Below are 144,179 nucleotides of genomic sequence, written 5' to 3'. Positions count from 1 at the left end.
CTTGCATACATAGCACTAGACTTGCACCTAGTGGCAAAAATTGGAACTATTTTTTTCCAGTGTAAATTGGTTTCACATTAACGCATTAGAATATCGATCAAGTTTCACAGACATAAGATGATTACAGCCTACACTGGACCCTGTGAGTAACTGCACTTTAATTATAATCACCTGGTATAATTCCCAATCAAACCAAAACAGGTAATGGTTCACATAATACAATCTATTCATTCTGTGAATATTTAAATTGGGAGGCAGTCTTGTATACATAACTGAAATGAGATATTCAGGTTTTAGTATGTCTGGCAAACTTGGGCGCATGAACCAAGTCACTGTAACACTTTAAGAATAGAATAATTGTAAGATAAATATTTCCTTTTTAAACCTGTGTGTTAATTGTAGCTTTACAGGGGTAATTTTAGAAAAAAAAAATCACGACTTTGTTCGTTTTAGAAGAGACAGATCTGTATAAAATCTCGACTTCGTTAAAAAATAACAAAAAATTCTGGTCCAGACACGCTATTACAGAGCTGTTACTCATGGTGGTACAAGGAAGACGTAAAAAATTCTTGGACTGCCAGAGAAAGTCTATGTTTTATAGACAAAAAGTATTTTTCGACTTAGTTTTGTCTTAGATTGTACGCTTTGTCCATTCCAATTCATAAGATTCCGTCCCGCAAGTTCGATTCATGGAGGTAGGGGAACAGCGAGAGGAATGGGACATTATTTAAATTATTCATTCTCATTCATTTCCAATAGACTCTACAGCAAAGATAATGATAGATAATGGTACATCCATCTTTGATGCACGTAAATTCACAAAAATAGACAGCACAATTCATCTTAACAATGATTTATGAAGTATGCTGTAAGTTGGTGCAAATGTCCCACACTTTCCATACCTGAGGGAGGAATGGGACAGAACTAGGGAGGTATGGGACTATATTGTACAGTACTAGTTTGCCAAGATTCTGATGAACATATAACTTTTATTGGTCTACAGCACTACTGTACATCATACATTGAAAGATTTACAGAAAATGTATACAAAGATTTCACGCTTTCAGTGCTTCCAGAACAAATGGGGCTGGTAACTTCATTAAAATGTCTTTTTCAATTGGAAAATAGAATTTGGAAATTCCACTTTTTTCTGCATGAATGTAATTTCGACTTCATTGTTTGGATCACACTTAATTACTTTCCCAACGTAATAAATCACAGTTTTTGTTTTGTTTTGTAGAAAACTTTACATGAACAAAGTCTACTTACTTATCTTCACTGGATTGCTTTCCCAGTCTATTTCTTCCATTTCATCTTCCTCAGAACTCAGGGACATGTCAAGATCATCATCAGTGTCTTCATAATTGACATCCTTCTGATGATTCAGAATTGTCATCAAGTGCTTTCTTTGGTGAAAGATTTCTTACAACTTCAGCCACTTTAGGCCTAGGGCTACTTGATTTTTCTGACTGCTTTGTTTTCCGTTCACATACTAATCTTTCTGCCTCTGCCTCTGCCTTTTCCAGAGCACTAGTTAAAATCCGACTTTTGCGACTCTTCCTTCCTCTTTTAGCTTCTTTTCGTGGTTCTGCTTTGGGAAAAGGATGGACCCATTCAGACTTATTGCTTGCATCAGTGAAGAAATGCCAACTGTGCATTCTTTTTTAAAAATTCGGCCTCAGTGAAGGGTTCACTGTTATATGGATATATGCCAGATTTCCTAAATCCAAAAAGAATAGTATTCTGTGTGACAGCCAAAAGATATGCTTGTCGAACCAGCTCGCCTATGCAATAGATGGAAATAGTTTTTCCTGGGTGATTTAGTAACCAGTCTTTACAAATTCTGTTTTAATGGCTTTTAACTGGAGCAAACACTGACACGTCAAGAGGCTGGAGTCAGTGGCTACAATGTGGTGGAAAGGTTAACAAAATAACTCCATTTTCCTTTGCTGTAATGATAACATCTACTCTACATGACTCTCGTGATTATCCAAAATTAGTAGTATAGGTTGGCTCTTGCTGCACTTGGTATGGTCACTTATGTGCTCTAAACACTGCTTGAAAAAAACACTGGACATCCAACCTGTCCTGCTAGTTAGTGCAGAACTTCCTGGAGCAGTACACTTTAGCCGGCCATTGTGGCCAAGCGGTTCTAGGCACTTCAGTCTGGAACCGCGTGACAGCTACGGTCGCAGGTTCGAATCCTGCCTCGGGCATGGATGTGTGTGATGTCCTTAGGTTAGTTAGGTTTAAGTAGTTCTAAGTCTAGGGGACTGATGACCTCAAATGTTAAGACCCATAATGCTCAGAACCATCTGAACCATCAGTCCACTTTAAAAAGAAATCTTTATACCTAATTCTCGGAAAAATAAAAACTGTAAGCAAAGGATTCCCAATGGCACTTCAAGTGAATAATGCCATAATCTGCTCCCCTCTTTCTGCAGATGTTATCTGACTTACTTGTTTTTCACCACACTTTGCAACAAAATTAGGTGGTGTATTGATTGTAGATATTCCTTTTCATCGCAATTGAATATGCGATCTGATGTAACTTCATATTTTTCATAAACAGACTTGAGATTATTTAAAAAGAGATCAACATTTGGTTTGTTACAGCTTGTTGCTCATCCTAAACTTGTTGCTTCTGGGGTCCTCAACGATAGTTCTTGTGTCGTCCCATAAAGCCTTTGAGCCAATCATATCCTGCAATTGTTGTTGCTTTCCAAGATTTAGGGATTTTGCAGTGTAAAGCACAATCATACTGCACCCATAATGCATTCTACTGGCAGTCAAAAGATACTCCACTAGTGCTGACTCCTGATCTTTGGAAAATACCAAGTCACATATCAAATTACATTGAAAGACAATGCTCTCCTTATCGTCTGCTTGGGAATATTTCTGAGGATGACGCTGAAGTACTGACCTGGAGAGCCCAAATTATTTTGCCACTTGTCTTATGCTATGACTCTTGTTGACTTCAATTATAGACTCCAAAATGTGACTCTTAGCTGGAGCCATCCTGTCAGGGAACTTCTTGATCCACTTATGGGGCATTATGTCGTTTGAGTATCACACAGTCAATGTTTAAGAATAATAACTCTCATAATGATTATAGTAGGAGGAATGGGACAATGTCCCACTCCTCCCTAGACAGGAAGTCCCAGTCTTCCTTTAGGAGCACTTTAATACATAAAAGTCAAAAACATAGCCTATGAAGCTACGAAATTTTATTTACTGATTCGGGAACATAACAAATGACCTCACATTTGAATTTACATTTTCAAGTCACTCTAAGTAATGAATATTTAAAAAAACAGTTGAGTTGTTGTCTGTGATGAATTCTTACATTTTAAGAGCGAAAATCGATTATGTTCTCTCCTCACCTAACAACATGAGCTTCGTTGACCATGATGGAAGGGGAACTGCATTAGACCAACACCATCTGGTGAGGAGGTATTGAACTAACAATTCAAACGAAATAGGCGGGAAATTTGAACCGTCCCATTCCTCCCACAGTCCCACTCTTCCTCTATGCAAAAGAAACAGCTACAGGTTCTATAACCTCTTCATTTCTTCAACACACCTACTAACAACAGATGTCTTTGGAAGTGGGAGTGTTGTGGAGGAGGCGTCGACTCCCATTTCAAGGTGGCTCCCATTGCGGAACCACCTTAAAAGATACATTAAAATGTATTTTTCGACAACGTATTGTAGTATTTATATTATGAGAAAGTTTTTCGAATATTTTCCACACAGACTTAAATACTGACAGTTTTTACAACTATGAAAATCAAGAAATATTTTTCAGCCAGATAGTAGTTAAGTCTGTGTCTTGAAATGCTGATTAGCATTTAGCTTGAGGTCGTGGTCTGAATGGCAGTATAGTGAACAAATCTTCACACCGTTGACTAGATAGACAATCTCTTTCTGCAAAAGGCCAGGTCTTCTGCTATTTACAAGCCATTTTTTGTTCCTAAAAGAAAACAACAATCTTCTGTAAATATTTGTAGGGTACAAGAGAATAGTACATAAATTGTACTGTAATGTTCCGTTTCATACAGCCCCAGGGTCCTTAGGAAACTAAAGAAAGACAAATGTAGTGCATCTTCGTAATGCTGCTGTAAATTATAGCGCCACAGATGCTCCCATTTGTAAAAACCATTCTACAAACCAATACATAAAATTACGACTCACTTTAGCTTTCACAAAATCACTCTGAGCTGAACAGTAGACCTACAACTTACTGGCCACTTGACATGCTGTCATTGCAGTGGGTAACACAAATGAGACAGAGTGCCATGACCATTGTGTTAGAGAAGCTGAGTGCAAGCGAGTCATACCAACGTCCACATGATTCTCGCATTCTTCTGCTTATGAAATTTCCTGGCAGATTAAAACAGTGTACTAGACCGAGACTCGAACTTGGGTCCTTTGCCATTCGTGGACAAGTGCCCTGCCGGCTGAGCTACCGAAGCACAACTCACAACCCAATCTCACAGCTTTACCAGTGCCTAATCTCCTACCCTCCAAACCTCACAGAAGCTCTCCTGTGAAACTGCAAGACTAGATTCATGGAAGAAAGGATACTCTAGAGACTTGGCTAAGCCATAGCCTGGGGGATGTTTCCAGAATGAAATTTTCAGTCTGCAGCGGAGTGGCACTGGTATGAAACTTCCTGGCAGATTAAAACTGTGTGCCAGACCAAGAGTCGAACTTAGGACCTTTGTCTTTGTCGGTGACTGCTCTACTGACTGACCTACCCAGACATGAGTCACGGCCTGTTTTCAAAAGTTTACTAACGCCAGTGCCTCGTCTCGGTCCAGTGCACAGTTTTAATCTGCCAGGAAGTTCCCTATCAGCTCACACTCTGCTATAGAGTGAAACTTTGATTCTGGAAAAATCCCCCAGGCTGTGGCTATGTCATGTATCACAATATTCTTTCTTCCAGAAGTGCTAGATTTGTAAGTTTCGCAGGAGAGCTTCTGTGAAGTTTGGAAGGTAGGAGATGAGATACTGGCGGATGTAAAGTTGTGAGGATGGGTCATGGGTCGTGCTTGGGTAGCTCAGCCAGTAGAGCACTTGACTGTAAAAGGTGCCAACTTAGAGTCTCAGTCTGGCACACAGTTTTAATCTACCAGGAAGTTTCATACCAGTGTACACTACGCTGCAGAGCGAAAATTTCATTCTCTTGCCTAATCTGATGGGAAATCAACAGAGTGGCTGGACCTTCACTCTCGAATTCCTGTTTTATAATTCTCTGTTGTGCTTCACAAATAATTAATTGACAATTAATATTAATATTTTGTAGTCTTAGAAACATTTTTATTTTGGGGGATTGCAAATTCGATTGACTGTAGAAAAGGCATACTAAGTTTGTAAATCTCTTGCTAGAGTGCATTGTCATATGGCAGTATAAATGCCACCATCTAGTGAACGCTTCATGTACTATTACATGAAATAAGGGCCTGAAACCTGTGTCATTACTCGCATTCGGGAGGACGACGGTTCAATCCCGTCTCCGGCCATCCTGATTTAGGTTTTCCGTGATTTCCCTAAATCGTTTCAGGCAAATGCCGGGATGGTTCCTTTGAAAGGGCACGGCCGATTTCCTTCCCAATCCTTCCCTAACCCGAGCTTGCGCTCCGTCTCTAATGACCTCGTTGTCGACGGGACGTTAAACGCTAACCACCACCACCACCACCACCTGTGTCATTACTTTTAATTGGTATTAAGTTCTTGCATATTAATGACATTGGTTTGGTTGGTTGGTTGGGTTTGGAGAAGGGGACCAAACAGCGAAGTCATTGGTCTCATGGTATTAGGGAAGGCAGTCAGTCATGCCCTTTCAAAGGAACCATTCCAGCATTTGCCTGAAGCGATTTAGGGAAATTACAGAAAATCTAATTCAGGATGGCCAGACATGGGTTTGAACCGTCGTTCTTCCAAATGCGAGACCAGTGTGCTAACCATTGCACCACCCCACTCTGTGCCTTGACTTGATAAAGTAAACTATTTAAGATAATTCTTGCTACAGTTACTTAAGGTGTATTTTGATTGTTTGCACAACGTGTTTTGAGATATAACTGAAGAGTGTAAAAATCGACAAGACTAAAAAATTTACCAACATTGGTAACAGACTCAAAGTCATTTTCTTATTATGGAAAGCCTTCTTTACTCCAGAGGATGTTATAGACAGTGCAAATGTGCACTGCTTCAGGAAAGAAGTTGATAGATTACTTGGGACTGGGGCTGACTGACTGTCATCGGGAGCTCCAACACTAAGGCCCAAGTACATAATGAAGCATTTTGTCAAACTTTACTATGTTTGCCAAACACCTGACCATGTATGATGTTCTTAGAAGTGTTTGTCAAGCGTAAATCACACTTGGCTTGTTTGCGAGAAATTTGGTTGACGGAAAGTTTGACAAGATGGTGGACATTATTTGTGTCTATGTTTCACCACATTTGTTTTGTGAAAAATAGTTCTATTACAATTTATCTCACTGTATCAAGAGCTTTCACAACTATGGAAACTACAATCAAGGAGGGCAATGACCAAAATGGCAGAGGTGTCACATCTTTCCCAGTCATATGCTACACAGAAAGAAGTTATGGGCAAAACCAATGTATAAGTGGGAATGCAATGAAATAAAAAAAAAATTCGAAGTTCTCTTTCTCTTCCACAGATGATGTGGGCTATGTGTTCCCATGTCGCGGCATTTTAATAAACTGTCATTAGAGGACCAAGTAGAAGAGAATAAATTTTTGCATAGTTGTGTGGCAACTACAATGTCAATAACATTAAGTTTTGGAAATAAGGAAGTTGAGAGGGGTCAATTTCTTGGACAGGCAGACTTTCCCACATAAAGGGACTGAGTTACAGAACTTCCTTGTGGTCTCTGGCTCACGCTGTCTTTGGACTTATTAATGTTGATGTTACTTGCGTCAATGTGCTTGTTCAGGTTTAGGAATAACAATGTAGTTAATGTGTGTTTAAATGGTGTTGATCCTCCTTAGTGCCAACCACCAATGCATTTGTTCTTGTTTTTCGGTGCGAGGGCGAAGTATCTCTAATCAAATTATTAAAAGTTTGACTGTCCACCCATATAAAGTTGATGTAATCATCAGGTTCAGAATGTGACATTTCGATTAAAAGTTTCCCATGTCTACAGTTACCTGGATCAGCGTTTGTTTTCTTCTCCTCCTCCTTGAAACATAGTGCCAGAGACAATGTTAGAAATACTTTATCTGCACTTGTAGCCATTCTTACTACTGTCATAATACTCATGAAAATGAATAGCATCTTCTTCAAAGTGAGGTTAAACTGACTGGGGCACATTTAACATGTAAGTTTGCTCGTTTACAGGGGCCTTTAAGCAGATGTGGAGGTCCTTAGGTAAATAGCAAGCAGATCTGGAAAGAAAGTCACTGTAAACTCCACTTGGCAGTAGATCTTGTCCAAGATGTGGAGGAGGTCGGCCAGCAGCGACTGAGTGCACTGGGTGCACCTGGCTTACAAATCATGGCTCATGGAGAATGAAGCCTGGCTTCAGAGGCCATCTTCAGTTTCTACAGGTAGCTGGCTGCTTTGGTGAAGACAGATAACCACACTCATAGGATGGAAGCAGAGCTACCATTTTGCAGCATTGTTCTCAAAACCATACCAACAGCCTTGCCACAGTGGTAACACCGGTCCCCATCAGATAACTGAAGTTAAATACTGTCGGGCTTGGTTAGCACTTTGACGGGTCACTGTCTAGCTTTGTTGAGTGCTGTTAGCAAGTGGAGTGCACTCAGTCCTTGTGAGGCCAATTAAGGAGATACTTGACTGAGAAGCAGCGACATCAGTCACGAAAATTGACAACAGCTAGGAGAGCGATGTGCTGACCGCGTGCTCCTCCATATCCACATCTGGTGATGCCTAATGGCTGAGGATGAAACAGCGACCTGTTGGCACCATTGGGCCTTCAGTGCCTGTCTGGATCGTGTTTATTTTGTTCGTTCCCAAAACCGAAATCGATCTTCTGGTTTGGAGGCGAGTAGAGAGTTAAACACGAAACTCGAGCGATTCTTTTACAATCCCAGATGCTGAGTTCTAGACTTCTGCTATCGGATGGAGGACAGTGGGACTCTCCTCCTCCAATCCCCAGCCTCTCCCTTGATAAGTCAGGTGTGCACTATGTGCAGGAAGTGGCTATTATGGTATTGGAGTATATGTGGATGTGCGGCGTGCACATGTGGATTTTTTAGGACAAACACCTTCCACAGGCCCAGTAAGATAAATTCTAACTTCAGACATGGAGGAATATTATTCCCATTAATTAAAGAGAGTTGCATTCATTATGGCAGATCGGCGAAAGAAAATGTTGTGTCCATAGAAAGGTCATAGAACTATTCATGCATATAAATGGCAACATCGCCCATGTACTACTAGTGACGGAAATCTGGCTGAAATCAAAAGTTAACAACAATGAAAGTTTAAACTTCAATTAGACTGTATACTGCAAAGACTGGTTGAAAGCCAATGGTGGAGCCCTGTTTTTAAAAGAACATCTAGTGTGGAGGAGAAATAATTTGAGTGTTAAAGATGGGTCAAACTTGGTCATCGGTTGCTTTTATAGACCCCCTTACAGTGCTGAGCATCAATGCAACAAATTCAAGAATATTATACAATACACTTTGGACAAGTATGTGCCGAGGAAGGTTGGGAGGGATTGGAAAGATCCACTTTGGTTTGACAGCCATGTTAGAAAGCTGCTATGAAAGCAAGGAGAGCTTCACTGCAAACTTAAACGTCGCCAAATACTCACACACATATAAAAAAGAAACCAAAATTAACTTAAGGAGAGCCTTTCGATAATCATTCAATGAATATGGAAGTAAAATTCTATTCAATGGATATGGAAGTAAAATTCTATCTGCCGACTTGACAGAGAATCCTATGGAGTTTTGGTCTTACGTTAAAACAGTGAACAGATCGAAACTATCTACAACCACAGCTACATATATAGTCCACAGGCCACTATATGGTATACTGCAGAAGATACCTTGTGCTAGTTCTAGTTTTCCCCTTACATGATCCACATGTAGAGAATCAGGGAGAAAGTACTGTTTACCAGGTGTCCCTCATAAGAGTCATCAGCCACATTTTGTCTGACGTTTCAGCAGGTATTTGCAATTTCGTTTTTTTCAGTGTGTAGCTGGAGTCAGCTCAAACACGCACATTTATGCAACGCCCGTGTCAACGCAAAGCTTTGGTTTGTTTCCCATTACAAACCAAATGATTTTTAAAGTGGAATTTTACGTGCCCCTTCGATAGAGCAGTCCCAAATTAGTTTAGTGTGATATTTGTTTTGTCGATGTGTGTTAACAGGGAGATTAAAACATGGGAAGTAACCAGTACTCTAGTAGTGACTAATCAGTGCTGCTGCATGGCGGCCAAGGCGATGCTGTCAGTGCTGGAATAGAGATAATCTTTATATTTTACTGTCTCTGTTAATATGTACTGGTTGATCGAATATCGACTAGACTAATTTGCGATCGACCTATCGAATGGGCATGTAAAATTTCAGTGTAAAAATAATTTCGTTTGTAACGGGCAACAAACTGACACTTCTCATTGACACTTGGCGTCGCATGAAAGACGTGATAAGCAGCATTAGTTTGGGCTGAGCCAGCTACTCATCGCTATAACGCAATCGCAAATATCAATGAAACACCTATGAAATTATGAGCCCTAATTTCTCTGTCTTGTTTGCTCAGTCCTTGAGCAAAATGTACATTGGCGGCAGTAGAATTGTTCTGCAGTCAACCGAAAATGTCAGTTCTCTAAATTTTCTCAGTAGAGTTCGTCTTCCTTTCAGGGATCCCCATTTGAATCTGTCCAGATACTCTGTAACCACAATGGTATCGAAAAGGAGGATGGCATGGAGAAGGGCGGAATACAAAAGGTCTTTTCCCAAAACCAGGAAAGATTGCACTGTAGTTCCTCCTTAAATCATCAGACAAACGTCAGAATGACAGATATCGAGATAAGCGACCACAGGATTGAAAAGCCACTGACATCGCTCAACAACAGAAGAGCTGCTGGATCTTCTGACCGTCACTACCCTCTTTTAACCCAAAGCTGATTTTGAAGTAAGTTAATAATTTTGGCGGTTGGTCACATTTTCACAGCACTTGGCACGCTGAGATAGTGACACACTGCAGATACAGGTAGCAACGGCAGAATTTGAATAAATAGTTTTCACAATACTCATCTTTTATTCCTCCTCTTTGTTCTAAGTTGTAGGCTCATAGTCCATTCTGAAATGCAACTTTTTATAATGGTCTAGAGGATGCTTGGCTTCATTTTGTTAAGTAATTTCAACAATGGTGGACTTTCTGATATTGAATATATATGGCCGCGGTGGTCTAGCGGTTCTAGGCGCTCAGTCAGGAACCGCGCGACTGCTACGGTCGCAGGTTCGAATCCTGCCTCGGGCATGGATGTGTATGATGTCCTTAGGTTAGTTAGGTTTAAGTAGTTCTAAGTTCTAGGGGACTTATGACCACAGCTGTTGAGTCCCATAGTGCTCGGAGCCACTTTGCAACACAAAATTAACGTCAACCACCAAGCTAACAGAACAAACACATAACTTATACTCCATCCTTGCTCATCAAACACATAAACTACTCAAAGACAGATATTTACCTCTAACAATATGTAGCAAAGAAAATACTATCATATGTCGATCTATTTCTGTAAAAGCATCTCTGAAACAGACATTTGAAAAATAAAGTGCAAATAATTGTTTATCGATGCTTATCTTTTTAAGAAGTCCTTAATCATTATCGTAATTACATTTTGTGTTTATAAACGTTGACATTAATACAGTTTCGTATATATGTTAGTGGATTTCTGGATTTTGAGTCATCAACTTGGGAATAGGTCATTTCATATGATCCAAGATCGGTTAGTGCATATATCTCACCATAAGCAGTTTCGTCGCAATCTGACGGGATACCTTTACGATTCGGCACAGAGTACGCGAAAGAACTTCCCCCTCTTCTAGAAGTAGTGGACTGTAGATCTCTAGAGGAACGAAGCGTTCCTAATGATTGGGAAAAACTGCACTCATCTGATGTCAGTCTGTTGTAGAATTTTGGAACGTGTTTTATGCTCGCGTATTATGACATTTCTGGAGACCGAATATCTCCTCAGTAGGAAACAGCATGGGTTCCGAAAACAACGATCGTTTGAAATCCAGCTAGCTTTGTTCGTCCCCGAGACAAAGAGAGCACTGGATACCAGCGCTCACGTTGATGTCATGTTCCTTATTTCCGAAAGGATTTTAATAGAGTTACACACTGGTGCCTAGTGAACAAAATACGAGCATAAGGAGTATCAGATCTGCTGTGTGATTGCAGTGAAAACTTCCTAGTAAAAAGCACACGGCTTGTCATTCTCAATGGCGAGGAATCTTCAGATGTAAAAATAAATAATAGCGTACCCCAAGGGAGCGTTATAGAACTATTACTTTTCACAATATACAGGGTGTCTCAGCAGAGCGGCTACAAACTTTCAGGAGAGATAGAGTACACCAAGACATTGGAAAATCACATAACAATGCATGGTCAGAAATTCTTTCCTGGTGCGGTAGTGACATAGTGACGATACAGAACATAAGAAAGGAAGGACACAAACATGACGAGAAAACATGTTTATTATGCTTAGTGTAGCAGACATCAAGAAATAAGAACAAAAGCAGAGAACGATTGTCGTCAAAGAAGGTGTTCGCAGTTACGACCCCATACCGTGATCAGATCCTCCATGCAGTGGAGATGTGATGTCTGTGTCACGGTCCGTGGTTGAAATTGCGAACCCCTTCTTTGATGACGATCGTTCTCAGCTTTTGTTCTTATTTCTTGATTTCTGCTATACTAAGCATAACGAACTTGTTTTCTCACCCTGTTAGTGTCCTTCCCTTCTCGCCACATCAGCAAATTTCCCACTTACCGCGAGAGGTCGCCTTACCATTTGGCTATCCGTGCACTGCTCACGACCAGCTGATGGTAATCATTAGTCGCAACTGCGAAATCATCTGATGTGTTTTGTGACGGCTGTGGTCGCCGCATTGCATTGCCATCAGAATACTACGCAGGCACTGGAATGTCGTAAAATCGTATGATGTTGGGGAAGTTATTCTGTATACTCTCGAATCCTACCTGAATAACAGACAACAGACTGTATTAGTGGAAGGAGCAAACTCAGGCGAAAAGGAATTACAAAACCGTATGCCACAGGGATCCATAACAGAGTAGTTAGCGATATAGCCTCTAACAGGCATGCCTTGAGGTTTGCGGATGATAGAACCTTGTTTTCAAAAGGGGAGAACATCGTCCAGGCTGTACAACAAGCAGAAAGGCCTTTCATTGAGGCCAACACCTGGTTTGTCATGAACAAGATGAAAATTAATGAAGACCAGACGCAGGGGATGATATGAAGGGCTTATTTGAATAGTGGTACAAGGCCATTTTTGTTCATTTTGATATACAGAGTCCTAAAGTTAAATGAGCGCTGAAAAATCTGCAGTTGATATACCAGAAATATTCAAGCATATGGATTCTTGCTAGAGATGAACGTTTCTTTGTGTTTGTTTGGATCATTAATTTCAGAAGCATTATAGGCAGAAAAGTGGAGGTAATGGACTTGTACCACTATTGAAATAAGCCCTTCATATGCAGCTTCAGTGATAATGCAGCGCTAGGTGACATAGCAGCAGCTAAACTCAGGGCGAAAAATTGATAATAATTTAACCGGCAACAACACCATGAACATTTATGTTCCAAACTTTCACAGGGCCTGTATCTGTTCAGGGAACTAAAAAAGTATAACAACAGAACAGTGCCTACTAAAAGTGTCCTGTGCAATATTCCAAAGTCGCAAGTGACATCAGCTATGGGCTGCTGCTGTAGGGCCAATCTGCAGCCTACAAAATGTGCTTTTGTTGCAAAGGAAAGCAAAGACGGAAATTACGTAAAAAACTGACCATAGTAAAGCAATTTTTTCAGATTAACAGTTCTAGCTGTTTATGCAATATATATTCAGGTACCTTATTCACACACAGATAAATACAGAACGAGTAATGAAGTTCATCAATACAACATTTGCAATAAAGTCGATATAGACAGCCCAAAGACATCACCGATTAACAAAGACACAAAACAGTTTCCCGATAGTGACCATTAAGTTATTTAATGCACTACTTAAGTATATTCAGTCGTTACCAATGGAGCAATTTAGAATTAAAATTTTTGTGCAAATTAGAAAAAGCAACTTTAGTACAGTTTTATGGAGTTCTTCTCTGGCGACAGAAGTGCCTAACTGAGCTGCAACTCAGTTCCGTGACAATAAAGCTTGGCTCATACTAATGTGGTGCCACAGCTTGTGGCTTTCTGTAGTGGCACGCCACAAATTCTAGGTAGTTGAGCATGGCGAGAGTTGAAATCATATGGGCGAATATGCATGTTATAGGGCATTTTATGGCATTAAAGCTGTGACAAGAGTTAAATACATGGAAGACGAAATACAAATGTTGGATCCAAAAATAGGTGTTGTGGGGACCAAAAACACTTTACAAAAGAAATAATACTTAGAGATGAAAAAATGCTGCTGGAAGGCAAAGCTAACTAATGGCTGACATATAAATATTATCTACAAACACACCACTCTTCCCAGATTTTAGAATCTTATTGTATTCATTGGTGTAGGCATTTCGAATAACTAATTTTTAGTTTAACGGTTGCCATATTACACTCGGGAGCTATTTCCAGCATATCACTACGACAAATCACGCCGTTTGTACGACTCACTTTTTTGGTTATAAATATTAAGTTTATTTAGTTATCCATCCAAAAGAATTGTATAATAGTGGTATACATCATTGGCTTGCAAATATTGCCCACAAACACACTGCTTCAGAAAATCAAACATAGGTTGCTGTTCTCCTAGTTACAGAAGCTGCAAAAGTGTACCTGGCGACCATTGTTTTAACTTTTTTCAGTAATAAAACCGAATGGAGTCCAGCAGCAATTACTTCACGGTAACTGCGACACAATGCGAGTGTTTAGAAATACTGCCACTAGGGTGCAGTGGTGGAAGGAAAGTTGCGCAAAAAAGTACAAAGAAGTTGAACTTTTTGTGGCACGACAAAAGTTGCACCTCTTAAGCTGCGCCACTAAAAACTAGTAATTCCACATGCAACTGCACTGCAACTGCAGTATGCCACTAGCTGCGGTGACACCTCCGTTGTGTGTGTGAACCCACCTTAATAGCAACTCTGTTATTTAACTACACTATGCTATAGTACTGATTTTATAATTGTGTTATTATTGCAAATTATATTCTAATCTAATTGTTAACTTTAATATATTTATAGTATCCATTTTAGTATCATAGTTTAAATTGCAATATTTTATTCATTTTATCTATTTAACGTTACTGTGGTGATATTACTGTAATCTTGATACAGTCTGTCTAGCCATGGCTAGTGAATGATATAGAACAGTTAATAAACTGAAACCACGAGCTGCGTTTGTGTGTGAGTGAGAGAGTACCACATGTAGTGAACAATGTGAGTGCTCCGTTAATTCGTACAATTCTTACGTCAAACCTATCATTTCTCATTGCCAAAGCACCTTTGTGGGAAGCAGCATTGTTTTTTTGTCTCTCTCTTTTTCTTCGAAATTTTCATCTAATTGTCCCAAAAGACTTATACGCTCCAGTTATTGTTTTACCCTCTCAAGAGTAATCAATAAGAACGAACCTTCTTGCATCCCAGAAAAAGAAAAATTGGTCCTGACCCCTCTTGCATCTCAAAAAGAAAGTGGCCACAACCTTTCCAGTATGTTAAATCCATCTTGACTTCTTTAATTGGGGTTTTGCTTCTGCTGTAAGTTGTGGATCCATGTCTCATCTGCAGCAACAACATGTCTCACAGAAACAGTCTTACTGTTTTTAAAACGGTCTGAAGAAACGGTTTCGTTGAATATGGTATCCTGCAAGATTCAGTACTTAGCCCACTCCAGTTCTTGATCTCCCTAAACGATTTACCGAAGACATTTGTGGTTTCTTCATTTATGACGATGTTTACTAATGGTAAAAATGTACCGATAAAGCTCCCAAATACACCCTTATCAGACACAGCCAGGAAAATACTGAAACGGGCTTACAACAACTTCACAGCAACTCTTAACTACATAAAAGTCTTATTATTCAATTCCAGCCAAATAAAAGTGACTTTTAGATGCCTAAAATAGAGATTAATGGTCACACACTAGATGAAATTCCGGTGTGGAACATATAAGCATTTGGACGGGTAATTAACTGAAGTGCCACCTGTGTGTAAATACGTACTTTAACGAAAAAGCTTACTCCTGCCTGCTTTGCACTTACAACTGTCTATATACTGGCAAAGTCAAACATATTTAGTAGGAATCATAACTGATTACAAGTATATTTTACAAAAATAACCTGTAGTTGCTGCTAGTGCAGTTGCATATAATTTGATTTGTGCTACATCCCTGAAGTCTACTGCTCGTGTATGCCCCTATATCTTTAAATACCCATCGTCCAACACCATCTTGTGCTCTATCTTGATATTTTAGTGTGTGAATCAGTTTTGAGACGTTTCTTACGTTGAGCATCTTCTAAAAAATTAGATTCAACTTTAAACTGAACCATCACTTTCTTACCTATTGAAAATAAAAATGCATTGACTTTCATCAATTTCGAATCAGATTTTGTTGTCGACAGAATGTGCAAAATTCAGAATTTTGTGAGTTCATGGTATTCCTGTTTATCTTTTGCTCTAAACACGTAACATGCCTAATTTAAAAAGCTGCATAAGACGAATAAAAATAAGCTACTTCTTGACTTACGTTACTCGCAGCATAAGCCAACATAATAAAAACAAAATTTCTTTCTCATCAACACCATCTGTTTATGTTACCGAGAACTTTTCGTCCTGTCTTCATAGAAACTACTCTGTCGAAGATCTCTGCTCACATAGACTGTTGCAGGCGCACTAGAAGCGTCCATATATGACACCTCTTTCTTCCATATGATCTACCTATGTTTAGTGTGTGCACTGTTGCCGTGAGAGAGGTCTGTGTTTTGGAGGAATGAGATTCAGATCTCTATCTGGCCATCTAGATTACACATTTTCTATGGTTTTCCCAAGTTAAATGGAGGCAAGTGTCAGACTGCCGATTTCCTTCATATTTTATCCACTTTGTGCTTATCTCCAATAGCCGTGACATCAACCCTTATGTTCCTATCTTCATTCATTTAGTGTCACCAAGGCAAACGGTTTTTTTTAAATCATCATGCCCGTCCCATTCCCCTCTCCCACCAATATCAACCCAATATTATAATGAAACAGCCACTAATAGTGTAGTATTTTAGTGGACATTAAAATACACCAGCCAATCACAATGTAGCGCCAGAGCAGCCATCTTGGTCAAGCTCAAAAGTATCCAAATGATCTGAATGTTTTTTGGTTCATGTTCAAAAATATTTATTCAAGAAGTTATGTTAAGGGCTATCTTGCAGTATTTCTACAATCAAAATATGCCACTAACCGACAGGTAAAGCACTTGTGAACGTTCAAAGTTCGATTACAGTTTCACACTTGGTGTGAGGCACAATGGACCATCGAATTATACACTATGTGATCACAAGTATCCGGACACCCCAAAAACATACGTTTTTCATATTAGGTGCAATGTGTTGCCACCTACTGCCAGGTACTCCATATGAGCGACCTCAGTAGTCATTAGACATCGTGAGGGAGCAGTATTGGGCGATCCGCGGAACTCACGGACTTTGAACGTGGTCAGGTAATTGGGTGTCACTTGTGTCATACGTCTGTAAGCGAGATTTCCACACTCTTAAACATCCCTATGTCCACTGCTTCCGATGTTATAGTGAAGTCGAAGCATGAAGGGACACGTACAGCATAAAAGTGTACAGGCCGACGTCGTGTGTTGACTGACAGAGACTGCCGACAGTTGAAGAGGGTCGTACTGAATAATAGGCAGACATCTAACCAGACCATCACACAGGAATTCCAAACTGCATCAGGATATGAAGCAAGTACCATGACAGTTAGGCGGGAGGTGAGAAAACTTGGATTTCATGGTCGAGCGGTTGCTCATAAGCCACACATCACACCGGTAAATACCAAACGACGCTTCGCCTGGTGTAATGAGCGTAGAAAATGGACAATTGAACAGTGGTAAAACGTGTGTGGAGTGACGAATCACGGTACACAATATGGCGATCAAAAAATGGTTCAAATGGCTCTGAGCACTATGGGACTCAACTGCTGAGGTCATTAGTCCCCTAGAACTTAGAACTAGTTAAACCTAACTAACCTAAGGACATCACAAACATCCATGCCCGAGGCAGGATTCGAACCTGCGACCGTAGCGGTCTCGCGGTTCCAGACTGCAGCGCCTTTAACCACACGGCCACTTCGGCCGGCAATATGGCGATCCGATGGCGGAGTGTGGGCATGGTGAATGCCCGGTGAACGTCATCTGCCAGCGAGTGTAGTGTCAACAGTAAAATTCTGAGGCGGTGGTGTTGTGGTGTGGTCGTGATTTTCATGGAGGGAGTTTGCACCCCTAGTTGTTTTGCTTGGCACTATCACAGCATAGGCCTACATTGATGTTTTAAGCACCTTTTTGCTTCCCACTGTTGAAGAGCAATTCGGGGATGGCGATTGCATCTTTCAAGACGATCGAGCACCTGTTCAAAATGCACGGCCTGTGGCGGAGTGGTTACACGACAAAAACATCCCTGTAATGGACTGGCATGCACAGAGTCCTGACCTGAATTCTATAGAACACCTTTGGGATGTTTTGGAACTTCGACTTCGTGCCTGGCCTCACCGACCGACATCGATACCTCTCCTCAGCGCAGCACTCCGTGAAGAATGGGTTTCCCTGTCCCAAGAAACTGTCCAGCACCTGATTGAATGTATGTCTGCGAGAGTGGAAGCTGTTATCAAGACTAAGTGAGGGCCTACAGCGTACTGAATTCCAGCATTACCGATGGAGGGCACCACGAACGAAAGTCAAAAAAATGGTTCAAATGGCTCTGAGCACTATGGGACTTAACATCTGAGGTCATCAGTCCCCTAGAACTTAGAACTACTTAAACCTAACTAACCTAAGGACATCACACACATCAATGCCCGAGGCAGGATTCGAACCTGCGACCGTAGCAGTCGGGCGGATCCGGACTGAAGTGTCCAGACCGCTCGGCTACCGCGGCCGGCTTCTAAGTCATTTACAGCCAGGTGTCCGGATACTTTTGATCATATGGTGTATATTTGCCAAATCTAAATTGTTCCATGATGCTTGTCAAGTGTCACAATTTTCATACCACATCTAAAATGTCTGAAAAAATACGCCAGCAACACTAAAAATGCAATATTCGTGTGAAGCGTCACATTGTTATTTCCATTTCCACACACACACACACACACACACACACACACACACACACACACACATCCGTTAAAACTGCGGTTAAAAGCGTTATTGTGAACTCTCGAATTTTTGAGCCTAAGTAGTTAGAAAACACGGTTAGACTGGAAAACGATCACTTTGGATAACAATTACATTGGAAAATGGCTACACCGAAAAATGATTACAGTGTAACAAAGGGCAAATTGTTACAATTTTGCTATGGTAAGTTGCTGTTATTGACTGTAGAGAAGGGTGCATGGCTTGTTACACGATGCTTATGACGTCATTGATAAGGGTGAAGAACAACAGTTCAAAAATTCTCTGTTCTGGAAATACAGGTCCCCTTGACGCCTAAGTCGATGATGATCATCTCAATTTACTACCAGTTAAATGTGGTTCTTTTCTATGTAAACGCTCTGTACAAAGTGCATACAGTAGATTTCTAATGTATCTACTTCGACAATCTTAAATACGTTGTGAGATCACCTGGCAGAGCTCACATCTCATACCGAGGGTTTCCGACAGTCATTCTTTCCGGACACCATTTGAGAAAGTTGTGTGGGGAGGGGGGTTGGAGGGGGAGCAAGAAGTACCATCCACGAAACTACATAAAGTGACTTGCGTGACTTTCGGCGCATAGACATGGTATGTGGTAATAATAATGTGACTGACAGCGTAAATCAAGAAGTGGAAGGAGGAGAAAAATCCAGATCCTTTCACTTGAACGGGTTGTGCGATTCCTTGGCATACGAACAGTGTATGGTCTTTTAAGTGTTTCATTCTCGATGTTACGCGACTGGCTCAGTGTCAGGTTGCGTTGATGTCAGTATGTAACAAAAGGAAAACCTGGTTCGCTTTGAAAGCGGGGAAGAAGGGGGGGTGGGGGTGGAACTGTGAGTGGTTTTATTCGCAGTTTACCGATGAGCTATCTTGTTTCTGTCTTAGTTTTGGACTGTATATGTATTTATGCCTTCTGATTACAATTGAAAGGTAAGAGAAACGTTGTAATGTTTATACTAACACATATTAATATTTAATTTCCAACTATCAATTAGTACTTATACTTGAGTATCTAGAAATTCTTATATCTTAATTACAGTGCCGAAAAAACATTAGAACATCTGCTAAGATGTAGTTTTAGATCCAGTGACAGCATATGCCGCCTGTAGGTTAGTAGATGTACTGATAATGGTTTGAACGGCCTCCTCCAGCAGATAATGGAGTGGTTTAGTTACCAGAGCGCCAATTATGTATACCCTTTAATGACTGCAAAAAAAAAAAAAAAAATGGTTCAAATGGCTCTGAGCACTATGGGACTCAACTGCTGTGGTCATAAGTCCCCTAGAACTTAGAACTACTTAAACCTAACTAACCTAAGGACAGCACACAACACCCAGCCATCACGAGGCAGAGAAAATCCCTGACCCCGCCGGGAATCGAACCCGGGAACCCGGGCGTGGGAAGCGAGAACGCTACCGCACGACCACGAGATGCGGGCTTAATAACTGCACCCACGTGATAATGACGCCCCCCTACCCACCCACCCCACCCCCCAACCAACCTTCCCCCGCTCCCATTGTTCTTTCGTGCTGTCCAAACACTTGATTGGGGTTCCTCCTTACCATGACTTCCAGTCTACGTCCTTTCCAACCACTCTTCCTCCAGCCATAATTTTCACCCGTTGCTCACTTCCCGTACCTGTACCTCCCGTAAGGTTTGTATGAATACTATCGTCAATTAACTGTATTTTTTAAAAAGAGACAACAGTGTTTTACTTGAAATCTTAAATGTACAACCACCTATTTCAATACTTTTAAAAACAAGTATATGTTTCATCTTCTTAAATTTTTTAGAAACCATATTCATATTTTTTAATGCTCTCGGCTGAAGAGTGACGATGTACCAATGCCCTACCCTCGCCGTAACGGACCTGGGAATGAAATACCAGTAAAGAAAATAAGCCATAAGGTTCAAATGGCTCTGAGCACTATGGGACTTAACTTCTATGGTCATCAGTCAGCTAGAACTTAGAACTACTTAAACCTAACTAACCAAAGGACATCACACAACACCCAGTCATCACGAGGCAGAGAAAATCCCTGACCCCACCGGGAATCGAACCCGGGGACCCGGGCGTGGGAAGCGAGAACGCTACCGCACGACCACGAGCTGCGGACAAGCCATAAGGCTCACTGTGGTACCAATGTGTAGCGCAATGGCACAATGGTACAATGAAAAGGAGAAGTACTCGTGCTTGTTTCAGTCAATTAAACGAGTTGTAGAGGTGTTGAATCGGGCCTTTCGAAGGGTGAGATGGTTATTTTGGAGAATTTTCACACAAGGTGGAATTCCACGTCAGTTATGTAGCGATAGAGAGGACGCTGTCACACCCGTCGGAGACGTTCTGAACGTCCACGTAACGTAGACGTCAACGAAGTTCAAATGGCTCTGAGCACTATGCGACTTAACTTCTAAGGTCATCAGTCGCCTAGAACTTAGAACTAATTAAACCTAACTAACCTAAGGACATGACACACATCCATCAACGAAGTTCGTTTCAGTGAAAGACAGTACTGCTTCCACAAGTGTTAACAAGAACTGTTGCAAATAACCGGTCACTAGCAGTGGGGCTACTGGGAGACACATCTTCCACTCACGCCACGGCATCGACGTACATGGTTCGACTAGCGCTGCTGTCAAAAGATCACCTGGAGGCTGGAGTGGCGTTCCACTGTTTTCAGCAATGAAAGCAAATCTGCCTACACTGAAATTATCGTAATCGTCCATGACATAGACATGATGATTGTTGTCTTGGAGAGTGCATTCATCCAAGACACAGTGGTCTCACCACAGGCTTTATTGCCTGGTTTTTGATAAAGTGCAAGTTTTCGTGTTCGTGGAGGGGACGTTGACCAGAGCAGAAAGTTGCTCGAACAGTTCTTCTGCCTTTTTTTTCAGTAGAAAGGTGGTGTACTTTTCCAGCAGGATGGTACCGTACAATGCCCGTGAAATTCAACATACTCTGCAAGATGCGGCACGATCTCCGCCTTGTCTCCAACCGAGCACGTGTCAGACACATTTGGGACGATGAGTGATTCGTCCACCTACATCTCCTTCACAACTACGAGAATAGGTCGAGCATGTGTGCATTAACGTATCCCTAGACAATGTTTACCTCCTGTTTGATTGTGGATGCTATACTTCGTACTAATATAGGACGCATAGCGACACATACATAGTACTTCAGAACCACTTGAGCTACTGAACTGTAAATGTCATCATTTCATCTACTGCATAAATATTGCTTCTACAGTAAATTTTGAGTAAATGGAAAAACTATCAAAGGGTGTTCTGATAGTTCTTTTAAAAAGATCTCAACCGATTTACTTCCCTACCCATCCACAGCTTTACCTTGTGTTTACTCTTTAATATCACGTCGCCGACGTCACGTAGAATCCTAATTGTTCTTCTTTATTTTTTCAGATCAGCCGTTCTTCGGCACACTACTGTCTTGACATTTATGCGGCCTTGCCTGTTCCCTGGACCCTAAGAATTGATCTGATCTCAAGATTCCACGTTTCTCGTTGTAACTTGCTTACCTGCTCTTTAAACTGACGGAAAGACGGAAATAAAATTGTATGTGGAACAATGACTCACAATAGAGCTCATACCATCAACCTGCTTAATCAATCTATCATTCTACTTACGTACGTCGCATAATGGTCATGTCCTATAACTTATTATTCTTTTGATAGCTTTAAAAATCCTAGTATCAAGAGCTCTTTTAGGCTGAAATAAAGTTACAAGCCCTTCGACAAGTTTTCGAACTGTCATACATTTTCTATCGGAGCTGCAGTAGGCCCTCGTTAATTTCCTTTTATTCTTCTGACTTCAGAGTAAAAAATATCCTTTTCATTCCCATTCTCCTGCAGAACACTACTCCTCGTTTCCTGGTCTCCACTGGGTATGTTACAGAGTAACTGAAAACACAAGGGACAGTTCTCGTTATAGCCTTGAAAAAATTATGAAGTTAATTTTGCGTTTGTTTCTAAGTATATATCTGCTGTGTTGGTACGCAGTGACATCCTCAAATCACAGTACTGTAACACATCCCTAGACGAACCAAAAGAAAATGTCGGAGCACATTGATAGAGTATAGTGCATTAATTCGTTTTCGGCAGCAACACAATGTTACAGCCGTGTCGGCAAAATCCAGAAGACATCTATACTTCTTCGAAGTGATAATTAAAACTTTTGTGACTAGCCCCCGTACATCTGCAGGAATCGTTCCTAAGGCAGCTGTCATTTTAAGCTGCTTCGCCACGCACTTCTGAAAGTTTTTGCCAATTACAAAAAAAATAAACTAGGAGCTTCGGGTACAGGAGATGTGTGCGTTACCAGTATCTTGTTCATTTCAAGGTTATGGCCTGGACTCTCTTGAGGATGGCATTGAAACAATCATTACTTTCCAGACTGAATTTTTCATTCTGCAGTGGAGTGTGTGATGATGTGAAACTTCCTGGCAGATTAAAACTGTTGTTGAGAATGGATTCCGTTAGGAAATTTATACACCCGACCACACAATAAGTGCTGCAAATAATGAAAATTCCAGCATTGGTCGTATAAATTTGAAATTTTTTAAAATTATTGCGTATCGATTTCAATCACAGACTGATCACCTTCAGTTCAAGACTAAGTCCAGTGGACTCATATAATCATGAACGAAATATAACTTCAAACACAGGTGTTCATAGTGATGAACATGCCAGCTAGCAGGTGGGTTTGAATCTTACGTCGCAGTAAAAATCGCATGAAATCAGCGGAAGGAATCACTCGTGTTTTCCAAAGTGCCACCATCAACCTTGCTAGAACAATGATAGTGTGTAGGGAGAATGGTCTAGCAACTCCTCAGAAGCCAACATTTCTATAGTCAGTTCTAGGCGACGCTGAAGAGGTGCTTCTGCATCGCGCGACTACTTTGCAATTCCCATTTAAGTATTTGGCAGAGGATCCATCGATCCACTGTCACACTATTTCTCTACCGTTCCACTCGAATAGCACACGGGAAAAACAAAGACTTAAATCTTTCCGTGCGAGCACTGATGTCTCTTATCTATTACAATGAGCATTTCTCCCTGTGTAAGTGGGCGTCAACAAACATTTTTGCGCATTCGGAGAGAGTTGGTGATCGAAATTTTGCTTTATCTTTGCTTTAATGAATGCCACCTCAACTCGTATATTATGTTCGTGACATTCTTTCCCATATTTATCGGTACTACAAAACGAGCTGTCCTTATTTGAACTATTTCGACATGTCTACTGACAATCCTACCTGGTAGGGAAAGCCGTACCGCCCAACAATATTTCGGAAGAGGACCGCCAAGGGTGGTGTAGACAGTTTCTTTAGCAGGCCTGTTGCATCTTTTAAGTGTTCTGCCAATAAAACGCAGTCTTTAGTTCATCTACTCAACAACAGTATCTATAATTATGATCGTCGAAGTTTAAGTTGGTCGTAATTGTAGTTCCTAGGTATTTACTTGTATTGACAGCCTTCAGATTTGTGCGATTTATCATGTAACAAAACGAATGTGGATGACACCATACTTCTTTGTTTAGAATAAATTGCCACTTTTCCCACCACTCAGATATATACCGACAGGAAAAAGTCGAAACACCAAGATGGAGTCGTGCGACATAAAAACAAGTTGGCAGGCGAATTTCTACATCTGAAAGACGATGTCTGTTCGCATTTCGCGCCAGTCGCTTAAGAGCGGCACTAGAAGTCCCACAATGAGGACGCAAATCAGATTTGCCTCAAATACACACTGTAACGGTCGTGAGAATTACCTTTGAGATTGGAAGTGGTGAGCTGACGTTAGTGAAGAATGCCTTTAAGGCGACAAAGACGCCATTATCAACATCTCATTTAGTTTGAACGAGGTCGTGTAATGGCGCGACGAAAACCTGGATGTTCCATCTGTAATTGTAGGAAGATCTGACAAGAATGTAGCCACTGTGCGCAACTGCTGGCAGTTGGTCACGGGAAAGTACTGTCGTGAGGAGGCTGGGCTCAGGACGGCGCGTGGCAATACCGAGAGGAATACTGTCGTGTTCGGCGTATGGCTCTGGCGCACTGTACTGCATCTGCAACAGCAATCTGAGCATCATTTGGAACCACAGTGACACAACGAACTGTTACAAGTCGGTTACTCGACAGCTCAGAGCCAGACGCCCTGTAGTGTATTCCACTGACCCCAAACCACCGTCAAGCGAGAGCTCTGTTGTGTTTTCTGAAAAAAGCTGGTTCCACTTTAGTGCCAGTGATGGCCGTGTGTTGGTTATAAGGAGGCCAGTTAGGGGCCTGCAACAAACGTGTCTGCATGCTAGAAACATTGGACGTACACCTGGAATTATGATCAGAGGTGCGATTTCGTAAGGCAGCAGGAGCCCTCTCGTGGTTATCCCACCTACCCTGATTGCAGATTTGTACGTCAGTCTGGTGATTCGACCTGTTGCGCTGCCATTCATGTACATCATTCCAGGTGGTGTTTTCCAGCATGATAACGCTCGCTTATATACCGCCGTTGTGCGACCAACACGCTCTGCAGTGTGTCGACACCTTGCCTTGGCGTGATCGATCAACAGATCTCTCTACAATCGAGCTCATGTGGGACAACTCCAGCCCACAACTAGCGTTAAACGACCCTTTATTGACTGACCAAGTGGAGCAGGCATGGAACTCCATTCCACAAACTGACATCCGGCATCTGTACAACACAATGCATGCACTTTTGCATGCTTGCATTCAACATTTTGGCGGTTACACCAGTTATTAAAGTACCAGCATTTCACATTTGCAGTGGCTTACCTCGCGCTCATATTAACTTGTGATCTTGCGATCTCTTAAATATGTCATTTAGACATATGTATCGCGAAATGTCATTAATTTATATTAATTATTTTTTTGGTGTTGCGATTTTTTTTATCAGTGTTTATTTTCTAAATCATTTTGTAATTAATTTTGATCTTCTGATGCCTTCAGTAGACGGTAAACGACAGAGTCATCTGAAAACACCCTAAGAGAGCTGCTCAGACTGACGCCTAAATCGTTTCCATACGAGGAGCATTCAATAAGTAATGCAACACATTCTTTTTTTGCCTTAAAGCAGTTTGGTTTTATTCAGGGTCCCAGAGTACCATATTATTTCCACACTTTTTGCTACAACACCCTATTTTTCAACATAACTACTGTTCAATACGACGGCCTTACGCCACCTTACTATAACGGCCTGTATGTCCGCGTCGTATCACTCTACTGGTCGACGTCGGAGCCAGCGTCTTGTTGCATCAAACACCTCTGCATTGTCCACGTACTGATTCCCGCGGTGTGCGTCTTTCGTTGGGCCAAACAATTGAAAATCGGAAGGTGCGAGATCGGGCTGTAAGGTGGATGTGGAAGAACAGTCCGATGAAGTTCCATGAGCTCCTCTCGGGTCTGCTGTCTTGTATAAGGCCCTGCTTTGTCATGGAGAAAAAGAATTTCGTTTGCATTTTTGTGGCGACGAAGACGCTGGTCGTTTCTACATCTACATCTATACTCCGCGAGCCACTCTTCGTACTTTTGTTCACTGCCAGGTCTCCGTAGACATCGTGCAAGCGCCTAAAAATATCTGCGATGCTTTGGTTTTCCGCCAAAAAGAAACTCAGTGACATCTCTCTGATTGGAACGCATACATGCAGTTTGATAAGAAGCCGCTTATGACGAAAGTTGTCAAAAGCCTTTTGGAATTCTTGAAATATGAAATCAGTTTGAGATCTCCTGTCGATAGCACTCATTTACTTCGTGTGAACGAAATAGTTGTGTTTCACAAGAACGATGTTTTCTGAATCCGTGCTGACTATGTATCAATAGATTATTTTTTTCGAAGTTGTTCATAATGTTCAAACATAGGATATGTTCCAACATCCTAATGCAAATCGACGTCATTGATATGGATCTGTAAGTTAGCGGATTAGTTCTACTTTCTTTCTTGTAAATAAATGTCGTGTGACTAGGACCTCCCGTCGGGTAGACCGTTCGCTGGGTGCAATGGCGTAAATAGTGCAAATTTCCCCTCCTTAGGTTCGGATCTTTCGTTAAGCAAGGGGTTATATGTGATCGCTAAGTATGGAGCTACTACTTTACGTTAGCATACTATGAAAGGAACCTAACTGGTACGTATTCTGGACCGGAAGACTTGCCTTTATTTAGTGATTTAAGTTGCCTCGCAGCACAGAGGGTATCTTTAAGTTACTCATTTTGGCGGTTGCTATTGATTCGAATTCTGAAATATTTATTTCATCTTCTTTGGTGAAGGAATTTTGGCAAACCGTGTTTAATAACTCCACTTTTGTGGCACTGTCATTGGTAACATTACCATCTGCTATCACGCAGTGAAGGTATTGATTGTGTCTTGCCTCTGGTGTACTTTACACATGACCAGAATCTCTTTGGATTTTTGTCAGATTTCGTTGTGCATCTTCCATTGAAGTCTGCACTAAGTTTCGAGCATCCATAAACCGTTGCCAATCTTGGAGATTTTGCGTTCTTTTAAATCTGGCATGCTTTTTTCGTTGCTTCTGCCACAGTGTTCAGATCTTTTTTAGTGTACCATGGGGAATCTGTTTCGACTCTTATTAATTTATATGGTATTAATCACAAATGCCATTAATACTATTTCTTTGAATTTAAGCCACACTTGGTCTACGCTTACATAATTTGGGATGAGTGAGACAGTTGCTCAGGAAGGTAAGAAGTGAATTTTTATCTGCTTTTTAAATAGATATTTTTGTTTTTATTTTTGATGAATTTGGATGTTATGTTACAACGACCTTGTGATCACTAATCCTTGTATCCGCCATGATTCTCCCTCATTGCTCAGGATTAGTTGTTGTTAAGAGATCAAGTACGTTATCATAACCGTTTACACTTCGAGCGGGCTCCTGAGCAAAGTTCTCAAAATAGTTTTCGGGAAATGCATTTAACACAATTGCCGACCATGTTTCATGCCTAACACTGACTGTAAACATTTATTACCACCAAAATATCGTGCGTAGATGAAGTCACCACGAACTATAATTGTATGAATCGGGAACCTTTTTGATGAGACTCAAATTTTCCTTTAATCCCTCAGCAACTATATAATCTGAGTCGGGAAATCAATAAAAGAAATCAATTGCTGATTTTTATTGCGGTTGTCAAGAATAACCTCTACCCATGTCAACTCCAGACAATGTGTACATGAATTTCACTACAAGATAAACTATTTTTAATGGCAACAAACACGCCACCACCAACTGAATTTAATCTATCTTTTCTGAAGACTATCAGATCCTTGGTAAAAACCTCAGATGAACTTATTTCTAGGTCTAGCCAGCCGTCAGTGTCTATAACGATTTCTGCTTCAGTGCTTTCTCTAAGCGGCTGGAGCTATGTTTCTTTCCTAACAAAGCTACAGAAATTGACAACTGTAAGTCACCTGTATTGGAGCTGCACCCTTTGAGACGGAACCCCTGTTTTTGCACTTCCACCCAGTCCACCCCACACAGCACCCACTGCCAGTGTAGCCGCTGCTTTTAAGTATAATGGACCCATTATTGTCAAGCAGAACCCAATACCCCACAATTCTATGGCACAGGCCAAGGACTCTGCAACCTACATGGTCGCACAGTCTTCTGACTGTGATTCAGACTCACTCTCAGCTCTGTACCGAAAGTCCATAGTCAGTGCTGTCAGTGATGCTAGAAATGATGAGTTTTTCCTTCACCTTGCAACCAAGATTGATTGTCTCTGCCATTTCACATAGTCGCCGGAAGCCAGAGAGAATCTCTTTTGGCTCAAAGCGACATGAGCCACCACCTACAGTTCAACACACCCCGTTTTCTTCATGGCATCCAGGAGCACCCGTCGCACATGTTGGATGACTACCCACAGCATTCACATAGATAGAGTGCACACTGGATTTCTTCCCCTCCTTGGCAGCCATATTCTTAAGAGGGCCCATTTACTCGTCTAACATTGGAGCTCCCAACTACCACTAATCCCGTTCTTTGTGAATGCCCCGATCTTGCTGGCTCCTCTGAAACAGGACAAGCGACTACATCTGTCTCAGGATCTTTATCAGCCACACGTAACGCCTGAAATCTGTTTGTCAGACGAACTGGAGAGGCCTTTTGATAGATTCCCCAGAGAGTATTTCGCTTCTTGCCATTCCCTGGTACGACCTCCCTCTTGACCAATGGTGAGGCGGGGGGGGGGGGGGAGTTTAACGTCAATGCAGACAGCAAACAAGCCGGCCGCAGTAGTGGACCAACCGGGACCCATATCCGGTCCCCCACAGTGATACCTATATCAACAGCCTCAAGCTGTGTGACTGAAGCCAACACCTCCCGGAGCAGTGAGCGACGATTTATCAACTTGGCTTGTACCTGAACACAGCATTCGTAGTCTCTGTCCATACTAAACACGGTGGGAAACTACATCATACAAATACCTGATAAATTTACGATTAAGCTACAAAAGCACAAAGACAAATGTAAATGAGTAGGTCGCTACTATTTAGAAGTTCGTAAAATGAACACACAAGCGGTATGTTAGTCTGCTGCTGCTAATTCAGAGATTGGCACCTGACTGAGCTCTTCAAAATGATAATGTGAAGAGCGTGCCACTGGACAATGTGAAGGGGCCTGGGTTGAGACTCCTGGAATGAAGGAGCTTGGAGTACGGCGGAGCAGGCCAGTCGGTGCACTGGTTGCTAATGATACAACATTACTGTAACAGGAATTTATTACATTAAAGTTTACAATCGTGTATTTTTCTTTGTGACGGCGCCCAGGCTGGGCGCTTGGCCTTGGGACATGGTGACACTATTTCAGCAAACTCTGGTGGAAGTCGATCTGTGGCGTCCGGCTCATGTAACCATGGTATCGGGCAGTTGGCAAACTGCGTTGGCGCTCGGCGTAGTTAGTGCGACAGGCCTTGCTGTCCAGGACAGAAACTCAGTTTTTATCAGAGCAGTCTAGTAGACACAGAAGGGGTGTGTTTGGGTAATCTCTCAAAATCTCTGCACGGTGTGGTTATGGGCTGAAGCATAGCCCAGCAAATGAATATGGTAGGCCAAGCAGGTAGCAGTATCGATGGCGGGAGTCAACAGCGCAAACGGTAGCAAATAATCACAGGTTCGGTCTTGTAGCTTGTGTACTGCAACGTAAAGATGCAGATCAAGGCTCGGAAGCCTGAGCATTTATTACTGCTTGTCTGAGACAATGAGGTTATGTCTCGTCAGCGATTAGCGAATGTGGCCTACTTTTATGGGCTGATCGGAGGTCTTCATCACCTCTCATTTCACAAGGACGGCTTTCAGGGCATCAGCTAATTGCCTTTCCGCCATGTTAGGATGCTGATAGGTGTTCTCGTGAAATTTTCATTGTCTCTTACGAAATGAAGCAGTGCTATTAGAATGATGTGATGTCTTCTCCTCGCTGAGGTCATGCTGCTGAGTTTACGATTCAAGCCTCCTGCTCATGCGAGGTGGGTTTATTTTGCTTTCTGCAGTGTTGGTGTTCTGTCCGTTTGTAGAGTTGATTGCGACATAGGGCGTTGGCCTAGTTTTCCTTGGCTTGACGCAGGCTGGAGAGGACTTTGAGAAAATTTTACATTTGCTCGTAATACATTTATGTTGTGTAACAAATGGATGAATGGAAACGAGTAGTTCTGACTGATGAGTCACGCTGTATGCTATGGCAATTCAACGGAAGGTTCAAATGGTTCAAATGGCTCTGAGCACAATGGGGCTTATCTTCTGAGGTCATCAGTCCCCTAGAACTTAGAAGTACTTAAACCTAACTAACCTAAGGACATCACATACATCCATGCCCGAGGCAGGATTCGAACCTGCGACCGTAGCGGTCGCGCGGTTCCAGACTGCAGCTCCTAGAACCCCTCGGCCACCCCCGACGGCTCCAACGGAAGGGTTTGGAATTGACGATCGCTTGGAGATCGTTACTTGCCATCATGTGTAGTGCCAACAATTCAGCATGGAGGAGACAGTGTTACTCCATGTAGGTGTTTTTTGTGGTTGGGTGTGGCTACCTTATTGCGGAAGGAAATAAACACGTTTTAAGTCACTGTGCCCTGAGTACAGTGAAGTTCAGAGACGACAATTGTTTGGATCAGTATGATGATGGACCCTGTCATAAAACAGCCTATGTGAGAGAATGGCCTGTGGACAACAACAGTCCTTTAACTGTCTGGTCTGCGCAGATGCCCGACTAGAACCCAACTGAACATCTTTGGTGTGAGTTAAAACTTTGATCTCGCTCCAGATCCCAGCGTCCACTACCTTCTCTGATTTCGGCTCTTGAGGAAGAATGGGCTATCATTCCTCTACAGACATCCAGACACTTCATTAAAACCGTCCGCAGCAGAGTTCCCACCGTCATAAAGGTGAAGGGTAGACACTCCACATATTAATATCCACTAATAGGTGTCTGGATATTTTTTATCAGAACAGTGCACATGGGTATTATTATCATCGTAATGTTGATTACATAAACAAATAGCAGTACAGTGTAGGAAGCTAAGTTGTGGGCTCAGGCCTTGGTGGTTAGTTTCGATATTAATTCGAAGAAGTGAAAACACAGTGACTTGGGCTTTTCCTTTACTATGTCACTATCCACACAGGCTGAAAATGACTGCTCATTGCTGCCACATTGAAGATAAGTGTGTCGATTAGTATTTTGTTTTTCTGCCTGTTCATTAAGCTGGCAGATTAGGCATTTGAATAAACGCTGAAAAAAGAATGAAGTTCTGTTTTGTACATAATCCTTATTTTCTTTTAATTATTTACCTTCAGGCATATAATTGTAAAGTCATTATAAAATGTGAATAGCAGAATTTAATGAAATTCCTGTTGTTGTTTTAGAGACCACGTGAACACTTCTCATTCTTATCGTCAAATTTTCATGATTTCACAGTTACTGGAGAGAGTACAGCAGAATGCGCTGCAGCAACAGGAAAGAGCTAAACAGAGGTCCGCGGAAATTGCTGAAGAACTAAAGAGAAAAAGCGAGCAGAGTTGAAAACACTGGAGTGTAGCAGCTGTATGAACAAAATGGAATAATAATATTTATGTGCGATGTCATTATGAAACAGAACCCCGTAAAAAATAGAAAAAATCTTCCAAAACTTTATCTTCCTTTATCGACTGCTATTGGAATAATAAATATTATTAAAATGCAAACATAGTTTCGTTTTCTTTTTATAGAGGTGTTCTTCATATATCTGCTAGCCGTACCATAAAAGAAGTCAGATGTCATTTGAATTACTATACAATATTTCTATTTAATTCGCTAATAGCTTGTCAGTTAATAACTAATCAGCGCATGCATTATGATTAATCTGGTTGCTACGTCAGACTTTAAGTGCTCGGTCTAAAGATTCCATTAAATATGTGTGTAGTGATCGATAAATAATAATATTAACTTCGGAAGAATGCTGCGTAATCAGGCGGCTCAGTATTATTTTGTTATCAAAATAACGGTCCTCTGAAAATCTGTGGCATATTGTTCACATGCATGACGAAAATCTTGTCACCAAACGTCTGCATGGCTATAAGGCCGAGAAGGAACTTTCATTTACACAACCGACATCGATATATTCAGTTTAACCATTACTGATGGTGTAAGTTTTGGCCAAAATGACTCAAGTAGTAAATCATCAGAGAGAACGCAACTTATATGATCTGCATATGAAGTTCGTGTATTCTGTTCACAACATTATTACGCTAAAGAGATGCGATTTGACTGCCAGTAATGGTAAAAAAAAAAGGGAGAGATTCCCGTGTCTATGAGAACTGATTTTCTTTTCAGTAGGCTGTACACGATTTCTCGGAGAAAAAGTCAGTTTCTCTTCGCAGTTCTTCAGTCCAGGTCTACCAAATGCTCCCCATCAGGACTAAAAGCCTTAAGAGGAACACTAGTCACAACGAACTGAGGGCATTATAAGTTTAACAAGAATGTATTTTGGAGAGTAAGTAGTTGTTCAGCGACTGTTATGTTTCCGTATCATTTTTTGTGTGTAATGAGTACAACATTTTTCGCCGAACGACTATTCCCTGAGGGTTTGCATATACTGTACTTTATTAGAAGATTCGTAACTTGAACACGAGACAGGATTCGGCACTGATGGCATTATTATAAACAGTCATGTTTGTTAGGATGCTGAAACAACGACTACTGTACACACACCCCGTCTGGATCCGTTTTCTACTGACACGTTGACAGCTATTCTCAGGAACTATTTAATAAGATAACACACTTTGCGTCAAGGACCAGCAGGGAAAGTCCATCTAATCTTTTGAAGGTCGGTGCAGTGTGCAACCAGAGTTGCTGGGTGGTGTTCCATTGCACATGTAGACTATGGTACGGTTTATGCGTGATGGGTCACCAGCCTACTGGCTTCAAAACCTGAGACATTGGGATTTATGAACACCGGTGGATGTTATAAGTCTGTGGATGACTACTTTTCTTACAGAACATCAGAACATTGGACACTTACTTCTGGTGAACGCTACTCCAGTGAACAGAATGGATAATATGCAGACACAGATTTTTACGAATATGTCAGTTATTTAACTAGTTTGTTGTTTATTCGTCTGTTGAAATTGTTGTAATCTTCAGTCCGAAAAATAGTTTTATGCAGCTCCCCAAGCTTTTATTCTATCCAAGCCTCTTCATCTCTGCACAGCTACGGTAACCTACATCCGTTTCAGCCTGCTTATCATTTCAAGTCTTGGTCTTCCACTGCAGTTTTTACCCACCCTTCCTTCGTTCTACTAGTCAGCTGACGATCCCTTGATATCTCAAAATGTGACCTTTTAGTCGAGTTGTTAAAAGTTCTTGTCTCCCCAGTTCGGTTCAGTACCTCCGCTTTAGTTATTCGATCTACCCACATAATCTTCAGTCTTCTTGTATTTCCCTCTTGTCTGGACTGTTTATGGACCATGTTTCACTTCTGCAGAAGGGATTTCTCCAAAGAAATACCTTCAGAAAAACTCTCTGACATTTAAATTTATATTTGATGTTTACAACTTCCTCTTTTTAAGAAATACATTTCTTGGTAGTGTCAGTCTGCATTTTATGAGCGTTGTAGACATTGTTAAAATTTCATTTGCTTCAGGAGTTCTTGGTGTTTTTTCCAGTAACACAGATGTTTCTGTCATCAACAATGAGAATATGCTCACATGCCTAAAAGCGCTTATAGAGCGATATAGCTATGCTGATAAACATATTAATGCTAATATGGCTCCCAGAGAAACTCCTGTACATTCAGGTTTCGTGATGGGTCTAGATGCTTCTATGAGTAAGTTGATCAATACTGTCTTATTGCGAATACAGAATATATGCGATAATGAATACCATAATAGGCAGTTCAGTTGAAGAGGAATGGGCATTTCAAAAAAGGCCATCATGGAAGGTGAACAGACAGCTACAGATACAAGGGAGGTAACTGCGAAGAAGCGTTAGGTAACTGACGAAATATTTCTAGTGATTGATGGAAGAAGGAAGCACAAGAATTTTCAGCACAAGAACAAAGTAATATAAATCACATAGGAATGAAAAAAATGCGAAGTGCAGGAAATCGAACGCGAAATGGCTACAGGTAAAACGTGAACAAGTGGTAAAAGAAATTATCGTTGGTAGGACTGATGTAGCGTATAAAAAAATCAAAGATGTCAGCATTAAGAGTGCAAGAAGAAATCCACTGTTGATCGAAGAGGGGATGGTGACTAGACGAAAAGAGTACGTTGAAGACCTGTACAAATGTGGAGACTGCCTGATGAAGTGATAGAAGAAAAACTGGAAGTCGATTTGGTAGACATGTGGAATCCAATATTAGAATGAAAGTTTAATACAGCTTTGGAAGACTTTCGATCAAACAAGGTAAAACGCATATGCAACAGTCCTTCGGAGTTCCTAAAACCATTGGGGAAAGTGGCAACGAAACTACTATTCAAGTTAGTTTGTAGAATCTATGAGTATGGAGACATATTATCAGTCTATCGGAAAAATGTCATTACACATTCCCACAGAATGCAAGGGCAGTAAGTGCGAGAACTTTCGCACAATCAGCTCAACATCTCACGTTCAAGTTGTCGATAAAAATGGTATACATAAGAACGAAAAATAAAACTGGAGAGCTGTTAGATGTCTATCAGTCTGGCAATCGGAAAGGCAGCAGAGAGGCAGCTCTGACGTTGCGCTTGATAATCGAACCAAGACATTACAAATACAAATGCGAGTGTTAACAAGGCGCTTCCAACATTCTGGGAGCGCGCCGTCCTGAAATCGAATCCATCCGATGGATTAACGACGAGGACCGGTGTGCTGTCCAGCCTGGATGAAGTTTTTAGGCGGTTTCCCGCATCCGACTAAGTGAATAACGGGCTGATACTCAAGTCCCGCTTTAGTTATACGATTCGTAAACATTTCGAAAACGTTCTCACACTTTCACCTGATATAACGCTAGACACAGTCAGATTGGGGTACACAAATTTCTTCCTGGAGGGAGGGAAGAGAGGGGAGGGGGATGACGGATTGTGACAGAAAGGGATTTCGGCCACCTTCCACCTATAAAATTACCAAATCAGAGTAACGTGCCGACCTCGTGAAGATACAGAATAAAGGCCAGGAGTAAGAAGAAGACTTAAGAAAAGATACGTTTATTGGATTTGCTGGCCTACAAAAAGAGTTCGTCAATGTACAATGCCGCAGGACTTTTCAAATTTTCAGGAAAATGGGTGTAGGTTGCTAGGAAAGATGGACAATACATAATAAGTACAAGAAGCAAGAAGGAAAAATAAGGAGGACCAAGAACGAGGTTCTCGGATTAGAACGGACACAAGACAGGCACGTAGTCTTTCGTCCATACTGTTCAGTTTGTGAATCGAAGAAGCAATGACGGAAATAAACAAAAGGTGCAAGAGTGGTACCGTATTAAAATTCGAGGTGAAAGACCATCAATGACAGGATTCACTGATGACATTGCTGTAGACCTAATCGGTGACAGTGAGGAAGAATTACAGGATCTGTTGAATGGAAGGAAGAGCCTAATGAGCAAACACTATGGATTGAGAGTAAATCCACTACCTTGACACCACAATAACACATGACGAACAAAGCAAGGAAGATCAAAACCCTGAGTACCAAAGTAAAGAGGACATTCTTGGCCAAAAGAAGTCTTAATTCGAGGAAGAAATTTCTGAGAACATACGTTTGGAGCACAACACTGTATGGAACTGAAGCGTGGGATATGGGAAGCTCAGGTGAGAAGAGAATCGGGGAAATAAGGAGTTACTCTCCAGACTTATGCGGAAAACAGCGTCAAGGACGAGAACACGATATGAAGGAATAACTTCCATGGTACTTGAGGGAGGTGTAGACGGTGAAAACTGTAGGGCAAGACAGAGGTTTGAATATATCCAATAAATAGTCCGGACATCGGGTCCAAGCAGTATTCAGACTCAGAGGTCGGCACATAAGAGAAATTCGTGGTGTCCACGTCAGACCGGTCAGCAATGTGATGACCCAATAAATTGATTACAGAGAAATGCATTTCACTTTCAAATAGAGAAAATTAAGTAGACTTTCCATCATCTCTTGATCCCAGGGACACTTGCGATGTCTGCCCAATTCTTTATCTCACAGTGCTCGCCACTGTGACTCGGTATAAAGGTATTGCATCAGCCCCTTCGCGTTCAACAGACTTCATTTCGCTGAGTGCCTCGCGTTAGCGACGAGGCGCAGGATGTCCAGCGGGTGTAACGGTGAGACGAATTGCTTGAGGGCTTCACAACAAAGACTGCCGTATAACAGGAATAAAATAAACCACAGGGCTATAGACTGAATGATGGTGAATGAAATGCGTTTGGCTGTCAAGAAGCGATGAGTGAAACCTTTAGTGACTACCGAAGCAGAATATTGTCATATAATCTTTCACGAAACCAAAAGAAATTCTGGCCATATTTAAAGGCTGTGGCACCAAAGTTAGTGTCCACTCACTCACGGATGAGACTGGAATTGAAGTTGAGAGTAGTAAAGTAAAAGCAGAAATGCTGAATTCTGTTTTCGAAAGTTCCTTTATAAAGAAGAACCCAGGAGTACTGACATTGTAGCAGCAGTAACTGATCTAACAACTGCACCAGACACTTGTTGTCTTCTATAGGCATTGCCGACCGCAGCGCCGTATTCTGCCAGTTTACATATCACTGTATTTGAATACGCATGCCTATACCAGTTTCTCTGGCGCTTCAGCACGTTACTGCACGGCTGAGCGAACAATACGTCTCCCCACTCTGGCGCTGTTCTTGTGGCACCATGGAGATCCTTCATGCAGTTGCGTATGGGTTCTCAATAACTCATTCATTTTATATTCCAATGATAGCCATGTGATCTAGATGTCTGGGAGTGGCAATATCACGGAATGATAAACCGAAATTTGGATGGGCCGTGACTTTGGCGCTGTCGGATTCCGAGATGTGCTGGTAGAAATTTGTCGTTCTTAAGCTGGGAATAACGCGATCTTACCACGAGCAACGAGTATTCAGACGCGGTTTCTGAATGATAAAACCACTGCGTCATCATCCGATATGTTCAGAATGTGGATGGTGTTACTCCTACCAACTGTGTACGACTGTGCTAAAATGCTAATCATTTATACACTCCTGGAAATGGAAAAAAGAACACATTGACACCGGTGTGTCAGACCCACCATACTTGCTCCGGACACTGCGAGAGGGCTGTACAAGCAATGATCACACGCACGGCACAGCGGACACACCAGGAACCGCGGTGTTGGCCGTCGAATGGCGCTAGCTGCGCAGCATTTGTGCACCGCCGCCGTCAGTGTCAGCCAGTTTGCCGTGGCATACGGAGCTCCATCGCAGTCTTTAACACTGGTAGCATGCCGCGACAGCGTGGACGTGAACCGTATGTGCAGTTGACGGACTTTGAGCGAGGGCGTATAGAGGGCATGCGGGAGGCCGGGTGGACGCACCGCCGAATTGCTCAACACGTGGGGCGTGAGGTCTCCACAGTACATCGATGTTGTCGCCAGTGGTCGGCGGAAGGTGCACGTGCCCGTCGACCTGGGACCGGACCGCAGCGACGCACGGATGCACGCCAAGACCGTAGGATCCTACGCAGTGCCGTAGGGGACCGCACCGCCACTTCCCAGCAAATTAGGGACACTGTTGCTCCTGGGGTATCGGCGAGGACCATTCGCAACCGTCTCCATGAAGCTGGGCTACGGTCCCGCACACCGTTAGGCCGTCTTCCGCTCACGCCCCAACATCGTGCAGCCCGCCTCCAGTGGTGTCGCGACAGGCGTGAATGGAGGGACGAATGGAGACGTGTCGTCTTCAGCGATGAGAGTCGCTTCTGCCTTGGTGCCAATGATGGTCGTATGCGTGTTTGGCGCCGTGCAGGTGAGCGCCACAATCAGGACTGCCTACGACCGAGGCACACAGGGCCAACACCCGGCATCATGGTGTGGGGAGCGATCTCCTACACTGGCCGTACACCACTGGTGATCGTCGAGGGGACACTGAATAGTGCACGGTACATCCAAACCGTCATCGAACCCATCGTTCTACCATTCCTAGACCGGCAAGGGAACTTGCTGTTCCAACAGGACAATGCACGTCCGCATGTATCCCGTGCCACCCAACGTGCTCTAGAAGGTGTAAGTCAACTACCCTGGCCAGCAAGATCTCCGGATCTGTCGCCCATTGAGCATGTTTGGGACTGGATGAAGTGTCGTCTCACGCGGTCTGCACGTCCAGCACGAACGCTGGTCCAACTGAGGCGCCAGGTGGAAATGGCATGGCAAGCCGTTCCACAGGACTACATCCAGCATCTCTACGATCGTCTCCATGGGAGAATAGCAGCCTGCATTGCAGCGAAAGGTGGATATACACTGTACTAGTGCCGACATTGTGCATGCTCTGTTGCCTGTGTCTATGTGCCTGTGGTTCTGTCAGTGTGATCATGTGATGTATCTGACCCCAGGAATGTGTCAATAAAGTTTCCCCTTCCTGGGACAATGAATTCACGGTGTTCTTATTTCAATTTCCAGGAGTGTATTTTCAAGTGACATTTGCTGCATCCTGCATTCATGATGTTGCAGTTTTAATGGGCAGAAGTGTAAGATAAGAATAATGTCTTGAAATTAAAGCAACAAACGAAAATTTTGCAAGGTTACGTTTATTTCGCCACAAAACAGTATACATAGGTGGTAGAAAAGCAGAAACAGTGCAAAGGATACAGAACGTAAACAACTGCAACATGCACAGCGGTAGACAATCATATTATTCGTTTTTTCCGACTTGTCGCATTTGCACACACTACACGGCAAACATTACCCCGTTTCAGAGATGCCGTGACGCCATCGTAGGCGTGTTTGTCCATTCGACCTGATTGCCGTGTTCCGTGCAGAACAAGATTATACGACTGACAGTTTGTATGATTATATCGTGAGTTACACACAGGACAGGGAAATAGCGGTTTGTTGCTTTAATTTTTAACACCAGTGTACATAAAAAAAGGAAATGCGCATAACGAAGAAATTATCTAAATGGGGCAGAAATCTATAACTGTGATATACATGTACAGGCAAAAACATGATTATAGTTTCACAAAAAATGGATGACTTATTCAAAAGAAAGAGCTTCACAAAATGAGCAACTCGATAACGCATTGATCCATCTCTAGCCGGCCGAGGTGGCCGAGCGGTTCTAGGCGCTACAGCCTGGAACCGCGCGATCGCTACGGTCGCAGGTTCGAATCCTGTCTCGGGCATGGATGTGTGTGATGTCCTTAGGTTAGTTAAGTTTAAGTAGTTCTAAGTTCTAGGGGACTCATGACCTCAGATGTTAAGTCCCATAGTAATCAGAGCCATCTGAACCATTTGATCCACCTCTGGTCATCTTTCAGCGCTGTCTGGAGCGTCTCCAGATTCGTCTTCGCTGGTCATCGTGACTCAACGCAAAGAGGGGCTCATCGCTGAAGACAGTTCTACTCTAGTCACTGACTTTTCAGGCCCATGACGTGTCTGAAGACGCTACAAGCAGCAGTGGGATATCAACCTGTTACCCACCATACGGCTCGACCACCAGGAGTGATGGTCTGCAGCACCATCTCACTTCATAGCAAGGCGCCTTTTGTTATTATCCACGGCATACTTACTGCACAGCGTACGACGAAGATATTCTAACCCCCTGCCCCCCCCCCTCTCCTCGCCCCGTTTTGTTGCCCTTCAAGGCAACTCTTTCTGGGCTTACATTTCATCAAAGTACTTCTGCTTGTCCTCGTGCTTGCCAAAACCTGCGTTGAACAGCGAGTCACCGGATCTCTCCCCAGTAGACAACGTTTTGAGCATTAGGGGCAGCGCCCTCCAACCACCTAAGGATTTTGACAATGTTGTTGTTGTTGTTGTGGTCTTCAATCCTGAGACTGGTTTGATGCAGCTCTCCATGCTACTCTATTCTGTGCAAGCCTCTTCATCTCCCAGTACCTACTGCAACCTACGTCCTTCTGAATGTGCTTAGTGTATTCATCTCTTGGTCTCCCTCTTTGATTTTTACCCACCACGCTGCCCTCCAATACTAAATTGGTGTTCCCTTGATGCCTCAGAACATGTCCTACCAACCGATCACTTCTTCTAGTCAAGTTGTGCCACGAACTTCTCTTCTCCCCAATCCTATTCAATACTTCCTCATTAGTTACGTGATCTACCCATCTAATCTCCAGCATTCTTCTGTAGCAACACATTTCGAAAGCTTCTATCCTCTTCGTGTCTAAACTATTTATCGTCCACGTTTCACTTCCATGCATGGCTACACTCCATACAAATACTTTCAGAAACGACTTCCTGACATTTAAATCTAAACTCGATGTTAAGAAATTTCTCTTCTTCAGAAACGCTTTCCTTGCCATTGCCAGTCTACATTTTTATCCTCTCTACTTCGACCATAATCAGTTATTTTGCTCCCCAAATAGCAAAACTCCTTTACTACTTTAAGTGTCTCATTTCCTATTCTAATTCCGCCAGCATCACCTGATTTAATCCGACTACATTCCATTATCCTCATTTTGCTTTTGTTGATGTTCATCTTATATCCACCTTTAAAGACATTGTCCATTCCGTTCAGCTGCTCTTCCAGGTCCTTTGCTGTCTCTGACAGAATTACAATGTCATCGGCGAACCTCAAAGTTTTTATTTCTTCTCTACAGATTTTAATACCTACTCCGAATTATAACGCGCCAATCGTACAGAATTCGGCACGATACCCCCCAGGAGGACGTCCAACAACTCTGTCAATCATTGCTAAGCCGAGTAACTGCTTACAAAAGCGCCAGAGGTACACCGACGCGTTATAGACTTGTTAATATGTGAAACTTTTTCTCTTGAAATAATCATTCAATTTTTTCTGAAATTGTAATCGTTTGCTTGTTTGTACATTTGCCTATTTACTTCCATTCGGATAATTATTTCGTGGTGTGTGCTTCTTTTGTCTTAGAGGGTATTAGGTTAAATAACTGTATTTACTTCAAGAAGTTTAATGGAGTATTTAGTGGTTGTTAACAGCAATGTGTCTGTTTTATGGTCACGAAAGTAGCAGGGATAGAAATTCAAATCGTACTACGAACACAGTTCTAAAGTTCGCAAGCAAAGCATGTAGAGATCCAGGCCTCCCACAATGGGAGCATCGCGCGTTTCTCGAGATCTCTCATTCCGAACGGCGTCATTTTGGCTTATCTTCTTATTTTCGTATGTATTCTGAAAAGAATGTTGTGGTTCGGCGATAGGAACTTCGTGGACAGAGAAGTTCCGTCATCGAAGAGCCCCTAATTCTTTAGAGTCTGTCAACAATGTCAAGGGTATGGCTCAAAAAAGTCTGTCAAGATATACAAAGTCAATGCAAATTAGGCATTGATGGAAGGCGGTTGTTTTACGGGATTCACGATGTTTGCTCATGGGAAATATAGTTCGAAATGTTCAATAACTTGAAGAATTTTTTGTTTCAAACCAAGGCTGAATTCTAAGTACTTGTGTTTATTTTTTCTGCCATAAAGAATTGTAGGAGACCATGTCCTAGTTTGTGGTCGTTGAGACTTTGTGGGAGACCGCATTTCAACTAAGTGAATAACGACGATCTTGTATACGGAAACTTCAACACTGGAAAGGAAAAGGGAAGAAATTTCTCATACTTGCTGTGTGAGGTAGTGTTTTTTGTAACTTAAATCCCTCAGTTTTCGATGAAATTCGCTTTTAGCTCAATTCACGCATTTCAAGTTCTCCAGTCAGTGGATTCTATTCGTAAGGTACGATTCTGGATCTGCAAAATATCTCCTACCGCTGTTGTAGCCTATACACTGGACGTTCCCAAACCATAAATTTTGTGAAATGTGAAAATAAGCTTGTGTAGAGGGAGCTAAATTTAGTGAAGTGGATTACTGATTCACCAATTCCTACTCCATATCTCTCAGTTTTCCTGTTATTAAAGCCAGGTGTTTTATCATGTTAAAAATGATCTCTTTTTCTTCTTACGCTATTCAGACTCTTCTCACGTACTTCTTCACCTACTTAGACAAGAAAACTTGTGTAACAATCACCATTTATTGTTTTATCTTAGCTGGGTAACGCATAGGAAGAATCTCTTTTGCATACCAGGAAACAATGGTCATAACCTACCTGACAGATGAAACCCACTTCGTCTTTCTAGGTGCAGAGTCACTTACTACTATCCATTCCTGGGACGAACTGGACGATCAACAGTAACAAACAATGCTCAAAAATCGCTTGCACTCCTTTTATAACGGTCCAAATGTTGCAGATTAAATAATTTTCACATTTGCTTTTGGTTGATGTTGGAGAACGGGGCCGTACCGAGGGGTGGCGAGGTAGGCCTGCCACCAAAAGCCCAGGCATAGACAGGCGCAAAGAGTGACCGAAAAAAAGGAAAAAAAATGCACCACCCTTGTTGGGCAAAAGTTTTGAATTGGGACACTTAGTATGTAGTATCATAAAGAAACAATTATTGCCAAACAGACATCTATCGCTAATATTAACTTGGTTCGCACATCGTCTGCCTACGCTATTCGCTCTTCATCTACATCTACATACATACTCCGCAATCCACCATACGGTGCGTGGTGGAGGGTACCACGTACCACAACTAGCATCTTCTCTCCCTGTTACACTCCCAAACAGAACGAGGGAAAAATGACTGCCTATATGCCTCTGTACGAGCTCTAATCTCTCTTATCTTATCTTTGTGGTCTATCCGCGAAATGTAAGTTGGCGGCAGTAAAATTGTACTACAATCAGCCTCAAATGCTGGTTCTCTAAATTTCCTCAGTAGCGATTCACGAAAAGAACGCCTTCTTACTCTTCTTCGACAATGGCGTTCTCGGTGCTACTTAGCTACAGTATTATAGGATCTCAAAGGTCGGCGAGTGGATGCTGAAGCAAATATGCTGTTTCCCCGAAGGCTTCCAATTTTTGCCATTTTCTACCGACTGAGGACTGGTGGGGACGGGACAGTGGAGGAAGCAAGCAAACTACGTGGAGGGGATGAGAAATTTACTTGCTCCTCCACTCAGTACTTTTGCTGTTCAGGAGTTTCATTTGCTACGATCTGTTGTGCAAATAAAAAAAGAATCTGAGAATATACCATTTGAAGTATTTGAGAATAAACGATCTGTGCTGAATAACGTCGTTACTGGATTCGTTGTGCCTATAGAAAGCTGTACTCTCTTCATCTTCATCTAAGAGTGTAAACTATCGTATACTCTGCAAGCGAACTGATCAACGTAACTTCTCCGGAGCACTGTAACATCCAACTCGTAGTTGGTGGAGAGAGTCTACTGATGAAGGAGCGCGAGATATCTCTTGATTAATGACTATCTTATTTCTACTATCAGAGAATTCATCTCGAGATCTGTATTTGCGACGCTAATTGAGCGGCGACGGCGATAAGTGAGAGCAGTGCTGTTTGAGAAGCCATCATGAAGCTGCCGCTGCTTTTACTGCTGTTCGTGGCCTGCGTCGTCGGTACGTACTCGTTTCGGGTAACTATTGGGAGGAAGGTTGGCAGCCGATGTGCAACGCAGTAAGTTAGCTACAGGAGTACAGTGGATCTGTTTTCTTTAAGTCCTCGCTTACTGTCTCTGTTAGTCTTCTTAGTAAGAATTTAACAGAAGCCATTTCGTCAGTAAAACAGCTCTTGTCGTTCTCTACCACCTCTGGGTCTAGTATCTGGGTATACGCCAGCGACAGAGAAGAAAACAAATCTGTCCCAAGCGAGCTATGTCCATATTCCTAGCCTGGTTTAGTGGCCACAGCAAACGATGCCGAAGGGGTTCGATTCGAATCTTTTGTATCAGCAGTATTTGATGGTGGGGCTTCTTTTCCTCCCAGTGCCGTAGTGCCTTGCTTGATGTGCGTGTGAGAAGTATGCATGTTTTTAATAAGTTACTTTTTATGTAAGTTGTGAAAGTGCGGTCTAATAGTCGTACATTGGAAGGGGCTGGGATGTTAAAACCTTTTTCTTCTCATACGCAGCCGCAGTCTCGCGTCTGATCTTAGGTCAATCTGTACTAGTGAGGCAATGCGGATTCTCTAGAGGAGTAGATTTTACTGAGTCATTACTGATGAGACATTCTTCATTAAGTGCCATATTCACGTACTTGTGACTGGATTGATACCATACCAGGTAAGCACATTCAGTGGCAGAGTGGAAAGCGCTGTTGTCTTCACTCTGTATGGTCGAGCTTCTCACTTAGTTTTTTACTACTACTACTAATAATAATAATCTGTGCCTCGAGTTGCCTAAGCTGATGGAATACAGCACCATAGCTTTTCTTCAGTTGAATGTGCATAACGCTCAGCGGCCGATAAAAGCTATCCATTACTATATACTTATTTAATTAATGCAGTATTGCAGTGCTTGTATTGTTAAGAAGAACAACGCAATGTTCCTTCGCATATACATGCAGGTAAGAGACGCTGCGGCAACTACACCCGTCATGAAATACACGAAATGTATTCGCAGTTGCGAAAACGGACAACCGTCAACTGTATAATGAAATGACGGCAATGAAAATTTGTGCCGGACCGTGGCTCGAACCCGGGATTCCCATTTTACACATGTGGTTGCCTGAAACGCTTTGGATTTCCAGACCCAAACATCCAGATGTCGTCGTTTCCTGCATCACAACATGTACTCGTCACAAAGTACACTACTGGCCATTAAAATTGCTACACCATGAAAATGACGTGCTACAGACGCGAAATTTAACCGACAGGAAGAAGATGCTGTGATATGCAAATGAGTAGCTTTTCAGAGCATTCACACAAAGTTGGCGCCGGTGGCGACACCTACAACATGCTGACATGAGGAAAGTTTCCAACCGATTTCTCATACACAAACAGCAGTTGACCGACGTTGCCTGGTGAAACGTTGTTGTGATGCCTCGCGTAAGGAGGAGAAATGCGTACCATCACGTTTCCGACTTTGATAAAGGTCGGATTGTAGCATATCGCGATTGCGCTTTGTCGTATCGCGACACTGCTGCTCGCGTTTTTCGAGATCCAATGACTGTTAGCAGAATATGGAATCAGTGCGTTCAGGAGGATAATACGGAACGCTGTACTGGATCCCAACGGCCTCGTATCACTAGCAGTCGAGATGACAGGCATCTTATCCGCATGGCTGCAACGGATCGTGCGGCCACGTCTCGATCCCTGAGTCAACAGATGGGGACGTTTGCAAGACAACAACCATCTGCACCAACAGTTTGACGACGTTTGCAGCAGCATGGACTATCAGCTCGGAGACCATGGCAGTGGTTACCCTTGACGCTGCATTACAGACAGAAGCGCCTGCGATGGTGTACTCAACGACGAACCTGGGTGAACGAATGACAAAACGTCATTTTTTCGGATGAATCCAGGTTCTGTTTACAGCATCATGATGGTCACATCCGTGTTTGGCGACATCGCGGTGAACGCACATTGGAAGCGAGTATTCGTCATCGCCATACTGGTGTATCACCCGGCGAGATGGTATGGGGTGCCATTGGTTACACGTCTCTGTCACCTCTTGTTCGCATTGACGGCACTTTGAACAGTGGACGTTACATTTCAGATGTGTTACGACCCGTGGCTCTACCCTTCGTTCGATCCCTGCGAAACCCTACATTTCAGCAGGATAATGCACGACCGCATGTTGCAGGTCCTGTACGGACGTTTCTGGATACTGAAAATGTTCGACTGCTGCCCTGGTCAACACATTCTCTAGATCTCTCTCCAATTGAAAACGTCTGGTCAATGGTGGCCAAGCAACTGGCTCGTCACAATACGCAAGTCTCTACTGTGAACTGTGATATCGCGCTGAAGCTGCATGGGCAGCTGTACCTGTACACGCCATCCAAGCTCTGTTTGACTCAATGCCTAGGCATATCAAGGCCGTTATTACGGCCAGAGGTGGTAGTTCTGGGTACTGATTTCTCAGGATCTATGCACCCAAATTGCGTGAAAATGTAATCACATGTCAGTTCTAGTACAATATATTTGTGCAATGAATACCCGTTTATCATCTGCATTTTTTCTTGGTGTAGCAGTTTTAATGGCCAGTGGTGTAATTCCGTACAGGGGGAGGATATATTAATTGAAAGTCGCTGCCTGCTAACATGCATGCTTGTCCAAAGGAACTCTGCATCGTGGTCCTTAACAGCACAGGCATTGCAATGTCGTATTTATCCGTGGATACGAGGTCGAGGAACATAGTCCAATATGATCGTTTTGGTAGTCCAGTTGTTATGGTATGGGGAAGCATAATGTTACATATATGTACTGACCTCCAAATCTTTGAACATGATACACTCATTGGTCAAAGTCACTGTGACTCTGTACCTCTTCCCCATGAGCGACTTTCAGAGGTACATTCAGACAATGTATGGCTGCAACGAACAGCGCAGATGGATGAGCACTTGGAAGGAGAGGATATTCCACGAATGCACTGGCCTGCCCGTTTGACCGACTTAAATTCCACTTAGCACATGTGGGATGCGTTGGTGAGATGCATTGCAGCAAGTCCTCATGCACCAACGACCATCCAGCAGTTGTCAACCACACTGGTGGACGAATGGAATTCCTTACAAGAAGAAATACTTACCAACACTGTGGCCAGCATGGGAGCACGTATTATAGCATACACTATCGTTCGTGATGGTCAAATCGATTCTGTTCGTTCCACTGCGTGTTACTTTCAGTCACCTGCTATATTGTACTGTACTGTACTGTGGCAGTTCTTTCTAAGTATGGTCCAAGTTTCATCGAGCTATGCTACTTAGCAGTGACACATTATGCGAAAGTTACTTTCGTATTTAAGTGTTGCACATCAATGTATTTGGTACTTTTCACCCATCCCAGGTTATAATTCAACACTCGGATTTCGTCAGTAGTTATGGTCCCGAAGACCATCTTAGTAACTAACTGCCCGTGTTCAACCATCCTCTCTTACGACACAACAAGTGCGTGGTGCATTGGTTGGTGTAACTGCTCATGCAATTGCTCGTAGGAGATGTTGATTCTGCAGTGCGCCTACGCCTTCTCCTCTGAAGAGGTTGTCTCATTGTCATCTGCATTATCAGATCTTCACTCCTGTTCAGAAAAAAAAATAATCACCTTGAACGACTAGAGGTAGGACATTAAAAAAAAAAAAGTGGCTCTAAGCACTATGGGACTTAACATCTGAGGTCATCAGTCCCCTAGACTTAGAACTACTTAAACCTAACTATCCAAAGGACATCACAGAAATCCATGCGCGAGGCAGGATTCGAGCCTGCGACCGTAGCAGCAGCACGGTTCCGGACTGAAGCGCCTAGAGACGCTCGACCACAGCGGCCGGCTATAGGACATTTATATTCACATGATATGCGTATAATGCATGAATGGCGTCCTCTGGTACAGCCATCCATGCTGCATCCACCTTGTCCCAAAGTTTATCTTTGGTGGTCGGCATTTGCTCACAGCACTGCAACCGTCGTTTCACCATACCCACACATTTTCGAATGGCGACATATCTGGCGAACCAGGGAAGAAAGCTGACATCCTAAGACACAAAGAAGGCACGTGTTCGTGCAGCAACATGTGGTCGTGAACTGTCTTGCTGGAAAATGGCGTCTGGGGTGTTGTGCAGAAAGGGTATAACTACGAGCCGCAACATGCCATTCACCTGTGTGGTTGTACGCAATAGCACCCCACGCCATAAGGCCTCGAGTTGGCGCTATATGTCTTGTGCGAATGCAGTCACTGTGATGTCGCTCCCCCTGTCTGCGGCGAACCAAAATGTGGCCATCATTTTCAAACGAACAGAACCTGGATTCGTCCGAAAACGCTATCTGATGCCATTCTTGTCCACAGTAACGTCCTTCCATACAGCATTGCCGTCTAACATGTTTCTGCACGTTCGTCACAGGTAGGCGTAGAAGTCGACGACGCGCACGTAACCCGTGTCGTAATAAACGGCGATGGACAGTCAGCCCTGATAGTGTACGATGTGTTCCACTGTTGCATCAGAGCTGAGGAGGACGCAGATCTGTCCTACAGTGCCATTCGGATGAGGCGTTGATCTTCTCGGGTCTGGGTGGTGTGACCTGACCCATCTAGTCATGTTCTACGGCCTTCCGTCAACCATTCTGCACACACCAGTTGCACTACCGAAACACTTGTTCCTAGACGAGCAGCAGTTTCCCGAATGGATGCGTCACAGTCTCTCACGTCAATAATGCGCTCTCTTTGATTCACTGATTTGACGATGTGGTTCGCGCATACGCCTGCGCGGCATCCTGCATGTCTGCTCATGTCACAATGATCCATTCATTACCTTCTGTTTGTAGTGACAACGAGAGCCGCAGTCATACTTTACTGGCAGGTGGTATTGCGCCATGATATCGATGTTGACTCTGAACCCACGGGGCGACAGGGTTCAAGTGCTAATCATTTCTGCAGAGCATACTAATGTTCATGTCCTTTGAATATGAACATCGTGTCTCTTGTCGTTCAAGGTGTTCTGTTTTTTTCTGAACAAGAGTGTATGACATGCATCGTAGTCTTCCTTAGTGCTGATGCAACATGGGGAAAGGAAGCTACAATTACTATCCCTCCCCTTTTCAAAACGATCAGATGGATACACACATCATCAACGACATAAACCCTTCTGATATGACATCACACCATTACTTAATTCGTAAGAAAATAAACTCCACTTGACGCAAACCAGTACAAAATACACCAAAAGAATAAACATAAATCCTTTAATATTAACAAAAAATATCTCAAAGAAAACAAGATACATGAACAAGACAAAACCATTATCAGCGTCCCTTATGAATAACACACTTTCTACATAAGTAATCACACACAATGAAATTCTCAAAATAGAACACGATAACCTACCACCTATTTTCACGCCCTGAACGTATACGGCATCCCAAGTGTGGTTTTTGCGAGTTTTTCCATCTATCTTTTTTCAGGGTAGTAGTATTGGTACTTGTGGCAATGGAATCTGGAGTACCTGTAAAAGAATGAACGCACCCCACATGGACAATGATTGTCTGCATCAGCAATTGTAATTAAACATTCACTGGCGACATCAATCCCACAACTTGTTATGGTCCCCAGGGCACATGATAAACTTCTTTATCTTACCCTTCGGAGTATATGGACTAGTTAAAATCATCCATTGGTCAATATGATACTCTCGTAATTTACTACTGTGCCACCTAATTTTTTACTGAAATTCGAGCGCCCTACTGCGCGCATCTGGAGACGCTTTCACAAATCCTGTAACGTTATACCTTAGTTTCATAAAGGTTTTCCATCTTTTTCGTAGCTTTGGTTTAATAAACTCAAACTGTAATGATATTTTCGTTCCATAAACCACCTGTTACGACGAGGGACAAGTGCTGTCATGCACTTCCGAATTATACACCGCCACAACTCATGGTGAGTGAACATACCATTTATTATTGTGACTATTGACATAATAGGTCAGCCTCTTACCAACTGTTTGATGAATCCATTCCTTCCCTCCAGTAGCGTGTCGATGTACTGGGCTAGCTCTCAGTTTACAGAAATATAACAAGCAGCATAACTGTTTGATTTACCCCGAAATGAAGTTGGTGCATTGATCCACGTTCATCGTTTCAAGGATTCCAAATGTAAACAACCAGTTGTTTGCCACTGCATGTGCTTCTCTGCTGTTTGCAGTTGCAAACATTTAGATGTATTGGAAAAATGATCTATAGTAGTCAGAACATAGCTGTTCCTCAAAAGTGTCTGACTAATCGGCCCTAAGATATCCATTTCAGTCATCTCAGAGGGTTTAGTTGCTTCTGGCAGCCGCTAAAGTGACACTTTCTGATGACGTAAAGCAGGCCCGACGAGACGGAGTTAGGGAGGGGAGGAGGCAAAATCTCCATGGCCAGATATTCTAGCTCTTTCTTTGTACTCAGTTTTATGAGCCATTCAGGCTAACTGCATACAATTATATTTCACTTTTAATCTCGAATGCACAATATTTTCTTTAGACATCGTGCAGTAGAACTCCTGTGTGATGGATTCGAGAATAAGCTTTCTTTAAATGTTGTTGGAAACCCTATCAAAAAATTTCCCCAACAAATGTACACGGAAACAGTTGGAAAACAGTGTTATAATTTGGTAGGTTTCAAAGATAAGGTACTTACGATTCCATCATAAGGTGATTTTATGTGAAAAACGAGTATACAGAAAATATTTTTCATTCAAGAGGAAACACAACATAAAAGATTTCGATTTGTATATAGTCCTCTGGAGTAATCGTGAAACTGAAGAATGGAAGTGTCATGAAAGATATACATCGGCCATGCTGATGCTCTGAAGAAAAGAGGTATGAGTAATCATGTTTTTTGTTCGTCTGTAGAACAGCCAACTTACGTGGGAACTTTCAAGTGACGTGATGTGACATTATCGCTTGGTAAAAGAGGTTTGGACTTCAGAGGTTCTGCTTAGAAAATTGGAGATCCAAATAATGAAAAAGTCCTAGGACTATTAGAGCTCTTGAGTTGCTACAATCCAGTTCTCGCCAAATCCATTAACAAGGTCAGATACACACAAGATCTGAAAAAGTGTTTACAAGTGCATTATCTGTCAAGTCAGGGGTGCCATTGAACCAGGAAAAAGTGAGAATTGTTATTCAATTATTGTTGATGCAACTAATGACTCAAATCATATTGACCAAACAACATTCATGCTGTGTTATATTTATTTCAAGAAGGAAATTGATAAATCTGAAATAAATGAACGGTGTTTGGAATTCGTAGGTTGTAACAGAAAACGAGAGTGACTGTTGCACATTTAATTTGACCAACACTCGTGAAACACTCAGTTCCAATCAGCGAATGCCACGCCAAGTTTGTGATAACCGAAGTAATATTAGACGGTCTTATAAAGGAGCTCAGACGCATTTTCTTCAGTGAAATTCTCTTGCGATATTTTCTGTGTGTGGTTATCAGCTTTTTGTGGAGTATATGCAGCGGAGTGTTTTTATGAAGCAAATACATATTTGGGAATGATTCAGCTTCATTACAACCTGTTCAGTAGCAGTCCATATGTTCTGAAACAGAGTTAGAAGTTTTTTATCTTGCATTTCTGACACCAGTTGGAGTGCTCGGGTTGTGGCTGCAGGAACAATTGCAGCTCATTTGAGTAAGATTGCCAGTGCTGTTGGATCACTCAGTAAGTTAAATTTGTCAGGACACGTTCTGTGGTACGGGATGTTTTGGATTATGTGATATCATTCAAGTGGTCAATTATGGCATCAGTTTTTCTTAAGTTGTTAGAACCAATTGACTACAGAAGCATATTAGTATAAGCTCTAAATACTACCACTGATGTCGAGGAAATACGCTTTGAGAGTTTATTAAATGACTTAAAATATCTTCTCGAAAACTGGAACGCCGTTCACCCTGATCTAAAGTTGTTACCAGCGCAATGAATATCGATGCTGAATTTTCGGAGGTGCGCACTAAGAAGAGGAAATCATTTCATTTTGAAGCCAGGGACGAAGTGGTAGATACGAATTCAGAAAATGTATTCAAAATAAATGTATTTCGTGTCATTATTGACAATCAAGCGTCTACCTAGAAAATCCGATTAGTAACAATGAAGATTTTAGATGAAACATTTGGATTTTATGGGAATACGTAAGGCCAGGTTCTCATTGAAATGAACAAAAAATAGGCAAAGTTTGGAACTATTTTTTTTGAGACAGTGAAAAGACATACAAAGGATCTACTTAGGGATTATGATTGATCATACTTTGAACCTTAATTTAGATTTTCAACACACAAAAAGAAAAACAAAATGGCGCTCGTAATTATGCTCTTATAAAGGGTCTGAGAGTTTGCGGTACGCAGACTGTGTGCAGTGTAGCCCCTCAGCAGTTAAGTAAAATCAAAAATGGATAACATCAGTCGATACTACATTAAATTTATGGGAGCTTTTACCTAACCACAATGAAATAACCTTAAATTTAACGGTATGGTACAAACTCGAACTTTGAGTTCGATTTTTGGGGGTTTGTTTCACTATTTACAGCTTTACAAAAATGGTTAATGTTAAGAAATGTCATAAATTACAGGAATAAGCTCCCAAGAAGAGCATTTACTTTTCGTAGGTCGGATGCAGAAGTTAATATGTTGAACCGTTTTCATTTTATGCTGCACGTTGTTCTGAAAAATTCGTTTCTCAAGAAAAATATGTTTAAAGTTTAGGGAATACTCTTATGCGTAAATACTAGTTCAACTTGCATAACAACTATATGTTATTACATAATTTTGATGTGTGGCCGTGGAAGTAACCACTGCCACCGGACCCCTAACAACTGTTGCAATCTACCGACCCCCACAAGACGAGATAGACTAGGGAGACATAGCTGCTCTACGGCAAACTGAGGGCAAACTCATAATAGGGGGGCGACTTCAATGCCAAATATTCCGATTGGAACTCTGGAGTAACCTCCGGAGCAGGCGCCAAACTGCAACGACTAGCGCGCGACCATCACTTCGAAATATGGGATCCGGTCGAGCCCACACATTTTCCAAAAAAATGGAGGTAGGCCCGACGTGTTAGACATAGCCTTCACTAGGAGGATCGCGTGGTTTTTCGCCGCAAGGACAATCAACAGAATGTCCTCCCATCACAACCCAGGGATTCTAAAGGTCGATGTGGGAGAATGGGTAACACCTCCACGGTTCCAGATGTCCTACAAACGTACAGTCTGGGAGCCATACCGAGAAACTGTCGCCTCTGATATCGCTCGCGCTCCGCCACCTACTGCCGAAACACTAGAACAGGCCCTACAAGACCTAACAGGAACTATCTTGCAGGAAGCGGAAGATGCCACTCCCCCACAAAGGGATGGCCTGCCCCCGCAAGTACGACTCCCGGAACATTTACTGGCTCAAATCCGTCACAAGAACAGAGTGGCAAAATAGTGGAAGATCACCAGAAATCGGGCCACCAGAAGGCTGCTTAATCGTCTACAGAGAGAGCTGAAGGTAGCGCTCAAGAAACCAGCAATGGCAAAACCGCCTCACAGCCCTCAAAGTAGACGATCACACGCTATGGCAAGCAACCAAACAATTTACCAAAGAGGCGCTAGGTTGCCGCCACTACAAGGCGAGAGGGATCTGGCCTACAGCCATGCTGAAAAGGCCAACGCCCTCGCCAACACCTTTCAAGCGGCAGAACCCCAGGATGAAGAGCATGAAGAGGTAGTCTGTCGTCAACTGGGTGTCTTCCTCAACGCTGAGGATGACCCAGAGGATGAACCCCCACTTTTCGCCCCCGAAGAAGTGGCGAAAGAAATTAGGTCTCTCCCTACAAAAAGGGCGCCAGGACACGACACTGTCACCAACCAGCTAGTTAAAATCCTCCCGCCGTTGGCTATCGAACACCTCGCGAACGTCTTCAAAGAGATTACTCGTACCCGCGAGTTCCCAGCTTACTGGAAACACGCAGAAGTGGTCGCGATACACAAACCAGGGAAAGGCCCTTTATTCCCGCAGCACTACAGGCCGATTAACGTCTTGCCACCTCTCAGCAAGATCTATGAGCGCCTCCTGCTTATTCCCATACGAGACCAAATCACCAACGACCGACTTTTGCCGGATTTCCAATTCGTATTCCGACAGAAGCACTTCGCCCCACAACAGATCACGAGACTGATGGAAGCAGCCACAGAGGGCTTCAACCACAGAGCCTACTGCGGGATAGTGCTACTTGATGTAGTCAAGGCCTTCGAGTCAGTATGGTATAAAGGGCTACTATGCAAGTTATACACACAAGGGCTCCCCGGGAGCTTAGGTAGGTTAATCCAAAGCTATCTCACGAACAGAACCTTCTCTGTCAAGGTAGAAACAGCCACCTCCACCAATAGGCGTATTCGTGCTGGGATTCCACAGAGATCGGTCCTGGGGCCCGTTTTGTACAGTCTGTACACTGCGGACACACCAACGGCCTCCCTGGTGCACACCGCACAGTACGCTGACGACACCGACTTTTACGCTCGTAATGCGATTACGGACCTCGCCATTCGTAGGCTACAAATGGTTTTAGATTACACAGAAACCTGGGCCCGTCGCTGGCGCATCACCATCAATCCTAAAAAGACGCAGGCTATGCTGATCACCCAGAGACTCGGGAGACGTGGACGCCCCCCCCCCCCCCCCCCCCTTTCCTTTTCACCTGCACCTACATGGATCCCGACTCCCCTGGCGCAGATCCGCCAAATATCTCGGTATAACCTTGTACTCGAGACTAACGTGGAAACTCCATAAAGACGAGATCCACAGGAAGGTGCGCCAGAATGTCCATCCTATACCCAGTCCTCAACACAACCAGCTCCCGTCCCTGCTCTGTAGGACTAAACGTCTATCAGGCACTTATATGCCCAGTAATGGAGTATGCGTGCCCTGTCTGCGGATATGCGGCGAAGCAGCATCTGGACAAACTCCAGAGGCTGCAGAACCGTGCCCTAAGGAGGGCACTGCACCTACCCATGGGGTTCCCCACCGACCATCTGCACTACGCTGCCGACATATCACTCCTCAAAGAAAGATTCCAAGATCTGGCAAGGGCTTTCTATGAGAGCTCTTCCAGATCTGGAAATAACCTCATCCACTCCTTAGGTCGGTATGGCATGTCCCGCGATAAGCACAAGCGCCCCATGACGATCTTCGACGACTAGGTCGAAGAGAAATCCCAAATATATTCAAATCGTAATACCTATCGTTAATCCTTAAAATACCCATCGCCAACCTCAGGAAAGTACTAGACACCACCACAATACACAGACAGCCAAAACAGTCAAAGACAATCACACACTTACAACACACATTGTGGAGTAAAAGCCAACAGGCTATAAACTCCTCCATACACTTCCTCAGGAAGGGGAAAATAAAAGGTGAGCAAGCAGCAAGCAGCAGCATCCCGACGAGTCCCTTTCAGGGAGCAGAGGTGAGCGGATCATTGCACGCTAAGCGCTCGCATGCGTCGCTCCCGAGCATGCCTGGACGACATGGAAAGGGAGGCAAAGCCGCCGCCCTGCTGCAGTTGCTGGGCCTCATGCTCAGCGCATCAGTAAGATGCGGGACGCAAGAAGAAGAAGAAGAAGAAGAAGACGGAACGGAAGGAGCAGTGCTTCCGCTGCCAGAAACTTTGCCACATTGCCAAGTACTGCCGGAACCCAGTGGCGTGCCTTCGGTGTGCGCAAGCACACGATTCGCGCCACTGTACGAAGAAGGACGCCATACGCTGCTGCGCCAACTGTGGCGGTGCTCACTCAGCGAATTACCGAGGCTGCAGTTATATCAAGAACTGGAGTCGCGGTGAAAAGACAAGACGGAGACGCAAGACCACCAAGAAGGTGGATACAACGGCGGCCGCTACGTCCTCGCCACCCTCCCCCGCCCCCGGCGGATCCGGGGTGGTCGATGACGCGGCTGTTCCACCAGACGCAGTCAGCGAGGCGTGCGCCAGGGTCCGCGCCGCCGCCGACGAAGAAATTGCTGCCCTCAAAGCCGCAATGGAGGAAGAGAGGGCGGCACTCCCAGCCGAACTGGTGGAGACTCGGCAGCTGGTGCACAGTCTCCGTGATGCACTGGCCAGCCAGTCCCACCCAGTACAGAAGAAGGACGCTGACACGCAGATTACCGCCTCCGTGGGACCTGTAGCAATACAGGAAGCCACGGAGCTGGTAACACAAGACGCTGCCGTACAGACAGCCGTGTAGGGGAAGCCCAGGCAACCCAGGTCATCACGGAGGAGGCTCCATGCCCCAAGACGTAGCTGCAGAAGATAGTGTCCGTCCGTCTGGACACTCTCAGGTCTTACAACGCCCGCCCTCCTCTCACTCCTGCTGAGTGGGAAGATCTCATCGCCTCGATAGAACAAGCCGAGTACGAGTGCAAAGAACAAGGGGCGAGGATTGCTGAAGACGCTGAAGCCGCCAGCTGGGAGGACATGCCAGATCCCGAAGTGTCACAAGCAGACACATCCAAGAAGAAGAAGAAGGACAAGAAGAAGCACCCAGACGCCAGGAGGACCTAGAAGACTCTCCTCCTTACCGCGCCAGACACCCATCATCATCGTCATCTACCACTCGCCCTGTCAGTCGCTGACTGGCAGTCCAAGACGTCAACAGGGCCAGTCAAGTAAAGGCCCCTAACTGACGCATCGCTATTATCCATTCAACCTACTGCCTGTCTCTGACCGGCAATCATCAGTCTACCTAACCACGCACACCATCCCAGTTATTCCTAAACGTCCCAGCATGCTTTCAATCCATCCAAAGTGGAGTAAACGTCTAATGACAACAGACTACTACTTACCTTCCTCAAGAAGAGGATGGTTGAAATGGTTCTGAGCGCTATGGGACTTAACATCTGTGGTCTTCAGTCCCCTAGAACTTAGAACTACTTAAACCTAACTAACCTAAGGACATCACACACATCCATGCCCGAGGCAGGATTCGAACCTGCGACCGTAGCAGTCGCGCGGTTCCGGACTGCGCGCCTAGAACCGCTAGACCACCGCGGCCGGCAAAGAAGAGGAATTCAAGTGTGAAGAGAGAGCAGCATCCCGACACTTCGCCAGAAGATGATGCGTGCGAAACTAATTGAAACGTTGCGACAAGACGACGACACCACTCGGCTGAGAACCCGAGAAGAATTCATCACTGCGTTTTGACCAATTTCGACTAAAATTTTACCAAACAAAGTCTTTTCGTTACTTACGTTTAGTCTGCAATTCCGGTACCGTATACCAACCCTTCCCCTAAATCGAATTTTTCTTGGAGAGCAATTCCTTCGCTCTTCTTGGCGAGAAAAGCCAATCTGGCTCAGCTGGATATGCTGCGTTCGGCAGCCTGCACACGTTGTTCGTCAGCTTTTTCGGCGAATATGTTTGCATGCATAACGCAGTACAAATCACTTTGTGAACGTGCATCACGGCACGACAAGTTTTCTACCTGAGCCTGGCGTCTCCAGCTGAGAGCGTCCCACGGTGGCTGTGAGACTGCTTCATCAATGGGCTGTAGAAACACATATACGTTTAAAAAAATGCAATACCAAATCGAATTTTCGACCACTTGGAATGTGAAGTTCGAAGAAATTGAATATTTGAAAACAAATCATACTTCAGACTTTGAGTACATTACTTTGGAACCAAAAGGACTCTTTGAATAAGATGCACTAGCTTACAATTTTAAGCTTGTCATCCGAATATATCTGTAGTTACGCGCATCTTTTACACTCTTACGATGACTGTAGTTGAAGCAGAAATGTATTTCAGCACTCCGGCTCTTGTTAAAAGTTAACTCAGATCAACTACAAGTCAAAATCTCACAGATTTTAGAACCCTGGAAACTGTGCATAATTTGGCAAGATAACTTCCCTTTGGGATTCTGGGATGGTGAAATGGATGGTGGGCAGGGTCCAACTTATATTTTCCCCTATACGCACGTGCTTAAAATTTCGGTCCAAAATGCATCCTCTGCTACATCTATATGTTAAATCCGGCTGTCTGGAAGGGTCTAGGTTCCCCCCCCCCCTCCCTCTCCCAAGCCTATGTATATGTATAGTGTCCACTCATCTCTCTTTTCATTTCCACTGTCTCCTATCTTTTTTCCTCCCACTTCTTCTATCTCCATGGATCTCTCTACATCTTTTCATGTCTCTGTCTCTCACTGACCATTAACGCCCCTCTCTCTTTGGCTGCCATTGCTATTGTCCTCATCCATCCTCCTTTCTCTTTCACTGACATTTTCTCTCTGTACCTACATCACTGTTTTCTCTCTCTTTTTCTTCCGCGTCGCTATCACTCTGCTATTCTCTTTCAGCACAAAAATGTTTGAATACGTTCACACGCCACTACATCTACTCTTTTCCTTGCTACAGGAGCGTACACAGCTTATATAAAAGGAAGTATATAGGCCAGTAAATTTTTGACATCTTTTTTATGCACTTCGACACATTTATACACGTTGATATATATATTACACACAAAAAATAAGTGCGTATAATATAAGGTTGATACAAAATCGTTTGCTTTGCGGTTTTCTGAGTACATTGCTCATATACCGCAATTCATCGAGAACGCCCGGTTTGTTATTTGCATCATAAACGAAATAAAAAGTTGTTTGAAATATTTTATTGAATTTGGAGTCTTTACAGTTTTAGATAATTTTTAACAGTCATTCTAAGTTCTTGTTAAGCATGTTGAGAGTCTTTTTAGCTCCTTTTTTGTTACTGAAGTACCACTTTGGGCGTATTTATACAGGCGTTAAGCGCCCATTATATACAGGGTGATCAGAAAATGTCTGAAACGCTTGTAGGGATGTTGCAGGGCAGGTTGTACTGAGACATAAATGTTAGGAAACAAATTCAATACGTTGCGCCGTTTCATAGTTATTTAGCATTGAAGTTAGCCAATCAGGTCGTTGCGCCCGCAAATCCTAGTTTTATGTAACCAAACTACTCGTTGAGCAATACCGCCCCTGGCAGGCCGCTTGAATGTGAGCGCGCGATGCCCCCATTGGCTAGTTTCAACGCTAAATAACTCTGAAACGGCGCAACGTATCGAATTTTTTTCTTAACATTTATGTCTGAGTACAACCTGCCCTGCAACATCCTTACAAGCGTTTCAGACATTATCTGACCACCCTGTAGAGACAGTGCGTCATAAAGTTTTATTAATGAAGAGTGCTGATGAAAAACATAGTTTGGTGACCTCAGAATCCTTGCGATGATCTTAGAACTCTTTCCAGTGTCCACAACGTCTGCTAAAACTACATTTTCACCTTAAACCGGATATTATGGGCATATCTGACTGCACACATACGACAAATTTGAACCTCTGCATCTTGGTAACAGACAATGATATCGAAAAATGTTTTGAAGTTTGCCGAGGACACCATCTCAAAAACATATGGCAAAATTTTCGACGATCTGCCATGAACAGAAATTTTAGTAGTGGCCATCGCAACAACTGGTACTTTTCGTACCCAAAAATCGTGGTTTTTCGCGGTTTTTTCGGGAATCACCCATTAACAAATGGTGATTTTATAAGCCACCTGAGATCTACCCTAGACCACATCTAATGCAGAAGAACCAAGCGATTTGCTGCATTCTCCTGGGCTGGATAAAGTACGTAATGTTTAAATTTTGACCCTGCACTGTAGAATAGCTAGATTATGAAAATTCTTCCGATAAATATACAAATGGTCGCTCGGCCGAGGGCTATCAAAAACAGTTAACTCCTTATTTCTGTGATCAATAGAACAGGAGATATGATCCCTGAAAAACGATTTTGAAACATATTAGTACCGTGCACTGTCGTGCGTGGACTGATTGCGTTGGTGAAGATATATTTAATGTTTAAGAAGAAATTACATTTTTTAACGTTTCATCCCAGTGAGTATTTTTTGTGCATCTGCAGTATTCCTGGAAATGCATTATGTTTAAATTATGATAAATCTTCAAAATAACAATAAAACTGGGTTGCCATACTTAAAGACGGGGCTCAATCACATATCTTTCCCCAGTCGCAGTCTTGTCTGTCAGCAGCTTTGGACGTAAGGCTGCTCATTCCGCATACACCACACAATTTGTCACATACTGGTCAGCATCCTCCTTCTGTGCCTCCTCTAATAACGCTCAGCAACTATTTGGTGTACCGTCCTGTGTCTTTTGTGTCCAAACAACGTATGATCACGTGCTTCTTTTAACACTTCCATCCATAGTGCAGTAGGCACTACTATGTGTGGCCCGAGCATCGCTGTCCTGCGTAACAACCCGACATTAATGACATACTGTGGCTCTGTTTTGAATATGTTGCAGTTTACATACGCAGTCTGTGCCTTCTGACGTTCCACAAGGCTCAGACCACGTGCTCATATTACACTGATCTTTCCGCTCATTCCACCCATGTTATCATGTTTCTTACCCGGTTTGTGAATCATTTCAAAGTCAGACTCATTTAGCTTCAATGCTGACCGTGTCAGCCTGCTTGATGGTACCTTTAAACCTAACAGCCGTGGTCTGTCAAATACATTGAATTTCTTATAATACAGATAACACCTGAAGTGTGTTACGATGTATATCAAAGTTAGTATTTCCTTATATGTGGTTGAGTCTCAGTCTTATTCAGTTTGCTTGAGCAACCGAATGATCCTTACAGTGTACTTCTTGGCTTATAATACACCTTATTGCCTGTTTGGAAGCATCACCCTCTAGAACACTAACATAGGGCTAACTGTTAATGTCTCCTTCAGTTTATCAAATGTGGCTTGACATTCCGCTGTCCACTGGAGCTCCAGAGCCTCCTTCAACAAGTGCATCAGTGGCCATGCAGTACATGCAGATATCATCACAAATATCCTATAGTAATAAGCTAATCTGAAGGATGGCTGTAGTTCTTTACTTGTCTACAGTGTCAGTAAACTTCACCGTGAAATCGTGGATCCATTTTCACATGTGTCTAAAGTAGTTGACTTCCATTAATGCAAAATGGTATTTCTTGATACTTAAAGTCAGGCAAGTGGATTACTATCACTTAAAACTTTTTTTAGTCATTGCATGTGTTTCTCCACATCCTTTGAAAATACAATAATGTCATTAAGATATACCATTTATTATCACAGTTTTAAATCTCTTAACATCCCATCTGGCCACGACTGAAACATTGACAGTGCATTCTTTAGGCCAAATGGCATTTACTGATAAAGACTCCAACGGAATGTAAATACAGTCTTCCGCTGATCCTGTGACATTACTTCCAATTGAAAGTAACCACTGTTCGGGACTGTTGTGAAAAAGTATTTGCACTGACTCAAGTTATCCAGGGTATCGTATATGCATCCATAATCATTCCACTGTTCGAGTAATGATAATTACAACAGAATCTATATTTCCTTGTGCACTCTACCGATTTTCGGGGAAAAAAATTACCGGTGTTCCACAGGGACTACTACAATGGTTTCCAAACCAGTTGTAATTACCTTCTGAGGGATAAAATGAAATTTGATGATGCCTTAAAGCAAAAGGATTTGATTGTGTTACAATCACAAAACTAAATAATTTTTAAAAGTTAATTACTAGTATCTCTGTTTTGAAATATTATAATACCGATCATATAAGTTACGAGTAAGTACATTTTTTTCAGATGTTAACATTAAAGTATGACACAATGTGGTGGAATTACAACTTGTGAAACAAATGTACGAACATCATCTTCCTCACAGACGACCCACTGCACGCATACTTCTCGCTTTTCATCAAGCATTTACGACAGTAGAATTGAGACATAAACATGACATATGCCAAACTTTCTCGCGAAAGTGTCTTCTCCGAGCTGCAGGCAGTTCCCACAATGGAACAGAAATTGCTTTATTATTTACTCGAAAAGAGAAAAGGAACTAATTGGCAGCACAAGACAACAGTAACTGCACTGCGCAACAAAATTAAAGGGTCTCTGTTTTGAAACCCCATCATTTTCTCCCTTTTGCGAAATTTGGTTAGACAGTGTCTGCAGCCTTCCTCTGTAATAGTGACAAACTATGCTGCCCTGCAACATCACCCGTTCGTTGACTCGGCGATACTTCAAACAGCGTGTCGTCGACTTGTGTAAAAAAAAAACAAAGGCTGGAGCTCAGATGTTCATGTGAGGTGTAAAGTAAGTTATTGATGTCACATCAGAACCAAATTTTACCATAATTTTGGCCGACGCCACCGTCGACGTACCACACCGTTGGAAGGTTGCCACACGTCCCCTTACCCACATCTGAATTCTTCACTTGATGTCTCTGCGACATCCAGCGCTGAAATCACGTGGTTTTCTTATGGGTGGCCGAAGAAAATAAATCAGATACACTGCTTCTCAATATCGATACCAAAAGGCATGAAAAGGTATCATGAAGGCTGTGAAATGTAACCACTGCTTCACTTGAGTCGTTCATTTCAACTAATTTCACAGTCGAAAACGATAGGTTGCAGTGTGATGTGCAAGAGAACGATGACCCCAATAACCTTTGCTACTGCTCGCACTTTCTTTATGATTCAACCCAGCCGGCCGGTGTGGCCGTGCGGTTAAAGGCGCTTCAGTCTGGAACCGCGTGACCGCTACGGTTGCAGGTTCGAATCCTGCCTCGGCCATGGATGTGTGTGATGTCCTTAGGTTAGTTAGGTTTAATTAGTTCTAAGTTCTAGGCGACTGATGACCTCAGAAGTTAAGTCGCATAGTGCTCAGAGCCATTTGATTCAACCCATCTCTAAGGACATTGCAGAATTGAAATGCTGTTGAACATGATCTCACTCGTTTGGAGTTTCCTCTGGTGTACAGGTTGGCACCGTTAGATACCATTCAAAACCATTCGACCATTGACCTTCGTCTGTGCGAATGGGCATAGGTTCCCTGAACTCTTACGGGAATCGTCACCTTAGTGTGCGCGAGTAATGAGTGGATGGCCAAATATCTATTAGGAACATTACGTATGTAATTCTTGAGTTTCTCCCGGCGTATTTGATAATCAAAATATCCACGGGTGTACTGCCGGTCTACAGTGTCCAACGGGCACAATATTTCGGCGATCATACATGTCGCCATCATCAGGTGAACTGACGGACTGAGCTCCTGTGAACGTGCCGGCACGGAGATCCGTACACTATGGCTGCTCAGGTGGAACTGGGTTCGGTCGCGGCGGCGGCGGATTTAAATACCCTCCGCCCGCGGCGCGCTCACTCCGCCGTCCGCGCCCCGCGCCACGGTCGCGCGGTGGAACAGATTGCGACGGCGTCTGAGATGACGTCGGTGTGATGGCTCCGTCCGCCGTGGTCGTCACAACTATACATTTGCTCGATTTACTCTTGATTAACCCAATCGCTGGTTCCCAAGCCTTGCTAAGATTATAGCCACAGTCACGATTTATGAGGTCGTCATTGGTGCGAATTTCGATGGCCTCTCTAACAACGCTGTCCCAGTATCTCGACGTCTGTACCAGAATCCTCGTGCGTTCATACTCCATAGCGTGATTTTCCGACAAACAATGTTCAGCGACCGCCGACTTGCTCGGATACATCAGTCGAGTGTGCCTCTGGTGTTCACGGCATTGATCCTCGACGGTACGCATCGTCTGACCAATATACGACTTGCCACATTGACACGGAATCTGGTACACGCCGGCCTTCCTCAAACCGAGGTCATCTTTGGCGCTCCCCACCAGTGCACGAGTTTTATTCGGAGGACAAAACACCGTTCCGACCCGGTGTTTCTTCAAATTGCGGGCGATCTTTCCCGAGAGTGCGCGTGTATATGGGATAAACGCAGTGCCTACCTCCTCCCTCGTGATTTCATCCATATCCACAGGTTGTGGTGTAGTGGTGGGGCGGAGAGCACGTTGAATCTGCCACTCTGAGTACCCATTTTTTCGAAATACAGTTCTCAGATGTTCCAATTCCTGGGGTAGACTCTCTGCGTCAGAGATAGTGCGCGCCCTATGTACTAGAGTTTTAAGTACCCCATTCCTCTGTGAAGGGTGGTGGCAGCACACTGATCTGTATTTGCACGCAGACAGCTGCCACCACCCTTCACAGAGGAATGGGGTACTTAAAACTCTAGTACATAGGGCGCGCACTATCTCTGACGCAGAGAGTCTACCCCAGGAATTGGAACATCTGAGAACTGTATTTCGAAAAAATGGGTACTCAGAGTGGCAGATTCAACGTGCTCTCCGCCCCACCACTACACCACAACCTGTGGATATGGATGAAATCACGAGGGAGGAGGTAGGCACTGCGTTTATCCCATATACAGGCGCACTCTCGGGAAAGATCGCCCGCAATTTGAAGAAACACCGGGTCGGAACGGTGTTTTGTCCTCCGAATAAAACTCGTGCACTGGTGGGGAGCGCCAAAGATGACCTCGGTTTGAGGAAGGCCGGCGTGTACCAGATTCCGTGTCAATGTGGCAAGTCGTATATTGGTCAGACGATGCGTACCGTCGAGGATCGATGCCGTGAACACCAGAGGCACACTCGACTGATGTATCCGAGCAAGTCGGCGGTCGCTGAACATTGTTTGTCGGAAAATCACGCTATGGAGTATGAACGCACGAGGATTCTGGTACAGACGTCGAGATACTGGGACAGCGTTGTTAGAGAGGCCATCGAAATTCGCACCAATGACGACCTCATAAATCGTGACTGTGGCTATAATCTTAGCAAGGCTTGGGAACCAGCGATTGGGTTAATCAAGAGTAAATCGAGCAAATGTATAGTTGTGACGACCACGGCGGACGGAGCCATCACACCGACGTCATCTCAGACGCCGTCGCAATCTGTTCCACCGCGCGACCGTGGCGCGGGGCGCGGACGGCGGAGTGAGCGCGCCGCGGGCGGAGGGTATTTAAATCCGCCGCCGCCGCGACCGAACCCAGTTCCACCTGAGCAGCCATAGTGTACGGATCTCCGTGCCGGCACGTTCACAGGAGCTCAGTCCGTCAGTTCACCTGATGATGGCGATATGTATGATCGCCGAAATATTGTGCCCGTTGGACACTGTAGACCGGCAGTACACCCGTGGATATTTTGATTACGTATGTAGATTGTGGACAGTTGGAAATGTGGGTCTCACGGGAAGCGTGCAAGGGGTAAGTCCCTGCAGTCGCGCTGTTTATCTGTGTCCTCGGTGGCTCAGAGAGATAGAGCGTCTGCCCTGTAAGCAGGAGATCCCAGGTTCGAGTCCCGGTCGGAGCGCACACTTTCAGCTGTCCCCATCGAGGTATATCAACAACACCTGTCGGCAGCTGAGGGTTTCAGTTACTTATCACTAATTTATTTATTTACAAGCTTCGTGGTCCGAGGCCCAGGTACATGAAAAACTGTACATTGCATTAAAAAGACAAAAATGCAATCTTAGTTTCAATAATAGCATAATATACAATTATTACATGAAAGTATATACAATGTAGTTCGAAAGTAAAATAATAACAGGTCATGTACGTATCTTTAACTTTTTAATGTAGAAAATATTAAATATGTGGAAAATTGAACGAGTTTCCGTACTGTTGTACATGTAAATTTACGATTTATTTTGTATTGTACTAGTGCTCTACCGCAGTTTTACACGGAAACACTAAGTGTCTGAGATCGGACAACTTGTCCGGTGTAGCGGTAATATTGTTTATGAGCCACTGTATAGAATTATGACAACGTAAGACAGTTGATTATCAAAGCAGCACACACCAGGAAAGTTCTCAGGAGGCACGAATGTTATCTGTCCCATATATAACCGACGTGTGAAGTGTCTGCCGTTCTCAGCTCGTGGTCTAGTGGCTAGTGGTGCTATCTCTGGGTTACGGGGTCCCGGGTTCGATTCCCGCCCGGGTTGGGGATTTTCTCTGGCCAGGGGTTGGGTGTTTGTGTTGCCCTCATCATTTCTTCCTCATCGTCATCATTCGTGACAGTAGCTAGATTGACTGTGTAAAAAAATACTGGAATGTGTAAAAATTGGGACTTTGTAGGGGGGCGCTAATGACTGCGCAGTTGAGCGCCCCACAAACTAAACATCATCATCATCATCATCATCATCCCATTCTGCCCAACTGCAGCAACAGTTTGGAGGTGCCACACCCACTTGCCAGCTACCCGCAGGCCTTTCCCCGCATTTCTCTTCGCACTCCTTAAATGTTAACTCTGTAACAAAAAGTTCGTTCTTATCAGCTTAATATTTGACCCATCCTGCATCACAGGAGAAAAATTAGCTCATGTTGGCCTCCCAGTAGCGATAGTTCGCGCTGGTGTGGCGCTGTAATCAGACGGCTTTACCCCAATCACTCTGCTAGACTACAATAGCATCGTTTTCACTGCAGCAAGGGACTTTAATTCATCATAGTTCAGCAAATTTGCATAAAAATATTTATAAATTATATACGTAAATCTTCCCTTAGAATCAGTGTATCTATTAGTGATAATCCTATCAAAATTCCTATAGTTTTTCCCGAGGTTAACCTGATCCTACTGATATAAAAAGTGGTAGGGCCCTTAATTTATACGTGTACGGAAGATGATGGATAGATATGTCTTACAGGTACTGTTAGTACACCTGCAGCACTAATACTCTCTCGTAGTATTCAAGAACCAAATGTTTAGGTTACAGCAGACGTGGGAGCAACACTTCTTTTCTCGGTCGGTAATGTGGTCTAGTAAATGTGTGTGTTGGCAGTAATGTGACTACCTAACGATGAGGGGTATGAGATTTAAATGCATAATGTTCTCACTGAACACTCCACTTTCATTACCAGAAGCTCCATCTCCACTCGCACGACTGCTGGTTCCTGTTCCACAGTTTGTATCTGCGACACACTACAAAATCCTTAATGGCACATTTCCTTGTATTGTACTAACAGTAGAACACGTTCTACTAAATGCACCCTGGCTCAAATTGAATGTTCTCTTGTAATGAGTGGTCGTTTCTGGCACGTACTAAGATATCGTGTCACAACATGATGTAAACTCCATTCAGAAGATGACGTCTCGTCCTGTAATCCAAACACATCATTTCAATTTTTCTTGTAGAGCATTCACCCCCTTTAAAGCAAGCATTAATTTCTGTTTAATGTGACACCATCAGCAACAAATCCGTTTTTATCAGGTGATGCAAACGAGGGAGATGGACCGATTGAAGAGATGTGGTACGGATCGCCAGAGGCTCCGGACTGGTACAAATTCGAAGCTGACCGCTCATCAGAGTTCAGCGACGTGGAAGAACGCATCGTCGGCGGCTCCGATGCCTTTCCAGGTGAGTGCTTCTCCGTCTTCAGACCTACTTCTGTAACGTATACGTTGCTGTTCGACTTTATGGGGGAATAGCAAGTGGGTTGAGGTGTGAATGGGAATCTGGATAGAGGACAGAGGCGGAAGGGTAGTCCATCCAGTTGTACAAAGCTACTGTTCCAGAGTGGCATAGTAGTTAGCACATCTGGCTAGTGAACAGAAGAGCTAGATTCGAATCCCAGCCTTGGTACAAATTTTCATTCGTCGCTTCAGTCTGCATAAATAATTATATATATCTCATATATACTTCTTTGTGTATGTCACGAAACTAGTCTTTCCCAGCCTGATAAAAGTCTGTCAGAGCCTTTTGTTTGTCAGCATCTCTACCTCATGAGTTTTATATAAACCTATATACAGCTCAGAGATCAACAGTGGAGAGAGTAGCTGATGTCAGAACCTGAATCGTCTATATAAGCAACACAGAGTACTGCTGTTGCGTCTTTATACAATACACGAAATTCAGTAGACTTAAAAAGTGAGTTAATAGAGTACTGATATTTTTCTTCACTAGAAGTAATACAATTATGTGATATTCAAATCACTCGATTTCTAAGGTGACATACCCATTTCTCACAGAACTGATGCAGAAGCAGTCGAGAGTCAGAAACACGTTTGAGATGCGATGCTATTGGAGAATGTTCAGATTTAGCACCTGTAAATTACGGTACTTACCATTAAAATTCCAACGCTATGAAGTTGACATTTTCCTGCATATGTAAATGATTAAAATGTTAAGTGCAACGACACAAAGTAGATTAGAGTAATGCCATGTATATTCTGTATGTAAGGACAGACTGTATAGCAAGTTTCTCATTCAGAAACCGCATTTGAATGTTGTTCGCTTCTTAGAAGACAGTGTTATGTTCATGTGTGAAGGAGGAACGTCCACCAACACGTGCAGCGGCAGGATTGTTGGCTGTCGAGGCTGCGGTTTGTCATTTGGCGATAGTGCTGCTCGCATTGTCGGGTTCCCACGGCTGTTATTCGAATATGCAATCGCTAACATCAGGAGCGTCTTGCTAGGCGCCATGCAGAGCCTTAACGGTCCCGCGTGGCTAGCGCTCGACAGGACAGACATTATTCACTTTTGTCGTGTAGATTATACAAACACGTCACGTACTTTGAGTCAGGAAATTGGTGGTTTGCAGCAAACAAGTATCCAAACCAGTGGGACGACTTCTGAAGCACAACGGTCTTAAGGCACGGAGACCAAAAACAACGCCGTACACGGAAATAGTAGCACGTCGTCTTTTCAGACGAGTGCCGATGCTGCTCACAGCACCACAATGGGCGTTTCGGCTTTTGGAGGCTCGAGGAGAACCAATGTTGCGACGTTGCATTCCTCATCGTCATAGGGCCTAACATCTCGCATGATGGTGTCAGAGAGTTGACTTTCGTGGCGTCACACCTGCTTCGTTCGCCGCCACCGCTCGTCATCATGGTATAAATCGTCTGCAGATGGTCGCGTTCTGACCGGAACTGATTACCACTACAAAAAAATATTTTGTTCAAACTGTTTTAGCCCATTTTATAGTATTCTAGCTAGTTCAAATGGCTCTGAGGACTATGGGACGTAACTTCTAAGGTCATCAGTCCCCTAGAACATAGAACTACTTAAACCTAACTAACCTAAGGACATCACACACATCCATGCCCGAGGCAGGATTCGAACCTGCGACCGTAGCGGTCGCGCGGTTCCAGACTGTAGCGCCTAGAACCGCTCGGCCACTCCGGCCGGATGAATTCTAACTAGACCGCTGATTTTGTCCAAGAGAAATGTGTAAAAAATTTCTGTACAAAATCTACACAGAATGAATTTCTCCTACATCAGATATACTGTATCACCGCTTCCTATGGGAAACTGAAACATTTCGTCTGGCATCTCGAGTGAAAGAAGCTGGATAACGTCCTTGACAACTGCCGACATTTCGACAGGTGAACACCTCGTCATTCGCAAGGGCAGAGGGCATGGCTAATTAGACCCTCGTTGGATTGGGTTGCATCAGTAAGGAATACAAAGGAAAATCAACAGACACTGTTACCAACTCGTACCACCACACAACCACAGATCCTTTCCGTAGATGATATTCCCAACAGCTTCGTCTGTTCTGAAGAAACACGGTGAGAAATGTGTTTTTCGGCTGCCGTTTAAAATCATGGCCCCTTTAGGGTTTGTAATGGATAATCTTAGTTTGCGTAAGAGGGGGGGGGGGAGGGGTCAAGTGTATCTCCTGCAGTTATGATACGTCATTCATACGTCATGGATTTAGGGCCGTTAAGGACTGGTCTATAAACCATGCATTTACGAAACATTACGTTGGTGCCGGTCATCCGATGGAATGAAACAACACAGTGACCTGACGTGCATTTCCAGTTACTGGGATAGTGTTATTAAGTAAGCTGTTATGATTAAACTATAAAGAGACATTCTAGATTGAGATGAAGGTATGATGCTTAAATTGTGCTTGGAATTCTATTCTCTCTCTGGTCAAGCAACAGAGCGACAGAGGTAACACTACTTGCTCACCTGTTGTAGGTTAGTAAATCACTACTAATAACGCATGACTCAATGGTTCAGTACATTAAAATTTGTCTGTACTAGCACGGTTGCCTGGCCAAGGCCTACATTCTTACGTATGAATCAGAGCATACACAAAACTCTTTAATTACTTAGCTATTGGCAGACATCTGTTGGATCTACTGCAAGTTATGACTCGAAACTATTACAATAATCAGTAAAAAACAAATGACAAAAAAATTTAGTGATCTTTGTCTGTGTGATGACTCTAGTTTTTTCAGATGGATGTTCATTATCTGCATACGCCGACTTTTAGTTTCTGTTTGGCTCGGCCCGCGAACCGAGGGTTTAAACTGTCATGTGTAGTGACCTCTCTATTTGCTTCTGACGGGAGTTCATCTGGCGATTTATTTATTTATTTAGCTCATGGCAACACAAATTGAACGGCAACTAACATAGCTGGACTTCATAACTGTATAAAATAAACAGAAATAAAGCACTAACGCTACAACTTAACATCTGAATTTTCAATTCATTCAAGGGATGCCTCTGCAACTTCAAAGAAATCTTCTGCAGCTTGTTAGAACGTGTTTGATGGCTTCATGTTCCTTAGCACTATTACATTAACACGCTCCTCCAGGCGTGGTAGCTCGGGTACTGGCAGGTGGCCGATGCGACGCCTAGTGTGTTCTGACTATCGGCGCCATCTAGTCTATGTTTTGTTTAATGTACGGGTCGGATTTGCCTGACTCCGCATCCGGGCACTCTGCAGTGAACGACGGCTGTGATTTAGCTGTTGGTTTATCTTTCTACCATTCTGTGGTGAAACTTGTGCAGGTAAGTGCATTTGTTTTCAATTTATCGTTCTTTATCTATAAATTAATTATTTTTAGGGTAATTACACACAAATTTTATTTTTATAGAAATGTCTCAAAACAGATGTGGACGTAAGACGAAATTATTTCCTGTTGAAGCTAAATTTGTGTGCAATTACGCTGGAAGTAATTAGTTTATAGATAAAGAACGTTACATTGAAAACAAATGTACTTCCCTGTACAAGTTTCGCCATAGAATGGTAGCAAGACAAAGCAATAGCTAAATCGCAATCGTCGTTCGCTGCAGAATTTCCGGGTACGGACTACGCAAATCCGACCTACACAGTAAACAAAACATACTGTAGACTAGACGGAGCCGATAGTGAGAACACGCTAGGCGTGGCGTCGGCCACTTGCCGTTCCCGGAGCTACCACGCTTGGCGGGGCGTGGGCACCGAAAACGTTAAGAATGTGAAGCCTTTCCTCGTTGGTGCAGACTTTCTGTACAGATGCCACGGTCTGTACGAAGCCTCTAAACATTCCATGCACGTTGCGGTAGTTTAATGCTGACTGTCCTTGTAGTGGGTCTTACGAGAGCTTGATATTTCCAGTAGGAAATGCTATTCCACGTCCCTGATCACTGTCTCTTCAAGCGGAAAGCTGCTGTTTGCTACGATTCTACCAGTATGATAGGTGACTTCCTAGCTATTATTCTGCTCATTCTAAATGCAGGCACATCAGAATGCATCGAGAGCTTGGGAATTTGAATTAATTTTTCATATTCCTTGAGAGGGGCGTTCTGTCTTCGAATATCACATGGCACAATGTGATTTAGAGATGGTAACCAGTTAAGAGGTGTAGAGGTGATGCATCCTGTTATCTTCCTCACAGCTGCATTCAGTTGAACATGGATTCTACATGTGAACTGTTAAGATATATTGGAGCAAAGTGTTCGGCACTCGAGTGGACGACTCTTAAGGAAGAACATCGTAGTGCTCTACCCATTGCGCAACATGAGGGCCGTCTCAATTGTGTACTCCTCATTGTCAGCTTTGCTGTGATGCTATCTATGTGTTTCTTGTAGCAAAAGGTTCTATCAGGAGTTACACCTAAATATTTTGGTAAGTTTTCATAGCGGAGGACTTGATTATTAAATACGATATTTTACTTGGCACTGGCAACTTATCGTTTAGATGAAAGCAGCTAACTTCTATCTCCGTTGGATTTGGTGTTAACCTCCCCTTGCTAAGTATTCATGCATTCCCATAAGTTACTTGAGTACTACACTTATTTAGCATCTCGAAACGTCGATACATTTTCCGATTTGTGTTATTCTCGTGTGATTGTTACTAGGTTATGAAACGCGACCTATGCACCCTGTATCATATTTCACTTTTTCTTTTAATATAATATCGAAACGAAGGTCCTAAGCGACTATGTATTCTCAACGTATGATTGATGTGGAGATTTGAATTCTTACTGACCAAACGTTTTTCTCGTTCTTCTTTCATGACAGAGTATGAGGGCCGCAACGGTCATCTTTAACGACTGGTTCAGTGCTAAATCAATCACAATATCGCTTGACATTTCATCTGCCTGTATGTGTTCGAAATATCAACTAAGTGAACTACTGAACATGATCTTAAGAGAGTTTCTTTTCCCTTTTAAGAGAGTGGAAAATTTCCTTGGATGTGTTTCCGATTACACACATATGCGACATAGAAATGTGAGAGAGCAATTAACATGCTACGCAATGTTTCTGGTTTATCACGAGGCTTGGACCCTAGACTTGGGGTTTCTTTGTATTGCATTTTGGTACGTCCATATATAGGATTACGGCTTCATATGTTTTGGTTCGACTCCAGACGCCAGTGATATAGCACTTGATATTTGACAAAATAAGTATTACGAATTTGTACATAAGTCATGAGACCAGCTTAACCAAGACTCTTCTAGTGGAATACAGTGGAAGATACAACTTCACGTACGAGGTAGATACGAGGCCTTTAAGTTTTTAATGAAACGTTTCCAAATAACTGATTCCACAAACGATACGGGATCATTCTGCTAGATGTTTTGTAGAACGATACTGCCTTCTTAAGAAACTTATTTTGTTAGCACACTGTACTTTGAATAGACGAAGTTTACAAACAGAGTGCTGTTTCAAAAACTATAAACTCATTTCAAACAATGCTTCCACGCATCATCTCTGCACTCGACGTCAGAATACATTAGAAATGGTTACCAAAGGAAATGAAAAGTAAATTATTGTCTGCCAGCGTACCTCAAAGCTACATGTATTCATACGTCTAGCTCAAAACATGCTGAAGGCACTGGATGAGAATTCGTTAATGAAAGAAGTGTTGACGGGTTAAACTCGGCAACCACGGCTGAGCTGTGTTGTCTTAGAAGGACTGATACTCATGTAAAAAATGTATTCTCAGAAACAATATTAATCCTCTTAGCTTCACGTTCTGCATTATTATAAAGAAATTTTTCTAATAATGAGACTAATAACTATCTGCTTTGTAGGACACTAGAAATTATGAAATTTCAGCCGGCGACTTCCTTTACAGCATTGTGATTCATTCCAGGATGAAGTGGAGCACCTATCACAACTGTCACAACAGATTAAAATGAGACACGTCGCTGACATTGTACCTACTCTTCCCAATTTACCGTGGTAATGGGGCAAGAAGTGAGTTGAATTTTCATAGTGACAACCGCCCTTGTCGGAGCCCTACTCGTGAGATTCTGATGTAATCGGAGACCTTGGCCGCCTGGTCTTCGGAGATCCAATGCGGTACCACGCACCACGGACATGTTACTGGAAGTTGTAGAGATGGGTATGCTCTTGCAACACATGGAGGGACTTTGGTTGCGATTAACGTTGTTGTAGTAGACTATATACGAATTTTTAATAGGAAGATGTATATGTGTGGTACAATCATTTACGCCTGAAGACATAATTTTATGTTGTATTTTTGTTTTCTTAATTTTGTGCCAAGTATGTCACAGTTTGACAATGGCATACATTTATGTATGTATATAAATGAACTGGCTGAATGTATTACTCAGCTGAAGGCCAGATCAAAACATAACAGAAAAATACTCTGGAGTTTTCCCTCGGTGGCCTCTCAGCGCCTGACTGGCAAACTGTCTCACGTTCTGTCAGTCGACACGAGCAACACACTTTCATGAGAACGTGGCGATGTGATCCATCAATTCATTTCGTCCTAATATTTCGTAGAAATCGATTTAAAAGGAAATGTGGTGTGGTAAGCGTTATTTCACAACCGAATAGGACAGAAGCCTTGATGCGTTTCTCAGTGATTTATTCTTGACCGGGACTGCTCTGGAAACAAGTTAGTAACGTAATTGGGCGAAAAGAGGATGCTGAATGCTCGGTGTTCGTGAATGAGACAGCTAATAACATTTTCGCTCAGTATTACGGGAAGACTGAAACTGAATCATACGTTCAGGTCTAAACTTTCAACTGGCTGCTTAATCAAATATTCCACTTACTCTTCATACGTGACGGTGTAGAATTAATACGATTTTTTAACATTTTGCGTACATGGTCGACGTAGTGTATCCTCATCTTTTCTTTCTTACTAAATATGGAAGTAGTATTGAGTATTCTCCTTCAACAGGTCAGTTCCCGTACGTGGTATCCCTGAAGTCACCGGACGAGTCCGGGTTCCAGCATTTCTGCGGGGGCTCCATTCTGACAGAAGAGTGGATTCTCACTGCTGCACATTGCATCATCAACCTGAATGTCTCTGATTACGTTGTAAGTATGTGACAGCAAACAAACTCACGCCTTAGGAGATTACTGGCTTCCCTCCTAATAGTGTACAGCACCTCCTCCTTTCTTGATATCAGCTAAGAATGTCTGTTGTACGGAATGCAAAAGGTTCTGGATGTAAAAAAATTCAATAACCAGTCATTCCTGGTACGACGTATGCAATTCGGTTATGTAAAAAAATTCAATAACCAGTCATTCCTGGTACGACGTATGCAATTCGGTTAGGCCAAATGCTTCGTGTTTCGTCTACGTATGCTATTCTCAAACAATAATTATAAAAGAGATACGTACGAAAATAAAAGGGAAAAAGAGTATACAAAAATGTACCGTTCTTTAATAAACGAGGACCTGGCTACTAATTAATAAGAAAACTCCTCTTAGGAACAAAAGACATCTGAACACTTCGCGTTGTATTATTTGGTTATATTATTTGTTTTCAGTCCACCCTTCGTGGTCTCGGGTTCGATTCCCCGCGGGGTCAGGGATTTTCACCTGCTCCGAGATGACTGCTTGTTGTTGTGTCGTCTTCATCATCCATCCCCATTACGGACGGAGGAAGGCAACGGCAAACCACCTCCACTAGGACCTTGCCTAGTAGGGCGGTGCGAGTCTCCCGCATCGCTCCCCTACGGTGTGTCACGACACATGGGACCTCATTTCCATTTTTGTTTGTTTTTAGTGTTCCGTGCGTCAATCGCTAAAAACGGAACCCTTATAGGATCACTCTGATGTAAATCTGTCTGTCTGTCTGTCTGTCTGTCTGTGCGACTGTTAAGAATCTGTTTTCTTAGGATCAGGTAGACGTCTGGATTTGAAACTTAGGTCACATACTAAAGTAAATGCTCTCTTGATGGTGTAATAAATTTAAGCTTTTAAGTTAAAGCAATCAAAAGATACGGTCATTTATGCCACGTATTTAGATAATCGCAAACTTACTCATCAAAACCTATAAAAACTTTCCATTGACCTAGAATTGTCAGTATCGATATCGGTAACAGGCAAAAATCATAAAGATTTTGTTTAAACAAATTTCGGGGCTGCAGCCGGTCCTCGTTCAATACTTCGCACGATATTTCAACTGGGAACCTGCCAGTTATCTTCAGGTGAGCCGTCGCAGACTGGCGAAAACTTTTTTTTTCCTTTCTTTATTGTATTTCAATTCCCCATCGGGGCGGGCTGGTAGCAGCATATGTGCTGCTCTTCAGCCGAAAGACATAGAACAAACAATAGAAGATAACTAAAAATAACAAAGGAGAGAATATGGTGAACATAGATATAAAAAAAGGGGGAACATCATGGAAGGCAATAGACAAAAATCGGGGTGACTGTAAAATGGAGATAAAAAAACTGTTTAAAAGTAGCACACACAAAAGGCCACACACTGCGACAATTAAAAGAACGCAAGGCACAGTATGAGTGGAGCATAACAGGTATCGACGGATGGCGTAGCACATATGAAACACTGATGGCGAACCTCAAGGCAGTACACAATTAAAATCACACCTCTTAACGCACAGGAGAAACAGCACTAAACAACACTGATGTGGCACAGTGACGATGATCAAAACAGAGGATCTGCCAGGCGCAAGGAGATGAGGGAGACCGGAAGAAGGGAGGGAGGGGAAGAGATGGGGGAGATGAGCGGGGGGCGCGCTGAAGAGGGCCAGGTAGGGAGGGATGTGGGAAGGAAAGAGACAAGTATGGGGTGCAGGGTCTCAGGGGAGCGGGGGAAGGAGGAAAATCCGCTCTGGGAGAAGGAGGGAAGAGGAAAAAGGGGACCCTGGGGACGGGGGGGGGGGGGGGGAACAAGGCCAGGTTATAGTTGGAAGGAAGGGTAGATGTCACGGCGAAGTTAGTCATCCGGGAGGGGGAGGTGTTGGAAATTGCCCTGATGAAGGAGATGGAGGGTGTGGTGGTGGAGAGAGGGAGGGATACAGCGATAGAGGCGCGGCAACGGGAGGGGGGTGGAGAGGAAGGAGGAAACCAGAGGGTGTGGGGGATCAAGCCTGCAGACAATGTAATGGATGCGGAGATGTTGGAGGAACAGGAGGAGGTGGGGGAAGGGGATCAGTTCGTACAGGGGCCGTGTGGGGGAAGGAAGGCAAATACGCGGAGCGCATGGCGTTCAAGGATTTGGAGGGCCTTGTAAAAGCGGGTGGGGGCAGAGATCCAGGCAACACTGGCATAACAGAGGATAGGACGGATGAGGGATTTGTAGGTGTGGACGATGGTAGAAGATGCAATCCCCATGTCCAGCCAGACAGGAGTTTCAGAAGGTGGAGGCAGGAATGGGCTTTCTGCTGGACGCTCTGGAGATGAGGGGTTCAGATGAGGTGTCGGTCGAGGGTGAGGCCAAGGTATTTCAGGGTGGGGGTGAGCTGGATGGGACGACCATAAAGGGTGAGGTAGAAATCATGGAGGCGAAAGGAGCGAGTGGTGCGGCCTATGATAATTGCCTGGGTCTTGGAGGGGTTGAGACGGAGGAACCACTGGTTACACGAAGTGGTGAACTGGTGAAGGTGGGTTTGGAGGGTACGTTGAGACCGTTGAAGGGTAGGATAGAGAGCCAGGAAGATGGTGTCATCAGCATACTGGAGAAGGTGGACTGGTGGGGGTGGCTTGGGCATATCAGCTGTATACAAGAGATAACGGAGAGGGGAGAGGACAGAACCCTGGGGGACGCCAGCCATAGGATAAAAGATACGGGAGTTGGTGTTGTGGAGGGTGACATAGGAAGGACGGTGCGAGAGGAAGGAAGCGACCAGATGGACAAAATTGATAGGCAGGACGAAGGTTTGGAGTTTAAAGAGGAGACCGGAATGCCATACACGGTCATAGGCATTTTGGAGATCAAGGGAAACAAAAATGGCGGAGCGACGGGAGTTGAGCTGGAGGGACAGAAGGTGAACAAGGTTGAGGAGTTGGTCTTCAGCAAAGAAGGAAGGTCGGAAGCCACACTAGGTAAGGGGGAGGAGGTGGTGTTGAGCAAGGTGCTGATGGATACGGTGGGAGGATGGATTCAAAGACCTTACTGAAGACGGGGGTGAGGCAGATGGGATGATAGGAAGAGGCGGCAGAAGGGGGTTTGTTGGGTTTGAGGACTAAGAGGATGCGGAAGGTCTTCCACAGGTCAGGGTAGAGGCCAGTAGAGAGGATGACATTATAGAGATGGGCGAGGACAGTCAGGAAGGAATAGGAGCTTTCTCGAAGGTGATGGTAGGTGACACAGTCATGACCAGGAGCTGTGTTGCGTTTGGACTGGAGGATAAGTTTAATGTCTTGTGCTGTGATGGGAGTGTTTATGTCGGAGGGGGGCAACTGCCCCAAGTACTGCAGACTAGGAGCAAGTGGAGCGACCGAGGTATCGGCACATTCCATGACGGTGGGGAAAAGAGAGAAATCAAAGTGGGGATCATCGGGGATAGAGAAGACCTCGGAAAGGTGGGAAGCGAAGTGGTTGGCCTTACTGAGGTTGTCAGGAAGGGGGCGATCGTTATGGATAAGGGGGTAGTGGGGAGGGGAAAGGGAACCAGTAAGGCGATGGAAGGCGGACCAGTACTTGGAGGAGTTGATAGGGAGGGTGGCGTTGAGTCGTGTGCAGGTCTGGCGCCAGTCTCGGCGTCTCGTTGCTGTAATAAGGTTCCGTACGTGTCGCTGTATTTGCCGGTGGCGTTGGAGTGTATCCCTGTCACAAGTGCGCAGGAAGGAGCGATAGAGGCGGCGGGATTCACGGAGGAGGAAGACAACCCGTGGAGAGAGAGTGGGACAGTGGGGGTGGATGGTTTTAGTAGGAACACGGGCCTCCACGGCGTCAGTAATGACATTCTGAAGGAAGGACGAGGTATGGATGATGTCGTCAGGATGGCGATAGGTAAGAGTGTGGCTTTCAACCTGGATGGAGATGGAGTCCCGGTAGGCATTCCAGTTGCCACAGTGATAGTCATGGACGACTTTGGGAGGGGGTGCAGGGTGCGGAGCCGGAGGGGGGCGGTGAGCAGACGTTATGGTGAGAAGGACAGGGAGGTAATCGCTACCTGTGGGGTCAAGGACGGCGACAGCGATACGCCCAAGGAAGTTGGCAGAGGCAATGACAACATCGGGGGTGATGTCACTTTCGGGTCGGGTGTGCTGGGGAAGGGGAACAAGGTCACCTTGGATTGTGGAGAGGAACTGATGCCACCGCCGAAGGGCAGCAGGAGAGCGGCTATGGATGTTGAGGTCGGTGGCAATCACATAGGTGGAGAAGGTGTGGTCAATGTGCGAGATGAAGTCATAGGGAAGAGGAGCAGTGGAGCGGACATAGATGGTGGCACAGGTAATGGTGAGGGAGGGGAAGAAGACGCTAAGGATAAGGTGTTCAGTGGGGTCATTGAGGAGAGGTTGTGGCTGGACGGGGATATGCTTAAGGTGGCCAATCGCGACTCCACCCTGCGCTCAAGGACCAGGAGCGTCAGTGTGGTGGAGGATATAGGGAGAGGTGCGGATAGAATGGTGGGGCTGGAGAAAGGTCTCGTTCAAGAGGAAGGTGTCGACCTGGTGGTGGGAGAGGGTGTGCATGAGGAGGTATTTGTTGGAGTGGAAGGAGCGAATGTTCTGGAAGAGGATGCGATACTCGTGCCACGCCATGGCGGGAAGGAGGGGGGGAAGAGAGGGAAGGGAAGAGACTTAAACTAGGGTGTCGAGGCGGGTGAAGGTGAAGTGGGCTTGGTTGTGGAAGTAAGTGGCGAAGGTGTTCAGGTGGAAAACGGAGCGAGCGGGAAGGGAGATTTGTTGGAAGGTGTGGGGGGCGCTGAAAAGGGTGAATGTTTTGGAGTACAACGGTAAGGAACCGGATGATGTCCTCGGCCGTGGGGGTTGGACGGAGGAAATTGTTGGGATGGACAGGGGGATCGATGGGACGAACTGGGACTGTAAGCTCAGGGGTGGCTGGAGGGGGCTTAGCTTTACACTTGTGGGAGCAGGTGGGATGGAGGCCATTGCAGGTATTACAGGAAGGAGGAGCAGCGAGGTTGGGGCAGTTCTTAAGAAAGTGGGAGGCCTTGCAATGGGGACAGGTGGGGGGGGGGTTGCAGTTGGGAGTCAGGTGGTCATTGTACATCAGGCACCGCTGGCAACGGTACGATTGGAGAGGGGAATTGGAGGATTCAACAGGGTGGCTACGGTGGTATATCAGGGCACCCTGGCTGAGGAGATGGTCAATGGATGGGGCGGACTCAGAGAATAGCCGCATGAGGTAGGTGGGACCAGAGGCATTGTGGATATGGCGGGCAGAGCGGATTTCCAAGTCCGGGTGGGAGTTCAGTTCTGCCAACACTTCATCCTCTGTGATCACCGGGCTGAGCTTGGTGACCACAGCAGTGTAGGTGGGGGGGGGGGCGACGGGGAGGCTGGGGCTGACGAGGAGTGGAAGCAGAAAGGAAGGGTGTCAGAGAGGCGTGGGGGCCAACCATAACTCGTAGGAGTTTTTGCAGGAGGTCTGTGTGAAAGGATGGGGATGGGGACTTGATAAGGACTGAGTCCCTGTGGGGAATGAGTTGGGAGATGGGAGCACCAGGTAAGTACTTTCGTATCTCCACAGTGAGGGTACGAGCGTCGAGGAACTTAGGATCGGGAGTTGACAGGACGAAGGTGTGGAGGGTGGGGGCCGAGGTATGGGTTGCAGGAGGAGTGGTGGTGTCCATGGATACGGCAGGTCAAGGGGGGGTGGTGTTGACTTTTTGTGGGAAGTGGTGGGAGCAGAGTCGGTAATGACACGCTTTTGGGGTTTTTTTGAGACTGGAGGCTGGGAGGAGGGGAGAGGGACGGGGAGGAGAGGGAGGTGGCAGGTGGCAGATCCCTGTGGCGTAGTGGAGGCGCCGGGAGAAGCAGCCGGTTCAGTGGTGGCGATGGTGACTCGGCGCGACGTGATGCGTACGGGAGATGCAGATGACGAAGCGACGGGGTGGGTGAGAGAGGGGAAGCCGACCACCTGAGGGGCGGCAGCAGAGGCGGCAACAGAGGCGTACGTGAGGGCGGGGGTAGTAGTGCGAGCTGTTGGGGGTGTGGAGGCTGGAGGAAGGGTGTAGAGGTGTGGGTATACAGCAGGGGAGGAAATAGGGGGATGGGTAAGTGAGGGAAGGGGAGGGGAGGGGAGGGGAGGTGTAAGGAGGGAGGCCAGGGGCGGCACTCCAGGAAGTGACTGTGGGAGAGGGGGAGGTGTAGATGACAGTGGAGGTGGGAGTACTCATTGCAGACGAACGGCGACGGACAGACGGACGGGCAGCAGGCGGCGACGTCGGCGGCGGCGGAGGCGGCGGCGGCGGAAGCGGCAGCGGCAGCGGTTACGGCGACGGACAGCGAGCAGGCAGGCGGACGGACGGACGGACGAACAGCTACAGCAGCAAGCGGTGGGCGGGCGGGCAGACAGACAGACACAATCTTCGAAGACGGAGATTCCACCCTGAGAGTAGCCCAGGCTTTGCAATATGACGCTTTCGAAGGAGGGGATCCAACCCTCTAGATACGCGAAAACGTTCTCCGTTCCGCAATATATAGCGTACTGTAACTATTCTGCGCATGCGTCGAAAACTTGAGAGATAAACCACACTGCCCTCCGACAGCGCCCTCGCTGGGCAATAGCAGAACTCAGTCGCCCTCTGCGTTGCTGTTTCCCGCGGCCGTCGACGCACTCTGTCGTCTTCGATTAGAGCAAATGGTGGAGATGATGGGATTCCATGCACTGTCCAGCTGGTAGCCGCTGTCACGGTTTAACAGATTTTCCTCCAGTCGTATTTCTACGGATTCTTTGATAATGGAATCCGAGAAAGACGTTGCTGTAGACAAAATCATTGTTTTCTCATACTCCATTGAATGTCCAGTAGAAATACAATGTTCAGCAATAGCGGACTTGCTTGGGTACAAAAGGCGAGTGTAACGTTAATGTTCAGTGCAGCGTTCTTTCACGGTTCGTGTGGTTTGACCTATGTAAGCCATACCACATTGACACGGTATGTTGTAAATTCCGGCCTTTCGTAGTAACAGATTGTCCTTAAATGATCCCACAAGGTCCGCAATCTTCGATGGTGGCCGGAAAAACACTTTTATCTGAAATTTTCGGAAGATTATTGCTATTTTAAACGAAGTGTTGCCAACGAAAGGAAGAAAAGCTAAAGATTGTTCCGGCATGTTCTCCTCTTTATTCACTTCCTGCTTCTTAGTTTTAACTGTTAGTGCCCTGTTAATCTGCCGGATGGAATACCCATTTTCGCTGAAGACTCTCTTTAGATGGGCGAGTTTTTGAGGTAAGCTATCTAGATCTGAGACAGTATGAGCTCTATGAACAAGTGTTTTAAGCAAACCCATGGTTTGCGATGGGTGATGGCAACTCAATGCTTGCAGTTACAAATCAGTATGAGTGGGTTTCCGGTAAACTGAATGCCCTAGAGAAGATGACTGGCAGGTGTCCAGTTGAAATATCGTGTGAAGTATTGAACGATGACCGGCTGCAAGCCTGAAATTTGTTTGAACAGTCAATTCGCCGGGAAAATTAAAAAAAAAGTTCAAATGTGTGTGAAATCTTATGGGACTTAACTGCTAAGGTCATCAGTCCCTAAGCTTACACACTACTTAACCTAAATTATGCTAAGGACAAACACACACACCCATGCCCGAGGGAGGACTCGAACCTCCGCCGGGACCAGCCGCACAGTCCATGGCTGCAGCGCCTAGACCGCTCGGCTAATCCCGCGGGGCGAAAATTTTAAAATTCACATAAAGATACTACATTCCCAGGATGGATGAAGTACCTAGTTACATAATTAAGTTTGTACGGAACCGCGGCGTCCGATTCCTACATGCATCTATCCGGAGTTTCTTAATGTTGAAGTGATTTTCTTATAATTTTATGGAGTGTTTGGTCAGGTTAATGAAGCATTTGTCCGCCAACCACCCTTTTGGTTCCTGTATTGAAGGTATGGTACTTTGCTTTATTCTTCTACCCAACGCGGCCCCTGAATCTCAATAATTCCCAATTCCCGAGTTCAGCCTGAGGCCGTCGAGAGGGTTTTCTTGGTTTTAAGGTGAATACTCACACTGACAGTCTCCGCTAAACATTCGCAGTTGATAAATTCCTGATCCCTCATAGTTGGTTTTCCTTGGTAGATGTTCAGCTTGCATTAAATTTTTTTGTTCCGTGATTCTAGTTTCCATCCTCTTAGTCCGGAAGGTTGTTTAATTTAGACTATTGCTGTTCTGTTACAAGACTATCTATATAGCGGAGATGCTGACTCGCAGAAAGGCACAACAAAAATACTGTCACAAATGAAGATTTCGGCCATTAGGGCCTTCGTCAACAATAGACGTAGACACACACACACACACACACACACACACACACACACACACACACACACAAACGCAACTCACACGCACGACTCTCGTGTGTGTGTGTGTGTGTGTGTGTGTGTGTGTGTGTGTGTGTGTGTGTGGCTACTTTCCTTTTGATAGTATTGTTACATTACGTCCTGTATTATTCATGATTATCTATATAGATATTCTTAAATACTTTACAATTACGAGGGGATTTCAAAAAGTAAGTTACACATTATTTAGGGAATAAAGTTTCTAGTATCGAATATTGCACCGCACTTAAAAGTAACGCAAGTATCTGACATTATTTTTGAAGTTATTCACGAAGTCTCTGTTAACTACGGTCGGCGCTCTCTACCAATAGTTCAGTTCCTCGACAGTAGAGACGCGGGCCTTGCTCACGGAGCCACTGGAGAATTGCTATGTGAACGTCGTCATCCTTCGAAAATCTGTGACTGTTGCGAATCAGTTCCTCGATTACCTGGACAGTGTCGTCTGTGGCCGACACCGGTGGCCTTTCTCCTCGATGAGCATCACACACCACTGCGTGGCCTTGCTCAAGTTGTTGGCTTCTGCTCACTGTGACTGGACGTGACATTGTATTTAGTCCATATACCAACAGAATTTGACGGTGAATCAGTGTGAAATTTAGCGTTTTACCCATAAGAATCGTACTGTCCCGCGTACTTCTGCTTTGGAGAACGTTTCCATTTGCTGCGACTTTCCACTCCTGCACTGTTGTCCACCTGTTAACCAGACCGCGACAGAACTGCGTCTGCAGGAATCTCAGAACATCGACTCTCTTCTGACGGTGCACTACTCTTGTTCCGCAATGGTCTTAGTGTTGGGCTACATGTGTGACGTACTGTTTGGAGTAGTATCGTAAGAGAAAAATATACCGATGAAACGATAAAAACAAGGAAAATTTGTTTCACTGGCAGATTTTGCTTCATTTGTCGAAGGCGAACCGTAAGTAGTATCATCTGGTCGTTGAACATGTGTTGTTTCACTGGATGATGGCAAACCTAGCTTCATTGAGAGTGATGTATTTAGGCAAGGCATCTGCTCCATTCGTATAATGCGGCAGCTGAAAATGCCTTTGACTTGGCTTAATTTGCCTCGTTATCGTATTATATAAATTCGTAATCTTCCCGTTTCCCAAGAAATTGATATTAACGTCATCTACAATGACGATGAGTGCAACCTGTCAAAGATGCTCCTATGACATGAAATTTAATAATGAAATGACTCGTGAAATTTTAATGAAGAGATTTTTAAAAATTATTTGTAGTGGCAGGGAAAACCAGCAGTTGTGGTACAGACTGATTACCATTCTAATAAGTGTTTGCAAAGGTACAGAAATTCTTCCATAAAGATTAAATGACCTGGTTATCGCCAACTTAAATTGTTTATATTTATAGACTGAAGCATTTAAAAGAATTAGGATCGAGCATAACGGGTCATATCAATACGCACTTTAATCCATTGTAACAATAGTTATCTAAAGAATTTCATGTCCTTTCGGAAGACTGTTGGAAACATGGACAATAATCTGAAATTAAGATTTATAAAATATTCCGCTAGTATTACCACTAATTGCAATAATAATCCTGGTTGATTCCAGGCGGTTTCTAAAAGATAACTTCCATGAGGATGGCCGACCCTTATTTATTTTATAACAATGTCAGTTCTCGAAGTTGCATCTGTATTATGATACGAGATGGGTTATTTAGTTTTTGGATAAGAAAAACCGAGTCGTTACATGTCAAGTGCAGAAGCAATACGCTGTTTCTTATTTTTGGAAGGAGAACGGAGAGGAAGGTTTTCAGAGACAGATGACTTGTGTAACAAGAAACCAGTTGCGTAGAACTGTGCTCTTCGCTACTCATTACGTCTTCGTTAGAACTCTCTGTACCGGGGCGTCTACATGCCAGTAAGTTGTTGTTTGAATGTTACATACAGGTGTTTGGTAGTATATTACTCTATAATTGTATGAATACTGCTTCTAATAATTTAGTTACCTCCAGAAGTGAACTACTCTGAGCGCAGCACATCCTCCATGTAATACACTTTTATATTTTTGGCAGCCACAGCTGCGAGAATGCATTCCTGTTAAACAAATCCGCAGAAGGACACCAATGAATTTAAAGACATTAGCTGCCAGTGAGCACTGACTTATACGAATGGGGCAAGTTGATTCAAATCCACGTCTCCTGCTTACTAGGCAGATGCACTGACTGCTGCGTCATGCAGACTGCGCTGTCTACCCTAGCATGCCTCTCGTCAGACCCTGACAACATAAGTAGGGTGCGTCTGACAGGAGGTGTGCTAGGGTAGTCTGCCCAGCTGTGGTGACCACTGTGTCCGGCATAGGGTGTTGGTCAGTGCATCTGCCCGGGTTCGGATTCCGGTCTGGTACAAATTTTCAACTTGCCCATTGATATAAATCAATGCCCACTGGCAGCTAATGTCTTTAATTCCTTTGTATATTGATTCATAGCAGCTGCCAGATCAAAATGGTGTCTGTTCTTTCAGACATGTCTGAAAGAATGGACACCACATGTAAAACCGCAGTAGCTGTTGAAAAATCCTGTACTAGTACAACCAGTTTTGCAGGCTAAAGCTGCATTATTAGGTATATCTGAACAGAAAAACGGAGATTGGGGGAAAAATTAAAATTTTTCTGACGAGTAGCTACTAAATTCAAATAAATTGTAGTGAAACACATACACTTTTATAACACTGTCCATTTGACGGCCCTACACGATAATATGGTTATTTTCCTCCGTGTGAGCATGAGACAACAGATTTTTACGTGTTTTATCCAATACTTGGTCTGTTTGACGTAATTTTTTAATTATATTGTCTTCCATGTTTCCTCCTATGACTTGAGCATTTAAAATGGCCATCTTCCTAATTCCGCCACTCTTATTTTCAGTGCCGTTCCTTGTAAGAACGTTTTAATACAGCTTGACTGAAAGTAAGAGTGACGAGGGCACGCAATAATACGTATATTACGGTGTAAATGATTTGAATGTGAGTATCCTGTTTACTGTTTGACCTATTCTGTTGAAGGTTTCGTCTGTTTCGTGTATTTAGAATCTAATCGTCATTTAAATCACGTACTGATTTCACTGGACATTCAACTGCTGCTGCGGTTTTGCTCGTGTCCTGCACATTCTGTACAGTGCATCGAATTAGACAGAATTCCTTTGACACGGGTGTGCGGAACGTTTGTTGCAGGTGGTGGCCGGCGAGTACGACCTGACTGTGGACGAGGGTACTGAACAGGTCGTGGGAGTCTCCGAGGCGTTCATCTACCCGTACCTTGCCCAGTGAGTACAGTATCTACTACAGAGCGCAACATCTATGACAGAAAACATCTACTTTCAGTTACGTGTTTAACTGGGTCACTGTGTATTTCTAAACATTACACTCATGAGTCTAGTTGCATGCAGCACCCCACTTCGCTCTGATAATAGGGAACAAGTCAAGCCCTTGAAACACTGAGGAACCTCTCAATCAACGCCTCAATTCAAGGAGATCTCTTGGACCTGCGTAAAAGCTGCACATAATTTGCTGTCAAGTAGCACATGTACTCAGTGGGATTGTAATCACGTGACCACGATGGTCATATTAGCACCTCCATGCCTTGCAAAGAACCACTGTTTTGACAAACTACTCCCACTCGATGACATTTCCTCCATCTGCCTGAAGTCGGATGCATCGTCTTTTGTGGTTTTGTAAGTACCCTTTCCCTGCCGCAGGCATATACCAATGGGTACCCGAATTCATAAGTTCAGCTGACTATTTTTAAAAACTTCGAGTGTTCGTTGGTTTATACTTGCACCCACGCTAACGCAATGTAGAAAAATCTACTTCAGTTTCCGGATATTCATTATTAAAATATGAATACTGTAAGGTGTCAGGCAAATCCAACACCTTCCATGAAAACCCTGACATGATAAAGAAAATCCGGCAGTATGTCACATAGCTCCGAATAAATCCTGACATTAAATTAACCAAAGTAATACGATCAACGAGTGAGCAAATGGAATACCACACACTAACACAATAACGCCTAAATGCATGTCATACCTTCTCACCGTGAAACAGACGCAGTTCGGAGGGGAGAAACGAGAACAGAAGCCGAGAGCAGAAATGTGTTAAGCTAGAAGGCCCCACGATAAGGGACGGACACCCACGTCGCCAGCCAACCGCCAGGACCACCCCCCAGCCCATGTTAAAAGAAAGAGCCCTCCAGAGGAACAGTATAGATCTTACGATAACACTAAAAGGGCCACACCAGCTGCAAGTTTTAGCGTGAGACTTTTTCGCATCCCTATTACATTGCAAACGTTAAAAACATTGCCCCACGACGAAAAGTATAACGTTTCTCATTGGATAGACAGAATTTTGTAAGCGGAGCTTAAGGTTAACATTGAGACCCTGATTGGTCAGTTGAAAACACAGCCAGATAGTTTTTTTTAAACGAACTTCGGTAAATTGTAGTAAGGAGAAGTTAGGAGAGAGTTGCTTCCGAGATGGCGAGCTGTATGGAGCTGCACCGCTCGCCGCCCCCTGACGCTGCCTAACCAACGACAATGTAATGAACGCACGCGATGCTGCATAACAGCGCATAAAGCTTCACTCAGAACTGCAGAAGTCTCATCCGTTACACCCCCTTTTTACGTAATACTAGTGTCGATCGTCAATTAAATCTCATGGTGTTCACATTTGCTACTTAAAGTAAAAATCTGAAACGCGATGATTTTCTGTTATATAATTATTGAGAAGCCACATCAGCCACTGTAATTTACGAGAATTTAGATAAGTAATTAAAGATAATTGAGGGTCACTGTAGACCATTTTGGCAGTTTTCTCTTTTGTGAAACTTAATTTAAACCTAGATTATAGATGTGATATGGCATAGGTCATCCTTCGATCCATTGTAGAACTTGGAAACCCATTCAGGGAATATTCGTTCACATTTTTGTTGAACACAGTTGGTTTTTATCATCCTGTATTAAAACATTTCCTTTTATCAATAGTGCAATTTATAAACAATGTTTTGTGAGTAGAATAAAATTTCTAATGGTAAACTTAACTGCTTTTTCGACGTTATTTTACCAGCAAACTAAAAATAGGAAAGCCTTGAACCCATTCCACTAAATTTAGTTAGTATTAAGATTCTTTTACAGGGAGTGCTGTGGAGCTGACGCTGAAATCATTAAGTATTTGGTTATACCATCGCTAGTCTCACTGAACTCTTCTGAACTCTACATGTCATGTGTGGTCTGGCGTCTCCTTACCAGCAATAGGTCACAGGTTCAAACTAGTCAATTCCCTAAAAAACACGCTCAGAGCGTCGTTGCGCGAAAGTGGTAGGGAGACACGACTTGGAACAAACAGACACCACGCAGAATGTTAGAATACCTTTCAGGATAAATTGCCTGAAATCAACGGTTTTCTTCCTTACTACTTTTTCCCTGTACTTCTAAAATCTTTTTCAACTGGTAAGTCTCTAGACTGCTGATCACTCTGGTCAAAATTCCTTATTAAATGAGTTACTTCAGGTTTCAGTTTCTACCCTCTTTTTTTTTTTTTTTTTAAAAAAAAGTAATTTTCTCGCAAACAAAGTTGACACTCGGCGCGGTGGCTGACGAGAGCGATTGTTAATGGGAAATGCCTTTACGGTCGGTTCCATCAGCCCCCGCGCTGAGTGTCAACTTTGTTTGTGCGTGTAGGGCTGTGCTTGTCATGCAGAATGTTTGGAAAATTCGAAGTATTTAGAATTTTTTGGCGAAACCAGTTCAGTGATGTGGGGAAAGTCAGGAACTAAATTTGTATCTTCTTTGAGCCTTGGTGAAAAATTTTCCTTACATTGTCAAGGAGAAAATCTGTGTCCGTGTAGTAGTTAAGGCCAGTTTTTGTAGAATTTCTTTATACTAACTTCCGTCTGAATTATGCGATACTATCACCATGTACAAGTTTATATTTCGTATAGAATTTGTTGAAACTTATGAATACACTTCTTATTAGTTATAGTCAAATCATATAGTAATAAAGGTATGTCATCACATTTATTTTGAAATAAGGGGAGTAACTAAAAAAAGGAGGAACTAATGATCCAAATAATATGTTTCTTTCAAACTGTCTGTTAAATATATAATGTGTAATTAGTATGTTCTAGAAATTTCCGAAATTTTATTAAGAATGTTTCACATTGAATTTTTTATTCGTTATTTAGCTATCAGGACCTGTTTGTAATAGTGCAGTTTTAGTGAAACATGATATTTAAAGAAATGTGATAAAATTAAGATATCTATAAAATATATATTACAGGTATCTAACATTTTTACACAGGTAAAAGGTATTTGTATTAACCTCGATATACTCTACTTTGAAATAACTATTTTCTTTTTCAAAAAATAATTTGTTTCAGAAGTTATTAATGATGAAAACTTTCACATCCTACAGTATTCTTTTGTAAAACTGAATTAGATTTGAATAACCAGTAATCCAGTAATCTCAGTTTTCTAAAAAGTATAGTTTTGTCAAAATTAATGAATTAAATATAAAATCATGTATACTGTTGACAAAATGAATGTGTTCATTATAAAGCCTTGAAAATTCTCACAGGATGTGACAGATTATAAATATGAGCGTTGCACGCTTATCTTGGGTCTCTGTGTTTAGTTTTTGATCGGCAACGATACTATGGCAATCAGTCTATGATTCACTTACAACTTAAAAGATGGTATGCCACTGGTATGAAATGTGTTTTTACCCACAGTGAGGTGGTGTAGGGCTGCTCACCGGTTTTTCATGTACAGCCGGCACTAACTTGGCGAGTGATCTGTCGCACTGTGGCCGGTCTACCCGCTTCTAACATCCGTGCCAGCTGTGGCTGGTCTCTTTTAGTGAAAGAAGTTCACTCTGACGGTTGTGTTTTTCCACCGAATGAATAGTCACAGTACACACTTGGCATGGTGGAAACTGAAAAGCACAGTGCCTGCTAGATCTCAGAGATGCCCTGTTTCAAACGTCGATCATCCACGTCCTGGACGTGATTAAATGCACCGATATCGAAGTCTTACCTCTCTTGCGTTTCATTTCATGCCGAAAGCCAGAAAAGTGTATGACGACATCAAAGTCACACGACCCAGGAGCTGTTCCGTTTGTCTGATGACGGCCGGCCGGTATGGCCGAGCGGTTCTAGGCGCTTCAGTCTGGAACCGTGCGACTGCTACGGTTTCAGGTTCGACTCCTGCCGCGGGCATGGATGTGTGTGATGTCCTTAGGTTGGTTAGGTTTAAGTAGTTCTAAGTTCTAGGGGACTGATGACCTCAGGTGTTAAGTCCCATAGTGCTCAGAGCCAATTGAATCATTCGTCTGATGACGCGGCCGCTGAAGTCGGGAGTTTGAATGCCGCATGCTGGCCTTGTGGGAACGCGTCTTGGTAAGGAAAGGACGTAAGCGGAGCAGAGACGAAAGGGGTATCATTCTAGCGAAGATACCGGTCGCAAATGGAGAGATGCACTGACGTAAGCGAGTGTGACAAAGGGCAAATTGTTACGGCCCTGTGTCTCGGAACGAACATACCGGAAAGGACGAAGCTGGTCGACTGTACACGGGCTACTAGCGTGAGAATCTATGGAATGAGGTTGAAAGACGGTGGAACCAGTAGTAACCGAGAAGGTGTTGGATGTCCACGCCTCATCACAGAATGTGGAGGTCGGAGTCTTGCTCGCTCTGTAAACCAAAACAGGTGGCATATCTCACAAAAGAGTACAATGCTGAAGCAGGTACGTGTGTTTCGGAACACACGATTTAGCGCACTTTGTTGGAGATTGTGCTCCGCAGCAGATGGCCGCTATGTCTTTGTGTGCTAACTCAATGACATCACCAGTTACGATTGCAGTGGACACGGGATCATCGAGAGTGGACTGTGGATCAAAGGAAATGCGTTAGCTAGTTTGATGAATCACCTCTACATCACGTCGAAGGTTGTGTCCAGAGACGCTGTTAATCCAGACGAACGGGTGCTCAAACAAAACATGTACTGCGCCACGGTGGTAAGCTGGTGAAGGGGCAGTAGTATGCTATAGTGGTCACTAACCTGGGCTTCTATGAGACTTTTATTAGTAATAGAAGGCTCCATGACAGCTGTGGGCGGCGTGAAATTAATGTTTGACGGCTCCCCCGAGGGCGATGTCATCTCTCATCGTATAACCATCTATGCCACAGGGCCAGAACTGTGTAGGAATGATTTGAGGAGTATAATAGTGAACTCATGTTGATGTCTTGACCACCAAATTCGCCTGATTTTAACCGGCCGGAATACACCGCCAGTCCCGTGGCGACGAATCACCGCTCTGAAATTTACCGGTATATCGCGACTCGTGGGTAGACGTCTGGTGCTACATGCCTCAATAAACCTACCTAGCTCTTGTCCAACCCATGTCATGCAGAATCGCTGCTATTGCAGTTAGGAATTATGTACATCGCTTTCGGCACTAGGATAAACAATGTTATTTGCTAAGAATTACATTGAAGTGTGACCTGTACCTCCCAGTCTCCAGGGAATGCGAAGATAACGTTTTGTGTTGATATATTATCTGTACATTGTCAACGTACATAGAAATGATTCGGTGCCTTTCGATTCGACATAGAAAATCGATCATCATTGGAAACATAGGTTTTTGGTCAAGATTTTGGCGGAGGTATTTTGCTGTTGCGTTCCTCAGACGTCCTAATAGATCACATAAAACGATGTTTCAACCCTAATCTTCACGCAGAAACAGGTTAACCATACGACCAGATCCAGATTACCATACGATGTCGACTGATGGCTTCTGCTCTAATGAACCTTGAGACTGCAGTGTTGGCGGGGCATGCGCTCCTCACATTCCTCTCCCAGCCTTCAATGTCATCTTTTGAATCCAGCTTCCCTTGACTTGCTTCTTCCTCTTCAAACAGCTCCTTACACCGGGGAAGGAACTGCGCCCTCTGTGTTCATTCAGGGATGCTGACTTTCAGATAGGAAGAACCGACATCTGTAACTATGGTGTTCCTGCTTATCATCGAACGATGGATGGAAGATAGGGTTTTCACAACATGTCGACAGCTAAAACATTACAGAGGGAGCACAAGCACGGAATGGGGAAAATGAAGTAAAAATTGGCCGTATCCTTTCAATGGATCCATCGGGGCATTTTAGGGAAATCAGTTTACGGAAATCAGGGAAAACCTAATTCTGAATGACTGGACGGAGATTTCAACAGCCGCTTTAATACCACTGGGCCACCTCACTCGATCACTATTAACTTAAAAGAAGAAAAAAGAGGGCTCCCTGCCGCCGTTGGATAAGCAGCTGCAGCAGCAAGTCGTATACCCCTAGCATACTTATTTGTTACATAGTTTAATTCTTAATTTCTTTGCGAGTCTTTGGGTACTTGCATTGTTTAATTCATAAATTTCGGGCGTATTATAGTATTTGAGAGTTGTGGCATCGCGCTTTAGTGTTTACTTCGTAGATTATTACTTAAATTGCATGTGAGTTTCATATAGGAGGTGTAATTTCGAGTTTTAGTTACTGTAATCGTAAATTCAGGCAGATTGTAGCGCAGTCGTTAGGCATTTGTACCGGTTAGTTAATACATTCTTTGCGTGTTTCCCTTGCGTTATCTAGGCACGGACTCGTGTTTCAGTAACTGTTGTTCAACATCGATTAGAATGGACAGGGACTGTGATTGCTGTGTTCGGATGAGAGCTGAGTTGGCATCCCTTCGCTCACAGCTGCAAGCGGCGCTGACTTCGGTCGCGCAGCTTGAGGCTGTTGCCGATGGGCACCACTGTGGGGAGCCGGACTTGGGGTATCACGGGGATGTCAACCTCGTCCCGTCTGTCCCCAGATCGGTCTGCCACTGTGGTTGCCCCGGTTGCTGCCCGCAGTGGGGCTGAGCCCTCGCCTGTGGTTGATTGGGAGGTCGTTCCAAGGCGTGGCAGGCAGCGAAAGACGTCCTCGGAGGCTGATCAGAAAGCCTCCCCGGTGCGTCTGACAAACAGGTTTCAGGCACTGTCTCTGGCTGAGCCAGATGCAGCTGCCTGCCCTGTTTCAGAGGATGATTCTCAGCCTTCAATGTCCGGGCAATCACAGAAGGTGGGCTTATTGGTAGTTGGGAGCTCCAATGTTAGGGATATGGCGGCAAAGGAGGGGAAGAAATCCAGTGTGCACTCCGTGTGCATTCCGGGTGGAGTCATTCCTGATGTGGAAGGGGTCCTTCCGGATGCTATGAAGGGCACAGGGTGCAGCCAGCTGCAGGTGGTGGCACATGTCGGCACTAATGACGTGTGTCGCTTTGGATCTGACGAAATTCTCTCTGGATTCCAGCGGCTATCTGTTTTGGTGAAGGCTGCCGGTCTTGCTTACGAGATGAAGACAGAGCTCACCATCTGCAGCATCGCTGACAGAAGCGACTGCGGACCTTTGGTGCAGAGCCGGGTGGAGGGTCTGAATCAGAGGCTCAGACGGTTTTGCAACCGTGTTGGCTGCAGATTCCTTGAATTGCGCCATAGGGTGGTGGGGTTTCGGGTTCCGCTGAATAGGTCAGGAGTTCACTACACTCAGCTGGCGGCTATACGGGTAGCGGAGGCTGTGTGGCGTGGACTGGGCGGTTTTTTTTAGGTTAGAAGGCCTCAGGAAAGTACGGGGTGGGCTGCAATCTCAAAGGGTGCATGGCAAATACAGGACGTGCTTGGATCAAGAAACAGTCGGAATTGTGGTTGTAAATTGTTGTAGTTGTGCTGGGAAAGTCCCTGAGCTTCAAGCGCTAATAGAAAGCACACAAGCTGAAATCGTTATAGGTACAGAAAGCTGGCTAAAGCCTGAAATAAGTTCTGCAGAAATTTTTACGAAGTCTCAGATGGTGTTCAGGAAAGATAGATGAGGCAGAATTGGTGTTGGAGTGTTTGTGTCTGTCAGTAGTGGTTTATCTTGTAGTGAAGTCGAAGTAGATACTCCGTGCGATTTGGTATGGGTGGAGGTTATACTTAACAGCCGAACTAAGTTAATAATTGGCTCCTTCTACCGACCCCCAGACTCCGATGATATAGTTGCTGAACAGTTCAGAGAAAATTTGAGTCTCGTAACAAATAAATACCCCACTCATACGGTTATAGTTGGTGGGGACTTCAACCTTCCCTCGATATGTTGGCAAAAATACTTGTTCAAAACCGGTGGCAGGCAGAAAACATCTTCCGAGATTGTCCTAAATGCTTTCTCCGATAATTATTTCGAGCAGTTAGTCCACGAACCCACGCGAATTGTAAATGGTTGCGAAAACACAGTTGACCTCTTAGCCACAAACAATCCAGAGCTGATAGAGAGCATCATGACTGATACAGGGATTAGTGATCACAAGGTCGTTGTAACTAGGCTCAATAGCGTTTCTTCCAAATCCATCAGAAACAAACGCAAAATAAATTTATTTAAAAAAGCGGAAAAAGTGTCACTGGAAGTCTTCCTAAGATACAATCTCCTTTTCCTTCCGAACTGACTATGCAAATGTAGACGAGATGTGGTTCAAATTCAAAGATATAGTAGCAACAGCAATCGATAGATTCATACCTCATAAATTGATAAGAGATGGAAATGATCCCCCATGGTACACAAAACAGGTCCGAACGCTGTTGCAGAGGCAACGGAAAAAGCTTGCGAATTTCAGATGAACGCGAAATCCCGACGATTGGCTAAAATTTACAGACGCGCGATATTTGGCACGGACTTCAATGCGAGATGCCTTTAATAGGTTCCACAACGAAACATTATCTCGAAATTTGGTAGAAAATCCGAGGAAATTCTGGTCGTATGTAAAGTACACAAGCGGCAAGACGCAGTCAATACCTTCGCTGCGCAGTGCCGATCGTACTGTTACCGACGACTGTGCCGCTAAAGCGGAGTTATTGAACGCAGTTTTCCGAAATTTCTTCACCAGGGAAGACGAATGGAATATTCCAGAATTTGAAACACGAACAGCTGCTAGCATGAGTTTCTTAGAAGTAGATACCTCAGGGGTTGCGAAGCAACTCAAATCGCTTGATACGGGCAAGTCTTCAGGTCCAGATTGAATACCGATTAGGTTCCTTTCAGATTACGCTGATACAATAGCTCCCTACTTAGCAATCATATACAACCGCTCGCTCACCGATAGATCTGTACCTACAGATTGGAAAATTTCGCAGGTCGCACCAGTGTTTAAGAAGGGTAGTAGGAGTAATCCATCGAACTACAGACCTATATCATTGACGTCGATTTGCAGTAGGGTTTTGGAGCATATACTGTATTCAAACATTATGAATCACCTCGAAGGGAACGATCTATTGATACGTAATCAGCATGGTTTCAGAAAACAACGTTCTTGTGCAACGCAGCTAGCTCTTTATTCGCACGAAGTAATGGCCGCTATCGACAGGGGATCTCAAGTTGATTCCGTATTTCTAGATTTCCGGAAAGCTTTTGACACCGTTCCTCACAAGCGACTTCTAATCAAGCTGAGGGCCTATGGGGTATCGTCTCAATTGTGTGACTGGATTCGTGATTTCCTGTCATGAAGGTCGCAGTTCGTAGTAATAGACGGCAAATCATCGAGTAAAACTGAAGTGATATCAGGTGTTCCCCAGGGAAGCGTCCTGGGACCTCTGCTGTTCCTGATCTATATAAATGACCTGGGTGACAATCTGAGCAGTTCTCTTAGGTTGTTCGCAGATGATGCTGTAATTTACCGTCTAGTAAGGTCATCCGAAGACCAGTATCAGTTGCAAAGCGATTTAGAAAAGATTGCTGTATGGTGTGGCAGGTGGCAGTTGACGCTAAATAACGAAAAGTGTGAGGTGATCCACATGAGTTCCGAAAGAAATCCGTTGGAATTCGATTACTCGATAAGTAGTACAATTCTCAAGGCTGTCAATTCAACTGAGTACCTGGGTGTTAAAATTACGAACAACTTCAGTTGGAAAGACCGCATAGATAATATTGTGGGGAAGGCGAGCCAAAGGTTGCGTTTCATTGGCAGGACACTTAGAAGATGCAACAAGTCCACTAAAGAGACAGCTTACACTACACTCGTTCGTCCTCTGTTAGAATACTGCTGCGCGTTGTGGGATCCTTACCAGGTGGGATTGACGGAGGAGATCAAAAGGGTGCAAAAAAGGGCAGCTCGTTTTGTATTATCACGTAATAGGGGAGAGTGTGTGGCAGATATGATACGCGAGTTGGGATGGAAGTCATTAAAGCAGAGACGTTTCTCGTCGCGGCGAGATGTATTTACGAAATTTCAGTCACCAAGTTTCTCTTCCGAATGCGAAAATATTTTGTTGAGCCCAACGTGCATAGGTAGGAATGATATTCAAAATAAAATAAGAGAAATCAGAGCTCGAACAGAAAGGTTTAGGTGTTCGTTTTTCCCGCGCACTGTTCGGGAGTGGAATGGTAGAGAGATAGTATGATTTTGGTTCGATGAACCCTCTGCCAAGCACTTAAATGTAAATTGCAGAGTAGTCATGTAGATGTAGATAATATTCAACTATCGGAAGTCAGTGATAAAATAGGACAAAACAAATAGCGACAAAGAGGCAGAAAAATGTGAAATTGACCGCTTAGCACAAATGAGTGGATGAGTTGCAGTATCCGCCGAGTGACTTTCTTAACATTTTTTTTTAAAAAAGAGAAAAACATGTAATTTATGTTCTAATTTATATAATATTATATTACTGCTGTTATAGCTTAGACACAAGGCATTGAGAGTGGTGCTCAAAATTTGTGAATTAATTGTCATTCATGGTGTCTATAAGTATTCAGGATACTGGAAGATCTGAAGCCTTTGTTCCCAAGATTATTGTGTATTTTATTTGGACTTAGATTTGAAACTCAAAATCAATGTTATGATTCTCTTCTGCAGATCTTTGTTCACACATTTCGTCATCCTGTGTTAACATTTTGAATCACTTTGTTGTTTTCGATCACACGTTTATAGTACTGCACACGAGTATCATTTGCGAATTATGCACCAAAGTGCTTCACCAACCGTTTTTGAACGTCAACCACCTTTGCCACTGCCACAGAATTGCCAGTTGGCAATGGGTTTGTGTGCACACAAGCCCAGGTTTTGCGTATCGTTAAGATATGGTTGTCGAAGTTCGTTCTCCCTTCGTCTGGGCTACGTTGAGTAGCAGTTCCCGCACTCACCATGTTGGCCGTCAACATATTCAGCACTCACAACTAAGGATTTGGAACTGACCCTAATATTCAAAGCCTTATACTACACCAAGAGGTTAAAATATGCGAGATTACTTTTCACGATACGGTAGACTTTGATACTGATAACCGGATGGAATGTGTAGATCAGTATGACCGACATGGCTTGGTCTGAAACACAACACGTCAAATGTAGAGCGTCAGTGATAACGCGTAGAGTACAAACAACGTCTGCCAAGAGGGCATCGAGCCAGATTACTGTAATGCCGACGAAACGTTCCATTAAACATACCAGGTCTTTCCATATCCGCTATCTACACCATTTCACAGAACTGGCCGTCCAGCGTGGGTAGCTACGGCTATACTGGCTGACTGTAATATCTTAAAATATTTAATTTGCGAAACAAGAAGCACATTCATCGACTTAATGGCTGCAAAAGAATCTTAATCTTCAACGCTCTGTTATCGATTAAACATTAAAGTTAAGCAGGAAGACGTTTCATGGGACTCCAGCAGTTTTGCGTCTGTATACTGACTAGAACTGATGCCTGTAGCTATTTAATAATCAGCAGATAATCATACTCACACCATCTCAAATAGATTTAAATATAATTTTTTCATTGTAGATGTACAATGATCGTCATTAAAGCTGCAACGTCAGAAAGGAGACCAAGTTACAAAATTCTACTTATTGTGCGTAGATGGTGTAGTAGAAAGAAAACATAACTAAATTTGAAACTTCCTAGCAGATTAAAACTGTGTGCCAGCCGAGGGCTGAAACGTGGGACCTCTGCCTTTCTCAGGCAAGTGCTCTACCAACTAAGCTACCCGAGTACGAGTCACGACGCGTCGTAACAGCCAGTACCTTATCAGCTATCTTCCTCCTACGTAGAGCAGTTGCCCCTGAAATGCAAAGTTCCCGAGTTCGAGTGCTATTCCGGCACACATTTTTAACCTGCCAGGAAGTTTCCACTGCAGAATGAAAATTCATTCTGTGACTAAGTTTGTGCCTGATTTGTTGGATTGTTGTCAGCAAGAACGGCCCTAACTCGGTTGGGCATCGAGCTGCACTGAGTTCGGATGGGTATGTCATTCCATGTCAGAGATATATTAAACAGCAGAAATGTGTTATGGACAAATGTCGCAATCAAAACCACAGACAGACAGAACGCCGACGTCGCGGAAAGCAGAACAAACATGGAAAACATTATCTCGCCTCGTTTGAGTGGGAGACTTGAATTCTAAACTCAGCAATATGACCTCACTGAGGAGAATACATCACGTCATTCTAAAAGCACGGCTTGATTTCGTAAGAAAGAGAGTAAAAATTTTGGAAGAATACCTATCAGTCTGCTGATATGGCGGAAAGGCTACAAGCTGAAACACTGAAAGCCATTATTGCAAAACAAAGCGATAGTGGAAACTGCTGATGAACCCCGAAAAGTAGGCGCCATTCGGTCATCGCTGACCAGACATAACGTCATCGCCTCGGACAAGCAATAACAAATACTCAAGCTCCCGAGTCTTGGTATCGATCTTAATGTATCAGTACACCAGCTACAAGGCTGTGCGTGTGATGTGCTGATACTGCACGCCAAGAGGACTTCCACCTTCGAGACTGCTACCTGTCGGATCTGCCGTCTCGGTCGCTGTGCACCACTGAGAAACATTGGAGACTTCTTCTAGTGACTGTCCTCTCAGGCGCTAGTAGCGCAGGGCCGCTCTCATCCTGCATGCCACTAAGTGTTACCCTGCATGGCAGTCGTGGGGTCCGAAACAACACGAATATATATATATATATATATATATATATATATATATATATATATATATATATCGCAGAAAGACAAAGTGCAGTCTCGATTGGCCACAGTCCTGACACGGTCGATTCCAGCATTTGGTGACAGACGTTTCTTCTTCTTCTTCCACGAGGCATAATGCGATGGTCTCACAAGGAACCGACAAACTCATGCAATTTATGAGGGAGAAACCCCCTCCTGAATCTTTCCTTATAGACATGGCGTTACTCCCGCCGTTTTCTGTAGTTACACTGAAGTGTTAGTCACCAGCAATGTGCTTGAAATCAGCGGCACTCCTTCCACATGTTCTGGGCCGGCCGGTGTGGCCGAGAGGTTCTAGGCGCTTCAGTCTGGAACCGCGCGACCGCTACGGTCGCAGATTCGAATCCTGCCTCGGGCATGGATGTGTGTGATGTCCTTAGGTTAATTAGGTTTAAGTAGTTTTTTTAGGAGACTGATGACCTCAGATGTTAAGTCCCATAGTGCTCAGAGCCATTTGAACTATTTCACATGTTCTATATTATGTGGCTGCTAAGTAATTGTACCTTCTCTTCTATTTTTGCAGTGGTGGCTTGTACAACGATACGGCGCTCCTGCGGCTGAACTCTTCGCTGGAGTTCAACGTCAACGTCAGCGCCATATCGCTCCCAGAGTACAACTCCACCCCTGAAGGTGTGTGAGTTGTGAGATGGCTCTGAGACAGCTTATCTCTCTCAGCTACGCATAAGCTAAATTAATATTATTTCAATGCGTCTCAGTAGACAGCTTTGTCATCTTGAAATAAGACACTCTTGCTTGCAGATTTTTTTGTCTATTTATTGGCAATGACACGTTTCGCTTTCGTGGGGCTTCTCCAGATTAACCTAGGGGTATAAAATAACAATGTGAGGCATAGCTACATTAAAAACGGGGGGATGGGTGTAGCATGATGCAAAGTTCCGGGCTGTGTAGCTGTCTCTACAAATAACAATAACTGTGAACTTATGTAAGAAGAAATGTGGAGAGCCAACATCCGTCCTTTAATGCCAGCTTATGACATTAAGAAAAAAATTGTAAGGAAACATAACCCTACCGTCATTGGGCAAATAAAAGCACAAGGGACCCGAAATCAGGAAAAAAATGCCAAAGTATAACTACAATATCTAGTGGAAAGAGGAACTATGCCAAACGAAGAAAAATATTTAAAAGAGCGTACATAATACGGAGCCAACCGCATTCCGGTGTACACAGCATGGGGCGTTGCGTACAGTGGACGCAATGTAAATATAATGCGGTCGACAACACAAGACGTCAGACTTCGCAGCCGGCCACACTAATATAGAGCCGTAAAGAATAGATTATACAACCGTTGTAACAGAACTTAAGAGTAGATAACGTTGTTTACCCAACCAAAGTTCTTAAGAAAACGCCGGCCGAAGTGGCCGTGCGGTTCTAGGCGCTGCAGTCTAGAACCGCGAGACTGCTACGGTCGCAGGTTCGAATCCTGCCTCGGGCATGGATGTGTGTGATGTCCTTAGGTTAGTTAGGTTTAACTAGTTCTACGTTCTAGGGGACTAATGACCTCAGAAGTTGAGTCCCATAGTGCTCAGAGCCATTTGAACCATTTTTTTTCTTAAGAAACCGTATGCACAACTGAATTACATAGACTATGCGGAAAACAATAAATTACGCCAATAGAAAAATTATTCAAATTAAATTTAAATAAAATAAGTGCAATGGTTTTAAATGAGTAAAATGATCTCTATAAAATATCAAACTGTTAAAACCTGTCTAACAATAAAACTGTACATGAGACTGACTGGTGGCTGTTATTATTCTACACCCTATGCAGGAACAGTCACGGATTCCACCTGCGTCCATTATTGATAAAATATACGCATTATATTTACATTTCGTCTGCTGTATGCTACTCTTCATGCTGTGTACGCCGGAACATCATTGGCTCCGTTTGTGTACGCTCTTTTAAATATTTATTTCGTTTGGAATAGTTCCTCTTAGAAAGAGGATAGTTATACTTTGGCATTTTATTCACCGTTTAACGATCATTATGCTTTTATTCGTCTAATGACGATAGGATGATGTTTCTTTATAATTTTTGTCTTAATGTCACACGCTGGCATTAAAAGACGGATGTTTGCTGCCCACATTGCTCTTGCGTAAGTTCACGGTTATTATTAGTCGTAGAGACGGCTACACGTCCCGGAACTTTGCACCATACTGCACCTATCCCTCCGTTTTTAATGTACCTACGCCTCACAGTGTTATTTTACACCCCCTAGGTTGATCTGAAGATGCTCCACAAGAGCGAAACGTGTCATTGCCAATAAATAGATAAACAACTTGCAACCAAGCCTGTCCTAGTTCAAGAAATTCATACCGGTTGCTGTGCCAGGCGACCAGCGTGGAATGGAACCAATCTTAGCTTTATCGTCGTTTGTTGTAGAGTTATGGCCTGTGACTACATCTGTGGCAATCGGAGCTCAGAACTACAGGAAGCAACACAAATTCCAGTTAGAAGAGAATGCGCTAATAATGCATCTTTCGGTCACCTGGAACGACTTTATTTCGAAGTCTATTCTAGCTGCTTCAATTTAGTTCCGCTCATGGCTGTTTAATTTTTCAAAACAAGCTTTGGCGTGCTACTGAAAGTAAATCAGCTACCCGAGCGCTACAGCGCCTCCTGAACGTAGTTCTATTGGCGACGGTATGCCTGCGGTCTCTCCTTTCAGTCGTGTCGGGATCTTACGGACTTAACGTGCTATCTGAACCTCCGTAGGAACTGTGTTTTTATGTACGCAGAACGCTGCCGGAACTGATGTGTGTTAGTTGTGAAAAAAAAAAGTAATCATGTGACCACTTAAGGAACGAATTCAACATGTCTGGTCTAATACTCACCCACCCAGTCACCAAGTCGCCACCTAATACTTACGCAAAAGAAAAGCAGATACACAGTGTACAGCGGAACAGCTGTAAGCAAAGGATACGAACGCTGAATAATATTTTTGCATATTGTTTAACAAAAAAATAAAGACACAAATGGTGAAATAAACAAACGAAATCTCACCAACATATACAAACAGCACAATAAATGATATACAGTGACCTACCACAATAAAATAACATGCGAAATAGGTAACATATTGGAAAAACAGGGTATAAACATTGATTATAAACGAATAACTCGGTACAGGAACACATTCCAAAGTAGAACCAAAACCCTACCAGCTCAGTTGCAGAGACTGTGAGACAATCTACTTTGGGATGACTGGTAGGCCATTTGACGAAAGATATAAAGAGCACATCAGGACACGGAAATGCAGAATAAAATGCTCAACATTTACGAACATACATAAGCAGGAACGCCATAGACCAAGCACAATAGGAAAACATATGAACGTCAGAAATATCTGTAAACACACAGCTCCTCTCTTTTCAAAATTTACACGTATCATAAACGCAAAGCGTTTACCCGCAGCATACAGTTACTCAATAACCAAATAAGAGTAGGAAATCGAAGAATAAAAAAGATCGGTTTCCTTTCTTACGCTTCACTCTCATTCCACCTCCCCTTGCCCTTTAACTTCACTTATTCCTTCTCACTCCCTTTTTCTCCAGCACGCTCTCAGTTCCTCTACTTTGTGTTGCTCTTTACTCAATTTTGTCGCCCCCCCCCTCCCGCTCTTCTTCCCCTTTCATCGCCATCGCGCCCCGCCCCCTCTTCTCCCGCTTTCATCACCATCCCACTACTTATCATTAGATCTTCAACTACGGCATTACATCTCCATTTCTCATATACGTTAAATAAAAGGTACATATAAACATAATTAAATGACGAATCACAGAGGAAGAGAACATTTGTAGATTACAGGAAAAACTAGTGGTAAATTTGATAACACTGACTTAAGACTCACGAGACATATTTAGCCAGAAAGATACAAACAGTAGTGGTGCAACACTGTGATGTGTGTCATATAAAAATGCATAGTTCTGCAAAGCAACGTGCGATTAGGCTGCGGCCTGAAATAACGGGATTAACACTGGAATAGACTACAAAATTTACTCGAAAGTGACGTTCATAGTGTTCAGTAACTGCTCATTGTGCGTAGTAAAGATCTGATACTCATGAACATTTTCATAAATCATCTAAAATATCAACAATTAAGCGGAGCATTGTGCACAGATTGTCTAGTAAGAACTTTTGATAGCAGTAACTGTCTCTTAAAGTATGGGGAGACAACCACAGCAACTGTCATTACTCTAAAAATATATTAATTTGCCTTTGACATCCTTAGACCTGAGCTTCGATTTTGTGAATCAAAAGTTTATATTGGTGGTCAGTACATTGTTGTGGGACAAAACATGACTATAATATTAATATTAAATTTAAATTTAAAAAAACTGGCGTGATTCAACAGAACATTAGTGCATATAGCAAATATTCTACATTAGAACTAAAATTTGTTTTTATGCTAGTAATAAAACGTTTTCAGGGATTGCTTTGATGGATTTTATTTATAAAATGAAAACTGGAATACATAAATATATTTATGTTAAGTATCACAAATTTTATTATTTTATGTGGAAACAAACGGAAAATTTTTCATAATTCAACAATTAGTTCATGGAATTGCAAAATTCCTTTTTTTGTGAAACGAACATTTATTTAGCATTTAGTGCGCTGCATAAATGTGATACTCTTACATCCAGACAACCCACATCTGAAACGACTTTTCTGGGTATTATTCATCTCAGTGAGATGCATGAAATAGAACTTCTTTTCTGTTGGTATCGGTACAGACTCTGATATTCTGTAACCCATCCTCATTGGAGCTACCCCATCTTTGATATCATATTCCTCCTCTTCTTCTTCCTCTTGCGTTCTCTTTTCTGGCTGTGGGTGTATAGGTCGTTCATAAATACAGACCCAGTGCTACATCGAAAAAACTGTATCGCATTATTGGTGTCATGAAATAATGGCATGGTCAACAATGTGTAACAAGCAGGCCGCTATGGCCGAGCAGTTCTAGGTGCTTCAGTCCGGAACCGCGCTGCTGCCACGGTCGCAGGTTTAAATCTTGCCTCGAGCCTGGATGTGTGTGTCCTTAGGTTAGTTAGGTTTAAGTAGTTCTAAGTCTAGGGGACTGATGACCTTAGATGTTAAGTCCCATAGTGCTTAGAGTCATTTGAACCATTTGAATGTGGAACAGAGATCTTGATTTTTTAATATAATTTTTGTTTGTCTAGATTGCGTGATTATAAAATATTACCGGTTTCGACCCTAATAGAAATAATCTTCAGACATAAAATAAACAGGAAAAATATTGTTCGTAAAAAGTTCTACCTACTTACAATAATCAAAATATGAAATGCAAGGAAAGTGACGAAGATTATATCATAAAATGCGAATATGGGAAGTTGGCCAGATTGTTTCCGGATGCTCTAATCGTTCACAGTGTATCGGCGACTGACGGCAACAAGGAAACACACTGCGACAGAAGAAAGCGACCTTGGTGGCAGCAAGGGACTTATCTGTGGCACAATGCACTCTCTCTGCCCTTCTGTATTTTGTTTTTTATTTGTTAAATTATTTAGTAACTTACTAACGTGAACTTTTTGACGGCACATCTTTGCTTTGACGTAACTTGCATTTTATTTTTTAAATTGTTTTGTAATTTACTAAGGAACACCTTCCACTATCAATTAACAGCCTGCTCATTTGAAATGTTGTTTGATCTTCTGTATGCTCTACCTATATTTGATTATTTTCACTTGTTAAACTCTTTAACCCACCAACATTCTTTTGTATATATTTTTAACTTGGTTTTAAGATGATAAATTTTAGTATGTAATTGTCCATACAGTGGTGCCCTCTATCAGACGCACGCCTCTTTGTATCTTAAATAACAGCATCACAAAAAGTAGCTTTATAACTCAGTCCTTCAATGTACAATGTATGACGTGTTCCACTCTCAAACAAAATTTTATGGTATGTTCTTTGTTACTTTCCTTGCATTTCATATTCTAATTATTGTAAGTAGATAGAACTTTTTACGAATAATATTTTTTTCTGTCTATTTTAGATCTGAAGATTATTGTTTACATAATCGAAACTGGAAAGATTTTATAAACTCGCGATCTATACAAATGAAAGTTATATGTAAATTATTTGATATTGTAGGCTGTATTAGCATATTATAAACACATTATAACTCAAAATTCCTAAAACAAACAGAAATTTGCCTTTATTTCTCGTAGCCATGCTGACGCTGAGATAAATAGGTTTCTTCAAGTAGATGCTGAAACTTACAGGGAGCTTGCAGGAACGAAAACAAGTAATACACAGAAAGCACAAGGCGTAAACTGTACGCTACAATGGCGTGGAACAAATTTAGTTTATTACCCGAGCTACGAGAAAATAAAAGTTGAAAGTAGCATAAACGCTACGTAAGGATTGAGGATGTTAAATTGTAGGTCGTACAGGAGTTGGTCAAAGATATAGAAATCCAGCGAGAAATGCATGCTGGAACATAAATGCAGATGCTAAAAGCGAGTTGCACTCTTGTATCACACAACGTGCGGCACCTGTGCAATGTCCTCGATACGTTGCGAGTGTCAGCCATGGTGAAAAAAAGTGTTGTGAGTAGTTGTGAGCACATTATGTCGGAGCTAAGTGGATTCGAATGTGGGCAAATTATTGGTGCTCGTATTGTGGGTGCTCTAGGAACCAAGGGAGGAGAAATGTCTGGTGTTTCAGTAGGCGCTATATCAGTGATTTACACCGCATACAGGGAAAGCGGGAAAACGTCATCCGCTAAGATACAATGCGGACGAAAGGGTGTGCTGAGTGATCGTGACAGACGGTTATTGAAGAGAACTATGACGAAAAATAAGAGGACGGCAGCTACAAAAGTCACTCCAGAACTGAATGTCGCTATCGAGAATCCTGTCAGCACCAGTACAACACGAAGGGAATTCCATAAGCAAGGAACTGCAGGACGATCTTGAATTCAAAGTCTCTCATTAGGGATGAAAATGCTCGTAACAGGAAAACGTGGTGCCGAATCCATAATACCCTAAATAAAGAGCAATGGAAGAATTCATTTGGTCGTATGATATTTGTTTCACACTGTTTCCAACTTCTGACAGATTTTACGTCCCAAGAGTGAAAACATGGCGGTGGTTCAGTGTTGATTTGGGCAGCCGTAGTGTGGTATTCCACGGGCCCCACGGTTACTCAGCAAAGATTCCATTGCTGCCAAGGATTAAGTGATCATTTTGGCTGATGAGGTCCATCCCGCGGTACATTGTTTTCTCCCCAATCGTGAGGTTGTTTCCAAGGCGACAGGGCGCCTATCCACAAAGCTCGTACCGTCCAGGACTAGTTTTGCGAGCACGAGGATGAATTGTCCCATCTCCCGTGGGCACCACAGACACCGAACCTCAATATGATTGAGCCTTTGCGGTCTACTTTGGGGAGAAGGTGCGTGATCACCCACCTCCACCATCGCTACCTGGAGTTGCCACTATAGTGCAGAAATAATGGTATAAGATTCCCTTCAAAACCTTACAGGACCTGTATTTATTCATTCCGAAACGACTAGAAGCTATTTTGAATACCAACGGATTTCACACCGTATTTGACGTGGTAATGAGTTATATTTTTGGTGTTTCCATATTTTTGTGCAACCCTTGTACCTTTACCTTATGTGTACGAATACGCTCAGTCCTTTTGTTCATGTGCCAATCAAATTGCAGTGTACGACCATAAGGCCTGAGACGGACAGCACGATAATATTTGTGAGCCAACGAACGTCATATGCCGTAAGTAAGTGAGACTAGACCCCAACTGTAACATATTTATCGTGATACTTACCAGTGGAACGGGACGTTATTTTTGGGTAAGCTAACAATACGCCGAACCATTAAAAAGCAGTATGTGGATACCCACCGAATAAAGAAGGGACGCTTACAAAATTATTAATTTAAAATGTTCACACTCCCATCCCAGTGAGGTCGTGAGAGAAATCAAAGTTTTCGTTGACACTGAGTTGGGGAAAAGGATGAAAGTGAATCTTACGCTTCTCAATTTTTTCCCTAACTTACTCCGCTGGATGCTCGATAATTAAATAAAATTCTTCTCCCGATTAAGTTCACGAAATTTGTTATTGATCTCGTGAAAATGCTGGCTACGTGTTGTTTGACATTTGGAAGCTGAACACAAGGCTTTCTTCAAGTAGTTACCATGATCAATGTCAAAAAGGTTAAGCTTATGGAGAATTTATATGTGCAGCCATGCAACAGTAACTTAATATTTTATGCGTTAGGAACAACTACTTAAGTGGGAAGTAAGTGTGCTGAGCAGCTGCTCAGCATCCAGATAACAATTACTTAGTCCGTGAAAACTGTTTTCAGAGAAACCGTGCAGTTGATGCATAAGTAAGGTACGATTACCAAAGATGAGTTTTTGTCAACAGACTTCCCATTACTGAAGTAAATAGTATGGAAACGACTCTTAGCAAGATATAACATATATCGGAGACTTTTCGAGTATGATAGGGCCTAAGCAACCATTATAACCGCAATCACACCTTCTGTTAATCTTTAATTAAATTACGGTATTTTATCAGTTGAATTGCAAACACTGTAATAATACATTTTGAATGGTGGGTAAGCCAAACATAGAAAATTAATTATTTCTTAATTAATAATGGAACTCAGGAATAATCCAGCCATTATTTAAAAAAGGAGATAGAACCAACCCAGATAATTACAGAGGAATAACCCTTCCGGACTGTACATACAAAATTTTCTGCCTCATAATTTACAATAGGATCAAAAACATTCTGGAACCACAAACTGGAGAATATCAGGGAGGATTTCCACCATACAGTAGCTGCTCAGACCAAATTCTTAGCCTGAAACTAATAATGGAATATTACCAGTATAGAGACAAACAGTTATTAAACTCATTCATAGATTTAAAAAAAGCATGTGATAATGTTCATAGACCCACACTTCTAAAAATCCTTAGAGCATATGGCCTACATCCCAAACTGGTGAGACTCGTTCAACTAACTTTAACTAACACAGATTCAAAGGTCACATTTAGAGAAGAAATGTCAAAAGCTTTCACAATAAAAACAGTACTCAGACAAGATGATAGATTGTCCCCTTTGCTTTTCAATGCGGCCCTCGATTACATCATCACAATCTCGCAAAACGAAAATCAATGTAAAATCAGAATTGGAGGAAAACCAGCAATAAGAGCAAACTGCCTTGGGTTTGCTGACGATTTCGCTCTCTTAGCCCTTGACATGGAAGAAGTTCGTGCTCAGATCACAAGTCTCCAGAAAATTGCTTCAAAACAGGATTACAAATATCCTTTGAGAAAACTGAAATCATGCCCATGATACCTCTTTGCATAGATAAAATCTTCATAAATTATCAAGCAATTAAGATAGTTCCACAATTTAAATATCTTGGAAAAATTATTTTGCACAACTTGGGTGAGAAAGTAACATGGAAAAATAGAACCAACAAAATGAAAAAAAGCACACTTTATTACCTGGTCAACATACATTAGAAATGCCTGTCAATAGAAACTAAGATCCAACATTACAAAACTGTAACCCTCCCGGAAGCAACTTATGCTTGTGAAACTCTGTTCCAAATTAAAAATGAAAGAAGAACCGATCAACTCCTCAAGACTGAACGAAGAATTATCAGAACATGCATCAATAAAAAATACCGGGTTGATGCTGTCTGGAGAATCCTTCCTAATGAAACTGTCTATTGTGAGATCGACCAAATCAGCAGCGCAATGAAGAAGAAAAGAATCTCATATTTCTTTCATGTCATACGACTGCCTGGCAACAGGATTTTAAAACAACTAGTGATGAGAAGCCTCGGAAAGAAGAGAGGAGGACAGAGGGTCAAAGAAATTCAGAAAGATCTTGAAGCAGTCAGACTTAAAATTACTGATGCAGAGAACTAAAACAAAATTAACACTCTCCTTATGAATCATAAATTTTCAGCAGAAATGACGCACAGAAGACCGGTAGACATTTCAGACGAGTTAAGAAAACTACGTTCGGAACGAATGTTAAAGTACTGGGCTGAGCGCAAGAAGCAAGTAGTTAAATCTTCAAAGAGAAAGTGAACATGGAACGACTCAAGTGGTCCAGTCTGGCCAATCAAGTAAAAAAATGCATTAAAATATGACCTTCAGGGTATCAGTAATAATTAAGTATAGAAATACATTTAAATGCTCCATTAAAATTCGGAATGAGGAAATAACAAGGAGGTATGTATCATAATTTCTTTTTTTTATCTTTGAATATACTGATAATGGATTGCAATTAAATTTTACAACTGTTATCCGTTTTTAGAAAGCAAAACTCATTGACAGCCGACATTACTGTTCTAGTTGTTTAAAGAAGACAAAATATCAACAAGAGGAATTAACGTTGAGTAAAATTGTTAATTCTATTGAAAGATTTTTGGGACAAATTGTTTGGCTTATTTCTTACATTCGAATTTAGGTGAAGATTCGGAAGTGTGACAGGCACATTTGTAATCATAGAAGTAGATTTTTGCAGGCGAGGAATTCAATCATGTTAAGAATTATACTGCTTTCAAATGAAATTCAAGAAGCTGCTTCTAAAACTGTGCATCTGGAGCACAAAACTACCTAGACATGAAAATCAGAGACGAAGATGTGCGGTGCAGGAGAAAGGCGTTAGAAATTAATACGCATAGTACGAAACAAACAAGTGGCAGAAAGAAGTCTACTTGTATTTAAAAAGAGATAAGTTAATGGTACGACTGTTAAGATGTTCGTGAATAGCTATGTTGGCTTCAGACGAAGTTGAGTTGATTGAGTTAAAAGCTGGAATACAGGAGACAAATTATTCAGGATGTTGATTGTAGTGGGTATACAGGGAGGAAGGGCGATGAGTGTTTAACGTCCTGTCGACCACGAGGACGTTAGAGATGAGTGAAAGCTCGAACTGGGGGAAGAGAGTTGGCCGTTGACTTTTGAAAGGAAACATCGCGGCATTTGCACTAAGCGATTTAAGGGTGGCTGGTGAGAGAGATCTGTAGCGCCACTCTTCCGAAGGCAAATTCAGTGCGCTAACCATTTTGTGTAAGTGTTCAGTGATGAAAAGATTAACTCTGTACAGGAGGATATGGATGCTAGTATCAAACCACTCAATACTTAGAAATCTTTCGGTACAAGTTGAATCGCGTTAGATAAGGATGAGCACTGTGACTTTGCGCAACTGTCGCCATGAGGAGAACAGCAACTGACCAGCTAAAAGTAAGCATAGCAGTTTTGGAGAGCCTTCGAAACCAGACTTCCTAGTGGTCCACCCTGCTCGGTGTTGACTAGATTACAAATAAATAGCTTTACACTTTCATTAACATGCGACAATAAAAAATTCTTGATAAGGGAAGGAACAATCGAAATTTTGAGTTGTAATTATGACTCAACATTTGTTCAGAAATCGTTTTATTAGGATAGTAAACACTGCAATTCGCAAACACTCTCTTCCAATGAGTCCGATATATTGTTACGAGGATGAGTCAGCAAATAAGTTGCAGACACCAGAATACCGGACTTTGTTTATCTAGAAGGTTGCAGCAGATGTCGCGTGGAGCGCAGCGGATACACAGTATTCCGCGGCCAATAGTTAATTATCTGTAGCCAGACCAAGAAGGCAGGTGTGCTATGAGTGCGTACCCGACTACAACAAGACGGTTCCTGTGAGCCGAGGGACTGTCCACAGAGAACATCCGTAGCGAAGTTCTTCTCATATATGGTTAGAAATGTATTTAATAGAAATTTGTATTTAACTGGATACACGAATCTAGCAAAGAACAAAAAAGTCACAAAGAAGGAGCATCCTGGACTCCCTTGTTAGCGCCTTGTCGAACGATGGGATACTCGTATAGGTTTACAGGGGGTGTATGTTGAAAAGGTAGATAAATATCACGCTGGAACAGCCGGCCCAGATGTCTCTATCCCAGTTTGCTACTCATTTATTCACTCACGCTCGTGCATAGCTGGTTTCGTCACTTCCACTACATACTACTTACGATCTGCACACCCCATGTCGAACGTACGGAAGTTTGTGGGATTTGTGTAGAATCCTTTTTTTTTATTATTAGTCCATGTCGTTTAGTAGATCAAATAGCTACAAACTAAAACCGACGTTTCGACCATCTTCGGAGCGGTCCTCTTTAGGGGGAACTAGACTGCTGGTTTCTCTCTGTCTCTCCTAGCGTCTAACTCTCGTACGGGGACCGCTGTTTTAATGATTTTACAATCTCATTTTTGGGGCTGGATGCCTTCATCTAGCTACAGTCGTCAATGAGGGAGAGAAGTCGTCAGCGCAACCTCTGTGTGTATCGTGTAAACTTAGTTCTCTGTGTTATCGTATTATAAATTCTGCGTATCGCATTTTTTGAGAGAGAGGAGATGGGGAGTAGCCAGCAATTTCCTACACATACGAGAGAAAGTGTCTCTTTGAAACTTCAGCCTGGTGCCCAGGTTGCGAATGTCTCGGAAGTGTGACATTCTACATTGCTCGTTTAAGTTACCGGCCGTCACCTAAATGTCTCCCGGAGGTCAGGTATTTCTGCTACCTAATGGATTTGCGATTTCGGGAAATCCCAAAGTGGGTACAAAGGGAGCTTGGGAGCTCCATATTGCATCTTATTTAGGCGATTGATACATGTACGGCCACCGTTTCCCCGGATAACAACTGCGTAGTCCAAAACCGAGTGCAATAGCTTCTTGTACAGACAATTCCAAGAACCTGTGAGAGTGTCGAAGACGGGTTTAGCCGCCGCCGCCACACCGCTTTCCTCTCGGTCCATTGTCCTGTTGGCACCAGTTGGACACGTGACGAGAATGATAACCAGGTGTTCGACTATTTTTCTCCATTGCACGGCTCTACGCAAGATGTCTGTTTGCGTAAGTCCCTCGTGGACTGGAGGCCTACCATGACGAGTGCGTGACTTTTTGTTGCATTGAAAGCCAACCTCCATTACGCGGCCCACTACACCAGTCGCCGCTGCCTGAGGACCTCGCCAGTGAGCTCGCTGAACCTCTCACGCAAAGTACGCAAGCGACAGGGAGCTGTGTCCTGCTTCTTTATCTGCTTTGTGTTCGGTGCATCCCACAGTTCGCTTGGAGTCTTTACTGTATCCATTCGCACTGACGGTAATGCTGAGCTCGCTAGTTCGTGTCGGAGGCCATCGGCATCGCTCGCCAGTTGCTGGGTGTGTTTAACCGAGCACCTTGCCGTGTCCGCAGCTGGCTCTAACGCGACGGTGATGGGCTGGGGCAGCACGAGCAACACCAGCCAGCCGGCGTGGCCCTCGCGCCTGCAGTGGGCCGTGCTGCCCGTCATCTCCCTGCAGGAGTGCATCCCGCTGGCCAGCAACGTGCCCAGCGTCAACCACCTCTGCACCGACGCCCTGCCTGACAAATCCATATGCACGGTCAGTAATCAGCGCGTAGACATCCAAGGAGTTAGCATTCACATGATCAAAGCAGAATTTTTGTCGCCAACATTAATTCAATTCGAAAGTCCTGTGACGATGGTACAGTGTAGGGTTTGCTTGCAAGCGCTCTCCAAAATGCCTGAATTATATTTCGCTTAAAATCACTGTCTCCCATATTCACTGACATTCTCCTTCCCTGTCATCCCAAATTATGACTTCTGACGTTTTCAGTGTTAAAATGTGTTATCCTAATCCTAACTGAACCATAGGACCAAGAATAACGAATTAACTCAAGGTAGGGTGACTTGTTAAGCACTGATATACAGGGTGAATCATCTAAAGCTTGCACCGCAAATATTGCGGAAATGGAAAGTGCTACTGATGTGCGGTTTTCAAAGAATGGATTGGCAGACAGGGGCTCAGATTTTCAGTCAATCAACAGATTGTAATAATAGTTAGAAAGAATATTTTTTGTGCAAACATATACTCTTTTAAATGGAACAATGCCTATTGACAATAACAAACTAAAATGAGGGTAAATTAGAATTCCAGTGGTGTTTGTTGCAGAATTCCAGTGCAACTCGTTTACGAGATATCGTATTTTTGAAAAGTTCCCACACTGACACTTATACAATACCTTTGGCAGCACACTATTAAACGACACAACTGTATACATTGGTTAGTGGATTCACACAAGTAACGAGACAATTGACTATCACACATTGTGTTCAAAGTGACCACCACCAGTGGGAATACACGCCTCCAGTCTAGTGGAACGACTGCTGCACACATGCTACCATTTCAGCGGAGATGTCCGAGCAGACTGCAGTCATACGTCGATGCATATCATTCGGTGTAGCTTTTCCCACAGAAAAAAGTGTACAGACGTCAAATCCAGGGAACAGGTCGACCAGGCTACAGGTCGTCTGCGTCCAATACAACGTTCTGGAAACAGTTCGTGAAGACATGCTGTAGTACTTCGTGCACTATGGGCTGGAAAGATATTATGTTGGTACCACAATTTCCTCCTAATCCGCGGAAGATAGTCTGTTAAGAGGCTGCGATACTGCTGTGTTCGGTGTTCCGTCTATGCAAATCGGGCCTATGAGCTGATGGTTCACTATCTCGCACAACGTATTTACACTCCATGGTCGATGACGTGCCACCTGACAGAGCCAACGGAGATTGCAGAACAGACCAGTAGTGCATGTTTCCGCGGTTTACCTGGTAAATGTGGATGCTTGGTAAACGTGGAAACATCATTAAACAAGATACATGAAACATCTGGAGTATCGTGTCTTAATGCCCATGTACAGAAGTTAACACGGTTCTTATAATCGTTTCCATACAGCTCTTTATAGAGAGAATGTGTAGGGGTGGAGTCTATTTCGATGGTGTATGTGTTAGGACGCTTGCCTGATCGTGCTACTTCCTCGTGCGATTGCGCGGGAGCTAACGAGCGGATCAACTGAAACAGCAGCAAGAACATTGTTTTCCTCCTCTTCTATTGTTTCCTTTTGGTACTTTGTCCAGGTGTTACACTACAACTTTCACATAACTGGTTAAAGAGACTGATAATTGCAGAGATGTTTAACTTCTGTTGGGATACCTCGCGGCATACACCGTATAAAAACGAACTGCATCTTTCTTACACACTCCACACACCATTGACAACATTGTGCCTAGCAACCACGCAGGTTGAATGGCACAAACAAGTGTCGATGTGAAATCTTTTCAAAATACGATATCTCGTAAACGAGTCGCAATAGAATTCTACACATCATCACTGGTATTCTGATTTACCCTACTTTTGGTTTGTTAGTGTCAGTGGGCATTGTTCCGTTTAATAAGTGTATGTTTACACAAAAATACACTTTTTAAGAATTATTACAATCTGTTTAGTGACTAACAATGCGTGCCCCTGACTGCCAGTCCATTCTGTGAAAACCGCACATCAATTGTACTTTCCGTTTTCGCAATATATACGATTCAAGTTTTGCAAGTTTTATGGTGTTTTTTATTTTTTATTTTTATAGCGCGCAACACCGAGGATATTAGCACCTTTGTTGAAATACAAAATATGTCGTTGAAACAGTTAAAACTAAAAATGCCTAAAATATAATTTCGCTTAAAATCATTCTCTCCCATTTTCACTCACATTCACCTATCATGACGTACCACTTCATGGCAAATGTAAAACTTTTGACCTTTTCTGTCTTATAAGGTGTTATCAAAATCCTAAGTGAACCATACGGCAAAAAAATTAACTCAAGGTAGTGTGAATTGCTGATCACCCTACGAAATCTCGAGGAACCAGGCACCCTAATAACACACTAACAGCTTCTCCCTCATAAGTTAGGGAAAAAGACAGGCATCTCAAAAAATCGCTAAAGTCGTATCACATTATCACCTAAAATAGAGAGCAGGTCAGATAGTGAACTAAGAAGTGAATAGTGTAATCCGACATGTCGAAAACTACCCCGAAGTTTCTCACGCAGGAAGACTGCACTGAAGGCAATGCATTGTCGAAATTTTAGCTGCTAAGGCGCACCGCAAGTACCTTAAAAATATTAAAGTTACTCATTTTGCAGCACGAAAAACCGCTCATAACAGCGGAGTTTAATTTTGGCGTATATTTCGTATTTCGTGTAAATCTTTCTTCCATTTATACTAATTATGTTCAGATTTTACGAAACGGAACCGGCTTTGCACACTGTTTAATTGTTTTCTCCTTCCTTTTCTAATTGAAAGCTACTACTGCACTTGTTTTCTTTGGGATTGCAAGGAACTGTTTGTGTTTAGGACTTTAATTAGCGCAACAATCATGGTTAGAACCACAATCCACAGAATCGTCCGAGTTATTTCCTGTTTCCTCTGACATTTCCATAATTTCTAGCGAAATGTCATCATTGGAATGGATGTCCAGAGAAGTTAAGACATACGTAGGTCTTCAAGAGATGTAGATGAGTTAGATTGCATACCACGTTCTTCATAATTCACTTTTGGAGGGTTGAAAACTTTATTTGAAGACTGGACATGAAAAACGCTGTAAGTACCTCGTTTTTCACAAACGCTATTGTGCTCTCGGTACTCTGTTGCATGTCCCTAAACCTGATCCAAGTGTCAGAACGTAGAAAAATGTTTCAGACCTTCATTACTAGAAGGTGTGTGGTCTTTGTGGCAAACAGCGCTTCCCTCGGGAGTTCCGCAAGCTAAAGCTATGAACCTATTCTGCGCAGGTCCAACGCATCAATGTATACAACTGACTCCTTTGATTTTAAAGATGTTGTTGTCAGTGTAGGCATGTAAGATCTCAGAATGCAGTATGGGCAATGTGACTCATACTTATCCATCTCAAATACTCGTAGCTATTAAAAATTCGTGTCCTGGAACACAAAAACGAAAAAGAAATCAATGTATTCAGGAGAGAAAAGACCATTGCGGATACACTGCCGTACTTTATCTGAAAGACCACCCATCAGTTACAAAATAGAAAAACCTATTGACTACGTCGCCATTTCTTTAACAGCACCGGTAGTTTTACAGAAAACTTCGCAACATCTGATCCCGAGTTCGGAGTTGTATAACAAACTGAGGAATGTTTTTTCATGGATTTAACGTTGTTATTATGTTGTAATAGGAATTAGTTACAAAGTTACTGCTGTATTTCTGCATTTGTATTATCAAAAGTGAAACGCAGTGCCTCTGTACTAATGACAATTGGAGCAAAAACATCCTTATTGACACTTGAGCCTGAAAGTTTCCTAATATGGTACTTCTTTATTTTCTAATTTGTCTCGTTATTTTTTTTTTTTGCAGAGATGGAATGGGCAGCATAATCCTCTGGTATCAGATTACCCTCTCAGTTTTTTGGATTCAATGAGTTATGTTCAAAAAGAGATATCCTGTCTTTGCCACTTCCGCTCTTCAATTGGATTCCACGTTGCTGTGAAACTCTGTAACCTGCACAGAGGCAGATGCTGTTAGCAAAACGTACCAAAAAATCACAAAGAAAGTTAATACAGGTTCATTTCCATTGTTAAAACTTAGCGATACCGTTTTCAATGAGTAGCAAATTCGAGCGAATAGTACTAATCGTGTCAGAGAAACTATCAACGGAAATTGAAATTCGCTTTACAAATTACGATCGTTCTGGCCCGTGTTATCTGTTTACCGATGTGGTGAGAACCAGGGATTTGTGCCCGCTATGTAGCGCGTGTGCTGTCTGCTAAGCTACGGCAGGGGTATACATTTCTCCAGCCACCTGGCGAGCTACGAATCTGGCAAATTTCAACATTAAAAAACGTCTTGAAGTGTGTCTTAGAAGCTAAAATTTTCACATTGCGTTCCTCTCGGTTTATTCTTTCTGCACAAAATATTTTCAGGGTAGGTTTCGACATGTCGGACTGGACAGTTACGTTGCACACCCTGACCTCTTAACTAGAAATAAAACACATTCAGTTAAGAGCACTACATGGTGGAGCGTCCCCCGCCAGAGAAGAAATTGATGCTTCGTTAGGATGTGCCCTACCTCAAGGCAAGTGAGGGGGACTTTGTAGTACCTCAATGGACGGAAGGAACTGCTCGGCTGAGTACTTGGTTTCCTACTACTTCTTCTTCTTCTGGCCTCAACATCTCTTCCTCGGCCTTCCCACACCCCTTCTTCCAAAAGGATTGAATTCCGCTGCTTGTCAACGGATTAATGGCTGCACCATAATTCTTCCCTTATTTCTTCATTTCTTATTTTACATTCTTTTTATGCAGTCTTTCACTGATGTGGGGAGGAACTTCAGCTCTAATATTTCAAGCTGTCTTAGGTCTTTTGTTCATAATGTACAGCTTTCTGCTCCGTATAAAGCTATGGATAGTGCCATTACTTTACAAAATTTCAGTTGGCTTTCTCTGCTCGTTTTACCCTTTAATGTTCTTCCTGTCGTGCCACATATATATTGATAGATGCTAATTTTCTTTTGTTGTGTTGCTGATGATTATATTTTCCTTAATGGGCTATTTTCCAAAAAAGATATACTTTTTATTTTTGTTGTCGATATCTTCAGATTGAAATTTGAACTTATGTTGTTTAACCTACGTACCGGTATTTGTAATTTGTCTTCACTGTCCTATATGATTATCTGGCTGTCGACAAAAAGTATGCATTTAGAAATTCACCTATCACAGGTTTTATACCTTGAGGTATTCTGTCCTTCATCCATAACCTGACGAGGTCGTCGATGTAGATGTTGAACAGTTTTGCCTTACTACCTGATTTACCTCTATTATTGGTATCAGCTCTTCGCCAGGATTCATTTTGATTTTGGTGTTTTTATAGAAAACGTGGTGCGCTTCTATCAGTTGCCCGGTGAAACCTCTTTCCTCCATTATTAACCATAGTCTTTTTCTGCGGATGCAACGAAATGCTTCTTCATAGTCGACAAATGCTAGGTATGTTTCCAAATTGAATTCTAGACTTTTTTGTATAGTTTGTTTCAGAATGAAAACATCGTCGACACAGGATCTGCCTTCATGGAAGCCTACTTGCTGTTCTATTACAATCGAATCAGAGATGTTTCGAAGCCTTTCATTAATTATTTTGCTGTAGATTTTGTAAGGAGCTTTCTGAAGACTGATTCCCTGTAATTAGTTGCGTTACTTCTCGCTCTCCCCTTTTTTAAAAAGCGAAAGAACTTTAGTGCATCTCCATTCCTCTGGTATTTCACTCCTACGCCAACATATTTTGTGGAGATGGAGCATCCTGAATTTTAGGAAGTTAGCCATGTATCAACAATTCTAAGTTAATTGTTGTTGATTTTATCCAAATGTTTCTGTAATTCTTCGTAGTGCATATCTGTTTCGTGCTCATTTCCTTCCTGCATTGTGTAGGTTCCTATAACTGTTAGATGTCCTCTATCAAACTTCAATCTCACTGTGATGATCCTTACGTCTACTAGTGAAGATCACCTTATGTTTTACTAACCATAATGTGTTATCCATCGCTTCCGGCGACTCTTCTTCACTCCACTGTATGAGCCTCTACCTCAACAGAGAGAATATCTTAAAGGAGAGGTTTTCTGTAACGCCTGTTTTAATTCTGTCAAATTTATAAGATCTGTTCCTTTCACTGCGTTTCTTCAGTTTGCACTTCTACATCCGGTTCGTACCATGATTTCTTATAGTGATTTATCCAAGAATGATATTTATACTGGCAGTATCTTTGTCTGTTCTTTTTATCTGTCTGATCAATTTATATACTGTATCCTGTCTATCGTGCATGTCATGTTCGGCTCTGCTTATGAACGTACCCCTTGACGATCTCTGTGCGCGTCTTACTATTTTTTTGGGTTTAGTTTCTGATTTTATTATATTTTTCTTTAGCTGTTTCTGCAAAAACTCCCTATATGAAATTTTCTGGCAGATCAAAACTGTGTGCCGGATCGAACTGGGGACCTTTGCTTTTCGCGTGGAAGTACTCTTTCGACTAAGCTACCTAAGCATGACTCTGTACCCCTCCTCACAGCTGTTCTTCCGCCAGTACGTCTCCTGCCTTCCAAACTTTACAGAAGTTCTGCGAAACTTGCAAGACCAGCACTCCTGGTAGAAAGGATATTGCGGAGACATGGCTTAGCTACAGCTTGGGGGATGTTTCCAGGATGAAATTTTCACTCTGCAGTGGAGTGTGCGCTGATGTGAAACTTTCTGGCAGACGAAGGAACCCGAGTTAGAGTCTCGGTTCGGCGCACAGTTTTAATCTGCCAAGAAGATTTATCTCAGCGCATACTCCGCTGCAGACTGAAAATTTCATTCTACTCCCTATAGGCTTCATTTTTATTTTCTACGGCTTCTTCTAACTCTTCGTCCCAAATTTTCATACCCCCTTCTGTTTGTTTTGGATTTTTACCTAGTACTTCTGGAGTATGATATTTTCTATGTTTTTAAATTCTTCAGTTAGTCCTTTATTTGGTGGCATTTGATGGAATAATTAACCTGCACTGAAATAGATTCCTTAAACTCTCTTCTTGGAGCAGATGCACCTTAAAAGCTTTGTTTGGATTTATTTCACTTAATTTTCCTCTTATGATTCTTCCATCATTCCCACAGCTGGATCTTTGATTTCATAAGACAGTGATCTGCACTCACAGTTGTCACCCTATATAGGTGTGCATCTGTCACTCCTGAAACTAATTTTTATTTACAATTATATAATCAATAAGAAATCTGAAGCCTCGTGCAGATCATATTTATTTTTATATAACTTTCTTTCTAAAAAAAGTATTGGTTACTTTAACTTCATTAAAGACGCCACTTGATTTAGAATAAAAGCTTCTTTGGCTGACAATTCATCTAATTACTTTCCTTGAAATCCATCATGTCCTTTACTTTCATTATGCATCCCTCTGTTTTTAACTTCATTATCGTTATCCCATAATTTCCATGAGTTCTTTCTTTTTGTATGAACCATCTTAAGAGAGCTATTGAAAATTTCAATTCTGACCTCGATGCACTATCAAAATGGGCACAGGACATAGGACTAAAACTAAACCCATCTAAAACCCAAACGGTACTTGGTCACTCTAAGCTCATTAGCCCAAAACATCGGGAATCCGTACCATCTCTTATCCTAAATGGAACAAATATTAATTTCTCTCCCTCAGCAAAGAGTTTGGAAGTAATAATAGATGAAAATCTAAATTGGACAGAGCACGTAACTGCAGTGTGCAAAAAAGCATCAGCATCCCGTCATGTCCTACAAAAATATAAAAAAACCTCTTCCCTTTAGATCTGAAACAGGAATTAGTACAAACGCTTATACTCCCAATCATTGACTGCAGCGATATTATCCTACAACGCCTCTTGCATGGGGGCTTAATTAATTTATAATGCAAATAATTTTAGTTTTAAATTTTAGTAGCTGTATGTCCGATTACGCAGTCTCGTAAACGGTTGGCCCTGACTAGTATTATTACGCTATCTGACTGCATAGAACAATAACAAAGAATGAATTGGAAATTTTCACTAACACAATTAATTAATTAAGTCCCCAGCAACTATAAAACCTACGAAACCAAAGCACAAGTGTAACTGTTCTGTGTGTGGAAGTATGACTCAACGTACGCATCTGGCACGGTTCTTCTTCAATAACACAAGAAATTTTAAATATCATTTATACTGAATTAATTAAAGAAAATAAAAATACCATAATTACTCAAGAAAACCAGAATTACACTCTAATACAAGAACACAAGCCAGATGCTTTGTTGACCGAACCTGTAATGACGCATTATTTAAAACATGGAAATAATGAAAAATAAATCAAGTTTCGTTACCTTCATATATTGACCAAAATCACTCTAATCATTACAATATATCTCCACACCGACTCGCTATTACCACATCTCAACAAGAACTTTTCAGTATCACATCTCAGTAAGCACTCTCCACTAGCACATCTCAAAAAACACACTCTGCTACGAGTTCTTAACAAGCACTGACTACCACGAGCTCTCCCCAAGCACTGACTACTACGAGTTCTCAATAATCACTGCCAGTGGAGGCGGCGGAACAATACTCTCTAGCGCGATCTCTGGTGCTGTGGCTCAGAGTAGCCACCTTTCATATGCCCTCCCTCCACGGGCTAGAATTTGATGGTATTTTTGCCAGCATTGGTGGTGAAAATACCACCAAATTCGTCAAAAAAATACAGACAAAAAAAATAAAAGATAATATTAATGCGTAAATATCATAACTAGATAAAATTTTGGCTTTGCACTGACCTTTCAATAACCTATTATATAGAATACAGTAAGCAATACAAATTCTTTCATACATGTGACTTTACATAACAGTTTACACAAGTATTATGTGGTTAAACAGTTCAATTAATAGCGTCAGCAATGACGAATATGTGCAGGTAAGAGTCTCATAACTTTTCACCAACGGTAATACACAAAAAATCAGTTTATACAAATATTCACATAAACGCTTTCCATAGCCCAAGAAACAAGTAGTTGACAGTTCCAGCAGTAGCACCCAGCAGCCAGAGCGAGAGCACCAGTAGCAGCGAGTACTGTTTGTATAAAGCGTTTATTTTGCATTTTGTTTACGACCTTCCACTAAGGAAGGGATTCTATTTGTGTTTATCTGCTCTGCATAGAAACTAACAGTTCTTGATCGTTAGGAGAGAAATTTATTTTGTACTTATTTGCTGCGCTTAGCTTTTAAATAGTTTTTCTGGGAAAACCTAGCGTAGTTTTCGCGTCTCGTATTTCAGTGAGTGTTTCTTGATTATCAGAGTAGCTCATCAGAAGATTATCTTGGGAATTTGTCACCGTATAGAGTAGGGTAAACATAGTCATGTGTAGGGACTGTGGTTGTTGTGAGCGGACGCAAGGAGAATTGGCCACTCTTCGGGGGCAGGTGGAGGCTTTGTCTGTTAGGCTCATCGAGCTCGAGGCGCAGGCGTCGGCTCGTAGTGGCGTTGGGGCAACTGTGGTGAGACCTATGCCTACTTCGGTGGCCTTGGAATCACATGGAACCCCTGATGTCGCTGCGTCTTCCGGCAGTGAGCATCTTACCGGTCAGCCATCACTCCAGGGTGAATGGCGGACAGTGGTGGGCTCGCGTGTGCCTGGCCGAAAGGCGAAGGTGGGATCTGGCCGCGTGGCAGCTGCCTTACCCCTTTCCAACAGGTACGGGGTGCTTCCTAGTGGTGATGACATCGTTTCCGAGCCACCACAGGATGCCTCGCCTGTTGGGCCAGTGGCCGATTCTCCGGCAAGGTCCCGACAGTCACAGAGGGCGGGCCTATTAGTTATAGGGAGCTCCAACGTTAGGCGGGTTATGGAGCCCCTCAGGAAAATAGCAGGTAGGTCGGGGAAGAATGCCAGTGTGCACTCGGTGTGCTTGCCGGGGGGTCTCGTCCGTAATGTGGAGGAGGCCCTTCCGGCAGCTATTGAACGCACTGGGTGTGACCGGCTGCAGATAGTAGCACATGTCGGAACGAATGACGCCTGCCGCTTGGGTTCTGAGGCCATCCTTGGTTCCTTCCGGCGGCTGGCTGATTTGGTGAAGACAACCAGCATCGCACGCGGAGTGCAAGCTGAGCTTAATATCTGCAGCATAGTGCCCAGAGTCGATCGCGGTCCTCTGGTTTGGAGCCGTGTGGAGGGTCTAAACCAGAGGCTCAGACGACTCTGCGACTATAATGGTTGCAAATTCATCGACCTCCGTTATTGGGTGGAGAACTGTAGGGCCCCCCTAGACAGGTCAGGCGTGCACTACACACCGGAAGCAGCTACTAGGGTAGCAGAGTACGTGTGGCGTGCACACGGGGGTTTTTTAGGTTAGAGGGACCCCCCCTTGGGCGAAACGATAAAATACCTGACGGCTTACCAGAGAGAACATCATCATCGTTGATAAAGAACGTCCGTCCTCAGAGACCAAAAACAGCAAAAGTTAACGTAATATTGGTAAACTGCAGGAGTATCCAGGGCAAGGTTCCTGAATTAGTATCGCTTATTGAAGGAAATAGTGCGCATATAGTATTAGGAACGGAAAGTTGGTTAAAACCGGAAGTGAACAGTAACGAAATCCTAGACACAGAATGGAATATATACCGCAAGGATAGGATAAACGCCAATGGTGGAGGAGTATTTATAGCAGTAAAGAATTCAATAATATCCAGTGAAGTTATTAGCGAATGCGAATGTGAAATAATCTGGGTTAAGTTAAGTATCAAAGGTGGGTCAGATATGATAGTCGGATGCTTCTATAGACCACCTGCATCAGCAACCGTAGTAGTTGAGCGCCTCAGAGAGAACCTGCAGAACGTCGTGAAGAAGTTTCGTGATCATACTATTGTAATAGGGGGAGACTTCAATCTACCAGGTATAGAATGGGATAGTCACACAATCAGAACTGGAGCCAGGGACAGAGACTCTTGTGACATTATCCTGACTGCCTTGTCCGAGAATTACTTCGAGCAGATAGTTAGAGAACCAACTCGTGAAGCTAACGTTTTAGACCTCATAGCAACAAATAGACCGGAACTTTTCGACTCCGTGAATGTAGAAGAGGGTATCAGTGATCATAAGTCAGTGGTTGCATCAATGACTACAAGTGTAATAAGAAATGCCAAGAAAGGAAGGAAAATATATTTGCTTAACAAGAGTGATAGGGCACAAATCGCAGAATATCTGAGTGACCACCATCAAACGTTCATTTCTGAGGAAGAGGATGTGGAACAAAAATGGAAAAAATTCAGAAACATCGTCCAGTACGCCTTAGATAAGTTCGTACCGACTAAGGTCCAAAGCGAGGGGAAAGATCCACCGTGGTATAACAATCATGTACGAAAGGTACTACGGAAACAAAGAAAGCTTCATCATAGGTTTAAGAGTAGTCGAATCATAGCTGATAAGGAAAAGCTGAACGAAGCGAAAAAGAGCGTAAAGAGAGCAATGAGAGAAGCATTCAACGAATTCGAACATAAAACATTGGCAAACAATCTAAACAAGAACCCTAAAAAGTTTTGGTCATATGTAAAATCGGTAAGCGGATCTAAATCCCCTATTCAGTCACTCGTTGACCACGATGGCACCGAAACAGAGGACGACCGAAGAAAGGCAGAAATACTGAATTCAGTGTTCCGAAACTGTTTCACTGCGGAAAATCGTAACACGGTCCCTGACTTCAGCCGTCGCACGGACGCCAAAATGGAAAATATTGAAATAAACGATATCGGAATTGAAAAACAACTGCTATCACTTAGTAGCGGAAAAGCATCCGGACCAGACGAGATACCCGTAAGATTCTACAGTGATTATGCTAAAGAACTTGCCCCCTTTCTATCAGCAATTTATCGTAGATCTCTGGAAGAACGTAAAGTACCTAGCGACTGGAAGAAAGCGCAGGTCGTTCCCATTTTCAAGAAGGGTCATAAATCAGATGCGAATAATTATAGGCCTATTTCGCTTACGTCAATCTGTTGTAGAATAATGGAACATGTTTTATGTTCTCGTATTATGACGTTCTTAGATAATACAAATCTCCTTCATCATAACCAACATGGATTCCGCAAACAGAGATCATGTGAAACTCAGCTCGCCCAATTTGTCCAAGAAATTCACAGTGCCGTAGACACTGGCGAGCAGATTGATGCCGTATTCCTGGACTTCAGGAAGGCATTTGATACGGTTCCGCACTTACGTTTAGTGAAAAAAATACGAGCTTACGGAATATCGGACCAGGTTTGTGATTGGATTCAGGATTTCCTAGAAGAAAGAACACAACATGTCATTCTTAACGGTTCAAAATCTGCAGATGTAGAGGTAATTTCGGGAGTACCGCAAGGAAGCGTGATAGGACCTTTATTGTTTACAATATACATAAATGACTTAGTTGACAACATCGGTAGCTCCGTGAGGCTATTTGCAGATGACACGGTTGTCTACAAGAAAGTAGCAACATCAGAAGACTCGTACGTACTCCAGGAAGACCTGCAGAGGATTAATGAATGGTGCGACAGCTGGCAGCTTTCCCTAAACGTAGATAAATGTAATATAATGCGCATACATAGGGGCAGAAATCCATTCCAGTACGATTATGCCATAGGTGGTAAATCATTGGAAGCGGTAACGACCGTAAAATACTTAGGAGTTACTATCCGGAGCGATCTGAAGTGGAATGATCACATAAAACAAATAGTGGGAAAAGCAGGCGCCAGGTTGAGATTCATAGGAAGAATTCTAAGAAAATGTGACTCATCGACGAAAGAAGTAGCTTACAAAACGCTTGTTCGTCCGATTCTTGAGTATTGCTCATCAGTATGGGACCCTTACCAGGTTGGATTAATAGAAGAGATAGACATGATCCAGCGAAAAGCAGCGCGATTCGTCATGGGGACATTTAGTCAGCGCGAGAGCGTTACGGAGATGCTGAACAAGCTCCAGTGGCGGACACTTCAAGAAAGGCGTTACGCAATACGGAGAGGTTTATTATCGAAATTACGAGAGAGCACATTCCGGGAAGAGATGAGCAACCTATTACTACCGCCCACATATATCTCGCGTAATGATCACAACGAAAAGATCCGAGAAATTAGAGCAAATACGGAGACTTACAAGCAGTCGTTCTTCCCACGCACAATTCGTGAATGGAACAGGGAAGGGGGGATCAGATAGTGGTACAATAAGTACCCTCCGCCACACACCGTAAGGTGGCTCGCGGAGTATAGATGTAGATGTAGAACAGGTGCAAATACCAACAAGTGAAATTTTTTCAGTAGAAACAGTCCATCAGTGGCACCCAGTAATGTTGAATAGGTGCAGACACCAACAAGTAACACCATTTCAGTATAAGCAGTTCCATTAGTGGCACCAGCAATGTTGAGCAGGTGCACACAGCAACAGGTGACATCTTTTCAGTAGAAGCAGTCCATCAGTGGCACCCAGCAATGTTGAGCAGGTGCCGACACCAACAAGTGACATCATTTCGGTAGAAGCAGTCCATCAGTGGCACCCAGTAATGTTGAATAGGTGCAGACACCAACAGGTAACATCATTTCAGTATAAGCAGTTCCATTAGTGGCACCAGCAATGTTGAACAGGTGCAGATATCAACAAGTAACACCATTTCGGTAGAAGCAGTCCATCAGTGGCACCCAGTAATGTTGACCAGGTGCTGACCGCAGTCCATAAAATTCACTATCACTAATCACACTGTTCATCAGCAGAAATTAAACATGACTAAATGTCACACATCATGTTGAAAAGTGCAGCACCATCACTAATCAGACAGTTCAGGCATGAACAATAGTTTGAATACACATACAATGCTTTTACACTAAACATACAAATCATAATAAACACACAAATGATATCAGATAATTGTCAACAAATACACAAATATCAGTAAACCTATAATTTTTATGGGTGTCAGTGCAAGCCACAACAACAAGTAAAATAATATTTAGGAGATAGGTTGGTACCAATTTGGGATAGGGAAAGGAAAACACACAAAAAACACTCACTCATCTTTCATCCACATTAGTGCTACTGTGTAATTGAATAGTGTTAACTATGTAAATGCAATTCTGTCAAAATTTTATGTTCATCATGTGTATCAAGTAGTAGTGGCAGCAATGTATAACAGTCAATAATAGTTAGTCAGCGTCATAGTCATCATGTCAAGACCAATGTTTGCCAAGCCAGATCAAATTGTACGGTTGCTGAACAACTGTCAGTGAGCCAAGATATGCAAGTACTTCCTCTCTCTAAAAAAAAAAAGTATATACTGCTTAGTGATTTAACAAAGTGTGTGTGTAGACAATCTTCCTGCTACTTTAGTGTTCTAGTCTGCCATCTTTATCCTCCTTGTTCCATATAGACCAACGACAAAAAAAAAAAAAAAAAAAAAATATGCTCCTCACTTACTTCACCTCTTATCCACCAAAACTCCAATAATCATCAGCATCACATAATCTCAATACTTCAATAATACCTCTTCAATACGTCGATCATCAATATCATTTACCTTACCTCTTGTCCACGAAAACTCCAATAATCATCAACTTCACATAATCTCAATACCTCAATCATACCTCTTCAATACGTCGATATATATAAACCTCATTGCCAATATCATTTCACTTCCATAACAACTGTTTCCTCTAGTCAGTCTCCTCGAACAAGTGCAGACAAAATCCTAATGCAAACCTCAATTCATCATCTCATACAATCCGAAGACACAATGTCAACACACAACCTCTCGTGTAATCCATCTGATCCAAATCTGCTACTCATTATAAATTATAAGATACATTTTGTTTACCTTGTCCATCATTAAATAAAAGAAATGCGTACATGACCTCTAACAGACTTAGTTCGAATAACTCTCAGTAATTAATTACGATTACGGAGTGTGAATGATCATAATATTTCACAGTGTGTACACCACTTCAAGAATCATGGCAGAAGCAAACATGTGGAGTATTTCTTGTGTCAAGTGTCACTTCCTATTTCAATTGCTCACGAAGAATGCAGTGTAATAACTGTCAATGGTCTAAACCTAGTGTTGGTATGTCACGTCGTTAGCTTCCTTCCTATTAGCATAAATTTATACAGCTTCCATAAAACCTCCAGCTCATTTGAGTTCAATGAAGTTTCTTGTACTAATGTCGTTCGTCGAATTTTAGCAGTTCATTTTCTTATCTTAAAAATATAAGGCACTGAGCGTAAGCAAAACATGCAATGGCGAGTAAATATACCAGTAGAGAACAGAATGTCAACAAGTGGATGCAGCACAATCCCTACAACGAGGCTCTGCCAAGCAACAATCTATAATTAATACCATAGTGTGACCTAAACTCCATGTTCGCACACAGTATATCAGCATTTCTATACACCAAATTAAAGAGTAGTTATGACAACAAAACAGAAATGTGTAAATATGCAATCCATACGCAAAGCAGCAAGTACATATCTTATATAATAAACAGGTCATTAGCATCATAGCATAAGCAAATGTTCGTGTGTCATCTTAATAAGTAAACATGAAGGCGCAAGCAGATAAATCACAAAGTATAACTTACACAGATAACCATAGTCAGCACAATTAATCAGGTGACAATTATAATTTAAATAAATAAGCACAGCAGGCACATAATAAAAAAATATGACATCAGTGAAAAAGCATAGTAGCCAAGCGATGCATAATATATACAAATAACAAGCCTGTTCATTAATCAATCATCGTCAAAATCAGTAAATGTACACAAGCACGTCGCTTCACAAGTAAATTCATAGAACATGAAATTTAGCACAGAGTATGAGTCACGTAATCGCAAGCAGCAAATTACGTCTAAAGTACGTACCTAAGTGGAATTATGTTACCTGAAAAATAAACTCAATTAATAGTTACCCTTTTTAGTTTATTACTTTTTTCTTCGAAATTACATTCTTCCTGAAATTTTCTCCATAGCAAGTCGTCTTAACGTCGGACACGCACAGAATTTACCTGAAGGTCTTAAATATTTTATACAACCGTATCCTGAAAAATACTGAACGTTAATAACATAATTTATAAAGTCACCATAGCTTATACTGAATTTAATCCGAGAAATTAGACTGTCTATTTGTTTACGTCTGTCAGTGCATTCGCACTGAGCGCTCGATCAGCTGTAGACGCGTGACGTAGAAGGTGATTGTTTGCGGTCAACGACAGCCTTGTGCGGCGCGCAGACTGACTGTTGCTTTGAGTATGTGCCGCCGCCAAAACACAGCGCGGTATCCTTGTATTCTCTGCATGTTTACATGTAGCTGTTAGTTTCTCTAAAGTATGTCATTCCACAAAAATTTTAACGTTAGATATGTGATGTATTCCCTTAGAGCGCCGAGATTTAAGAGTTTCTACTTCAACAGTGTTATCATGAATAATTTTGCGAATTCTATATGGACCGTTATAAAGCAGAAAAAATTTGCGACATAAGCCTTTTCCTTTATGAGACAAACGATGAGACTTAATTAACACCTTTTGACCAACTGACAAAATTTTTAAACGACCAGGACGTTTAGCTGATTTCTCTCTTCTAGCAGCCGCAGATGCAATATTTCGTAGAGCCAGGTTGACAACTTCAGAATGCCGCAGTTTCCGTGAAGGCGGAAAAGGAACGATTTCAGAAATGCGATTTGTTGGTACTTTATTTTTTAATATCAATAGAGGCGGTAAAGAAGTTGAGTCATTAGGAAGTTCATTCAGAATGTTTTGAAAAATATGAAGATACTGATCCCAAGTTCTGTGATTCTGATGACAAGAAAGTCGGCACAATTTATTGATTTCCTTCATCCATCTCTCTGAAGCATTAGATTGAGGGTGAAAAAGTGAAATAAAAATTGGTTTAATCTTACGATGCCGTAAAGTACGAAGCCAAATTTTAGAGCGAAACTGTGATCCATTATCTGATATAACCTTATCAACATGACCAACTTCTTTAAGAAAATGTTTGATGAAAGCATTAGATACTGAACGAGCTGTTGCTTTGCGTAAAGGTGTAAAACACACATATTTTGATGTCAATTCCACTGCTACCAAAATGTACGCAAAACCATTAATAGAACGAACCACTGGACCGAACAAATCGACTGCAGCCATGTCCTTTAATTTCGCTGGAATGATAGGAAACAACGGTGCTCTGTGAGAAACAGTTGGCGGCTTAGCCTTTTGACATAATTTTCATTTGGCAAGAACAGATCGAATACGTTTTTCCATATTACTGAAGTAGCAATTTTCTCGTAATTTATGAAAGCATTTTCTGGGACCAAAGTGTGCATAACTGAAATGTGTAAACGAGGTGTGGCCAAATCATCCAATCTAACAAAGCGTCTAAGAAAATTACAGACACCAAGGAAACTACGAACATCACGTTTTGTGGAAGGAACAGCATAATTACGAATAGCGTCTAGCTTCTCTGGATCAGGAAGAATACCTTCTGTAGAAATAATGTGACCGAGAAATTTCACCTAAGAACGACCAAATTCAGATTTTTCCAAGTTCTCTGTAATGCCAACTCTTGCAAAAATACGTAATAATAAATCCAAAATTTTGTTGTGTTCACTCCAAGAATGTTTAGCAATAAGAATATCATCAACATATGAAGTAATATTGTCACGAAGATAAACAGGTAAAATTTCATTTAAAATACGAATGAATGCTGCAGAAGATACAGTAAGTCCAAACGGTAATTTCCGAAACTGGTAACAGTTACCAAAGGCTAAAAAGGCAGTATATTTTCTACAATCAGGGTGGAGTTCTATTTGCCAAAAACTTGCACGCATATCAATCGTGGATAAAACTTCAGTTCCATGGAAATGTTGAAGAAGTTCATCTAAATTTTGTGGACGGTCAGTTTCAGGAATAATAATATTATTTATCTGTCTGGAGTCCAGAACCAAACGAATTGACCCACCCTTTTTAAGAACGACATGTAATGGGCTGGTATAAGGACTGACTGCTGGCTCAATAATGCCCTGATCTAACATGTATTGAAGTTCATTCTTAACCTTGTCTCTGTAAGCCAAAGGAATAGCGTACGTTTTCCCGCGAAATGGTGTGTGTTCTTTTACTTTAAATAAATATTGTAAGCCTTGTATAGTTCCTGTGTGATGACTAAACACTGTAGCATGTGAAGTCAAAATATGGTGCAGCTCTTCTCTTGCAACGTCATCTGGCACTTCAGCTTTTTTAACCTTTTCATTAATTAATTCTTCGCTACTAATTATATCCTCCATCGCGTCTCTATATCTATTGTCATTGTCATGAATAAACACACTGTCGTCATAATGCTCAACGAAAACATCAGAAGTAAGAAACCTTAAACATTTTGTATCTGATTCAGATCTTGCTAAACACTCGAAAAATTTCAAACATTTCGGCATTCCGGCAACAGTCAAATTCACACTTCCTTCTTTAAAGTTCAAAATTGCCTTATGTGTGTTAAGAAACTCCATACCTAATATAATCTGTGTACTGAGTAATGGAACAATAATAAAATTAGCAGACAATTCGTATCCTTGACAAATGAAATTTAGGTTGGTCTGTTGTTTAACTTCCACACTTTTTCCAGAAATCGCTCCTCGAATTGTGGTTTTAGAAATAGGTAACACAGGACAGGCAATAGTTCTTTCACATATACGAAAAACTGATTCACTAATGATGTTCAATGGGCTCCCAGAATCTAAAACTGCAGTGAACTTATTCTTACCCACACATACTTCAATAACAGGATGTAAAAATGCGTCTACATTATTTTCCTTTTCGCCTAGCAAAATGTCTCTCATATCTTCCAGGCGTACGTAGTGTAAAGTTGTAGTGTCATTACTTTCTGAACCGTCTATATTGCTGCCAGAAGCCGAAGCTGCAAATCATGGTCGATTGTTTGCGTCACGTCTTTGATTATTCCCGTCATTTCGCGGATCAATTTCTACTATTTCCACTTGTCTCTCTGAATTTCTGTCACGCGGAGGATGCCAATTAGGTCCTTCCTGTCTGTTAGATGCAAATTCTTGGTTGTGTCTGTTATTAAAATTTCTGTTTTCCTGTCTGTCTGCATAACTACTTCTTGTATAATTTCGACTGTCACTTCTGAAATTACTGTTAGACCTACTACCCTGGTTATTTCTGTAGTAAGAATTTCTATTACTGTATGAATAATTTCTGTCTTGATGATACCGATTACTGTTTCCGTATGATTGATCATTCCGGTACGAATTACCGTTATTATAATTGCCTGTGTAATTTCTGTTAGAACGTCTGTTATTGTCATAAGGCTGGTATCTATTGTCTTGTCTGTTACGTCTGTCATTCTCAAAATTACCCATATAACGCCCGTTCCGATCACTATCCCTTTTCTCTGAAAATCTATCGTAATTACTGTTACTGAAAAAGTTACAAGAAATCCCGTCGTCGTTGTCATACTCAAGTTCTTGCAACAAAGTCTTAAAAGTCTCTAAGTCGTCTTTACATCTTCCAGCTAAAGCAATTTGTCTTATGGATTGTGGCAGCTTAGTTAAACAAATGCGAATTAATTCAGTCGGGCTATAAGGGTTGGACAGGAACTGATTCTTTCGACTCATGTCTTCAAAGTATTCTGCCGGTGTGCGGAACTCAGACTGTTTAAAATTACGCTGCATAATCAGACTATGTTTGACTCTGTCTTGTGTGTTTTTGGACCAATATGCCGATAGAAATGCATGATAAAAATCATTCAGATTATTACAATCTCTAATGAGTGCGCGCATCCGCGTCGCCGGTTCGTTTTCTAAATATCCACACATAAATTCCAGTTTGTGACTTAGTGGCCAATTTGGTGGAAGTGCGTACATAAATTGATCTAACCATGCACATGGATGTATGTCATTCTTAGAATTGCGGAAGATCTTAAATTTCCGAACAGTCAAAAAGTGTTTATAGTCAAAGTTTTCGCCTCGTGGCGACAAAGACCTACCGCGTCTGTCCCAGTCCCAGTGTTGATTATTGTCAAGTTCGCGCGTCTGGCGCTCTCTTGTTGCATCCCGTAAAAGAAACAAATTACTTTCTTCAAACCCCCTGGTATCTGTGATTCTAAATTTCTTTTGCTGTCTTTTCCTACGATTTCGCCTTCAATTTGTTTGACTTGCTTCCATAATGCCTCAACTTCCCTTTTAACGCGTTCATTAGATTTTCCCTGATTTTCAACATGTTTATTTATGTTCTGGTACTCTTCAGTTTCCGCAAATGGCGATGGAGCTGTATCGTCCGAATATCTGTCCCCATGTAAACTAAGATTTGTCAATTTATCAGAAATCTCCTCAACTCTTTCCGATAAGTCACCTATTTTTTCTTTCTGTTTACTTACGTCTTCCGTAAGTGTCGCGACTCGGGTTTCAGTGTTGACACATTTGGTAGTTAACTGTTCATATTGTTGTGTTAGATTATTTATTCTGTCATTTGGTACGGATTCCTCGATTCTCTCAAATATTTCTTCCTTATCGTGTGCACGTTGTAAATTTAACTCTGAAAATTTTTGTACTATCACGCGATCTCTTTCTTCCCGTTCTCTATCCTGTTCCCTTTGTCTAATCTCTACTGCAATTAATCTATTATTGTGAGCATTCAAAATCGGTTGTACTTCCTCTCTAATCTCTTTCTTTAATTCATCCTTCATGTTTTTGAAACATGTCCCTATTCGCGAATCTAACCGTGTTTCCATTGTTTTTAATTCAGATCCTAACTGTGATCCCAGTGAGTCAAAACGTGTTTCCATTGTTCCCATATCAGTTTTAATTGTTCCTATATCAGTTTTAATTTCAGATCGCAAAGTTCCTATCTCTGTTTTAAATTCAGATCCTAACCGTGTTTCCATTGTTCCCATCCGTGTTTCCAGATTTAATATTGCACCCATCAACTGCTCCATAATAGCCGGTTCGAAATTCTTTTCGCCCCTAACATTTCCCGCGAAACCAACTTCTTTCGTCATAGCTGTAAAGCTATCTGTGTTCGATACTATTCCGGAATCTTCTGTCGTTAATCTCGAATTCTGAAAATTTTCTGATTGAGAAAAATTTTGAAATGGTTCCGGACTATTTTCCCGACTCATTAAATTGTTTTCCACTTCATTATTCATCATACTGTTTTCCTCTGTTGGCGACTTCGCCATGTTAACAATTTCGTCATTCTCACTATCCATCATTTTTGCCTTTTTCATCGATCGCGTAATCATTTACAAAATATACAAAACTCGTCACTATATGAAAATTACACACAATGACACTTTATCTCCAACAATACCATTCACACGAAATGTTTCCCTCAAACACGATTAATCGAACAATTGAAATAATTGCACTAATTGTCAAAACCGTAGACAAGACAACAAAAAAAATTTTTTTGCAAAATACCATTAGAAGAATGCCAATTACCAAATCTACACATGCAATATAGACTACAATTACTAAACTACAAATTACTACAACAATCCTACTGTCTACTATTTCTACAATCAGAAGAATTCCAAGGGACGATCCGAAGCAGCGGTCGCCACGTGCATGGGGGCTTAATTAATTTATAATGCAAATAATTTTAGTTTTAAATTTTAGTAGCTGTATGTCCGATTACGCAGTCTCGTAAACGGTTGGCCCTGACTAGTATTATTACGCTATCTGACTGCATAGAACAATAACAAAGAATGAATTGGAAATTTTCATTAACACAATTAATTAATTAAGTCCCCAGCAACTATAAAATCTACGAAACCAAAGCACAAGTGTAACTGTTCTGTGTGTGGAAGTATGACTTAACGTACGCATCTGGCACGGTTCTTCTTCAATAACACAAGAAATTTTAAATATCATTTATACTGAATTAATTAAAGAAAATAAAAATACCATAATTACTCAAGAAAACCAGAATTACACTCTAATACAAGAACACAAGCCAGATACTTTGTTGACTGAACCTGTAATGACGAATTATTTAAAACATGGAAATAATGAAAAATAAATCAAGTTTCGTTACCTTCATATATTGACCAAAATCACTCTAATCATTACAATATATCTCCACACCGACTCGCTATTACCACATCTCAACAAGAACTTTTCAGTATCACATCTCAGCAAGCACTCTCTACTAGCACATCTCAACAAACACTCTCTGCTACGAGTTCTTAACAAGCACTGACTACCACGAGCTCTCCCCAAGCACTGACTGCTACGAGTTCTCAATAATCACTGCCAGTGGAGGCGGCGGAACAATACTCTCTAGCGCGATCTCTGGCGCTGTGGCTCAGTGTAACCACCTTTCACTCTCTCAGGAAAATTCGCGACGTCTGGAACTGGTTATGAATGCCTGCGCCCGATATATCTGTGACGTTCGACTTTTTATCACATTTCACCAGCATATGCAAAATTGTCCTGGCTACGTGCAGACAAACGCAGAGATTTCCATACACTCTGTCTCATCTACTGCCTTATAAATGTACACTGGCCCTCGTATCGCTCCTCATCCTTAACGCTTATATCGGAACAACATGACAAAAACACACGTTCCCATCATAATAAAATCCTCTGTTCCACTGCATCGCTCAGTCACCTTCTCCAAGTCCTTTACAGTAGCAGGAACCGGACTCTGGAATAACCTCCCTCGTTATGTTAGAGAACTTAAAAACATGTCCGGCTTCAAAAAACAGTTCATGACGTATCTACTTAAGCAACAGTAATGCCTTCCTCTGTACTCATTACTTCCCTCTTTCCCCCTCCTTAAATCTCCCTTCCCCAAAACTCGCTATACTAGTAAACATTTACTTTACACACCAAGATAATAATGTACATCTGCACATATCCTCATTACTATTGCCAATTTTTCTCATGTTTATCATTATTATTTGATTTTTTTACTGATATTATTGCTTTTATCATAATTTGTATGTATAGCACCTAATTCTAAAATACTGCCAGAATTTACTTTATTAAGTCTTAGTCATTACTCTTTATTCATAGTGTCACTAGAGTAATCTGATTTTCTTATTTAAACTATTGTCATGATCCGATGTGTGAAATTCTGCGTGTGTGGAACACTGGTCCGATGTAAGAGAGGGCCTGATGGCCTTAATCAGATTAGGTTAAGTAAATAAATAAATTAATATATATGCGTTTATCTACCTCAGCCGTGGTTAAACTTCCCTAGAGCATGACAGACACATGTGAGTTTAAATACTGTATTTGTAGTTGGCTTCCCAGTTTGTTTGCGTGCAGGAGTTACTGTATCGTTCAAAATTATGTATAAAATGCATTTTAAGTTGGTAACGATTATTTTGATTAAACCAGTGGCTGCTGGCTATATAGAATGGTGATGTTGGAGGTTACATGCGAAGGATTCATGATTGAAGATAGTGCTGCTGTTTGGTGGTAGTAATGGTAGTGGTGGCGGTGGTGGTTCTCTATTGTTGAAGCACTTGCATTATTGTATTGGGAACTGTCTGTTCTATGTGGTGGCTGCAGTGGAAGCCATTCTGCTGACTTGTGCCAGTAATAGTTAAGTAACGGACTACAGGTCTGGAGAAAGAGGACAGAGTGGTCAGTGACATAAAGGCCATTACCCAATTTGGGGGAGATGGAGATTATGGATCGCTACTCGAAGATTTTCAGGGTGACGAATGGCAGCATACTGACGTCTAATACAGGAACTTTACAAGCATAAAAGGACTCTGCTTAGTTTGATAGTAAGTGTATTTTGATTTTGGATCTGAATTTAATATTTGGCAGAGGAATCTTAATGACACTGCAAACGGATAGTGTGCGGAATACTTATAGAGGGTGATTTTTTCCCACCGTATGCAAACGCTAGGGATTGATCGATGAGATGATACGGAACAAAAAATGGTATAGTGAACTTCTGGTTTCTATGCGAAAGACCAATTGTTCAGTCATACTTTGTGGAAGAGACCGCGGTCCAATACGCACTGTACGATGCAGCCACAGTTACAGTATGCATGATTTTCTCCTAGAGGGCGGTACAGTTCCTCATACGTCACGCCGTAGCGCCCTCTCCTGCTATAATAATTGGCAATGTTGTATCCGATTCACTTCTCATGCTGACTCGCCTGGCAGTGGATGTGATACAGTGTTGCACACAGTGGTTCCGTATTCCAATCGAGGCTTTCTGACAGTGTGTTTACTTACGGAAAGGCAAATGACAACGGGCGGCGGGCAGCAAGGTTGTGTCACGAGACCGATCCCCGCCGACAACAACCACAGTATTCAATGATTGCAACAGTGTGTCGCCGTGTATCTGAGACAGGGACGTTTCAGGAAGCAGGAAATCATGAAGGATGTACCCGAAACGTTCGGACACCATGTTGTTGTTGTTGTTGTGGTCCTCAGTCCCGAGACTGGTTTGATGCAGCTCTCCATGCTACTCTATCCTGTGCAAGCTTCTTCATCTCCCAGTACCTACTGCAACCTACATCCTTCTGAATCTGCTTAGTGTATTCATCTCTTGGTCTCCCTCTACGATTTTTACCCTCCACGCTGCCCTCCAATGCTAAATTCGTGATCCCTTGATGCCTCAAAACATGTCCTACCAACCGATCCCTTCTTCTAGTCAAGTTGTGCCACAAACTTCTCTTCTCCCCAATCCTATTCAATACCTCCTCATTAGTTACGTGATCTACCTACCTTATCTTCAGCATTCTTCTGTAGCACCACATTTCGAAAGCTTCTATTCTCTTCTTGTCCAAACTGGTTATCGTCCATGTTTCACTTCCATACATGGCTACACTCCATACAAATACTTTCAGAAATGACTTCCTGACACTTAAATCTATACTCGATGTTAACGAATTTCTCTTCTTCAGAAACGATTTCCTTGCCATTGCCAGTCTACATTTTATATCCTCTCTACTTCGACCATCATCAGTTATTTTACTCCCTAAATAGCAAAACTCCTTTACTACTTTAAGTGTCTCATTTCCTAATCTAATCCCCTCAGCATCACCCGATTTAATTTGACTACATTCCATTATCCTCGTTTTGCTTTTGTTGATGTTCATCTTATATCCTCCTTTCAAGACATTGTCCATTCCGTTCAACTGCTCTTCCACGTCCTTTGCTGTCTCTGACAGAATTACAATGTCATCGGCAAACCTCAAAGTTTTTACTTCTTCTCCATGAATTTTAATACCCACTCCGAATTTTTCTTTTGTTTCCTTTACTGCTTGCTCAATATACAGATTGAATAACATCGGGGAGAGGCTACAACCCTGTCTCACTCCTTTCCCAACCACTGCTTCCCTTTCATGCCCCTCGACTCATAACTGCCATCTGGTTTCTGTACAAATTGTAAATAGCCTTTCGCTCCCTGTATTTTACCCCTGCCACCTTCAGAATTTGAAAGAGAGTATTCCAGTTAACGTTGTCAAAAGCTTTCTCTAAGTCTACAAATGCTAGAAACGTAGGTTTGCCTTTCCTTAATGTAGCTTCTAAGATAAGCCGTAGGGTCAGTATTGCCTCACGTGTTCCAATATTTCTACGGAATCCAAACTGATCTTCCCCAAGGTCGGCTTCTACTAGCTTTTCCATTCGTCTGTAAAGAATTCGCGTTAGTATTTTGCAGCTGTGACTTATTAAACTGATAGTTCGGTAATTTTCACATCTGTCAACACCTGCTTTCTTTGGGATTGGAATAATTATATTCTTCTTGAAGTCTGAGGGTATTTCGCCTGTCTCATACATCTTGCTCACCAGATGGTAGAGTTTTGTCATGACTGGTTCTCCCAAGGCCATCAGTAGTTCTAATGGAATGACTCTAATGGAATGAGTCAGGTCTTTCAGTGCTCTGTCAAACTCTTCACGCAGTATCTTATCTCCCATTTCATCTTCATCTACATCCTCTTCCATTTCCATAATATTGTCCTCAAGTACATCGCCCTTGTATAAACTCTCTATATACTCCTTCCACCTTTCTGCCTTCCCTTCTTTGCTTAGAACTGGGTTGCCATCTGAGCTCTTGATATTCATACAAGTGGTTCTCTTCTCTCCAAAGGTCTCTTTAATTTTCCTGTAGGCAGTACCTATCTTACCCCTAGTGAGACAAGCCTCTACATCCTTACATTTGTCCTCTAGCCATCCCTGCTTAGCCATTTTGCACTTCCTGTCGATCTTATTTTTGAGACGTTTGTATTCCTTTTTGCCTGCTTCATTTACTGCATTTTTATATTTTCTCCTTTCATCAATTAAATTCAATATTTCTTCTGATACCCAAGGATTTCTATTAGCCCTCGTCATTTTACCTACTTGATCCTCTGCTACCTTCACTGCTTCATCCCTCAGAGCTACCCATTCTTCTTCTACTGTATTTCTTTTACCCATTCCTGTCAATTGTTCCCTTATGCTCTCCCTGAAACTCTCTACAACCTCTGGTTCTTTCAGTTTATCCAGGTCCCATCTCCTTAAATTCCCACCTTTTTGCAGTTTCTTCAGTTTCAATCTGCAGTTCATAACCAATAGATTGTGGTCAGAATCCACATCTGCCCCTGGAAATGTCTTACATTTTAAAACCTGGTTCCTAAATCTGTCTTACCATTATATAATCTGATACCTTTTAGTATCTCCAGGATTCTTCCAGGTATACAACCTTCTTTTATGATTCTTGAACCAAGTGTTAGCTATGATTAAGTTATGCTCTGTGCAAAATTCTACAAGGCGGCTTCCTCTTTCATTTCTTCCCCACAATCCATATTCACCTACTATGTTTCCTTCTCTCCCTTTTCCTACTGACGAATTCCAGTCACCCATGACTATTAAATTTTCGTCTCCCTTCACTACCTGAATAATTTCTTTTATCTCGTCATACATTTCATCAATTTCTTCATCATCTGCAGAGCTAGTTGGCATATAAACTTGTACTACTGTAGTAGGCATGGGCTTTGTGTCTATCTTAGCCACAATAATGCGTTCACTATGCTGTTTGTAGTAGCTAACCCGCACTCCTATTTTTTATTCATTATTATACCTACTCCTGCATTACCCCTATTTGATTTTGTATTTATAACCCTGTAATCACCTGACCAAAAGTCTTGTTCCCCCTGCCACCGAACTTCACTAATTCCCACTATATCTAACTTTAACCTATCCATTTCCCTTTTTAAATTTTCTAACCTACCTGCCCGATTAAGGGATCTGACATTCCACGCTCCGATCCGGAGAACGCCAGTTTTCTTTCTCCTGATAACGACGTCCTCTTGAGGTGTCCCCGCCCGGAGATCCGAATGGGGGACTATTTTACCTCCGGAATATTTTACCCAAGAGGACGCCATCATCATTTATTATTATCATCATCATCATCATTTATTATTATCATGACACAGCAAAGCTGCATGTCCTCGGGAAAATTTACGGCTGTAGTTTCCCCTTGCTTTCAGCCGTTCGCAGTACCAGCACAGCATGGCCGTTTTGGTTAATGTTACAAGGCCAGATCAGTCAATCATCCAGACTGTTGCCCCTGCAACTACTGAAAAGGCTGCTGCCCCTCTTCAGGAACCACATGTTTGTCTGGCCTCTCAACAGATACCCCTCCGTTGTGGTTGCACCTACGGTACGGCCATCTGTATCGCTGAGGCACGCAAGCCTCCCCACCAACGGCAAGGTCCATGGTTCATGGGGGGTCGGACACCATACTTGGAGGAAAATGTGATTAACACTGTGGAAGGCGACTGCCGTGTCAGTACCAGGCAGTTGGCCCGACAGTGCAGGGTAAGCCAGACGTCTATGTGGAACATTCTGCACGACAATTGTTACTACCCTTATCACTTAGAGCGTGTGCAGGGCTTACTAGCGACAGACTTTCCACATCGGGACCAGTTTTGTCACTGGTTTCTTCTCCAGGCAACCACGATTCTGGGATTTGTGTCATCCTTCCTATTCAGAGATGAGGTCACCTTTACGCGGAGTGGTATCTTCAACTTTCATGACAATCATCTGTGGGATAGTAAGCATGGCCCCCATGGTACAGTGACAGCGAATCACCAACATCGGTGCAGCTGGAATGTGTGGGTCGGGATAAATGTTGAGCGTATTTTGCGACCAATTTTCCTCCCACATCGCCTAACACTCCGGAACTGTCGGCATTTCTTACGGGCGACTTTGCCTCCCCTGCAGGAACAAGTGCCATTGATGATTCGAATGGTTATGTAGCTCCTACATGGTGGTGCTCCAACCCACTTCGCCGTTAACGTCCGGAAGCATCTCAATCGCGTCTTCCCGGTCGACGGATCGGACGAGGGTCCTCCTCTTTCACCGGGTCTCAACCCGTACGATTTCTGGTTATGGGGCCATCTCAAAAGTATCATGTATTCAAAGCCCATTCCAGATGTGGAGACACTTGAGAAGCATATCATGCTGCCTTTGACGCTGTTCGGATGCAGCCTGGCCGATGTGAATGTGTGAGACAGAACATGCTACGGCGAGTACACGCATTCGTTGAGGCATGTGGAAACCATTTTCAACACATACTGTGACGGTGGCTCCATGGTGCAGTGCGTATTAGACCGCAAGCTCTATAACAATGTATGATTTAATAAATGGTCTCTAGCATATAAACCACGCATTTTCGGACATAAGTTCATTAGATCTTTTTTGTTCCGTACCCTCGATCAATCCCTAGAGTTTGTACACGGTGGAAAAAATATGAGTGTATAACACTACTGTCTGCTACTACTGTACCATAACCTTAAAGCTGGAAACAGGTTGTGAAATAAAACTATTTTGTTAAAGCAATTATGGTATAAAGCAACAGAGCAGTGTTACCCTCTGCGAGGAATTTTGTTATGTTGAGCGTGTTGTACCTAACGGAGATGGCTTATCGGAAATGAAAGTCAGAATTACGTAAATATTTGAACAGTAACTAACGAAATTTTGCCTATCTGCACTGTTTAATGGATAAAGAAAACGGTCGCCAGCCTAACTAGGCAAGAGAATGATTAACATTCTCGTTCAAGAAAATAGTTATTAGTAATTTTAGTGGATAAACACAACCTATACTTTGTCACACGCGAGTGCAGTGAACTCTGACACATACATATGTTTACGTTAAGATTGAAGCTAACAACTGGAGTAGCACAAACTATTTGCAAAAATATAACAGATACCGAAACACTATTACTTTCAGGACTTGTTCAAACTGAATGGTCTTTATATCATTACTATTAACATTCACTGCAGGATCATAAATTGTACATAGGTGAAGTCTCTCTCAGTTAAATACTTTACTATTTAAAATGAAAGTTAATTGGAATCCACTAACAGGTTGCTTCTCACTATCATTTGAATAAAGAAATTATGGTTTTCATAATTAGTGGTCTTCCAATTACTTGTTACCCAGCATTAACACAATAGACAAACTGTGGATCCTGTTATATTATTAATATGCACTTCCAATACACAAGAGAGACAAACACTTAGCAAACATGAGTATATAACTTTTCACAACTGCAGTTTTCCACTTTTACTACATTGAGAGACAAAATTAACATTTGTAAGATACTGACTCACCTTCTGCGATTTACAACAGGCAGTAATGTGATCATTTACTAAGCAAAACTTTACAAGCCTCAGTCTTAAGAACTTTTAATTTGAAGTTGGCAACAACACATTAATAAGCAGTTTTACTAGGAAAATTATTTTCATCAAGCATCATTAACTTTAACTCACTCTCTTGCCACATTAACTTTAACTTTCTTTTTACTATGTTCAAGAGTAATCAATTAGCAAATCACTGGGCTTTAATATTCTTTCAGTAGGGATACTCGGTAATCACTTTAGTTCAAATGGAGAGGAACCTGAGAGGTGTTATGATGATGTGGAGAAAAATCAAGGTAGGTACATAAATTCAGATATAAATTACCCTATATTTGAGCACACTAACACATCCATTAAGCTAATCCTGCACTGTACATCATTGTAGCATTCCGATGCAATGATTGCGCAATGTGGTGGCAACTGCATGTTGGTAGGTGGAATTGCAGGTAGAATTGCTGGACTCTGTCATTTCTTGGTGGCGATGATAGATACAAATTCCAGAATAGTTTCAGCTATTTATCCATCCATCCGAGGCATTGGAAAGTAGCAGAAAAAGCCTCTCTCGGAACCAGCACAATATGCATCTTTTACATGGCAGTGCACAGTTTGGTAGCTCGTCCCCGACTCGTGGCTCGTCCCCGACTGACTCTTGGTTCCCGACTGACTCTCAGTTCCACCTTTTCTACATAGGCCAGCCACAATTTGCGCGCGCTGCACAGTTCCGTTCCCGAGGGGAACCACAACGACTTTTACATACAGAATAACTAAGAGCCCTAAGTGAGGATCAGCAGTTTACATAACAGTAAACAAACGTTTCCAATAAAACAGAACCTTTGCACATATTAACATTTCTACCAAAAATTATTCACACAGAAATTACAATTATATATAGTAAGTTTTGTTCCCTCCAAATGGGACAAAGAATTTAAATGACAGATACACTACATTGCATAGAATCAAACCAAGACATCAAAGTTCTTACAGAGAAAGGACTATACAATTTTGTGTTATCTATTCAATCAAACACATTTACAGAAGCTTAACGATGTAATATTAAATGAAATAAAAGCAAAATAAATCAGTAGAGTACTAGAGCTATGGTGTTACAAGTGGAAAGGCATAAGTAAAGGTTTGTGAATGGGAGTTGCGGTGCTGGGAGGAAGGAGAGAGGAGCCCAGAAATGACCTCGTTGGAGACCAATGGAACCGCGAGACCGCTACGGTCGCAGGTTCGAATCTTGCCCCGGGCATGGGTGTGTGTGATGTCCTTAGGTTAGTTAGGTTTAAGTAGTTTTAAGTTCTAGGGGACTGGTGACCACAGATGTTAAGTCCCATAGTGCTCAGAGTCATTTGAAACATTTTTTTGGAGACCAATGCTGGAGATTGTGAGGCACCCTCCGTACCAATAGGAATAGAGGAATTTCATTAGTGAGTGAAGATACAAGATTACGATCTAAGAATTATTTGAAAATAGCACGTCTGTAAGAACTGCTGGTGTGTGTGTGTGTGTGTGTGTGTGTGTGTGTGTGTGTGTGAAGGGAAGAATGAGAAAGAAGGGACAAAAGGGCTGGGAACTGCCAGATAACATACACATAGAACATTCCGACTCTTGAAGGACGTGGCCCGATGGCAGTCTTGGTTTGTTCTCGAATTTTGTTGCAGGCTTGTTTCAGATGCAGAATTCAGCAATTCAGTAAGTTTTTAGCTCCACAGGTTTAGGAGCTTTACATTATTCTTCCTAAGTTTCCTGACTTTAACCTAGAACGTGTAAGTAGTGTCCGTGCAGACCTTGGCGGTAGCGATACAAAGAATGTTCTGTCTGTTTGCAGCGCGACCCCGGGGGCCCGCTGGTGCAGGACGGGGTGGTGATCGGCATCGCCTCGTGGAACCTCAACCCCTGCACCACCTACCCGTACCCCTCCATATTCTGCCAGGTCTCTAACTTCCTCGACTTCATCTACAGTGTCATGTCATCCTGAAGGTAACGATAAGAGCAGGGTCCGTGTATGCTTCAGTTATCTTAGGAAGTCCTCTGCAATTCACGATGATTCAGTCTTTGGAGATATCTCTTCTGCAAACTAAACACTTGATTTTTACTGTCTATCTCAAGAACTGTGACAGCTGGCCAGTGTAGATAAAGGTAATTTAGTACACGTGTTCCTGTTTATCTAAGAGTGACGATTAATCAGCTTGAAACGGAAGTACTTTGTTGTGAAAACGAATGTAAGCGTTTTTTTGCATTAAAATGATGATATTGTCAATTTGGCAACATACCCAGAATTTGTATGTCAGCCCCACTCCAGGTGTGCGTGAGAATGTGGACACACACTTAAGATGTGTAGCAGTTCGATATATAGCTCTATTCGGACTTTTTGTCTTTATTTTACATGCAGTATCTTTCGTCTTTCCCGCCCTCTGCAATGCAGTGATTTTTGTTCCTAGACAAGCCATTTGAGAATTGTGATAGAGCGAG

At 42.6% G+C, this 144,179-nt stretch overlaps 1 protein-coding gene across 1 annotated transcript; it reads left to right on the top strand.

Moving 5' to 3' along the window:
- Positions 1–43,588: 43,588 nt before the first annotated feature.
- LOC126234526 (trypsin-1-like) lies at positions 43,589–143,929 on the top strand. The gene is made up of 7 exons (XM_049943221.1): positions 43,589–43,672; positions 66,871–67,017; positions 74,039–74,178; positions 85,783–85,874; positions 99,161–99,267; positions 111,917–112,104; positions 143,536–143,929. The coding sequence occupies exons 1-7, from the start codon at positions 43,627–43,629 to the stop codon at positions 143,683–143,685; spliced, it is 870 nt and encodes a 289-aa protein (XP_049799178.1). The 5' UTR covers positions 43,589–43,626; the 3' UTR covers positions 143,686–143,929.
- Positions 143,930–144,179: the final 250 nt, after the last annotated feature.

The sequence above is a fragment of the Schistocerca nitens genome, chromosome 2 (assembly GCF_023898315.1).
Source record: "Schistocerca nitens isolate TAMUIC-IGC-003100 chromosome 2, iqSchNite1.1, whole genome shotgun sequence".
Classification (NCBI taxonomy): domain Eukaryota; kingdom Metazoa; phylum Arthropoda; class Insecta; order Orthoptera; family Acrididae; genus Schistocerca; species Schistocerca nitens.
This window is presented reverse-complemented; position numbering and strand designations above follow the sequence as displayed.

Bases quoted from the DNA above. Each gene is read 5' to 3' on its own strand.
- LOC126234526 (XM_049943221.1), top strand. From the start codon at position 43,627: ATGAAGCTGCCGCTGCTTTTACTGCTGTTCGTGGCCTGCGTCGTCG. The intron at 43,673-66,870 runs GTACGTACTCGT...CGTTTTTATCAG, and splicing joins GTTCGTGGCCTGCGTCGTCG to GTGATGCAAACGAGGGAGAT. The intron at 85,875-99,160 runs GTGAGTACAGTA...CTATTTTTGCAG, and splicing joins ATCTACCCGTACCTTGCCCA to TGGTGGCTTGTACAACGATA.